Source organism: Mytilus galloprovincialis, chromosome 11 (genome assembly GCF_965363235.1).
Source record: "Mytilus galloprovincialis chromosome 11, xbMytGall1.hap1.1, whole genome shotgun sequence".
Taxonomy (NCBI): Eukaryota; Metazoa; Mollusca; class Bivalvia; order Mytilida; family Mytilidae; genus Mytilus; species Mytilus galloprovincialis.
This window is the reverse complement of record NC_134848.1, coordinates 10,748,901-10,870,528: the sequence shown is the minus strand read 5'-3', so window position 1 is coordinate 10,870,528 and position 121,628 is coordinate 10,748,901. Positions and strand designations below refer to the sequence as shown.

The following is a 121,628-nucleotide window of genomic DNA, read 5'->3' as shown; positions in this document are numbered from 1 at the left end:
TCGCGTATGTTGGTTTTTTTTATCAAAATATATATGTTTTTTTATTTGTTTTGTAACTGTGATATTATTTTTCTTTCATGGAACTGGAACTGTTAAAAGTGCACGTGCTGAAAAGTCTCGCCTGTTTTACTGACCACTAATTTAGAGATTTTACTACTAGTATTACATAAACGTAATAATTTTGAATATCAACGAAAATGAGACAAAGGTCAGATAAATCCTGCCAGACACCTTACAAGAAGTCATTACACCAAATTTTCAACTATTACTTATGTTAATGGAAAATTTATACAAGGGTTTCGTCCAAAAATGTGTTAAAATTTCGGGAATTACCTCTGTGCTAGCACTTTTAGTTATAAGTCAACACAGATATGGAATTCTTTTAGTTGTAAAAGCTCTAAAAATAGCAATATTTGTAATAAAACATTTACTGGAATTGTTTCTTGTCCAATGAATAAACCAACTGTAAAGTGTGAAACTTATTACGTAATAGTATATGCATATTGACTGGTAATGAGGGAAATGCCAAATTTGTTGTCTCTGAGTTACCAATTAATGCCTGAGGCGAAGCGGAGGGCAATAGTTAGTTCCAAAGGGACAACACACTTAATATTATCCTCATAACCAGTCAGTAAGTGTTTTTTTTCCGAACAAATGAACTTTTTAAAAAGTCTACATACATCATCTGAAAGAAAAGAAAAATGTCACATTACCATGCAAGAATCTGATGTTCAGAACTTGTCGTTTGTTGATGTGGTTTTTGTGTGTTTCTCGTTTTTTATATCTATTAGACCGTTGGTTTACCCTTTTGAATGGTTTTACACTAGTCATTTTGTGGCCCTTTATAGCTTGTTGCTCCGTGTTCAAGACTGTACTATGACCTATAATGGTTTACTTTTATAAATTGTGACTTGGATGGAGAGTTTTCTAATGGCACTCATACCACATCTTCTTATAGACACAAGATGAACTATAAGTTTATTTTTTTTATAGTCCGTGGTGTATTTGTAAATTCTAATTTACAGCAATCAAGACTAGGAATACTTGCGTAAAAATTCCCGTAAATATAATAAATTCAAGCTAAAGCACTGTAAACCTAAACAATCACAGTTTATAAAGACGACGACAGACCCATATTATATATTTACTTTACTATACCTCAGTATGTTTTTTATGCCCCACCTACGATAGTAGAGGGGCATTATGTTTTCTGGTCTGTGCGTCCATTCGTTCGTTCGTTCGTCCGTCTGTCCAACTTCAGGTTAAAGTTTTTGGTCGAGGTAGTTTTTGATGAAGTAGAAGTCCAATCGACTTCAAACTTGGTACACATGTTCCCTATGATATGATCTTTCTAATTTTAATGCCAAATTAGAGATTTTACCCCAATTTCACGGTCCACTGAGCATAGAAAATGATAGTGCGAGTGGGGCATTCGTGTACTGAGGACACATTCTTGTTTCTATATATAAAAGATAATGAAATAGTTGTGATATTTCATTCCACAGACTATTTGCCAGTCAATAGTTTTAAAGGCTGTTACCCCAGTTAATAGTTTTATAATCATATTTCCCGTACTTTTTCATACTTATTTTTCATTGGACAATAATGAATTTTTAACTATTCTGCTTGGATTTGTGCACTTGGCAATGTCTTCATCAACTGTGATTGCTTTGGTGTACAGTACTTAAAATAGTTTAGTAATATTAAATATATGCACTGAAATTTTACACTATTTCTAGTCTTGTTTACAGAAAATGAAATATTGACAAATACATTGCAGACTATAAAAAAAACTTATACAAGTTCATCTTGTGTGCATCTTTAAGTGACATTTTTTATCTTTCAGATGGTATAGAAAGTTTTTTTTTCTCCAGTATAATAAAACATTTAATTACTGGTTATGAGGGTGATAGCAAGTTTGTTGTCCCTTTTATTAAAGCCCCATCCTACATATAAATGACAGGAACTGCCAAAATAACTTGACAGTAAAACATACATTGTGAACGACATACAACAAACTCTCAGAAAAAATAACAGTCATACTAACATAAAGAACAAGAAACAGACAGACAGACAGACAATACAGATTACTATATACCACAAAATGTTTATGTGCAGGTGTGTAATAAAGGAAATATATTACTACAGGTTCAATAATTTATTGGATGAAACTTTTACATTGTTATCACAAGAAGAAGATGAACCAGTGATGAGAAAAATAAAATAAACAAAACAATCATATTTAAACAATTCTAAACAATTCAAATCAAATACAATAACTAGCTACATATATATTACTCTTGAATAACATGTTGTTAGTATTATAAAATTACAAATTAAAGCAAGAAAAAATATAAACAACTTTATCATATACTTAGACTAAATAACATATAAATTTTACCGTATGATAATAGCATTAAATTGACGTAAATTCCATATTTTTCAAATTGGTGCTCAGCGGGCTGATATGAAAAGTTTATCACATGCTTCGATTGTTATCACATGCCTTTCCGTAACGTTATCACATGGCATTCCGGTAATACTCGGCTAATTCCGGAAAATACACCTCAATGCTACGTTTTCAGTGAAAAACATTACAAAGTAGTGTACAAAACAATTATTTGAATACTGGAAAGTATATTGTTTAAAATAATAAAGAAATAAAAATAAAAAAACAAAACAAAACAAAACAAACAATTATTTAATAAATGCATTTTTTAAGTTTTTCTGAAACATAATTTAGAAAGTTTCATTAAAAAGTTGACTTTTCCAAACAATGATCATTATGTATATTGTTGAATTATTTTTTTGTCCATTCGTCCATATTAAAATGTTTTTTTTTCTCTCTCTGTTGAGGCATATGACAGAAAGATTTCATATTGAATGTATCAAATTTTTGGCCCAACGGCCGTGAACTTTTTTACTCTTTAAACTTCGATCAAAGGATTAATATATGAATCTGTTATTTTTCCTCTGCTGTTGAAGCATATGATAAAAAGATCATAACATGTCATTTTTCATATCGCATGTATTATCAGCCCTCGGTCAATATCAGCCCTCGAGCCATGCGGCTCTTGGGCTGATATTGAACCTAGGGCTGATAATACATGCGATATGAAAAATGCCATGTAATAATCTGATATTATGACATCATTATGTGCAAACAAAATTATTTTTTACATTACTGAAAACATGATGCTAGACTAAAATCTCTTCAATTTGTTCTTGTGATAACAACTCGCATTTTGACTGTACTTAAATATGGCTGGCAGAGAAAACAAAAAGTGTTTCTACATCCTTTAATATGTTTTTTTTTCTTCAAACCAAGATCACAGTGGCCTAGTTTCGTACAGGTAAATACAGTACAGAAGATTGTTATCAATGGTGCTTAATTTTGCCTAATTTAGTGATAATAGATTGAAATCTTCAACAAAACACTGCAAATATTTTATTTAAATCTATATAGGCTTATAAATAAATAAAAGAAATAATAACAAACTTCATATTTCAAATCTTCCAAATCATTCCTGCTTTACCTTTAAAACAGCCATGGTACCAAAAAAATGTGTATTGAAAAAGGGGGACCTATTACAGAGGGAACTTTAGATTTACTTTTTACATTTCCAGTTTACAAACACTCTCCATCATTAGTCCTTTATAGATATAAGACAACTCTCTGTCAAGTCACAATTTGTAAAAACTAAACCATTATAGTTCACAGTATGGCCTTCAAAACGGAGCCTTGGCTCACACTGAAGAGCAAGCTATAAATAGCCCCCAAATATTACTATTGTTAAACCATTCAAACAAAAAACTAAGTATGTTTTTTCTAGAACAGCCCTGATGGTTTATCATGTATGTTTAGTGGTACAAATGTATACATACAGAAATTAGAAAATGGATTTCTATTGTTAACATGATTGTATTTCAAAAACAACCTACGATATTATACAAACAATTTCAAAAGTGTACATAAAACACACAAATTAAGGTATACCAGTAAACACAGACATGTATGATGTACTCAACAATAAAGTCAATAACAAAGATTTTGTATAAAGAAAATGAGAATTTAAAAAAAATGAGAGTTGAACATTTACATCTTTGTTCAAGTATATATTAGATATTTGTTAAAATATACTTGATACATTTCTATTTATTTTAAAGGAAAACATTACATTGTTCAAGTATATATGAGATATTTTTTAAAATATACTTGATACATTAATATTGCTATTTATTTGAAGGAAAAAAATACTATACATTATGATAGATGGGCAGCTTTAGATAGAAATAGACCTTTTGTAAATTTACCTAAAAATGTACATGTCTGAGTCTAGGTTTAAAGTTGTGTTGATGTTAATTTGCATAAGGTCAATTTTTATCAGACACAGCTTATATCAAAATGAACAATTGTAAAAAGGATTAAATATGATATGGAATTTATTTTCTACAAATCAAATTTAGTAAGCATGAAATCATCATTCAAGCCATTTTTTGTTATGATTTATGCTTTGTGAGATAAAACTACATTTTGACAAAATCACAACAAAACAATTAACACAAAATAAGAGATTCAGATTTAAACAAACAACTTATAAAATATTTACAAACAACCAATCAAAGAAAACACACATGAAACATCACTGAGAAAAAGCAGTACAATAATAACTCATCATTTGTAGCAAGTTTAAAATTTAGTTTCGCCAGTCTAAATTTTTGTCTACAGTGACATTCTGATAAAAAAATTAACACAACTAATCAAAGGTTAAAATCTCATAAATTTGTTCAAAATCCAAGACAATAATTTGTTATATCATTTATATATATAACAATATTGTAATAACAAGTAAACCCGACTTCTCCTTACTATTTAAATGATCAGATCATAATTGTCAAAAAAATACAACTAAAAAAATATTATGCATACCGGTACATTTATGATATTTACACCTGTTTTGTAATCTCAAAGACACAATTATTATTTTTTTAGTATATGGCTAAACAAGAATGTGTCCTCAGTACACGAATGCCCCACTCGCACTATCATTTTCTATGTTCAGTGGACCGTGAAATTGTGGTAAAAACTCTAATTTGGCATTACAATTAGAAAGATCATATCATAGGGAACATGTGTACTAAGTTTTAAGTTGATTGGACTTCAACTTCATCAAAAAGTACCTTGACCAAAAACTTTAACCTGAAGCGGGACAGACAGACGGACGGACGGAGGAACGAACAAACGAACGAATGTACGGACGGACAAACGGATGCACAGACCAGAACACATAATGCCCCTCTACTATCGTAGGTGGGGCATAAAAAAATGACAGCAAACTTGACAAAACAATTTGTTTCTATACTAATTAAATCAAAAAGTTATAAATTTAACCTTAAATCAATAAGTTACTAAATTTTAACACTAACTTAAGGAGTTACTAAATTTTAACATTAAATTAAGGAGTTCCTAAATTTTAACATTAAATTAATTTGAAAGTGTTACTAAATTTTAACAAATACATTTAAATACATTATTGCACATAGAAAAAATAATTTATAACATGACTTCAATATAAACATCAGTTAAAAAACAACAACATAGAGGATAACAGTAAATACCAAAAATATAAGACAGTCCAACAGATCACAGCAACAACCAACACCAGACTTCAATAGCATTTATATCAGTTTTCCAAATAAACTGAGAGTAAAAAGTTTTACATATCTTTGATTCTTCACATATATATTGATTCAAAAAAATAAAGCATAAGGTGCAAAAGAGAAAGATACAAGAGGGAGATTCAAATTGATAATTCGTTAAACAAACTGACAATGCCATGGATAAAAAATAAAATGACAAGCATTAGTACAGAAAACCCAACATGCTTTTTCTGTCCTAATGCTTGTCATTTTAATTTTTATTACAAGGCACATGACAGATAGAACAAGAATGTGTCCAAAGTACATGGATGCCCCACTCACCTTATTATTTTCCATGTTCAATGGACCGTGAGATTGGGGTCAGAAGTCTAATTTGGCTTTAAAATAAGAAAGATCATATTATAAGCAACATGTGTTTCAAGTTGATTGGACTTCAGCTTCTTCAAAGACTAACTTGACCAAAAAATTTAACCTGAAGCAGGACAGAAGAACGAACAGACGAACGAACAGACGGACGAACAGACGGATGGAAGTACAGACCAGAAAACATAATGCCCCTCTACTATCGTAGGTGGGGCATAAAAACAAACAGACAGACCTTTTAAGAATCTAAAGGATAACATGAAATCTCATTGCGTACACCAAAATAAAAATAATGTTACATCATCAGATTGAATTTCCATTGTTTAGGGACGACATCAAAAGTTCAATGTAGGATAAAAAACTTAATTCAAATAGTTTTTTCACTGACCCCCCCCCCCCCCCCCCCCCCCCCCCCCCCCACCCCCAAACTATTTGATTTAAGTTTTTTATCCTACATCGATCTTTTGATGTCGTCCCTTAGAAAGTTTAAATATAGTTATCAAAGGTACCAGGATTATAATTTATTACGCCAAACACGTGTTTCATCTACATAAATATTCACAATGTTTTGGTGTATGTTTTTGAAAATATTACCCTAACTGAGATTCTAAACCGAGGAATTGAGGAAGAGAAAGACATCTTGATTCCTATAATATAAATCAAACTCCAAAAAAAGATTAAGACAGGGTTGGTAATTCTAACTACATAACACTATCAGCTCAACATTTTCCAGCTTAAAGTAATAAATACTGACAAATGATAACATTTTAAGTCTGACCAATTTGCAAATATAAGAATGACTATAGCACATAGCCTATTAGTGTCATTGGCTCAAAAAGTTCTATAGATATCACATTGGCAAAAAGTTAAAGTCCAAAATAAAAAATAAATTTTCAAAATATCATACATACAAGATCAATTAAAGAAAAAATACTATAGAAAACAGATTCAAAAAGCATCTCACAAAAATTCCTTAGAGGCTGTAAAATGTAAAAATGAAAAACTGCCTTTTGAATCCCAATTACACATCAGTTTTATTAATGAGGGTAACTACCTCTGAGTTTTCAAAATGAAGCTTGTATTATTTGATACTAAGGAGACATCTATATCACATGAGATGAGACCTTATCCTGTCTATTGTTAACCCAGCCTCTTTTTCATCTCCCAGCCTCCTTTTAATTTAAATAACATTATCAGTGTCTTCATCTGTGTCCAATAAGAGGCGTCCAATATACTGTCTATTGTTGTGATGACGTTTGCAGGCCACAACCACAACAACTCCAATAATGGCTATAAATATAATACCTCCAACTACTCCACCAATTAGAACTGATTCTAAAAATAGAAATGATAGTCACATTATTCACAATTCAAAAGAGAAAATAAACAGTAAAATTCATATATCATTTCATTTATCTAAAAGATTGTGAATAGTGCAGGTATTGAAATTTCTAAATTTTAAAAAAAATTTCTCTAATAGCAGTTAAGGAGGAAAAATAAGTAAAACAGCAAGCTGCTGCTCACTGACTATACCCCCGCAGATATATTTCTGTAAATAGGAAGTTGTTGAGTGATGATTGATGAATCTGAAAACACATCACATGGTATAACTGACTTAAATAAACATTGAAACCAAATTTCAGAAACCCTTATATTGTAGTTCCTGAGAAAAATGTGAGGATAATTTTCAACATGGCTGTCATGTGCATGATGTGTAAAATGGTATTGGTGTTCAGTAAACAGGAAGTTGGTCAGCGATGAACCTGAAAAGGCATCACACATTATAACTAACTTATATAAACCCTGAAACCAAATTTCAGAAATCCTTGTCAAGTGTACGTAGTTTCTGAGAAAAATGTGACGGATGGATGGACTGACAGAGGTTAAACAGTATACCCCCATTTTTTGTTAAAGTACCGGTATAATAAAGCTATACAAAAAGCAATCTCAGCTCCAGTGACTTGATCATAAAAACCTTCTTTTTTATTGAAAGGGAAAACTCCATTTGAAAAGTCGGTTGTTGGATTAGGGGGTCTCATTGGGGGGTTCCGATCCCAGATCCCGCTTACTGTTTTGTCAGATTGCCGTATCTCGCTTACACTATGTACGGAAGCAATTCTCATTTTTTTGTCATTCCCAGGTCCCGTAAGGCCACGTTTCCCGTTTTCACACCACAATAATTTGACTTTCACGGGTCACGCTTACAAAAAATCGGCTAAGACCCCAATGAGACCCACGATTAACATGCTGTTTGATCATTTTCTGCAAACCTGTGGTTGCATAAATTTCTTTAATTCAGAATGCTGTCCAATCTTAAAAGCTGGAAGTCTTAATACAGATTTGATTAACTTACAGAAATTTGCATTTTTTATCTGATAAGTACAACCCTTTTTAACTTATTTTTATAGATGAATCATATGTTGTACTGTTAAACCACTGTCCCAAACTACAGAGAGGGTTGGACACCCGTTATCATGTTTTACCCTACCTTATTTTGTATGTGCCTGTTCCAAGTTAGGAGCCTGTAATTCAGTGGTTGTCTTTTGTTGCTGTATATCATATTTATTCTTCATTCATCATTTTGTACTACATCAGGCCTGTGGTTTTGTTAGTTTGGTATACAGTGAAACCTGTTAAAACCGAACCTCTTCTGGACTTAAGATTTTGTTCGGTTTTGGCCAATGTTTGGTTTAATCAGATTCACAACGCACTTTATTTGATATATGACAGTGCTTACGAACATGTTTGGTTTACACAGGTTTTCGGTTTATACAGGATTCGGTTTAGTCAGGTTTCACTGTATTTTACATTTGTCATTTTGGGTCCTTTTATAGCCGACTAAGAAGTATGGGTTTTACTCATTGTTGAAGATTGTAGGTGACCTTTAGTTGTTAACATCAATTCGCCTTTTCAGAAGCTAGAGGATGATGGGTAATTTCATTGTTCATACCCCAAAATGAAAATAACGTCACGACATTGGTTGAATTTCCATTGTTTTGGACGTTTTCAACCAATGACGACGTTTCGGTGTACATTTTTGAAAATATTACCCAGAATGCATTAGATTCTGAAACGGCGAATTGGTCTCTTGTGGAGAGTTGTCTCATTGGCAATCATACCATATCTTCTTATTTTCATATTTGAAATTATTTTCTGAAACTTACTGCTGACAGATGTGGACTTGTTCCCTGTCTGTGGCTGACTATGAGGGATAACAGCAGGTAAAGCAGTGGTAATGGGACCAAAAATCCAATGAGGGGTAACTGTAAAAAAAAATTATATCAACCATTAAAAAATAAATACTATCTTACTATAACTGACATAAATACAGTTTTGATGTTTTCCCCTAAAAAGATAGAATGTGCTAAGGGCCTGAATTAAATTTTAAAAATCAAGATTGACATTGGCAGTTTCAAACAAATTTTGAATAAAGTTCTGCAACTTTTGCAATTTTTTATTTCAATTTTTAATTCAAATATTTTTGCATACTTTTTCGTGGATACCGAAACCTTGAATAAAAGTGATTTGGCAAAAAATAAAATTTTGAAAAACACTAATTTTGATCAGTGAGAAGCTTCATATTTCTTAAAAAATAGAATGTGATTAAAACATTCAGCTGATTCTTAAACCGTTATCTCCCTGTAGTTATAGTGTTATGTACAGACTTAACATAATTGTAATTTTGGATTTTAAAGTTCAATAGACAAGATGATTTGTCTTACCTTGATTTCCTGAGCAGGTACCAGTATTGGGGCTCAGGATGTGGTCATCAACACATACACAAATCCCGTGGGTCTCATTTTTCTGTTTACACTTCTCATTAGGACCAGTACAGCTAAATAAGGCATTCATATCACATGGTTTATTGTAAGATGCTTAAAGAAGAAATATATAGTTTATAGATTTATCAAAGGGGCGTTAGCTACGAGATATATACAAAAAATGATTTTTTTTGGCTTAATCATTAATGAAAGTGAAAAAGTGAATTATCAATTCCCTTTAAACAGCCTGTTTGATTCAATTTTGTCAAAATAAGCTAAGAAACATCACTGATGAATTATTCACTTGCAAGTGAATAATTTGACCTCAATGAATCTGTATTCATGTGACGTTCAATTTAACCCCCGTAGCTAGAGATTGGTTATGAATGTATTAGGCATGTTAAACCATTAAAAAGAAAAGATTATCAACATTGATAGTGAAGCAAAGATGAACCATTTTGTTGACTGATTTAATCCATATTGCTGGAGCAATATTGTAATCCCTATGTCTTACTGGAAAGACAAAAATCCCAATATTTTTTAAATGAACAGTACATTTCAACTCTTTTTGTAGCAAACACAGGCGCGAATCCAGAGGGGGGGTTCCGGGGGTTGGACCCCCCCCCCCCTTTTTTTTTGCCGATCAATGCATTTGAATGGGAGCATATAGCTGGAACCCCCCCCCCCTTTACTCTGGGTTGGGAACCCCCCCTTTTTAAAATGGCTGGATCCGCCCCTTTAAATCTAAGGCTTAAACAATTACTGAGGATCCATTAATAAGATTTGTAGAATACCATTTTTTTCCAGGATTTCGTGGGGATAACCATGATAACGTGAACCATGATTTAAAGCGTTCAATGATGAAAATAATTCCATGAAGCATGCATACAATTTTCGACAATACCATTATATCAAAGCATCCGCAACAAATACAATCTTTCATCAATCTTACAATAAAATAAATCTACAGTCTATTGAAGCAAATTTTGGCAACCAAAGAAAACTAGCATCCACAATAAATAATCTTTCCTAAATCTATGAAAAAAACTGAATGCACAGACCATGTAAGTAACTTTTTGCAACCATGGAAAAAGTAAATATATACTTACGAGATTTAATCGTAAATGGCACAGCTGTTGTACGAGGAATCATCACAGGGTTATGCACACAAGTTGCAGCAGTAAGAGGGAGTGAGGTTGTTTTTACACCCCTGGGACATGGGGTAGCTGGAATTTCTGTAGTGGGAACAATATCCTGTTGGTACTGTGACAGCCAAGATTCAGCACCAAAAAAACTTGATGTCAGTCGAACTTTTAATCTTATCTGCAATGTACATGATGTAGAAAAATATCATTTTGATTTAATATAAGTTCAAATCAAACAAAATTTTTCTCATTGATAGTATCTTTCTTAATTTATCCTTACATAAATTTATAAAATGTTACGAAACTGAAGTTTCAATTTGCACAGGCAAAGTTGACAGTAGGTGAATTTGGCTTCAATTTGTAGGTCTTTTTTGGTCAAATAGCTCTTTTAAACTGAGTTTCTTAACTAATACCTCTTTAGTTTCAAAAGATTTGGCAAAGAATGTTCCTGATAAAGGTAAATATAGAAAAGTGCTTCAGACTTATGATTAAACCAGGTGCTCCGCAGGGCGCAGCTTTATACGACCGCAGAGGTCGAAACCCTGAACAGTTGGGGCAAGTATGGACAAAACATCCAAGCGTGATACAGCTCTGAATTTGGATTGTGATCAAATTTTTGACATTACATGGGTTTTTTTTACACAAAACAAATGTCAAGATTTTACAAATCAATTAAAGATTTCTTCTTCAAACTTTTTAAATCTAAAATTAAATAGTTGACACAGCATAGGTTTCTGACACAGAATGAATGTGGTCTAATGAACTTAAAAGTTTTTTTTGCCTTTGAGCAATTCACTATGCTGTTGAATATTAATCCTCTCAAAAAAATGTTTGAAGAAATTTTCTTTTTATTTATGAAATCTGAAATGAGAAAAATTTAAACCCCTCCCCCCTTTTTTCACATCCCCGTTTCCCTTTTTCCAAAACTGATATCAATTCAAATTTCTAATGGAGTTTGCAACAATAACTACTCTTTTAAATACATCATAAAATATTAAAATGTAAAATAAAGTGCTTGTTATCACTGAATGGTAAAGATTGGTTGGTAGTAAAAGTGAATATACATTGTTTATTGTATAAAACAATAAAAAAAACTTCATCAGCAACATTTTATATTGGTAAATTTCCAATGAAGTTATTTACATAAAGTTATTGGCAAATAAAAATAGAAAATGACATCATAGTCATGTCTGGCAAATGTCCAAAATACATTATCTAACAACATTTTAGATAAGATAAGGAAAAAAAGCTTCATCAGCAACATTTTATATTGGCAAATTTCCAATGAAGTTATTTACATAAAGTTATTGGCAAATAAAAATAGAAAATGACATCATAGTCATGTCTGGCAAATTTCCAACATATATTATCAACTACTATTCTATACAAAGAAAGATAACTCCAATTGAAAATTAATTGCTATTGCACAATATTGTGCAATTAGATATTTCTTGCTATTGTGCAATACTGTGCAATTGAAAATTTCTTGCTATTGCACAATACTTGATATGGAATCCTGATTTGGACCAACTTGAAAACTGGGCCCATAATCAAAAATCAAAGTACATATTTAGATAAAGCATATCAAATAAGCCCAAGAATTTAATTTTTGTTAAAATCAAACTTAATTTTGGACCCTTTGGACCTTAATGTAGACCAATTTGAAAACTGGACCAAAAATTAAGAATCTACATACACAGTTAGATTTGGAATATCAAAGAACCCATTTATTCAATTTTTGATGAAATCAAACAAAGTTTAATTTTGGACCCCCATTTGGACCAACTTGAAAACTAGGCCAATAATTAAAAATCTAAGTACATTTTTAAATTCAGCATATCAAAGAACCCCAAGGATTCAATTTTTGTTAAAATCAAACTAAGTTAAATTTTGGACCCTTTGGACCTTAATGTAGACCAATTTGAAAACAGGACCAAAAATTAAGAATCTACATACATAGTTAGATTCGGCATATCAAAGAACCCCAATTATTTAATTTTTGATGAAATCACACAAAGTTCAATTTTGGACCCTTTGGGCCCCTTATTCCTAAACTGTTAAGACCAAAACTCCCAAAATCAATACCAACCTTCCTTTTATGGTCATAAACCTTGTGTTTAAATTTCATAGATTTCTATTTACTTATACTAAAGTTATGGTGCGAAAACCAAGAAAAATGCTTATTTGGGTCCCCTTTTGGCCCCTAATTCCTAAACTGTTGGGACCTAAATTCCAAAAATCAATACCAACCTTCCTTTTGTGGTCATAAACATTGTGTTTAAATTTCATTGATTTCTATTTACTTAGACTAAAGTTATTGTGCGAAAACCAAGAATAATGCTTATTTGGGCCCTTTTTTGGCCCCTAATTCCTAAACTGTTGGAACCAAAACTCCCAAAATCAATCCCAACCTTTCTTTTGTGGTCATAAACTTTATGTCAAAATTTTATAGATTTCTATTTACTTAAACTAAAGTTATAGTGCGAAAACCAAGAAAATGCTTATTTGGGCCCTTTTTGGCCCCTAATTCCTAAAATGTTGGGACTAAAACTCCCAAAATCAATCCCAACCTTCCTTTTGTGGTCATAAACCTTGTGTCAAAATTTCATAGATTTCTATTCACTTTTACTAAAGTTAGAGTGCGAAAACTAAAAGTATTCGGACGACGACGACGACAACGACGACGACGACGCCGCCGACGCCAACGTGATAGCAATATACGACGAAAAATTTTTCAAATTTTGCGGTCGTATAAAAATTGTTGTTTTTCTTTTTTTAGTCAAAATGACAAAACATCTACAACAAGACTGTGTCCCCAGTAGACAGATGCCTCATCCGCACTTTCATTTTTTATGTTCAGTGGACCGTGAAAATGGGGGATCTCTAATTTGGCATTAAAATTAGAAAGATCATATCTTAAGGAACATGTATACTAAGTTTCAAGTTGATTGCACTTCAACTTCATCAAAAACTAGCTAGTCCAAAAACTTGAACCTGCAGCGGGACAGATGGACGAACAGCAGACGGACGCACAGATCAGAAAACATAATGCCCATAAATGGGGCATAAAAATGATTATGAAGAGTACACATCGAAATTCTTCACCAAATATCAAATATCAAATGACATTCTTCATTAATCTTACCCCAAACAGTACATGATGTGGGACTGGTTTGGTCAGGTGAAAGAATAGAAATGGTTGTGCAGTCCCTATACCAGCTAAGTCCATCTTCAAACCTGAAATATGTAAATAAAATATAGATAAGATGGGGCAATATGCGCAATTGTTTCTCCACAGGCGGTAAGAAATCGCATTTTTTCCTGGTAATAATGAAAACATATAGTATACATTGAATGTTTCCTTCGGTAGCTCCATCCGTATTGTAAACTTGGATATGTATTATGGCTCGTTTAGAAGCTTTGATATTTTCACACATGTGGTTAAATTTTCAGGGTACGAACAATGACGAAGTGCGATTTATTTTTCCGTAAATTAGCATACCCTGAAAATCCTTTCGTGATGCGGCTCTTCATGGTTAAAATCCCATTTTCACACAAGTTCTTTGAAAATTTAATACTTTGAATGCATTTAATAACTCCATTGTTTTTACACATTTATTTTATGGTCCACTTTCCAAATCAACACAAATGGTAAAGCTCAGTTACTTGTAAAAAAATAACATGTCCAATATAACTACACAGAGATTTTTTGTTTACACACAACTTTTAATTTTCTCAATTGGAGGCGCATTTTGACTCAGATGGGTTAAGTGTCTATAAAATGTCCTGCTGAAAGATTTAGAATGATGTATTTTGATTTTAAGTTTGAGTTATCTCCCTTAGCTGCCATTTGTTAAATGGTTGATTTTCCTATTTTTGACTATCCAAATTGATACATGCACATAATTCTGATAAAAGATCCCTACCAGATCATTGCAATGCATATGAAAAAGCTAAAAGAGGTTAAAATAGTTTTTAAGAAACTTTTACTAAACATGCTAAAGGCAAGCATAACAAATTACATTTGCTGATTTATGCAGAAATTTGGTGACAAAAGGGAAGTAACTCGTCAATTGATGCCTATCTATAAAAATAGTAACCAGGTGCTCCGCAGGGCGCAGCTTTATACGACCCCAGTGGTTGAACCCTGAACAGTTGGGGCAAATGGTCACAATATTCAAGCTTGATTCTGTCTGAATTTGGATTGTGATCAAATTTTTGACATAATATAGGTTTTTGTCACAAAATTAATGTGGTCAAAGATCTAACAAATCTATTGCACAATACTGTGCTATTAAAGATTTTTTTTTTAAACTTTTCACAATTCGAAATTTGAAAATTTTTGAAAAAAAGGAAGCCCTTCAAAAAATGGTAAACAAAAAATCCCCCCCCCAACTTTTTGAAACCCCCTTGGAGCAATAACCCTTAAATTCAATCCCATGCTTTCCATTGCAGGATTGAACCTTGTAGTACAATTTCAGAGAGATCCATACACTTAAACACAAGTTATTGTCATGATTGTTTGGGAACTAGAAACATGCTTCTTTTTGGCCCTTTTTGGGCCCCTTATTCCAACATATTTTTGGCAATTAATCCAAAACTTAATCCCAGCCACCTCTTTGTTATATGGTACATTGTGGTACAATTTCAGAGAGATCCATACAATTACACATAAGTTATTGTCTTGAAACTAGAACCAGGTGCTCCGCAGGGCGCAGCTTTATACGACCGCAGAGGTCGAACCCTGAACAGTTGGGGCAAGTATGGACAAAACATTCAAGCGTGATACAGCTCTGAATTTGGATTGTGATCAAATTTTTGACATTACATGTTTTTTTTTACACAAAACAAATGTCAAGATTTTACAAATCAATTAAAGATTTCTTCTTCAAACTTATTTAAATCTAAAATTAAATAGTTGACACAGCATAGGTTTCTGACACAGAATGAATGTGGTCTAATGAACTTAAAAGTTTTTTTTTGCCTTTAAGCAATTCACTATGAATTTCTTTTTATTTATGAAATCTGAAATGAAAAAAATTTAACCCCCCCCCCCCCCCCCCCATTTTTTTTTCACATCCCCGTTTCCCTTTTTCCAAAACTGATATCAATTCAAATTTCTAATGGAGTTTGCAACAATAACTACTCTTTTAAATACATCATAAAATATTAAAATGTAAAGTAAAGTGCTTGTTATCACTGAATGGTAAAGATTGGTTGGTAGTAAAAGTGAATATACATTGTTTATTGTATAAAACAATAAAAAAAACTTCATCAGCAACATTCTATATTGGCAAATTTCCAATGAAGTTATTTACATAAAGTTATTGGCAAATAAAAATAGAAAATGACATCATAGTCATGTCTGGCAAATGTCCAACATACCTTATCTAAAAACATTTTAGATAAGATAAGGAAAAAAAGCTTCATCAGCAACATTTTATATTGGCAAATTTCCAATGAAGTTATTTACATAAAGTTATTGGCAAATAAAAATAGAAATAAAAATAGAAAATGACATCATAGTCATGTCTGGCAAATTTCCAACATATATTATCAACTACTATTCTATACAAAGAAAGATAACTCCAATTGAAAATTAATTGCTATTGCACAATATTGTGCAATTAGATATTTCTTGCTATTGTGCAATACTGTGCAATTGAAAATTTCTTGCTATTGCACAATACTTGATATGGAATCCTGATTTGGACCAACTTGAAAACTGGGCCCATAATCGAAAATCAAAGTACATGTTTAGATAAAGCATATCAAATAAGCCCAAGAATTTAATTTTTGTTAAAATCAAACTTAGTTTAATTTTGGACCCTTTGGACCTTAATGTAGACCAATTTGAAAACTGGACCAAAAATTAAGAATCTACATGCACAGTTAGATTTGGCATATCAAAGAACCCATTTATTTAATTTTTGATGAAATCAAACAAAGTTTATTTTTGGACCCCCATTTGGACCAACTTGAAAACTAGGCCAATAATTAAAAATCTAAGTACATTTTTAAATTCAGCATATCAAAGAACACCAAGCATTCAATTTTTGTTAAAATCAAACTAAGTTTAATTTTGGACCCTTTGGACCTTAATGTAGACCAATTTGAAAACTGGACCAAAAATTAAGAATCTACATGCACAGTTAGATTTGGCATATCAAAGAACCCATTTATTTAATTTTTGATGAAATCAAACAAAGTTTATTTTTGGACCCCCATTTGGACCAACTTGAAAACTAGGCCAATAATTAAAAATCTAAGTACATTTTTAAATTCAGCATATCAAAGAACACCAAGCATTCAATTTTTGTTAAAATCAAACTAAGTTTAATTTTGGACCCTTTGGACCTTAATGTAGACCAATTTGAAAATGGGACCAAAAATTAAGAATCTACATACATAGTTAGATTCGGCATATCAAAGAACCCCAATTATTCAATTTTTGATGAAATCACACAAAGTTCAATTTTGGACCCTTTGGGCCCCTTATTCCTAAACTGTTGGGACCAAAACTCCCAAAATCAAACCCAACCTTCCTTTTATGGTCATAAACCTTGTGTTTAAATTTCATAGATTTCTATTTACTTATACTAAAGTTATGGTGCAAAAACCAAGAATAATGCTTATTTGGGCCCCTTTTTGGCCCCTAATTCATAAACTGTTAGGAACAAAACTCCCAAAATCAAACCCAACCTTCCTTTTATGGTCATAAACCTTGTGTTTAAATTTCATAGATTTCTATTTACTTATACTAAAGTTATGGTGCAAAAACCAAGAATAATGCTTATTTGGGCCCCTTTTTGGCCCCTAATTCATAAACTGTTAGGAACAAAACTCCAAAAATCAATACCAACCTTCCTTTTGTGGTCATAAACCTTGTGTTTAAATTTCATTGATTTCTATTTACTTATACTAAAGTTATTGTGCAAAAACCAAGAATAATGCTTATTTGGGCCCTTTTTTGGCCCTTAATTCCTAAACTGTTGGAACCAAAACTCCCAAAATCAATCCCAACCTTCCTTTTGTGGTCATAAACCTTGTGTCAAAATTTCATAGATTTCTATTCACTTAAACTAAAGTTATCGTGCGAAAACCAAGAAAATGCTTATTTGGGCCCTTTTTGGCCCCTAATTCCTAAAATGTTGGGACCAAAACTCCCAAAATCTATCCCAACCTTCCTTTTGTGGTCATAAACCTTGTGTTAAAATTTCATTGATTTCTATTCACTTTTACTAAAGTTAGAGTGCGAAAACTAAAAGTATTTGGACGACGACGACGATGACGCCGCCAATGTGATAGCAATATACGACCAAAAAATTAAAATTTTTGCGGTCGTATAAAAATGCTTGTTTTGACCCCTTTTTGGCCCTTAATTCCTAAACTTTGGCCCCATTACCCCTAAAATTAATCCAAACCTTCTACTTGTGGTTTTAAACATTGCAGTATGATTTCAGAGCAATTGAAATACTTCTACACAAGTTATTATCCTGAAACTAGAAAAATGCTTGTTTTGGGCCCTTTTTTGGCCCCCAATTCCTAATCGGTTGGGACCATCATCCCCAAAATCAATCCCAACCTTCCTTTTGTGGTATTGAACCTTCTGAAATAATTTCATGAAGATCTATTAACTTAAACTAAAGTTATTATCAGGAAACCAATGTGTCTTCGGATGACGAGGACGCAGACGACGACATCATACCATTATACGATCCCAAATTTTTTTTGGGGTCGTATAAAAACAAGATTATTGATGATTTATGACAACTCTAGATTGATTGATTGATTGGTGTTTAATGCCACTTTCAACACAATTGAACTATTTCATGATGGTCAGTTTTTATTGGTGGAGAACACAGTCCCCAAAGAGAACCATCAACCTCCAGTAGAAAAAGTGACAATTCTAGTTAAAAAAGATTGTAGTAAAGTGCAAATGTCCTGTAAGTGATTTGAACTTTCCCAATCACCGAACCCCTCTGGATTTGCCACTGACTTGAGTCCTGATATTACTTACTTGTGATCTCTTTCTTATCATTGTGATATATTCGGTCTGTAAATGAAACCGAGGAATTGTTTGGGTCAGCATAATATATGTCCATAGATATGTTTGGGTGGTCACAATGATTCATTCTCAGTCCAAAACAAAACGATACATTGATCAGATCTGTATCTAGCACCTATAAATAGAAGAAACACAGATGATGACCCCAATTGTATGTCATACATTGTCATACATGTCATATAAAGTTATAAAAGACATAATAAACTAAAGAACAGTAAAAGTGTTGTAAGCCAGATTTGTACTTGATCTGAGTTTTGTGGTAAATGTAATAACTATTGTTTATTTGGTTGAGGAAAACTTAAGAAAAGGAAAAGAAATGAAAAATCCAACAAGTTTTGCAATCTGTAAAAGGGCATAACTCTAGAACAGTTAAATATAAAGTGACACCACCAACCTTTTAAATGTGATAATAACTATTGTGTATACATGGTATAAGTTTCAGAATTTTTGGTTGAGGTAAGCAGAAACAAAAATTTCAACAAGTTTTCCATTTGTAAGGGGACATTACTCTAGAAAGTGACGCCACCAAATTTCAAACTTGATCTGTATCTTATGGTAATAAGCATTTTGTATTACTTTCATAACATAAATTGATTGAGGCAAACTATTTAGTTAGAGACTTTTGGATGTTCAGACAAACATATGTTTATGTGTTACACTAATTATTTGTTTTTCGTTCATTTTAAATTTTTATATACATAAGGCCGTTAGTTTTCTCGTTTGAATTGTTTTACATTGTCACATTTGAGCCCTTTATAGCTGACTATGCGGCATGGGCTTTGCTCGTTGTTGAAGGTCGTACGGTGACCTATAGATGTTAATGTCTGTGTCATTTTGGTCTCTTGTGGACAGTAATAGTTGTCTCATTGGTTATCATTATCTTTTTTATAAGGATAAAACCTAATGCCCTCTTCCCTATGGCAACATCATTTTATGATGACGACCCCGGTATATTTTTGATGGTCTAGTAAAATAATATCAAGCCAAACAGGTGGTTAATATTTCTGTAGCCAAGCTCAAATTTTAAATACCCTGTAAAGCCTACTGGGTCCCTGCAATACAAACCTTGTAATAAATGGAACCAGTGCAGTCTGCTCCATTACATTTTTGTGGATCATATGTACAGTTATAATTTAGGTAGTTGTATGTTTTGTAAACATTATTCATCTGACTTGTAAAGTTACTCCAGAAAGAGCAGGCATCTTTTTGGCTGACAGGTCGTTCAGTTGTAGTACGTGCTTGTTGTGACGGGTAAACAAAATATAAACTCACTGAAATAGATAAGACCGTGATAAGAGTTAATTTCTACATCAAATATTTACAGTAGGTTTGTTGTTGCCATTTGTTTGTTGTTGCCATTCGTTTGATGTGTTTTATCATTTGATTTTGCCATTGGATTAGGGACTTTCCGTATTGAATTTACCTCCGAGTTCAGTATTTTTGTGATTCTACTTTTTTCAAAGTGGTTTAAGCAAAATTAGTTTTCCTGTCATTCTTTATAAAAAAAATCAATTTCAAGTGTAAAGGTGGTTCTGATAGTGTCTGTGATTATTCTGTGCTATTTTTCATGCATTAAGTATGCTACAGGCTCCTAGTTAACATGATTATATTACAATGTACCTAAATATTTGATATAGAACAGTTAAATATCAAATATTTAGGTACATTGTCATATAATCTATTCTATTTTGGGCTAACAAGACCACTGGAACCATATAAATATTGTGTAAATAAACCTTACCGTCAATTGGGAAATTTTGGTGTCTGGATATTTTGGCGGTTTTCTCTCAAAAGGCATGTGTTTTATTTTGGTGTGTGTGTAATTTTGGTGCATCGTCAAATTGGTATGTTTAATTTTGGAACAACAGTAGTGAGCAAGCTGAGCTGCTCATTCATATTTGCCTTTATTTGCCAAAATACCATTGAACTTCTCAAAACTAGAAACACGACAAAGTTAACTTATATAGATATAGGAAGATGTGGTGTGACTGTACAAGTATATAAAGAAGGAATCGAATACGGATGCAATTGAAAATAATTCCTTTTATTGTATAGCACAGAACGTAACCAAAAGTTAGCGTGCAATAAATTCTAATATTGCACTAGTGCAATAAATCTTCAAATTTTGTGACGTCATCAACGTTTAAATCTTAGTTTAAACCAATTTTTTACTTTCAAATATTATATTGCTTATAATACAATAAAAGGGTTATTGCATGAATATTGGGGAATATTGTCCCTCGTAGAACTATATTGCACTCGCAAGCTCGTGCAATATAAAATTCTACTTGGGACAATATTTCCCAATATTCATGCAATAACCCTATAATATTGTGGTTCAAAGCTGAATGAAAAATATGAAATAAAATCTCAAACATTAAAATCACTTTTTAAATAGATATGAAATAAATTTTAAACCCCTCCGTTGCAGTACATGTTAATCTATTAACGATCAAGGACTGAATTTCAACCCTGATGCCTCTGGCAGCACATGTTTATTAATTGGTGATAACGAAAGGATTACAAGGAGTTATGATATTCTGATTTATACTGCACTCGTTCTATTTGAGCAGTCAAATTGCGTTGACCGTATATATTTCTATGTCATAATTACAGTCACTGACATGATATCACTTTTCCTCATGAATATTTAAATAGAAATTGCCGAGATTATAATTGATTATTCATACGACCTATTCAACCTGTTCTTGTTTTCAATGTATACAACGACTCAAACTTATTTCTTTTGCAATTTTTATAATAAAAAAACATATTTCACTTGTTTATATGTTTGGTCTGCATACTATAAATCATTATATTTATGCTTATTGATGATATTTTAGTTCATTCTTAAACAAATTCGTTCACCACTGATTGTGAATTTCAACAGGTAAATGTACATTTCATCGTGTTGTATATTTCTCTGTCTGCATGATATGAGGCATTTTTATAAAAGGGGGAAGTTTCCCAATATTTAAATCAATGGTGACATTAACACATTAAACAACAATTGAAAATGGTTTTTTTTTAGATTGCCGTATAAAGACAATAATAGTGCATTGACTTGACATATCAACGATATAAGGATTCGGCTTGCAACAGGGAAAAAGCTTGACAGAGCCTCGCATTTCCCCGTTTCTAAGCCTCATCCTTATATCATTGATATGTCAAGTCAATGCACTATTATTGTCTATTACTAATAACGGCATCTAATCACCAATAGCATGCAGGCATATTCATGACGTGTGAATAAAAAAAAATCATGTTGTGTTTTCTTAACAATTTCAGAAAATTGACAATGAAGTAAAAATTATATAGTGTTGTTGTCAAATTATAACAGGTATTTATTTGTAGATTTGCCTATGTATAGAACTGTAGGAAATATACGGAATATATAATAACATAAAATATATTCCTTAACAATTAACAGTACAACAATGTACCATATTCATGATATTGTCATACAGGTATGTGATTTTCACATTTCATGTGTTTGCTTTAATTTCATGTGCTTAATTTTGGCACTGTCATTCATGTCATTCATTGTCATAAGCATGATTATCGGCACCAAATAAACCAAAATAAAACTACAACCAAAATAACCCAATTTTCATTATCTTATTTTAACCTGTGGTCTAAAACTTACAATGTATAACTGACCTATATATATGTGTAAATAGTCAAAAACAAAGTTGTCTAGCTATACAGAACCATATAAAATATATCAGAATACATTTCTACTACAACCATGACAACCATCAAATTGTGTAGTCATGATGGTCCTAAATATCCAATGAATAACATTAACAACAAGGCTATGCGCTATGGGCTTTGCTCATGGAGTCATTGTTAAATGCCATACGGTCACCTTAAGTTATTAAATTCTGTGTTAATTTGGTCTCTTGTGGATAGTTGTCTTATTGGCAATCATACCACATCTTCTTTTTTTATATATTTTTTTTGAGAACTCTGTAATCATGGTAATACTTCTACTAGTGGGTGTTAAACACGTGCACTCAAAGGGCCCACTTCAATACTTCATTGTTTAAGGGTGATGCTGCCACCAGTGTTCTGTTACCATGGTTACACAACTCTTTTCATTTAATGGAAATCAATGGATCTTGACATGGATAGAAAACGAGTAGTCCAAATAATTAAGGAGGGTGTACCAGAAAAAACTAGAGGCTCTCCAGAGCCTGTGTCGCTCACCTGTTATTGTATTTACTAATGTCGGCCATCTTGGTTGGTAGGCAGGGTCATTAGACACTTTTTTTAAATAGATACCCTAGTAATGATTGTGGCCAAGTTTGGTTAAATTTGGCCCATATTTTTAGAAAAGAAGATTTTTGTACAATTTACAAAAATGATGAAAAGTTGTTCAATCATGTCAATATTGACTATAAAGGACAATAACTGCTTAAGGGGTTCTCTGGCAATTTTGGTCATCTTTGACTTATTTGTAGATCTTACTTTGCTGAACATTATTGCTGTTTACAGTTTATCTCTATCTATAATAGTATTCAAGATAATAACCAAAAACTGCAAAATTTCCTTAAAATTACCAATGGGTTGTAGGATTAATCTGAAACTTTGTGAGGGGATAAATCTTATTCTGATGCACATTTAAATCTTAAAAGATTTGCCCTAAATGTCTTAGTTTCAAAGATATAAAGCAATAACTGCATTTTACCACTATGTTCTAATTTTAGCCATGTCAGCCATTTTGTTTGGTGGGTGGGGTTATCAGACACATTTTTTAAACTATATACCACAATTATGATTGTGGCCAAGTTAATTTAAATTTGTACATGTTGTATAAGTTACAAAAAATGACGAAACAGTTGTTAAAATTTACTATAAAGGGCAATAACTCCTTAAGGGGTTGACTGATAATTTTGGTCATGTTGACATTATTGCTGTTTACAGTTTAAAAATATCTCTATCTATGATAGTATTCAAGATAATAACCAAAAACTGCAAAATTTCCTTAAAATTATCAATTCAGGGGCAGCAACCCAACAACAGGTTGTCCGATTTGTCTGAAAATTTCAGGGCAGATAGATAAACAATTTTACCCCCATAACAGATAACAGATTTGCTCTAATTAAATGCTTTGGTTTTAAAGATACAAGCCAAAATATACATTTTACCCCTGTGTTCTATTTTTAGCCATGCGGCCATCTTGGTTTGATGGCTAGGTCATCAGACACATTTTTAAACAAGATACCCCAAGGATGATTGTGGCCAAGTTTGGTTAAATTTGGCGCAGTAGTTTTAGAGGAGAAGATTTTTGTAAAAGTTTATGGACGACGGACGCCAAGTGATGAGAAAAACTCACTTGACCTTTCAGGTCAGGTGAGCTAAAAAAGTAAGATCACAAAAATACTGAACTTAGAGGAAAATCAATTCGGAAAGTCCATAATACATTGTACATGTAATAACATGGCAAAATCAAATAACAAAACGCATCAAAAACGAATGGACAAGAACTGTCATATTCCTGACTTGGTAAAGGCATTTTCAAATGTAGAAAATGGTGGATTAAACCTGGTTTTATAGCGCTAACCCTCTCATTTTGATGACAGTCTCATCAAATTCCGTTATATATTTACATTGATGTGTAAACTAAACAGACACAATAAATAAAATAGTCAAAATATGGGTACATCAGTCATCATACATTTCTACTACAACCATGACAGCCATCAAATTTTGTAGTCATGATGGTCAAAAATATCCAATGAATAACATTAACAACAAGACTATGTGGTATGGGCTTTGCTCATGGAGTCATTGTTAAATGCCATACAGTCACCTTAAGGTGGTATGGAAGTCTAAAATAAAAATGATAGAACTTGTTCATACTTTGCCAAAACGTAGTATCTATTGATATGTTGAAAAATATAATAAAAATGATAGGTCACCGTGCATTTTCTCAAGCTACAGGATGTGACAAAATGACACATTTTGTATGGATTATACAGGAAAAAACACCATTTTGTGATTAGAAACTAAACAAAATGATAGAATTGTTAAATACTTAAAAGGAAAAGATAGCTTTCAGACAATGCTTTGAGAATATCAAAAGAAAAGATAGGGTCACCATACGTTTTTCCCGGCTAAAATACAAAATAGGAAAATTTCAGGTAGAATCCTTCAGAAAATGCACTGTTTTAGAGTTACCTCCCCTTGAAATGCCAATTTAAAAAAAATTAAAAACAACCAAAACTAATCAACATTTGCAAAAATATTAATATTTGTAAGTTATATTCAGGGGCGGGTCCAGGTAAGGGCGTAATGGGCGTACGCCCCCCCTTTAAAAAAAAAAAAAAAAAAAAAAATCGTTATAATCTGCTAGTATTGTATTGAATGATGGCAATTTATCATATTCATTAATTAAACACATACTCTGATTTCTTTTTATACGGATTCCCCAATTTGATGGGTCTTCATCAACCGTAAAATTTCGTTTCTCGGAGTCCCGCGTGTTCGACTCTGCGATTAGTATCCATTGTTGTTATTGGTTTACTGCTGTTAAGATCCATCCTATCCTTTTAATATACCATAGACAATTAATGAAGAAAACTCGGCATAAAAAATGTCACACCTTGACACTTTAACTATAAAATATACATGCTCCAAGTCAGGAACCGTTACATTAGTGCAATTCTCTATTACTTATGTTTTTAAGCCAAAAAAGGTCCAAAAAAATTTTTTATTCTACGTCCCCCCTTTCAAATATCCTGGACACGCCCCTGATATTCTTATAAACTGGTTCTTTTAAATGAAAATCACATTAAATATCTGCATTCCTGCATCCCATTTTGCTAACTTGATAGAAAATATGGACCTTTGGTTCTCTGTTTTTTACAATCCAAGATGGAGGAAGACACCCATACCAATCAATGGAAATTGACATGGATAGAAAACAAGTAGCCCAAATAATTAAGGAGGGTGTATTAGAAAAAATAGCCTTGTAAGACGTCATAATTATTTGGACTAGGAAAGAAGTTCCTATGACTATGAGTATGAGCAGATGAGATCTTGGACAGGGATTAAGAAATCCACTAGCCCGACGCCCGGGGCTACAACATTTAGACCTCAGGCAACTAAAACATGTTATCCAATATGCGGACTAGTAACAAATAATTCTTGGCGTTTCCAAAATAGAAAGTGGATAATCCCCTCATCACTTTTCTATCTACAGTCAGGGGTACTACTTGTACAAGTGTATTTTATTTACTTGAAGAAGTAAAAAAAAATATACATATATAAGTAAATAAATAATGTTTAAATAATCTCCCCTTCATTTTCTCAAAAATTTACTTGTATAAGTAAATTTTTCTTACAATCCAACAAAAATCCTCAAGTTTTGAGATGTAAAATCATGCCTTTAATGATTTTTCCCAGGTTTGCTCAAATTTTTTAAATAAAGTTCAATGTTCCATCTCATTAGTTCAACAAAGAAACTGATTGCGCAAAGATCTTAAGTATTTGCGCAAGGCCTTCAAAAATTGCTCCTTGGGGGCTTGTAAATGAGCAGTGTTCTGAAGATAACAGACAAATGGGATTTTCATTGTCCATGAAATTGCACTGAAATGATTAGTAAAGACATCTGCAAAGAGCAGATAATTTAAAATTCTATTAGAGCAAAGAAATCCAAAGATTTCAATAAAAGAAGATAGGATGACTTTTTTACTTCTACAAGTAAAAAAATCTGAATGTCTAAGGGACATAACTCAGCCAATATTTTTTTTTACCTATACAAGTAAATAAAATTCACTTGTATAAGTATTGTACAAATTTACTTATATGTGTATATTTATTTTTACTTCTTCAAGTAAATAAAATACACTTGTAAAAGTAGTACCCCTGACTGATCTAAGCCAATGAGATTAGACTATGTCATCCGGGATTCCTAGAATTTGAACTGATTTTGTACAAGTTATAAAATAGAACAAATAACTTTGGGTAGATCCTGTACTTTCAATATCTATGTGTTAGTACAGAAGTGGTATTGTACATTGCTTATGCAACCTGATTGTACCTTCTTCTGATTAATTTATTGTTATAAACATGATAAATGTGAATCCCTTTTGACAGAAGAAACCTGACTTTTGTCAGATATAAATTTGAAACGTGTGCACATGTCATGGACGCCATATCATTTTGTTTTTGTTTACATACTGTGAAGACTGAAGCCTTCAGAACCATGACCTAAACATTAACAGTCTTCAGAAAACTTAAACTTGTTGAATAATAGTTCATCAATCATGATTATCTTCATTGATAATCAAATGAATTCGATTTTTAAGGAAATAAAATTAATAACAAATACAGTTTCAGTTTAGAGACTGTGCTCAGGTTGTAATCTATTTATAGCCCACAATTTGAAAACTTGTGATACATGTAAATATGGACATTACTGTACTTCGTTTATAAAACAATTATAATCTTTATAATAAAAGACAAACTATGGATGGTGATATTCATTCACATAAATATTTGAGGTCATTTATATGTTTCATATATTTTAATAAATAGAATTTTAAAACTGAAAACAAATTATATGAGCATTACATAATTAACCAGCTGATAATTCTTTTACAAACGTGATGATGTACCTCAAATCCTTTTATATACCCATGTATAGCAGTGGGAACACAGAAAAAACTCTGCAAGCAATACATTTCGGATTTTTTTTTTATAATGACCATGCAGGGTAAACTCTGGTGCACTGATGATTGACCATGCAGGACTACTTATGTTCATCTGCCACATAATTCCACACATCAAGGAACAGTGATAATGACGTTGGTTTGTTGAATGTGATCACGGTTATTCATGTAGCCAATGGCGAATCCAGAACTTTTCATAAGGGGGGCACGCTGACGGGCGCTCCAGTCATGCTTCAGTGATTCCCTATATAATCAACAAAATTTTCCCCATGAAAAAGCCCCCCCCCCCCTCCTGGATTAGCCTATGGTAGCCCACAGACTAAATCACAACTTTAATAACAAAAGTTTAAAACAAAAAAAAATATTCAAATAATTCACAATCTTTTAATTCTGTACTTCCTTTGGAAAACTCTCAACACTTCTTTTTATTGATTATGTCACATATCAGATATCTACCTTATACGTCCCAGTAGAAGGAAACTGTTTTGTTTTCTCTCTCTCTAAGGTTAATCATAAAAAGGAGACTTGAGTCTGAGTAGTACATTTAGTACTGTATACATTGATGCTCCCATATTGTCCAAAATTATATTTTATGGGAAGATTATGATAACCCATGAGAATACCATGACTTTGATACATGTAGGTATATACAGGGCATGTTACTTTGAAGAATGTGGGCTACATCCTTTAAAATTCAAGCTGCAGCAGTCCCTTGTATATATTTTATGCATCAGTTTAAACCTGATCAAAACATTTTCACTCTATCAAGTACTTTATCACTATATAACTGTCACTCAGGTTCACATTTCAACCTATTTAGCAATACACACTTATGGTTACATGTATATAACATCACAGTACCAAAATTGCACTCAGTTACCAAATTGCTATTCAGCAAAAAAAAACCTGCAGAAATCTTACAAGTTTTCTTTCACCATGACCATGTAAAGTTATATAATTGTCATCTTTTTAAAATGAGCAAATTAAAATTGTTACCAGCATCCTTTTCTTCAAAAAATAATAGTTGAAGCATGGAATAATGTCAAATTTATTGTTTGAAATATTTGAAGAAATAAAACAAAACATCTGTTTATATTCCAGTTTTAAGGATTTGAAATTAACCATACATGTAATGATGTATGGAATTTGGGTACTGACCTCATTACAGTATCATGGATTGTTTAGAGGTCATTTCAAACCCATTTTTCTATGACTCTACATGGACTCAAAATTAAATTGGTGTAACTATATTTTAAAGAAGGATAGTCTACAAAATAAGCACAGAATAAATTTTTGCCTGGTACATAAAAAAAAGTTGGTGAAAAAAAACTGACAATATACATGTAGGTGCAATTTGAGTATTCTCATGTTATCAACTTCACAACAGAACTACAAATTTATTTTCATGACCAAAACAAAAAAAAAGGTACAAACCTAAAGGCAATAAAATGCTTCGCCATGCACAGCCTGATACAACCACAGATGTATATTTACCATTTTAAAAACACCATTTTTTTTATTTTCAGTTGAAATCAAACATATTCTAATTTGAAAACAGGTATCAGGTGAACTCAAACATTTCTATTCAGCAGAAGTCTTTAACTCCTTAATTTCATATGATCATGATGATAGTAAGTCCTACAAAAATATTGAAAATGTGTACATTTAATTTTTTTTCTAGCTTCTCTCATGTGAAAGCGGTACCTTTTTGGTCACTATTTATGTGTTGCGTCTAAATAAGAATTGTAACACTTTGTAGTGACTGAACAGGTTAAACAAATACTTCTCAAGAAACAGAAAAAGAAGACAACTTGGAACAGCACAAGTCATGCCAGTATACATGTACATGTATGCATGAATAAAAAATCAGATCTGACAGAATAGCATGGACAATATGTTAGGTATATGTCCTTGTGAATATATAGTGAGGAAAGTTATCAATAATTCTGCAGATAATGCAATTTTACCAAGTGTTTTGTACATTTTCTGTTGAAATTTTCACACAATAAGTGAAACATTCAAAGAGGCTAAACTAAATTTGTATTACTGAAAGTTTCAAACAATGACAAGTGTTTTATTTACCAAATAACTCATGTGTTTCTGTGAGAGAAAAAAACATGTGCAATTTTGGTAATTAAAGGGAAAGAAGATCCTTTTGCAGCGCACTGGCGCATATCAATTGTGAATATATATATACTTAGTTACCAAATATATTTTCTTTATCATGATACTCACGTCGACATTATCAAGAAATACACATCATAGGAAAAATGCACCAATTACAGATAAAATATTTAAAACACCCTATTTTGTGTGCATCTCCTGCCAAATCAGTATTTGTTGCATCTATATACATGATATATACTAGACCCGTTAAATAAATGTAATTAAGTTAAATTTTGGAAGAAAAACCCAAAACTTTGAAAAAATCCCAACCCAAAAATGTTCCATAACCAAAAAATCAAGGTGCAAAAATCAATTCTAATCTTCTTTTTATGTATTGATCCTTCTAGTAAAATGTCATAGAGAAGTAAACTACATCATGTACTTTTAACAAAAAAAAATATATACAAGAAATGACATAAAACTGACTCTGAATACATGAGACTCACAAACTGAAGATGATCAGGTCAATACAAATGTTTTTTTATTCGAGTCGGATTTTTTTCACCAAAGCCTTTCAGCACTATCAATTAAAAATTAAAATTATTTAGTCAAAATTGAACACTAGTATTAAAGTTTATCATAACAAATTGGCAAATATAGCCATTATCACCTAAAAAACTACTGTGTACAGACTTATCTGTGCGCTTTGGGAAGTTTTAAATGTTTTTAGATATATAAAAGTTAAATTTATTTTGCATATATCTGAAAGATAAAATCATTTTGGTGAAGGTCTGGATTCAAAATATTTTTTTTGTCCTCTGCTTGAACAGATTTTTATTCATCAATTTGGGAATCAGGATATTTTTTGAGGAAAAATACCATAACCCCTCCTGCCTTTTCAAGTTCAATGATCGTTCCCTAAACATTTTCCATCTGTAGTTATAATTTTATTTTAGACATAAACAATATGTTAATGTAGCCTAGGACATTCGTTCTGAACATGCATGAAATATTTGCCACTGGACATTCAACAACCAACAACCAATCAATATATATAAGACATTGTCTTAGTATTTATTTAATAGTTAGAAATACAGCTTATAGGTATATCATAAATAGGTACATGTATAAAGCTGGCATTTAAGGTAGCGCCTTCCTCATATTAGAATATATGGTTATTGCAGCAAACTCTGAATTTGTAAGGCATATTAGGGCTAGCATGTCAGTTTTGTTGGGCTAGTATTTTTTCCAACAGGGCTAGTAAAATCCTGCTACCAATTAGCCCTGGGCTAGTGAGCTATTACAAAATGTCTTAACCTGTTAACCCCTGTTGGAATGATCAACCATTTTTGAATGTCTTCAATACTCGTATTTTCAATTTGCTTTTATGTTTTGTAAGTAAAAAGTAAATAGCCTGAAAGTTGATGCATACATAGAGCAAATGTTCTAAACATGACACTGCTTCTAATCATAGTGTTTCTTGTAATCTTTTGTATTTATAACTGTTTCTATCTTGTCACTTGTCACTGCTAAAGGTGGCACGGTAGTATTTCCTGGCCCATAAGGGATAATGATAGCCTTTTTAGAATTTTCACCACTTTCTAACACTGCAAAAAATTCTACATTCACAGTTAACTGAAGTACTTTCATTTTACTATTCAGAAATGAATTTGAATATGTATCATGACCGTTTACTTTTTTTGCTATTTTTAAAAACCTAAGGCCACTAGTACTTTTAGGTATTTTATGGTGCAGTGAATACAAAATTTAAAAAAATTCTCAAAAATTCATTTTCATCTGTATGTAAAATTATTTCATATTTTTCTACACCTGATTCATCCCTCAGTTTGGGAAAGTATGTTCAGTTGATACTGTATTTTTTGTCCAATCACACTGTTTAGATACATTTACCTAAGTAGGGTACACAAAAGAGCAACCTAAATTCTGGAATGCAAATACTACCGTGCCACCTTAACCAAGACATAACAAACTTGAAACCAGTCATGACACCTATGATTCATAGACTTCTTACTTTGGAACATATTACAATAAAGAATACTAGTCTGCACTCATTTCTTACCAAAAAAAATGAAACATTACATCCCTACCCCATCTGGCAGATTTTCACTTTTTTTTCATTTTACCATTTTTACTTAAAGAGTGAACAAAACCCAAATATATTATGTTTCAAATCAACACAGAAGTCAAACATGGTGATTCAGGAGGAATTATTGGATTGCCAACTATGTTTATGGTTAATCTGACTAAAAGAAACAGTTTAAGCACCAAATCATGAAAACTGATATCAAAGTCCATTCCACATTTTACAGCATGCCTTATATTACTTTAAACATTTCCAGATTATGAGGGCAATACAACAAGAGTCTTTAGATTGCAGTTAACTATTATTCCAAAATCTGTTTGACAATACATGTACTAGAATACATCTCTAAGTTGACTGTTTGTCTATTTCTCATGTATGCATTAAGTTAAATTATGTCCCCTTACATAATCAATTTGCCTTTATTGTGCTTTTCACTATCAGAAAATATTAACAACTAATGGTATTTGCATGGAAAATGAATAAACCATTTAATCTTACTGATATAGCATCATAAATACATTCTTTGTCAAAAATAATGTCTAGTTAATGTACAGAAACCCCTATTTCTATCTCTTTTTCAGACCAATATGAGAGATAAATGACTAAGTAAGAACCCCTTAACCACTTACTGATTCCCCAAAAGCTCCTTCTGGTGTCATTTTACATTAGAACTACAAATTAAACCTCAAGAAAACTAGTATAGCTGTACTTGTGTTGAAAAAAATAAGAATTATGCAATTGATTTATTTCGGTGAAAATAATAGGATGTACATGCAACCGAAGAATGTCGCGTCTCAAATTTCAGTGGTTGCACATGTGTCAGACACTGCGAAAAGTTAAAGCGAGCATTTATAATTAAAAATATTTTGCAAGTTACATAAAAATAATGAAGTTCTACTTTCTAGGTAAATTTTTACATTATTACCTACACATCAGCCAAAATTTGCTGAATCAGCCATTTTTACTCTCAGGGGTGGAATTTAAGGCTTGTTTTTATCATAGTTGCCCTTAATCAACTTTTTATTGATAAACTTACAAATTGCATGGGTAAAAAAAGTTCCTTTATTGATTTAGTGTAAAAATATATATCCCCCTTAATTAAGGTGGCACGGTAGTATTTCCTGGCCCATAAGGGATAATGATAGCCTTTTTAGAATTTTCACCACTTTCTAACACTGCAAAAAATTCTACATTCACAGTTAACTGAAGTACTTTCATTTTACTATTCAGAAATGAATTTGAATATGTATCATGACCGTTTACTTTTTTTGCTATTTTTAAAAACCTAAGGCCACTAGTACTTTTAGGTATTTTATGGTGCAGTGAATACAAAATTTAAAAAAATTCTCAAAAATTCATTTTCATCTGTATGTAAAATTATTTCATATTTTTCTACACCTGATTCATCCCTCAGTTTGGGAAAGTATGTTCAGTTGATACTGTATTTTTTGTCCAATCACACTGTTTAGATACATTTACCTAAGTAGGGTACACAAAAGAGCAACCTAAATTCTGGAATGCAAATACTACCGTGCCACCTTAACCAAGACATAACAAACTTGAAACCAGTCATGACACCTATGATTCATAGACTTCTTACTTTGGAACATATTACAATAAAGAATACTAGTCTGCACTCATTTCTTACCAAAAAAAATGAAACATTACATCCCTACCCCATCTGGCAGATTTTCACTTTTTTTTCATTTTACCATTTTTACTTAAAGAGTGAACAAAACCCAAATATATTATGTTTCAAATCAACACAGAAGTCAAACATGGTGATTCAGGAGGAATTATTGGATTGCCAACTATGTTTATGGTTAATCTGACTAAAAGAAACAGTTTAAGCACCAAATCATGAAAACTGATATCAAAGTCCATTCCACATTTTACAGCATGCCTTATATTACTTTAAACATTTCCAGATTATGAGGGCAATACAACAAGAGTCTTTAGATTGCAGTTAACTATTATTCCAAAATCTGTTTGACAATACATGTACTAGAATACATCTCTAAGTTGACTGTTTGTCTATTTCTCATGTATGCATTAAGTTAAATTATGTCCCCTTACATAATCAATTTGCCTTTATTGTGCTTTTCACTATCAGAAAATATTAACAACTAATGGTATTTGCATGGAAAATGAATAAACCATTTAATCTTACTGATATAGCATCATAAATACATTCTTTGTCAAAAATAATGTCTAGTTAATGTACAGAAACCCCTATTTCTATCTCTTTTTCAGACCAATATGAGAGATAAATGACTAAGTAAGAACCCCTTAACCACTTACTGATTCCCCAAAAGCTCCTTCTGGTGTCATTTTACATTAGAACTACAAATTAAACCTCAAGAAAACTAGTATAGCTGTACTTGTGTTGAAAAAAATAAGAATTATGCAATTGATTTATTTCGGTGAAAATAATAGGATGTACATGCAACCGAAGAATGTCGCGTCTCAAATTTCAGTGGTTGCACATGTGTCAGACACTGCGAAAAGTTAAAGCGAGCATTTATAATTAAAAATATTTTGCAAGTTACATAAAAATAATGAAGTTCTACTTTCTAGGTAAATTTTTACATTATTACCTACACATCAGCCAAAATTTGCTGAATCAGCCATTTTTACTCTCAGGGGTGGAATTTAAGGCTTGTTTTTATCATAGTTGCCCTTAATCAACTTTTTATTGATAAACTTACAAATTGCATGGGTAAAAAAAGTTCCTTTATTGATTTAGTGTAAAAATATATATCCCCCTTAATTAAGGTGGCACGGTAGTATTTCCTGGCCCATAAGGGATAATGATAGCCTTTTTAGAATTTTCACCACTTTCTAACACTGCAAAAAATTCTACATTCACAGTTAACTGAAGTACTTTCATTTTACTATTCAGAAATGAATTTGAATATGTATCATGACCGTTTACTTTTTTTGCTATTTTTAAAAACCTAAGGCCACTAGTACTTTTAGGTATTTTATGGTGCAGTGAATACAAAATTTAAAAAAATTCTCAAAAATTCATTTTCATCTGTATGTAAAATTATTTCATATTTTTCTACACCTGATTCATCCCTCAGTTTGGGAAAGTATGTTCAGTTGATACTGTATTTTTTGTCCAATCACACTGTTTAGATACATTTACCTAAGTAGGGTACACAAAAGAGCAACCTAAATTCTGGAATGCAAATACTACCGTGCCACCTTAACCAAGACATAACAAACTTGAAACCAGTCATGACACCTATGATTCATAGACTTCTTACTTTGGAACATATTACAATAAAGAATACTAGTCTGCACTCATTTCTTACCAAAAAAAATGAAACATTACATCCCTACCCCATCTGGCAGATTTTCACTTTTTTTTCATTTTACCATTTTTACTTAAAGAGTGAACAAAACCCAAATATATTATGTTTCAAATCAACACAGAAGTCAAACATGGTGATTCAGGAGGAATTATTGGATTGCCAACTATGTTTATGGTTAATCTGACTAAAAGAAACAGTTTAAGCACCAAATCATGAAAACTGATATCAAAGTCCATTCCACATTTTACAGCATGCCTTATATTACTTTAAACATTTCCAGATTATGAGGGCAATACAACAAGAGTCTTTAGATTGCAGTTAACTATTATTCCAAAATCTGTTTGACAATACATGTACTAGAATACATCTCTAAGTTGACTGTTTGTCTATTTCTCATGTATGCATTAAGTTAAATTATGTCCCCTTACATAATCAATTTGCCTTTATTGTGCTTTTCACTATCAGAAAATATTAACAACTAATGGTATTTGCATGGAAAATGAATAAACCATTTAATCTTACTGATATAGCATCATAAATACATTCTTTGTCAAAAATAATGTCTAGTTAATGTACAGAAACCCCTATTTCTATCTCTTTTTCAGACCAATATGAGAGATAAATGACTAAGTAAGAACCCCTTAACCACTTACTGATTCCCCAAAAGCTCCTTCTGGTGTCATTTTACATTAGAACTACAAATTAAACCTCAAGAAAACTAGTATAGCTGTACTTGTGTTGAAAAAAATAAGAATTATGCAATTGATTTATTTCGGTGAAAATAATAGGATGTACATGCAACCGAAGAATGTCGCGTCTCAAATTTCAGTGGTTGCACATGTGTCAGACACTGCGAAAAGTTAAAGCGAGCATTTATAATTAAAAATATTTTGCAAGTTACATAAAAATAATGAAGTTCTACTTTCTAGGTAAATTTTTACATTATTACCTACACATCAGCCAAAATTTGCTGAATCAGCCATTTTTACTCTCAGGGGTGGAATTTAAGGCTTGTTTTTATCATAGTTGCCCTTAATCAACTTTTTATTGATAAACTTACAAATTGCATGGGTAAAAAAAGTTCCTTTATTGATTTAGTGTAAAAATATATATCCCCCTTAATTAAGGTGGCACGGTAGTATTTCCTGGCCCATAAGGGATAATGATAGCCTTTTTAGAATTTTCACCACTTTCTAACACTGCAAAAAATTCTACATTCACAGTTAACTGAAGTACTTTCATTTTACTATTCAGAAATGAATTTGAATATGTATCATGACCGTTTACTTTTTTTGCTATTTTTAAAAACCTAAGGCCACTAGTACTTTTAGGTATTTTATGGTGCAGTGAATACAAAATTTAAAAAAATTCTCAAAAATTCATTTTCATCTGTATGTAAAATTATTTCATATTTTTCTACACCTGATTCATCCCTCAGTTTGGGAAAGTATGTTCAGTTGATACTGTATTTTTTGTCCAATCACACTGTTTAGATACATTTACCTAAGTAGGGTACACAAAAGAGCAACCTAAATTCTGGAATGCAAATACTACCGTGCCACCTTAACCAAGACATAACAAACTTGAAACCAGTCATGACACCTATGATTCATAGACTTCTTACTTTGGAACATATTACAATAAAGAATACTAGTCTGCACTCATTTCTTACCAAAAAAAATGAAACATTACATCCCTACCCCATCTGGCAGATTTTCACTTTTTTTTCATTTTACCATTTTTACTTAAAGAGTGAACAAAACCCAAATATATTATGTTTCAAATCAACACAGAAGTCAAACATGGTGATTCAGGAGGAATTATTGGATTGCCAACTATGTTTATGGTTAATCTGACTAAAAGAAACAGTTTAAGCACCAAATCATGAAAACTGATATCAAAGTCCATTCCACATTTTACAGCATGCCTTATATTACTTTAAACATTTCCAGATTATGAGGGCAATACAACAAGAGTCTTTAGATTGCAGTTAACTATTATTCCAAAATCTGTTTGACAATACATGTACTAGAATACATCTCTAAGTTGACTGTTTGTCTATTTCTCATGTATGCATTAAGTTAAATTATGTCCCCTTACATAATCAATTTGCCTTTATTGTGCTTTTCACTATCAGAAAATATTAACAACTAATGGTATTTGCATGGAAAATGAATAAACCATTTAATCTTACTGATATAGCATCATAAATACATTCTTTGTCAAAAATAATGTCTAGTTAATGTACAGAAACCCCTATTTCTATCTCTTTTTCAGACCAATATGAGAGATAAATGACTAAGTAAGAACCCCTTAACCACTTACTGATTCCCCAAAAGCTCCTTCTGGTGTCATTTTACATTAGAACTACAAATTAAACCTCAAGAAAACTAGTATAGCTGTACTTGTGTTGAAAAAAATAAGAATTATGCAATTGATTTATTTCGGTGAAAATAATAGGATGTACATGCAACCGAAGAATGTCGCGTCTCAAATTTCAGTGGTTGCACATGTGTCAGACACTGCGAAAAGTTAAAGCGAGCATTTATAATTAAAAATATTTTGCAAGTTACATAAAAATAATGAAGTTCTACTTTCTAGGTAAATTTTTACATTATTACCTACACATCAGCCAAAATTTGCTGAATCAGCCATTTTTACTCTCAGGGGTGGAATTTAAGGCTTGTTTTTATCATAGTTGCCCTTAATCAACTTTTTATTGATAAACTTACAAATTGCATGGGTAAAAAAAGTTCCTTTATTGATTTAGTGTAAAAATATATATCCCCCTTAATTAAGGTGGCACGGTAGTATTTCCTGGCCCATAAGGGATAATGATAGCCTTTTTAGAATTTTCACCACTTTCTAACACTGCAAAAAATTCTACATTCACAGTTAACTGAAGTACTTTCATTTTACTATTCAGAAATGAATTTGAATATGTATCATGACCGTTTACTTTTTTTGCTATTTTTAAAAACCTAAGGCCACTAGTACTTTTAGGTATTTTATGGTGCAGTGAATACAAAATTTAAAAAAATTCTCAAAAATTCATTTTCATCTGTATGTAAAATTATTTCATATTTTTCTACACCTGATTCATCCCTCAGTTTGGGAAAGTATGTTCAGTTGATACTGTATTTTTTGTCCAATCACACTGTTTAGATACATTTACCTAAGTAGGGTACACAAAAGAGCAACCTAAATTCTGGAATGCAAATACTACCGTGCCACCTTAACCAAGACATAACAAACTTGAAACCAGTCATGACACCTATGATTCATAGACTTCTTACTTTGGAACATATTACAATAAAGAATACTAGTCTGCACTCATTTCTTACCAAAAAAAATGAAACATTACATCCCTACCCCATCTGGCAGATTTTCACTTTTTTTTCATTTTACCATTTTTACTTAAAGAGTGAACAAAACCCAAATATATTATGTTTCAAATCAACACAGAAGTCAAACATGGTGATTCAGGAGGAATTATTGGATTGCCAACTATGTTTATGGTTAATCTGACTAAAAGAAACAGTTTAAGCACCAAATCATGAAAACTGATATCAAAGTCCATTCCACATTTTACAGCATGCCTTATATTACTTTAAACATTTCCAGATTATGAGGGCAATACAACAAGAGTCTTTAGATTGCAGTTAACTATTATTCCAAAATCTGTTTGACAATACATGTACTAGAATACATCTCTAAGTTGACTGTTTGTCTATTTCTCATGTATGCATTAAGTTAAATTATGTCCCCTTACATAATCAATTTGCCTTTATTGTGCTTTTCACTATCAGAAAATATTAACAACTAATGGTATTTGCATGGAAAATGAATAAACCATTTAATCTTACTGATATAGCATCATAAATACATTCTTTGTCAAAAATAATGTCTAGTTAATGTACAGAAACCCCTATTTCTATCTCTTTTTCAGACCAATATGAGAGATAAATGACTAAGTAAGAACCCCTTAACCACTTACTGATTCCCCAAAAGCTCCTTCTGGTGTCATTTTACATTAGAACTACAAATTAAACCTCAAGAAAACTAGTATAGCTGTACTTGTGTTGAAAAAAATAAGAATTATGCAATTGATTTATTTCGGTGAAAATAATAGGATGTACATGCAACCGAAGAATGTCGCGTCTCAAATTTCAGTGGTTGCACATGTGTCAGACACTGCGAAAAGTTAAAGCGAGCATTTATAATTAAAAATATTTTGCAAGTTACATAAAAATAATGAAGTTCTACTTTCTAGGTAAATTTTTACATTATTACCTACACATCAGCCAAAATTTGCTGAATCAGCCATTTTTACTCTCAGGGGTGGAATTTAAGGCTTGTTTTTATCATAGTTGCCCTTAATCAACTTTTTATTGATAAACTTACAAATTGCATGGGTAAAAAAAGTTCCTTTATTGATTTAGTGTAAAAATATATATCCCCCTTAATTAAGGTGGCACGGTAGTATTTCCTGGCCCATAAGGGATAATGATAGCCTTTTTAGAATTTTCACCACTTTCTAACACTGCAAAAAATTCTACATTCACAGTTAACTGAAGTACTTTCATTTTACTATTCAGAAATGAATTTGAATATGTATCATGACCGTTTACTTTTTTTGCTATTTTTAAAAACCTAAGGCCACTAGTACTTTTAGGTATTTTATGGTGCAGTGAATACAAAATTTAAAAAAATTCTCAAAAATTCATTTTCATCTGTATGTAAAATTATTTCATATTTTTCTACACCTGATTCATCCCTCAGTTTGGGAAAGTATGTTCAGTTGATACTGTATTTTTTGTCCAATCACACTGTTTAGATACATTTACCTAAGTAGGGTACACAAAAGAGCAACCTAAATTCTGGAATGCAAATACTACCGTGCCACCTTAACCAAGACATAACAAACTTGAAACCAGTCATGACACCTATGATTCATAGACTTCTTACTTTGGAACATATTACAATAAAGAATACTAGTCTGCACTCATTTCTTACCAAAAAAAATGAAACATTACATCCCTACCCCATCTGGCAGATTTTCACTTTTTTTTCATTTTACCATTTTTACTTAAAGAGTGAACAAAACCCAAATATATTATGTTTCAAATCAACACAGAAGTCAAACATGGTGATTCAGGAGGAATTATTGGATTGCCAACTATGTTTATGGTTAATCTGACTAAAAGAAACAGTTTAAGCACCAAATCATGAAAACTGATATCAAAGTCCATTCCACATTTTACAGCATGCCTTATATTACTTTAAACATTTCCAGATTATGAGGGCAATACAACAAGAGTCTTTAGATTGCAGTTAACTATTATTCCAAAATCTGTTTGACAATACATGTACTAGAATACATCTCTAAGTTGACTGTTTGTCTATTTCTCATGTATGCATTAAGTTAAATTATGTCCCCTTACATAATCAATTTGCCTTTATTGTGCTTTTCACTATCAGAAAATATTAACAACTAATGGTATTTGCATGGAAAATGAATAAACCATTTAATCTTACTGATATAGCATCATAAATACATTCTTTGTCAAAAATAATGTCTAGTTAATGTACAGAAACCCCTATTTCTATCTCTTTTTCAGACCAATATGAGAGATAAATGACTAAGTAAGAACCCCTTAACCACTTACTGATTCCCCAAAAGCTCCTTCTGGTGTCATTTTACATTAGAACTACAAATTAAACCTCAAGAAAACTAGTATAGCTGTACTTGTGTTGAAAAAAATAAGAATTATGCAATTGATTTATTTCGGTGAAAATAATAGGATGTACATGCAACCGAAGAATGTCGCGTCTCAAATTTCAGTGGTTGCACATGTGTCAGACACTGCGAAAAGTTAAAGCGAGCATTTATAATTAAAAATATTTTGCAAGTTACATAAAAATAATGAAGTTCTACTTTCTAGGTAAATTTTTACATTATTACCTACACATCAGCCAAAATTTGCTGAATCAGCCATTTTTACTCTCAGGGGTGGAATTTAAGGCTTGTTTTTATCATAGTTGCCCTTAATCAACTTTTTATTGATAAACTTACAAATTGCATGGGTAAAAAAAGTTCCTTTATTGATTTAGTGTAAAAATATATATCCCCCTTAATTAAGGTGGCACGGTAGTATTTCCTGGCCCATAAGGGATAATGATAGCCTTTTTAGAATTTTCACCACTTTCTAACACTGCAAAAAATTCTACATTCACAGTTAACTGAAGTACTTTCATTTTACTATTCAGAAATGAATTTGAATATGTATCATGACCGTTTACTTTTTTTGCTATTTTTAAAAACCTAAGGCCACTAGTACTTTTAGGTATTTTATGGTGCAGTGAATACAAAATTTAAAAAAATTCTCAAAAATTCATTTTCATCTGTATGTAAAATTATTTCATATTTTTCTACACCTGATTCATCCCTCAGTTTGGGAAAGTATGTTCAGTTGATACTGTATTTTTTGTCCAATCACACTGTTTAGATACATTTACCTAAGTAGGGTACACAAAAGAGCAACCTAAATTCTGGAATGCAAATACTACCGTGCCACCTTAACCAAGACATAACAAACTTGAAACCAGTCATGACACCTATGATTCATAGACTTCTTACTTTGGAACATATTACAATAAAGAATACTAGTCTGCACTCATTTCTTACCAAAAAAAATGAAACATTACATCCCTACCCCATCTGGCAGATTTTCACTTTTTTTTCATTTTACCATTTTTACTTAAAGAGTGAACAAAACCCAAATATATTATGTTTCAAATCAACACAGAAGTCAAACATGGTGATTCAGGAGGAATTATTGGATTGCCAACTATGTTTATGGTTAATCTGACTAAAAGAAACAGTTTAAGCACCAAATCATGAAAACTGATATCAAAGTCCATTCCACATTTTACAGCATGCCTTATATTACTTTAAACATTTCCAGATTATGAGGGCAATACAACAAGAGTCTTTAGATTGCAGTTAACTATTATTCCAAAATCTGTTTGACAATACATGTACTAGAATACATCTCTAAGTTGACTGTTTGTCTATTTCTCATGTATGCATTAAGTTAAATTATGTCCCCTTACATAATCAATTTGCCTTTATTGTGCTTTTCACTATCAGAAAATATTAACAACTAATGGTATTTGCATGGAAAATGAATAAACCATTTAATCTTACTGATATAGCATCATAAATACATTCTTTGTCAAAAATAATGTCTAGTTAATGTACAGAAACCCCTATTTCTATCTCTTTTTCAGACCAATATGAGAGATAAATGACTAAGTAAGAACCCCTTAACCACTTACTGATTCCCCAAAAGCTCCTTCTGGTGTCATTTTACATTAGAACTACAAATTAAACCTCAAGAAAACTAGTATAGCTGTACTTGTGTTGAAAAAAATAAGAATTATGCAATTGATTTATTTCGGTGAAAATAATAGGATGTACATGCAACCGAAGAATGTCGCGTCTCAAATTTCAGTGGTTGCACATGTGTCAGACACTGCGAAAAGTTAAAGCGAGCATTTATAATTAAAAATATTTTGCAAGTTACATAAAAATAATGAAGTTCTACTTTCTAGGTAAATTTTTACATTATTACCTACACATCAGCCAAAATTTGCTGAATCAGCCATTTTTACTCTCAGGGGTGGAATTTAAGGCTTGTTTTTATCATAGTTGCCCTTAATCAACTTTTTATTGATAAACTTACAAATTGCATGGGTAAAAAAAGTTCCTTTATTGATTTAGTGTAAAAATATATATCCCCCTTAATTAAGGTGGCACGGTAGTATTTCCTGGCCCATAAGGGATAATGATAGCCTTTTTAGAATTTTCACCACTTTCTAACACTGCAAAAAATTCTACATTCACAGTTAACTGAAGTACTTTCATTTTACTATTCAGAAATGAATTTGAATATGTATCATGACCGTTTACTTTTTTTGCTATTTTTAAAAACCTAAGGCCACTAGTACTTTTAGGTATTTTATGGTGCAGTGAATACAAAATTTAAAAAAATTCTCAAAAATTCATTTTCATCTGTATGTAAAATTATTTCATATTTTTCTACACCTGATTCATCCCTCAGTTTGGGAAAGTATGTTCAGTTGATACTGTATTTTTTGTCCAATCACACTGTTTAGATACATTTACCTAAGTAGGGTACACAAAAGAGCAACCTAAATTCTGGAATGCAAATACTACCGTGCCACCTTAACCAAGACATAACAAACTTGAAACCAGTCATGACACCTATGATTCATAGACTTCTTACTTTGGAACATATTACAATAAAGAATACTAGTCTGCACTCATTTCTTACCAAAAAAAATGAAACATTACATCCCTACCCCATCTGGCAGATTTTCACTTTTTTTTCATTTTACCATTTTTACTTAAAGAGTGAACAAAACCCAAATATATTATGTTTCAAATCAACACAGAAGTCAAACATGGTGATTCAGGAGGAATTATTGGATTGCCAACTATGTTTATGGTTAATCTGACTAAAAGAAACAGTTTAAGCACCAAATCATGAAAACTGATATCAAAGTCCATTCCACATTTTACAGCATGCCTTATATTACTTTAAACATTTCCAGATTATGAGGGCAATACAACAAGAGTCTTTAGATTGCAGTTAACTATTATTCCAAAATCTGTTTGACAATACATGTACTAGAATACATCTCTAAGTTGACTGTTTGTCTATTTCTCATGTATGCATTAAGTTAAATTATGTCCCCTTACATAATCAATTTGCCTTTATTGTGCTTTTCACTATCAGAAAATATTAACAACTAATGGTATTTGCATGGAAAATGAATAAACCATTTAATCTTACTGATATAGCATCATAAATACATTCTTTGTCAAAAATAATGTCTAGTTAATGTACAGAAACCCCTATTTCTATCTCTTTTTCAGACCAATATGAGAGATAAATGACTAAGTAAGAACCCCTTAACCACTTACTGATTCCCCAAAAGCTCCTTCTGGTGTCATTTTACATTAGAACTACAAATTAAACCTCAAGAAAACTAGTATAGCTGTACTTGTGTTGAAAAAAATAAGAATTATGCAATTGATTTATTTCGGTGAAAATAATAGGATGTACATGCAACCGAAGAATGTCGCGTCTCAAATTTCAGTGGTTGCACATGTGTCAGACACTGCGAAAAGTTAAAGCGAGCATTTATAATTAAAAATATTTTGCAAGTTACATAAAAATAATGAAGTTCTACTTTCTAGGTAAATTTTTACATTATTACCTACACATCAGCCAAAATTTGCTGAATCAGCCATTTTTACTCTCAGGGGTGGAATTTAAGGCTTGTTTTTATCATAGTTGCCCTTAATCAACTTTTTATTGATAAACTTACAAATTGCATGGGTAAAAAAAGTTCCTTTATTGATTTAGTGTAAAAATATATATCCCCCTTAATTAAGGTGGCACGGTAGTATTTCCTGGCCCATAAGGGATAATGATAGCCTTTTTAGAATTTTCACCACTTTCTAACACTGCAAAAAATTCTACATTCACAGTTAACTGAAGTACTTTCATTTTACTATTCAGAAATGAATTTGAATATGTATCATGACCGTTTACTTTTTTTGCTATTTTTAAAAACCTAAGGCCACTAGTACTTTTAGGTATTTTATGGTGCAGTGAATACAAAATTTAAAAAAATTCTCAAAAATTCATTTTCATCTGTATGTAAAATTATTTCATATTTTTCTACACCTGATTCATCCCTCAGTTTGGGAAAGTATGTTCAGTTGATACTGTATTTTTTGTCCAATCACACTGTTTAGATACATTTACCTAAGTAGGGTACACAAAAGAGCAACCTAAATTCTGGAATGCAAATACTACCGTGCCACCTTAACCAAGACATAACAAACTTGAAACCAGTCATGACACCTATGATTCATAGACTTCTTACTTTGGAACATATTACAATAAAGAATACTAGTCTGCACTCATTTCTTACCAAAAAAAATGAAACATTACATCCCTACCCCATCTGGCAGATTTTCACTTTTTTTTCATTTTACCATTTTTACTTAAAGAGTGAACAAAACCCAAATATATTATGTTTCAAATCAACACAGAAGTCAAACATGGTGATTCAGGAGGAATTATTGGATTGCCAACTATGTTTATGGTTAATCTGACTAAAAGAAACAGTTTAAGCACCAAATCATGAAAACTGATATCAAAGTCCATTCCACATTTTACAGCATGCCTTATATTACTTTAAACATTTCCAGATTATGAGGGCAATACAACAAGAGTCTTTAGATTGCAGTTAACTATTATTCCAAAATCTGTTTGACAATACATGTACTAGAATACATCTCTAAGTTGACTGTTTGTCTATTTCTCATGTATGCATTAAGTTAAATTATGTCCCCTTACATAATCAATTTGCCTTTATTGTGCTTTTCACTATCAGAAAATATTAACAACTAATGGTATTTGCATGGAAAATGAATAAACCATTTAATCTTACTGATATAGCATCATAAATACATTCTTTGTCAAAAATAATGTCTAGTTAATGTACAGAAACCCCTATTTCTATCTCTTTTTCAGACCAATATGAGAGATAAATGACTAAGTAAGAACCCCTTAACCACTTACTGATTCCCCAAAAGCTCCTTCTGGTGTCATTTTACATTAGAACTACAAATTAAACCTCAAGAAAACTAGTATAGCTGTACTTGTGTTGAAAAAAATAAGAATTATGCAATTGATTTATTTCGGTGAAAATAATAGGATGTACATGCAACCGAAGAATGTCGCGTCTCAAATTTCAGTGGTTGCACATGTGTCAGACACTGCGAAAAGTTAAAGCGAGCATTTATAATTAAAAATATTTTGCAAGTTACATAAAAATAATGAAGTTCTACTTTCTAGGTAAATTTTTACATTATTACCTACACATCAGCCAAAATTTGCTGAATCAGCCATTTTTACTCTCAGGGGTGGAATTTAAGGCTTGTTTTTATCATAGTTGCCCTTAATCAACTTTTTATTGATAAACTTACAAATTGCATGGGTAAAAAAAGTTCCTTTATTGATTTAGTGTAAAAATATATATCCCCCTTAATTAAGGTGGCACGGTAGTATTTCCTGGCCCATAAGGGATAATGATAGCCTTTTTAGAATTTTCACCACTTTCTAACACTGCAAAAAATTCTACATTCACAGTTAACTGAAGTACTTTCATTTTACTATTCAGAAATGAATTTGAATATGTATCATGACCGTTTACTTTTTTTGCTATTTTTAAAAACCTAAGGCCACTAGTACTTTTAGGTATTTTATGGTGCAGTGAATACAAAATTTAAAAAAATTCTCAAAAATTCATTTTCATCTGTATGTAAAATTATTTCATATTTTTCTACACCTGATTCATCCCTCAGTTTGGGAAAGTATGTTCAGTTGATACTGTATTTTTTGTCCAATCACACTGTTTAGATACATTTACCTAAGTAGGGTACACAAAAGAGCAACCTAAATTCTGGAATGCAAATACTACCGTGCCACCTTAACCAAGACATAACAAACTTGAAACCAGTCATGACACCTATGATTCATAGACTTCTTACTTTGGAACATATTACAATAAAGAATACTAGTCTGCACTCATTTCTTACCAAAAAAAATGAAACATTACATCCCTACCCCATCTGGCAGATTTTCACTTTTTTTTCATTTTACCATTTTTACTTAAAGAGTGAACAAAACCCAAATATATTATGTTTCAAATCAACACAGAAGTCAAACATGGTGATTCAGGAGGAATTATTGGATTGCCAACTATGTTTATGGTTAATCTGACTAAAAGAAACAGTTTAAGCACCAAATCATGAAAACTGATATCAAAGTCCATTCCACATTTTACAGCATGCCTTATATTACTTTAAACATTTCCAGATTATGAGGGCAATACAACAAGAGTCTTTAGATTGCAGTTAACTATTATTCCAAAATCTGTTTGACAATACATGTACTAGAATACATCTCTAAGTTGACTGTTTGTCTATTTCTCATGTATGCATTAAGTTAAATTATGTCCCCTTACATAATCAATTTGCCTTTATTGTGCTTTTCACTATCAGAAAATATTAACAACTAATGGTATTTGCATGGAAAATGAATAAACCATTTAATCTTACTGATATAGCATCATAAATACATTCTTTGTCAAAAATAATGTCTAGTTAATGTACAGAAACCCCTATTTCTATCTCTTTTTCAGACCAATATGAGAGATAAATGACTAAGTAAGAACCCCTTAACCACTTACTGATTCCCCAAAAGCTCCTTCTGGTGTCATTTTACATTAGAACTACAAATTAAACCTCAAGAAAACTAGTATAGCTGTACTTGTGTTGAAAAAAATAAGAATTATGCAATTGATTTATTTCGGTGAAAATAATAGGATGTACATGCAACCGAAGAATGTCGCGTCTCAAATTTCAGTGGTTGCACATGTGTCAGACACTGCGAAAAGTTAAAGCGAGCATTTATAATTAAAAATATTTTGCAAGTTACATAAAAATAATGAAGTTCTACTTTCTAGGTAAATTTTTACATTATTACCTACACATCAGCCAAAATTTGCTGAATCAGCCATTTTTACTCTCAGGGGTGGAATTTAAGGCTTGTTTTTATCATAGTTGCCCTTAATCAACTTTTTATTGATAAACTTACAAATTGCATGGGTAAAAAAAGTTCCTTTATTGATTTAGTGTAAAAATATATATCCCCCTTAATTAAGGTGGCACGGTAGTATTTCCTGGCCCATAAGGGATAATGATAGCCTTTTTAGAATTTTCACCACTTTCTAACACTGCAAAAAATTCTACATTCACAGTTAACTGAAGTACTTTCATTTTACTATTCAGAAATGAATTTGAATATGTATCATGACCGTTTACTTTTTTTGCTATTTTTAAAAACCTAAGGCCACTAGTACTTTTAGGTATTTTATGGTGCAGTGAATACAAAATTTAAAAAAATTCTCAAAAATTCATTTTCATCTGTATGTAAAATTATTTCATATTTTTCTACACCTGATTCATCCCTCAGTTTGGGAAAGTATGTTCAGTTGATACTGTATTTTTTGTCCAATCACACTGTTTAGATACATTTACCTAAGTAGGGTACACAAAAGAGCAACCTAAATTCTGGAATGCAAATACTACCGTGCCACCTAAAAATAAAATACTTCCTGTTTTGGTACTCCGCATTTAATATGAAATTATTTTGAAAAATTAAGAATTTAAATAAAAATCAACATTACAATTTTTTACACTTCATGATTTGCGTTAATTTTATCAAACATTTTTTTTTAAAAAGGAAAAGAAAAACCAGACAACATTTACTGCAGAACTGTCATGGATAGAAGGTGCAGATGACATTTTTTTATGAGAAAGTTTATAACTAAATTGCACATCTTTTAAACAATCAGAAAAGGCAAACACTCTATAATATATTCAAGTCATGTATTCTTAATTTATTTGATAACTTTTGAATTGAAATAAAACCCTAAATTAATTTGCAGATACCTGTAGTGCTCAGGTGAAGTCAGCTGATTTTTGTTTACATTTTTTACCTTTTATTTTTGTCCGTGATTTGTGTGTGTGTTGTAATAAGATATGACCTATACCCTTATTTCTGTATAAAGTGTAAAGAAAATAAGCAAATTAAATGTTACCCCATCCATGTTACATCAATTTATTTAATTAATTACTTCCTGATCAGGCTTATTTAAATTTTTGAGATTCCCATGTCTTTAGTTTGGCTGGATTTGACTATCTGGACTTAACAATGCTGTTTGTGTTCTTTATATAAATGGGACCAGCAGATAAAGGGACATGCATCTAAGGATTATTTAACATTTGAAATCCTCTTATCAGTCCGTCGGAAGGGGACGATAAATGGCTGACCCGTGTTATCCCTGATTCACGTTTGCCCTGGTATCTGTCCGCCCTGATTCCTGTTCGCCCAGGGTCCTTTCGCCCTGATTTTTTTATTTTTTTCTTATTGTCCTGATTTCATAGTTTTAAGTATTTTAACGAAATATGTTAAAGTTTGTTGAAAAATTGACAGAATATTTATATTCTCGCAATCAATTTATCATTTTCCCTTTGATTTACAGAGTAAAATACTGGAATACAATGTATTTCTCTTTATTGATTACTACTTTCAGAGTATAATACTAAATGAACATGTAAACATACATGTTTCACGATTTACAGTTCGTACATCATTGTTTTCATTAATTCTAGCTATATATTTTATCAAAAACAAAACGTTTGATTTTTATTAATAATCCATCAAAAGACTAGTATCACAATAATCAGTGATCCGAATTATTTTGTCATTGGACAATTTTAATGATCCTAAACAAGCCATACACTTTTAAATATTTCCCTGTTTCCATAAATTTCAAGAATATATACCATAGAAATATCTGAATAAGTTTATTCAACTTAAATGCCCTGAATATTAATATTTTTTAAGTAGGGCGAACAGACTCTATGGGCGAACGATCTCAGGGCGAACGTACCCAGGGCGAACATGTTATTAGGGCGAACAGTCCCGATACCAGAGAGAGCCATACCTCTTGCACGTTAAAGACACCCATGTAGATTTCGAAAAAGAGTAGGCTAATGCAGCTACAAGGCAGCTCTCGCACCTGCAAAGTGGAAAGGGATTAATATAAGTTGCAAAACTTGTTTCCCAATCCACTATAAATAAATATGTTTAAACTAAGTCAGGGGACTTACTTAAACAAGTGATTTTCTAAATCACTGATTCAAGTAACATTATTTCCATAAAGGTTGGAAGTTAGAGTTGTCTTTCTTTAATAATCACCGATTTAAGTAGTACAAATTAATCACAAGAAAAAGTGATTAAATTTTATTGTAGCTTTAAATATAGAATACTAATGATCCAGGGACTAATTATGTTTTTAAACTTATCAGAACCAACATCTGTGTTGTCTAGGATGACCAGGTCATTTCAGGTGATGACCTTGTACTGAATCTAGGATAATGACATAAAAATCACTTGTTTAAGTATCAGACCTCAATTTCCTTCCCAAAAATCACTTCTTTAAGTATCATTCTGTTAATAACCCCCACTAATTTCAACACCCCCGAACAGTGAAATTTTTATCGCGAACAGTAGAATTTTATTACATAATCTGAAAGATGAAACCTTGAACTTCACAGGAAAAATACTCCCACTGCTGTGAAAAATCTTTTAAGAAAATATCAGTTCATTATGTAAAGCCATTATTATAGCATTTTTTCAACTAAAATAGAATTTTCAGCTAAATGATAGCATCAAAGGCATAAACCTTGCTACTTAAAAGAAGCAAAAAGTTCATATTTTTTAATTTTACTGATTAAAAGATATTATTTAAACCTACGTGTTTAAAATTTTGAAAAAAACTACAAAATCCCAATTTGTGACAAAACCTCGAATTTGCTACTCAAATAAGTGATTTAAAAATCACTTATTTCAGTAAGTCCCCTGACTGCTTATAATAGCCTAGTTATGATATAATATATAAAAGTAGCCGCATTTTTGCGCCTGTCCCAAGTCAGGAGCCTCTGGCCTATGTTAGTCTTGTATCATTTTTAATTTTTGTTTCTTGTTTACAATTTGGAGTTTAGTATGGCGTTCATTATCACTGAACTAGTATATATATATATTTGTTTAGGGGCCAGCTGAAGGAAGCTTCTGGGTGCGGATTTCTCCCTGCATTGCAGACCTGTTGGTGACCTTCTGCTGTTGTCTGTTCTATGGTCGGGTTGTTGTCTCTTTGACACATTCCCCATTTCCATTCTCAATTTTATATATACATAATAAACGCCTAAAAAGTGTACAAAACAATACAAATATTAAAAAAAGAAAACAATAAAACCATACTTTGACCTAAATTGGTTTACTTTTATAAATTGTTACTTGGATGGAGAGTTGTCTCATTGGCATTCATACCACATCTTCTTATATTTATGTAATTATCTATAAATATTTGGGATAACAGATATCCTTCAATAGTATGATCACGATCTGATGATGTAAAATGATTCATATGAATTTAATCTTGAAATCTATACAATAAAAACAATTAAACCAAATCACAAAAACACTTGTCTATGTACCACACATGTACAATTATAAATATAAAAAATGACAAATTAAAATGTTATATAACTATTCACAACAGTAAAATTGAGAATGGAAATGGGGAATGTGCCAAAGAGACAACAATCTGACCATAGAGCTGACAACAGCAGAAGGTCACCAACAGGTCTTCAATGCAACGAGAAATTCTCGCACCCGGTGACTGCATAAATATAAGATATGATTGGTGGCGAATTTAGAAGCAAGAATGAAAATGATAGAAAGAAAATTACTTGACGACACTGCCCACCAATCATATATATATTAAAAAATGTAATTTTGGACTGGATCTCAATTTTTTTATAGATTGTCTAGCGATGATGAAGAATCGTTTGAATTTGTTGATGCTTTGGAGGAAACAGGGGAGTATGTCATGCCTGATGTTGCTTCCGAAGCCAAAGAGGATGGAGCCATAGTAGATGAAAATCGACCTGACCTTCAGGTTTTTCATTCAGCTTTAGACTTATGTGGGAAGAATATAGACCTCTCAAAATTCGTAGTTGATGAAACTAATAAAGAATTTAAAAAAAGACCAATAAAGACGTCTGTCAATTCAACAAAAGGGCAAACACAGCACGACAAGGGTCAGGTCAAAGGTCAAACTGAAAAGGTTGTGAAAGATTTTACTGTTAATAAGGAAAACATATCTTGTATTGATCCTATTTCAAAGCATGCAGATTTATGCCAAGAAGGGGCATGCAGTAGTGTAGGAAACGATATCAAAGAAGAGGGGTTTGATAATTTTAACCATTTCAAAATAACAAGTGAAAGCTTTAATGATAATCATGATAAAATAACCTGTGCTTCTTGCAAGTCAGAACGACAAAAATGTCAAGACAAACAGGTATTTGTTCAAAGTGGAGATAACTCTGCAATTTGTAAAGACAGGACTATTCTAAAGGGAGGCAACTGCATTCAGGACACAGGTCAGATAGATGGCTCCCACTCAGGCAGAGTGTTGGACCAATCTAGACCCCTGCAATCTGAAAACAGTTTTCAAGGTGTTGAAAATTTAAATGGCACAAGTATAAATTCATGTAACATTCACAAGAGTGAAATTTCAAATAATCAGAGTCAAAATACTCAATCTAGTCAAATAAATGAATGCTCACAACAAAATACTAGTCAATCAAACCAAATTCAAGACAATGCAAAAATACATGTGTGTAATGCAGTCAATTTGTCGTCTGCTGATCTTCATCAAAATTTGTGTGATAGTAATACTGAGGCTGTAAAAAATGATAAGAAAAAGTCTACGCTACATCTGGATTGTTCGCAGACAGTACCAATGGAAACTAATCAATTGAGTGGAACTTTTAGTCCAGCATTTAAACGGGAAAAACCTTTATGTAAAGAGGAATTTGAAAAGATGTTTGACGAGGATGGAAGAATTGTGGATGAGCATGCCCTGAGGAAAGCTGTGTTTATGGGTAATTATATGTGAACATTGTGGTGCATTGTGGGATTTTACATGTACATATATATACAAATGATATAGGGCATTGTAGGGTTTTAGATATTTATGCTTTATAGTAAATACACCTAATTGCTATTTATTCCATTCCGGATAAGTTCTAAAATTACACAACTTTTTCATCCAGTTGAAGCTATCTGGGACCCTGTTTAAACAATTCACCATGCATGATACTTTTTTTTTTTTAAATGAGACCTGTTTAAACTACTGTAAATACTTCAAACAAAATATTTTTTTACTTCAATTTTAATTTCGAAAAAAGTGGATCATACTATATCAAAAGTTTCTTGATGATCACTTTCTAAAGTTTTTTCTCCCTCAGCTCACTACTGCTGACCTCCATTTTTCGGCCGGTGACCCAAACAGGAAGTTGTATAAATGACTGTTTTTCCCGGAATGGACTAAATAGTGATAAGGTTTAAAAGAGTGGTGAAAGATACATTGTATCAGCATGATGATTACCAGAGGGACATTCAAATTCATAAGTCTAAAATAAATTGTCAACGCTATGACTAAGAAGGATAAAAATCAACAAACAACAGTTCACAAAACAATATATAGAAAACTACAGATTGAGAAACACGAAACCCCACCAAAAATGGGTCAATCTCATGTGTTCCATAAGGGCAAATGTTCATGTTTTAATGTACAATGTACCTTACATGTACATGAACATGCCTAAATAGAAAATTTTTTCACAACTCAATAGTCATGATAGTCATACATGTTTATGTATATGAAATATTTACTTGGTTAAAAACTTTTTTATTTCATCTATAGCAAAGCTTGAAAAGGTGTTCAATAAAATTTAGAATGGAAATGGGGAATGTGTCAAAGAGACAACAACCCAACCAACAGCAAAAGGTCACTAACATGTCAAACATTTGTTTATCACTCTATATGACACTATATATGTTGTATTGTAGAAAATTTCATTTGTAGCTTTCATTATATTCTGTGGGAAATATTTCATTGCTATATAAAGGCAACAGTAGTATACCGCTGTTCAAAACTCGTAAATCTTTGGACAAAAAACAAAATCGTGGTAACAAACTAAAACTGAGGAAAACGCATTAAATATAAGAGGAGAACAACGACACAACATTAAAATGTAACACACACAGCAACGGACTAAGCATTAGACAAAATCTGATGAGAATAACCAATATAACATCAAAACCAAATACATGAATTTGGGATAGAAAAGTACCGTGACACGTCTTATAGAAATGTGAATTCACACTCAAATATAGGAGAAAACAAACGACACAACGGAAACACAACGTAAAAATGTTACACACACAGAAACGAACTATGATATAACAATGGCCATTTTCCTGACTTGGTACAGGACAATTAATTGATTTTATTCTTTCACAGGAGGAGTTGAACCTAGTATAAGAAAGAAAGTCTGGCATTTCTTGTTTGGATTTTTTCCTTGCTCGTCAACATCAAGGTAAAATACAATCTTTATAGAAATAAACATATCAGTAAAACAAATGTAAGCATAAAATTAATAATGGAAATGGGCAATGGGTCAAAGAGACAACAACTCTTCCAAATTAAAGAGCTAAAAAAAGCCAAAGGCTGGCACAATTACATTCAAAGTTATTCAGTGGCATATTTCAAATAAAACCATTCAGTTGAAGTTTGCTGCAAAACCTCTATTCACGTTTGAATTAACAAATCAGAAAGTAACAAGTCCAGCCTAATACATTGTATATATATATGTATTTAAACTTTATTTTTGTGAGAGCCCAGTTGCTTTTTTTAATTAACTATAAACAATTACACGTTACATGTATACTGAAATGTTCATGGCTAACAATTAGGTATTTTTATGCCCGCTTTGCAAGACAAATGGGGCATTATTAATGTGTTACCCTTGGTTGTGCATCCGTCCCAATTTCCTTTGAAAAGCATGTGCAGATGTGTGAGCGAGGGCATTCATGTCCCCAGACACACACGTTTTATTTCTTGTGAAATTTTTTGTAATAACACTCATAGAACTTTTTTTTTTTTAATAAAATAAAATCTTTTATTGCACACTCATTAAACTTGCATGTATGCTGATGTCCTTCAACTTATAATTTTTCATAGCCTTTTTTAATTTATGTATCCATTTTTTTGTCCCACATACATGTTGGGTCCTTTTTTTTAATTGGTCATGTTTATGCATCTGTTTGTCTTGTCTGTCCATGTGTTTAATTGTCATGTTTGTTCGTCTGTCTATCCCGCTTCAGTTTAACGTTTTTGGTCGAGGTAGTTTTTGATGAAGTTTAATCAACTTGAAACTAATAAACATGCGTATCATGTTCCCTATGATATGATCTTTCTAATTTTTATACCAAAATAGAGTTTTTACCACAATGTCAGGGTCCATTGACCATAAAAAATGATAGTGCAAGTGGGGCATCGTTGTGCTATGGACACATTCTTGTTTTTGTTTGTTACAGAGAAAGAGAGGATATATTGATAGATTATATGATGAAGTACCATGAACAGAAATCAAGATGGAAGACAATGCTGGTGTTAAATGCCAAACCTGGAGGTAATTATACTCTGAGTATAAAAATATCATTGAGATAATCATACACTACATATAAAAAAAATACCATCAGGGTAAAAAGAAAAACTCTGTATAAAAATAACATTGAGGAAATTATACTCTTTCCTTAAAAATACCATCAAGGTATTTGTACTTTTTGTATGAAAATACCAGGTAATTATACTCTTTCTATAAAAAGACAATTGAGGTAATTATAATCTTTCTATAAAAAAGACAATCAAGGTAATTATCATCTTTGTAAAAAAAAACATCGAGGTAGTTACACTCTTTCTATAAAAATACCATCAATGTAATCGTATTCTTTTTATATAAATATCATCAAGGTTATTTTACTCTCTGTATAAAAGAGGGACTAAAGATACCAAAGGGACAGTCAAACTCATAAATCTAAAACAAACTGACAACGCCATGGCTAAAAATGAAAAAGACAAACAGAAAAACAATAGTACACATGACACAACATAGAAAACTAAAGAATAAACAACACGAACCCCACCAAAAACTAGGGGTGATCTCAAGTGCTCCGGAAGGGTAAGCAGATCCTGCTCCACATGTGGCACCCGTCGTGTTGCTTATGTGATTACAAATCCGGTAAATAGTCTAATTCGGTAGGTCACATTCATGAAAGGGAGGGGATTGTAGTTACGACGTAAGGAACATATCCGATATCATTTGTGAAATGGTTATTCCATAAAAATACCATTGAAAATTCTCTCTACCCTTTAAATGTTAATTGGCACTGTTTTTTTATTTGATTAACTTGATTAGAAAAATATTGCCATCCATTAACTAGCTTGATCTTTATCCAACTATAGTAGTAAAACTATAATGGTTTACTTTTGTAAATTGTTACTTGGATGGAGAGTTGTGGCACTCATCCCACATCTCCCTATATCTATAATAGAATTGAGAATGGAAATGGGAAATGTGTCAAAGAGACAACTACCCGACCATAGAACAGATAACAGCAGAAGGTCACCAACAGGTCTTCAATGCAGCCAGAAATTCCCATAGACGTCCTTCAGCTGGCCCCTAAACAAATACTAAACTCCAAATTGTACACAAGAAACTAAAAATAAAAATAAAACAAGACTAACAAAGGCCAGAGGTTATATAGGCATAATATCATTTGATAAATTTGCTTTCTTTTCTAGCATCACTATTGGAACAAGGGTTAGTTGCCAGGTACCAGATAGACACCACAAACAGGGCTGTCAGAAGTCCAGACGGAGAGTTTAACGACCCAATATCTGAGTTTGAGACACTACAGTTTAATCTCATGGCAGGAAAGATGAAGACTGCTGACCCAGATTTTAAAGCTATGTCAAAAAGTTTTCCTGATTTAAATATCAATTCGCCAGAACTTAAACAGAAAATTGATTTCATGAAAATTCAATCACAGGTTAGTAAAGTACACTCAAGATGGTAAAGTGAAAAAAATACTCATTTTGGTGAATTTTATTATTCAATATAAGGGTTGATCTTAGAAAAATATTCACAGTACAGTGAATTTATTACCATTCATTTGATACCAATTTTGGTGGACTTTTTAGATACCCGGAAACCATGTAGTCCAAGAAATGACAAATTTTCTACAGAAATGTATACACATTTTGACAAAACCATGAAATCAAAAGACCTTGAAATAAACTCATCATAGTAACCAGGACTAAATTTAGTATATACGCCAGACGCGCGTTTTGTCTACAAAAGACTCATCAGTGACGCTCGAATCCAAAAAATGATAAAAAGGCCAAATAAAGTACGAAGTTTAAGAGCATTGAGGACCAAAATTCCTAAAAGTTTTGCCAAATACAGCTAAGGTAATCTATGCCTGAGGTAGAAAAGCCTTAGTATTTCAAAAAATTCAAGTTTTTCTTAATCCAATAAAATATTAATAAATACACAGTATTTGAAAAAAATATATTTATTTAAAAATATATCAGTATTTTTTTTATTCTTATTTTGGTATTTACAAGGTTCTCGTAAACAGACATAATATAAATGTAAAGAACCTGTGGAGCCATTTGCGAGTCATAGATAAAGATGTTCCTCGAACTGATAGGGACCATGAATTTTTTAAGTAAGTATTTATTTAATATGGACTTTTTTTTAACAGGTGACATGTTGTTTGGGGAAAAAAATATGTACACAGGCAAAATTTGCTCACATGAATTTCACATGAATCTCACATGAAATTCACATGAAAAATTTCATGTGAGATTCACCTCAATCGAGCTTATACATGAAACTCACGTGAAACTTTTCATGTGAATTTCACGTGAATTGAGATTCACCTGAATCTGATGTGAAATTTACAACATTTTTTTTTTTTTTTTATATTTTTCATGATTTTGATTAAATTTGAAAATTTAGATGTTATTTGAAATACTCTATTTTAAAAATTCATGTGAATTCACATAAAAAAAATTACGTGATTTTCATGTGATATTAACATGAGTTTCACATGAGAATCATGTGAAACTCACAAAAACTGATTTCACGTGAGTTTCACGTATAAGCTCGTTTGAGGTGAAATTGATGTGAATTTCACATGATAATTCACATGAAATTGATGTGAGTGAAATTTGCCTGTGTATCCTTCTGTCCATCAGGTCTTGTTATGTGCATAATTCTTGCCAGATTTGGATGAAACTATATTTAGGTTAATATATTGACAATCATAATTTTGAAAAATCAGTTTAAATCTAATGTGTTTAAAAGACTTAATAATGTCTTTGAAAATATTAATTATATTGGAGAGTGCATTGTATTTACTCTAACCCCTTTATTTCTGTTTAGATATTTATAAAATTTCAAGAACAAAAAAAGAGTTTTAAGTTATTGTCCTTGTGGGGAACATATTACTTTGTTCTTTAATTCAAATACATATATGCATGAACAAAAAAAATCTTGTATCATCTTTAGATCATGCAGATAATACCAAGTATTTTCTTTAACACTTCTCCTGCCATATACTTAATTATTGATAAATTTAGTATATTACATACCACATAAGATGTTGGTCTTACTGGCTGAATATTGCAGTTATCTTTTCAATCCATTCATCCATCTATATGTCTATCCATTGGTCTAATATTCATCAGTCTTAAAAATGAGCAGAATAACTATCATTGCATTTTCTTTACCAAAAAAACATAAATCTGAAATTCAAACACATCAATTAAATATTTAGCAGTTTATATTGAAAAATGTAGCAGAGCTCAAAATGATTAAACCAAGATTGCCCAGTATTTTAAACAGGAAATGAAAAAAAAAAACCCACTAATTCGAATGTTCAAGGAATTGCAAATTTTCTAAAGATTTTGTATGCAGAGATTGGCTAAACCACGAAATCAAATATTCATGAAAGTGCAAGTTTTCCTTAATCAACAAAAAATTAATGAATCCACACTTTAAACTTCTTTCTGGAGGAGAACATTGAATCTTTACTTTTAACAGTCTGACTGTTGTCCACTTAACCATAAATTTACATGTATTTCTTTCTGGAGAACATTGAATCTTTACTTTTCACAGTCTGACTGTTGTCCACTTAACCATAAATTTACATGTATTTCTTTCTGGAGAACATTGAATCTTTACTTTTCTTAGTCTGACTGTTGTCCACTTAACCACAAAATGACATGTATTTCTTTCTGGAGAACATTGATTCTTTACTTTACAGTTTGACCATTGTCCATTTGATACTAAATTTACATGTATTTCTTTCTGGAGAACATTGAATCTTTACTTTACAGTTTGACCATTGTCCATATGATTCTAAAGTTACATGTATTTCTTCCGGAGACCATTGATTCTTTACTTTACAGTTTGACCATTGTCCATTTGACTATAAATTTACATGTTTTTCTTTTTAGGGGACCATTAAATCCGAACCTTACAGTATTACGAGAAGTGCTTGCCACATTTGCAGCATTTCATCCAAAGATTGGTTATGCCCAGGGCATGAATGATATCTTAGCTAGATTCTTGGTTGTGTTTGATTCAGAGGTAATTTTATGTTTAGTAAATCAAGAATTCACAACCCTGTTAAAATTGATTCAGTGGTAATTGCTGTAATTTGAGAAATTATTAGAATGCTAATATTAGTTGCCAAGACTGTGACAGTTTCAAGTTTGATATAAATAGTAAAAACTTGAAATATACAATTTCAGAAGAGATTTTTTTCCTTTCATATGTTTCCAATTATTTTAATTAGATTTCACAGTTTTGCCTGTGGTCAAGGTTTTTCAACAATAAAAGTTCACATTAATTTCTGAACAGTTCAGTTAATCTTGTTGTCATTGGTTCAGCAGAAATTGTATGCATATTCAGTAAAACCTTATAATAACACCGTGTATCATCGTACAGCGAATATAGGTACTAACCAAGCGGGCATGAGCGATTTTGATCTTACACGGTAACGACAAATTTTGTACTTCAATCTAAATATAATTGCTGTTTTAAGAAATGATTTGGTCGTAGGTTGATGATTAGAGATGTCTCATTTTTTCCCCAAAATAAGAGGGACTACTTAAACATTGTAAAAGCATGTGCAAATACTTGTCAAAGAAGTTGGCCCTCGTCTCATCCGATATAATTCTATATTCCTTGCAACTCTTTTTCTGATAGAAGGTCAATGTGTGTGTATAATAAGTATAGCTGTTTCAATAATTGGCATTGAAATCTTTCATACATATGTTATTTTTCGATATTTTATCCCTAAAGAAGCATTGTGTACGGTGTTTAGCTGACCAAATAAATCCTTATGTACGGTGCATAGTTAAGTTGTTGTACACCGTACACAAAAACATTATTTTCATACTCGTTTATTACCCAAAAAGTTTCAAGGAATGAGTAATCACAGGTAGGTTTATGATTGGTAACTATAACTTTTGCCCTGTATTAGGTTTCTTTCAGATAAAACATGTAAATGTCTCAACAACTGTATCGAAAGTGAAAGTTGGTGTTGAGATTCACAACTATTTGCGCATGTACAAGTTAATTGTTCTTACTAGTATATGAAAGTTGTTTTATGAATAGGAAAAAATCTATGCGAAAATTATTTGGGAGTAGGAATTTCAAATGTTGAGAAATGTACATTGAATATTGATAAAGCAAAACAAAGATTTTCGTTACCGTGTAAGGTCAAAATCGATCATGCCCGCTTGGTTAGTACTTATATCCGGTGTACTGATGATACACGGTGAATAAGTCGAACCCTGTTGAAACTGAAAACCTGTCTCATTATTTCACAATGCAAAAAGAAATGAATTTCATCTTCAACTAATCTATCTTCTTTTTATATTGTTGATTATTTTAGGTGGAAACCTACTGGTGGTTCTCACATTACATTTCCAAGAAACAACAGTACACTGAATTTAACAATGTAAAAAGAAATAAATTTCATCTTCAATTAAACTATCATTTATGAGTAAAAATAATTTGCTTTAGGGGGAAACCTACAGTTAACTCTCGTTGTCTCAAACTCGGTTGACTCGAAACTTCGGATGAGTTGAAGTTTTCACATGGTCCCGAACTTTGTTCTATATAAATAGATGTAATTCGACTCCTGATTAGTCGAAATTGGATGAGTCGAAATTTCGGTTGAGTCGAACTTAATTTACGATCCCAAGGTTAACAAAAGCATTCAAATTCATTATTTATCTCAAACTAATGTACACATATGTCAAAACATGACCTCCGGGATTTAAATGGATTGAAGAGTTAATCTGACAATACACGTGTAATTAAATTTCCAGTCACTGATCACTGTATTGATTTATGGCATTCTATTTCCATGAGTGTTTACCTAAGATTATCTTTTGTAGATTTTTTATAAATAATTAGTGATACATTTTTAATTTTAATGAAAAAGTATTTAAAAATGTTTACAAAACAATTAATTGTGATTTACACTAATGAGCTTGGGTGTGTATAAAGTAAGGATTATGGCTTCCGTTGATGATCACATAAAAACTACTCAATCGGCGCCTTTAATCTTGTTGTATTTTCTTTTGAAAAGAAAAAGTGAGATAAAACAAAATGAAGAGAAATCTAAATTTTCTAAAATCTCTTGTATCCGAGAATAAACAATTTTGTCAACTATAAACGACCTGAATAACGAAACTATCGATTGGGAATTACTCTCTCGGATAAAAGCCATATGAAAAAATTATAACTGAAACAATTGAATAAGTAAAAATAATGTTATTATAATAATGAAAGACCATGACGTACAAATACATCGATCTGATACCAGAATATCGATCCCCTTCCCACATTCACCCGGATTTATTTTAGCTTTACCAAGCTAAGCAAGAGTTGTGTCCCTTGTTCTGTCAAACTTCCGGTTTTCTTTTGAGTCAAACTATGTGTATCTCGAAATATTTCTCTGGTCCGGCTGACTTCGAGATAACGAGAGTCGACTGTATTTGTATTTCGATATTACATGTTCAAGATGCTACAATATTACACATTATTTCACAATACAAAAAGAAATTAATTTCATCTTCAACTAATCTATCTTCTTTAAAATTGTTGTTTGTTTCAGGTGGAAACCTACTGGCGTTTCCCACATTACATGTCAAAGATACAAACTAAAACTACTAATTCCACATTGTAAAAAGAAATGAACTTCATCTTCAATTAATCTATCATTTATGAGTAAAGATCATTTGTTTTAGGTGGAAACCTATTTGTATTTCGATATTAAATGTTCAAGATGGTACAACATTACACCTAATTTCACAATAAAAAAAAGAAATAAAATCTTCAACTAATCTATCTTTATATTGTTGTTTCATGTAGAAATCTATTGATGTTTCTCACACAACTTGTCCAAGGTACATCATAAGACTGTTAATTTTCAAAATAGAAAAAGAAATGAATTTCATCTTCAGTTGATTTATCTTCTCTGTATATTGTTGTTGTTTGTTTTAGGTGGAGACCTACTGGTGTTTCTCGCATTATATGTCAAAGATACAACAAGACTTCACAGAAGAAGGCATGGTTAGAAAAATCGGTATGTCATTAAACTTTACAGGACTAGAGCATGTTGTAAATTCAGAACTTTTTTAATGCATTTATTATTGCAATTTCTAAAAATGAATGCAAATCCCATTTTAATTATTGCAAATTAAAACTCATTAGAAACGTTAAACATTTTAAATTTGAGTTTTTATTTTTGCAAAAACCCATACCATCACAATTTTTGCAATTTAAAAAAAAGATTGAAAAAATTAAGTTGTGCACCTGCTACTCTATTAGTCTCCTACTGATGTAGTTTTTATTGACATTAATTTACACTGTGACAAGTTTGAGATCAAGTTCAATACAATGAATTTTTAATTGGTAGAGGACTATGTATTGCTATGCAGTACTCACAGAATGCTTGGTTTTTTAGGTGAATGATTTTTGGTGTTTTGGATACTGAAACTTTCTGTTTATAATGTGTAGAGAGCTCTGCGGTCGTATAATACTGTGCCCTGCAGAGCATCTTGTTGGGGTTTGGGATACTGAAACTTTCAATATATAACTTGAAGAGAGCATGCATACAGACATCTTACTTTTAACACTCACACATTTTCTAATTTCAGAACTGGTTGTGGAACTTTTAGAAGAGATGGATTTAGAATTACTTCAGCATTTACGACAACATGATATGGGAGACTTAATGTTTTGTCATAGGTATTTGATTTTTAGATTTAAAGATCGCATTGTTCCAAGGCTTATCACTACCTTTTTTGATACACAAAATATAGTGCATTGATCATAACATTCTATACATCCTATCCATGAACATTTCAAGAAATTTATGGATAAAAAATATGCTCAGATGTTCAAGACACAAAGTGATGTTACACTTTCCAAAAAAAAATATCATAACTTTTGCAAGGTGCAGGAATCTAATATCTGTTCTAAAAATATAGATTTGTCATTGTTAACCTAACATCTTAAAAAATTGGAGTTATCTTCCTTTGTCTATAATTCCAGTTAAATCAACTACCACCAATGCAATATTTAATTTTACTTCACACTGATAGTTTGAAGCAATCTTTAACATTCAGTGCTTACAAGCTTTTTGATTAAATACTGTGGATTCATTTATTTTTATGGGTACCAATCAGGGCTTCCAAAAAATATTTGAGCCAGCCGGACATTTCATATCTGATTCCGATTTTAGTTCCTTAAGACTTAGTCACAAAAGGCAATTATGGTAATCAGATGGCCATTCCTATGATTGACATTGCATAAAAAAAAAAAAAACTTTACTTTGATATGATATGAATTTGATGTTCGGATGAAACTGTTAAATTGGCAGTGCATCATTCAAAGTGTGCACATTAGCATGCTCATATCTGCCTTAGACTTTTTATTTGTGCAAAATGACATTATCAAATCTTTAGTTTCATTTTCACATTGTTCTAACCGGATGTTGACTTGACAATGGTAAAACATGGACCATAAACGGATACGTAAAATCCGTGAATGTTTACAAAGCACGACTGAGTGAAGAAGCTCTTTCCGCGTTATTTCTTCAACAAAATACTTGAAATGAACGTTAGATACAGGTATCAATGATAATTTTAGCATTTTTGAAGAAATGTAGGATGCATAATTAAATTTCCCACCTGTGCACATGCGCACACGTGTTCTAGTTCATACGACGTAGTTCTGACGATTTTTCATTTAAAACCTTTTTAAATTTTTCATCAAATCATGTTGATAAACTAATTTCTAATAATTTTAATCTTTTGGACTGAATCAATAAGAAACAAACCGCTGAAAAGTAAGGAAAAAAAAATGTGAATAGACCGATCAATTTATACGATGTCCGGTACTGAACATAGTTCACCTGTCACCTGAACAGGTAGATTTCAGCTGTCCAACTACTAATTAGCCTTGATTAAAATTAGAAAGTATTGGATTAGGTGTTGTTTTGATAGTAATTAATCATCATGTCACATTTATGACCGGAAATGTGTTGATGTTTATGGCAAAAGGTTGGGTCAAAAAGATCGTGTATAAAATGACCGAAAAAGCCTAGAAAACTAAAAAGTATATGACCGTTTCATGCTTTGCCCAGCCGGTCTTTTACCGGACATTATACAAATGACCGGAATATATGACCGTTTTGGAAGCCTTGGTACCAATTGGCATGGATTGAAAAATGCCTGTACTTTCATGGATTTTTTATTTTGTGGTTCTGCAAAGTCTGCATACAAACCTATAGAAAATTTCCAATTCATTTAATGAATGGCTATTATCTATTTTGATTTTATTGAACCATAAAACTAATTTTTGACTCTTCACATTGAATAATCCGCGAAGCGGATTATGTAAAATGTGAAGAGTCAAAAATTAGTTTTATGGTTCAATAAAATCAAAATAAATTATTGCCATTCATTATAAATAAATTTCTATCAAAAATAAGGCTCAAAGAACTTTTTATATTATTTATATTATCAATAACAACGTACACACATGTTGGCGTATGAATACACAACGTCAGAGTGGGCGTGTCGCCATCAAAATTGACAACATTGAAAATAAAACTAATAATTTTAACCAATCAGAAGACAGTAAAAACACCAAATGTATTTATTGAATATTTGAATTCCTGATTCACATGTACCAACGGAATCCACGAAAATCTGTATCCAAATAAGAATGATGAATCCACATGTACAGTAAGCCATTATCCTCCAAAAGGATAATTCCAATAAATGGCAGAATTGTATTTTATTACCACATTATTATGCCTTTGGCAAAGAAACAGGTTTTAGCAAAGATAACAGTTTGATTTGTTTGTAGGCAAACATTTGTAAAATCTACTCTTAATTTGACATTTTGTCTACTGTTAAACGTTTACAATAGATGAATTCATTCAAAAATTCCATTCCTATGCCTTACAACAGCAAAACTATGTAAATCTGGAATATAATTCTAAAAAATTACTGAAGATTCAATTAAATGTTCAATGAAGTAAATATTTTCTACAAGCTTGTATGGAGAATTTGACAAAACCATGATATAGAATACCCATGAAAATTCATTTTTTCCTCACTACATGAAAACTGGTACCGACAAAAAAAATGAAATGACATATATACAAGAACTAAAGTCATTTGAAAGATAAAAGTATTTTTCTCAATATTTTGTCATTTACATTGGAAATTGCACTAATTACCCTATATGGCAGTGTATAGATCTTATTTATGGATAATATGCACCCCCTTTTCATCCCAAATTGGGAAAAAACGTTATTATTAAGATGAATATATCTATTATTTGCAGGTGGTTATTACTTGGATTCAAGAGAGAAATGCCTTTTCCTGATTCACTCAGATGTTTTGAGATACTTAGTAGTCATCATTTGGAACTCTCCTCTTTAGAGGCAGAAACAGCACGTAGGAAACAGACAATGAAAGAATTTCAGAATTTAGGTATTGGCTGTTAAATGTTATTATTTTAATGGCATACATATGATACTGTTACATGTCTAGATTCTTCTAATCCAAATTTAAGGTGGTACTTAACATCTTGACTAAAATTTATTTGGCTCGTTTACTTTTCATAAAATTTTGACAAAATATTTACTTTGACCCTTTGACAAAATATTTACTTTGACCCTTTGACAAAATATTTACTTTGACCCTTTGACAAAATATTTACTTTGACCCTTTGACAAAAATATAAAATTTCAAAAGATTTGAACCAACCAACTTATCAAAAAATTTACACTGGTTATATAGCAGTTTGACAAACACTAATTTTGATCAATGAGAAGCTTAATATTCCCTTAACAACACAACGTAATTAAGGAAGCTCGCTTGTCATCTTTTTGAATTTTGACAAGATTTTTGGAATCCTCTGCTTTTATCCATTTGAATGCCTTAACAAAGTTTGCCCGGTGACCCCCATTTTTCTTTTTATAATTCTTTTACATGTATAATGATAAGCTGGCTGTTAAAGTCTTATAAAATTTTAATTATTTTTTAATGGTTTTTGAGGACTTAAACTTGTCAATGATAAAGCTATGAAAAGTCAAAAGAGAACATTTTCCCGCCAAAATTTCAATGGCTAATATCTCGAAAACAAGCACGGTGACCTATATATTTTTTTTGCTTTTTTGCTTCCTTTATTAATCCCCTATCAATATATGCTACTGATTTGAAAAATAAATTACTTTGAAACTGAGAAGCCAACTCCCTTAAAACGTTAGCTGATTTTACTGAGTTATCTCCCTGTAGTGTTAGGTACCACCTTAACATGTTATTTGTGACGTTGCTTATGTTGTGCATCAGAAATACCTGAAAACCACTGTCATCAAATTAGTTAATTAAATTAGATTGCTTTTCAAAGGAAAGCACAGATACTTTTTATGGACGCTGAAGGACACAAAGCTCAAGTTAATTAAAGTGGTCTTTTGGGAGTGTGCTGGGCTCAAGGGCAAAAGGTTGTTAGTTCAAATCACAAATCTAAGTTTTCTCCCCTTATGATGAAAAGAATTAAAAAAAAAACCAATCAAACAAATCTTTTTTAGCTTTTGTAAATTCTTAACAGTGATATTTTGAAATGTATATGCAATCCTTATTACCGCAAAATTCAGATAAGTTCAATATGGGTAGCATCACTTTTACAGTTTCTTGAGTTATGTCCCTTTATAATGTTATATGCTAGGGGGGCATCATCTGTGTCCCATGGGCACATATCCTATTCATTTGTACTCCTCTATGTATTGCCTGAATCAATTGATTAGACATTTTTAAAATTTTGAGTAAAATCAACAGAAATTACAGTTCTAGTTTGTCACATTGTGCCTTGTTAGATTTCTGCAAGAGTTGCAGTCCTTTGACCTGAAAAGAATTGAGAAAGGAAAAGAAAAAAAAACAGGAAAATTGACATTGATATTTCCTGCTGTATTTCTATAAAACTTGAGATATTTTAATAGACCTTAATAGTATAAAGTCATATACATATATAGTAAGAAGAAATATCATGTTCTAGTTTTATCAAGTTTGAGAAAATTTTACAGAAGTTGTGTCTTTGAACATAGAAATTTCCTGACAAAAGTGTCCTCTTCTTTTTTAAGAAATCACTTAATCAATGAATAAAATAAAAGGGTCTGAATGGTTTTTGGGAAAAGAGAGCTTCAAGTGTCAATCCCCTATGGGGTTGGCCAGAGTGACAAGCCCTCACATCAATTGTTTTGTTTTGATAGTTTGGAAAAAAAAACAAAAAATCTTACTGAGATTGATGAGAAGGAAACACAAAAATGAATAGATTGAATTTAAACACTTTTTCACACATTTCCCTTCTGTTTCTTGTGAAATTGTCGTATTTTGAGCTCTCTCTTACACTATATACGTTTCTTTTACAATCCGGAAAATCTATATTTCGAAATATTCTAAATATATCCAACCTATTATCGTAATGACGTCAGTGATGGAATGCCACACTACGTAGAAGCAGGGATATCCTTTACTGATTATTAAAATCATTCTTAGAATTCATGCACTAATTTAAAATCGGTATTTGTTTACAATAAACATAATTATGTTTGCTGTAGATGATTCAAACATCAACATGATGCAATGATTTAATTTCTAGGTCAACTTGAAATTTATATAATTACTGGGGATACATGAGATTGGGGAGAGAAACAGCAGTTTTTGTTTTTTCTGTAAAAGTCTGTTTTGAGAATCTTCCTCAAATACAGGAGCACATCAATTGATGAGTAATTATCCACTAACATAAAAGTTAATGTATCTGAACACTTAAAATGTGACATTTAGTATATATGATAAGTAGTCTTCCATTTAAATCAAATTGTGTGTACTAACTTATCATTGTAATGGTGAAAAATATAAGAAATTAAAAAAAATTCACTTTGTAGTTTAAACCTATTTATTCATGAAATTTACTTATATATCAAAATGTAGGATCTGGAAACAAGCTTCACAGCTTATATCAATCATATTGGTTTTTATAAGTACATGCATTCCTGTAATGAGAGTTGTAACTGGAACTTTATCAATGGAAATTTAAAACTGAATAGATTTTTCAGTCCTCACTTTCTTGAGAAAAAAGATTAAAAATCTTAAAGTAACTGTCACAACAAATGGAGAATGACCTTAGCCTGGTTCACAATCAAAATGTTGTTTAATGATAGAATTCAGTTGATTTTAGGTAATTAACTTTTAAATTTTTTTGATTGAGAAGGTGCAGATCTCTTCCAGAAAACAAACGACACAACGGAAACACAACGTTAAAATGTTACACACACAGAAACGATCTATGATATAACAATGGCCGTTTTCCTGACTTGGTACAGGACATTTTTAAAGATAAAAAGGGTGGGTTGAACCTGGTTTTGTGGCATGCCAAACCTCACACTTTAATGGCAATGTTAAATATAACATTGAAATGACAACATAATATTACAGGACTACAATACAAATAAATAGGAGAACGTATTAGACAAAGAAACACATGATTAATAGATAACAAAAGGCATCAGGTTTAAAAATCAATTCACCAAGAACGCACCTCCTTCACACAAGACTCACCAGTGACGCCCAGATATAAAAGATCGAAAGTGAAAAAAAGTACAAAGTTGTACAGCACTGAAGATCAAAAGTTTAAAAAGGTTGTGTCAAATATGGCTATGTTTTTATGCTTGGGATAAGAACATCCTTATTATTTAGAACAATTTATGCTATTGCAAGCAGTAAATTTTATCAAATGAATATAAAAGATATACATAATGAAATTGAAGTATTAACTAATTACAGAAAACAAAACCCGAATACATAATGCAAAGACCAACACAGAAAAATAGACACACCCGACTTAGTCCAGGCCTCAACGCAAAAAATCATAAAGATTACGTCACATACGAAGTGGTGAAAAGGCACAAAAATTACGTCACATTTGAATTTCTGAAAAAGCACAAATGAGTAATGGGCCAATTGTGCAGAATAATGGAAAAAAATAGTAAGAAAAAAAAAAGAAAAAATGTCCAAAAAAAAGATCTAGAGAATGATAAGGTGCTAAATAATACTTAAATTATTTACCACCTCATTATTCTTTATTCTTCTTTTTTTTTGGCCACTTTTTCTTTATTTTTTTCTCACTATTTTTATATGACGCAAACATTGAAAATTTTTTGGTCGTATATTGGTATCACGTTGGTGTCGTCGTTGTCTGTGTCATCCTCGTCCGAAAGCATTTGGTTTTCGCACCCTAACTTTAGTAAAAGTAAATAGAAATCTATGAAATTTAAACACAAGGTTTATGACCATAAAAGGAAGGTTGCGATTGATTTTGGGTGTTTTGGTCCCAACAGTTTAGGAATTAGCCACAAAGGGGCCAAATAAGCATTTTTCTTGGTTTTCACACAATAACTTTAGTATAAGTGAACAGAAATCTATGAAATTTTAACATAAGGTCTATGACCACTAAAGGAAGGTTTGAATTGATTTTGGGAGTTTAAGTCCCAACAGTTTAGGAATTAGGGGCCAAAAACAGGTCCCAAAATAAGCATTTTTATACGACCGCAAAATTTGAAAAATTTTTCGTCGTATATTGCTATCACGTTGGCGTCGGCGTCGTCGTCGTCGTCGTCGTCCTGCGTCCGAATACTTTTAGTTTTCGCACTCTAACTTTAGTAAAAGTGAATGGAAATCTATGAAATTTTAACACAAGGTTTATGACCACAAAAGGAAGGTTGGTATTGATTTTGGGAGTTTTGGTCCCAACATTTTAGGAATTAGGGGCCAAAAAGGGCCCAAATAAGCATTTTCTTGGTTTTCGCACTATAACTTTAAGTTAATAGAAATCTATGAAATTTTGACACAAGGTTTATGACCACAAAAGAACGATTGGGATTGATTTTGGGAGTTTTGGTTTCAACAGTTTAGGAATTAGGGGCCAAAAAAGGGCCCAAATAAGCATTATTCTTGGTTTTCGCACAATGACTTTAGTTTAAGTAAATAGAAATCAATGAAATTTAAACACAATGTTAATGACTACAAAAGGAAGGTTGGTATTGATTTTGGGAGTTAAGGTCCCAACAGTTTAGGAATTAGGGGCCAAAAAGGGACCCAAATAAGCATTTTTCTTGGTTTTCGCACCATAACGTTAGTATAAGTAAATAGAAATCTATGAAATTTAAACACAAGGTTTATGACCATAAAAGGAAGGTTGGTATTGATTTTGGGAGTTTTGGTCCCAACAGAATAAGGGGCCCAAAGGGTCCAAAATTAAACTTTGCTTGATTTCATCAAAATTGAATAATTGGGGTTCTTTGATATGCCGAATCTAACTGTCATGACTGTGTATGTAGATTCTTAACCTTTGGTCCCGTTTTCAAATTGGTCTACATTAAGGTCCAAAGGGTCCAAAATTAAACTTAGTTTGATTTTGACAAAAAATGAATCAGTTAGGTTCTTTGATATGCTGAATCTAAAAATGTACTTAGATTCTTGATTATTGGCCCAGTTTTCAAGTTGGTCCAAATCGGGGTCCAAAATTAAACTTTGTTTGATTTCATCAAAAATTGAATAAATGGGGTTCTTTGATATACCAAATCTAACTGTGTATGTAGATTCTTCATTTTTGGTCCTGTTTTCAAATTGGTCTACACTAAAGTCCAAAGGGTCCAAAATTAAACTTAGTCTGATTTTAACAAAAATTGAAATCTTGGGGTTCTTTGATATGCTGAATCCAAAAATGTACTTAGATTTTTTATTATGGGCCCAGTTTTCAAGTTGGTCCAAATCAGGATCCAAAATTATTATATTAAGTATTGTGCAATAGCAAGTCTTTTCAATTGCACAGTATTGCGCAATGGCAAGAAATATCTAATTGCACAATATTGTGAAATAGCAAATTTTTTTTTTAATTAGAGTTATCTTTCTTTGTCCAGAATAGTAAGCAAGAAATATCTAATTGCAAAATATTGTGCAATAGCAATATTTTTTTTAATTGGAGTTATCTTTCTTTGTCCAGAATCAACTTAAATCTTTGTTATATACAATATACAATGTATATTCACTTTTTACTACCCACTGATAAATTAAAATAATCTTTACCATTCAGTGATAACAAGCAGTTTTTTTACATCTTAATATTTTATGATGTATTTAAATGAGTAGCTATTGTTGCAAACTCCATTAGAAATTTTAATTGAGATTAGTTTTGGAATAAGGGAAAGGGGAATGTGATTAAAAAAATTGGGTTCAATTTTTCTCATTTGAAATTTCATAAATAAAAAAGAAAATTTCTTCTAACATTTTTTTGAGAGGATTAATATTCAACAGCATAGTGAATTGCTCTAAGAGAAAACAAAAATTTTAAGTTCATTAGAACACATTCATTCTGTGTCAGAAACCTATGCTATGTCAACTATTTAATCACAATCCAAATTTAGAGCTGAATCCAGCTTGAATGTTGTGTCCATACTTGCCCCAACTGTTCAGGGTTCAACCTCTGCGGTCGTATAAAGCTACGCCCTGCGGAGCATCTGGTTCTTGTTTTTTGCACAATAACTTTAGTATAAGTTAATAGAAATCTATGAAATTTTAACACAAGGTTTATGACCACAAAAGGAAGGTTTGGATTGATTTTGGGAGTTTTGGTCCCAACGAATTAGGGGCCAAAAGGGTCCAAAAGTAAACTTTGTTTGATTTCATCAAAAATTGAACTATTGGGGTTCTTTGATATACCGAATCTAACAGTGTATTTAGATTCTTAATTTTTGGTCCTGTTTTCAAATTGGTCTACATTAAGGTCCAAAGGGTCCAAAATTAAACTTAGTTTGATTTTAACAAAAATTGAATTCTTGGGGTTCTTTGATATGCTGAATCTAAACATGTACTTAGTTTTTTATTATGGGCCCAGTTTTCCAGTTGGTCCAAATCGGGGTCCAAAATTAAACTTTGTTTGATTTCAACAAAAATTCAATATATGGGGCTCTTCAATATGCTGAATCTAACCATGTATTTAGATTTTTAATATTTAGGACCGGTTATCAAATTGGTCCACATTGAGGTCTAAAGGGTCCAAAATTGAACTTTATTTGATGTCATAAAAAATTGAATTCTTGGGGTTTTTTGATATGATGAATCTAACCATGTATTTAGATTTTGGATATTGGAATACCACAAAGGGATGGTAAGAATTGTCTTTGGGAGTTATGGCTCAAACTGTTAAGGAATAAGGTGCAAAAAAGGGTGGAAAAGGGTTTCCAGGTTAATGGACAGTTACTTAAGTACAAAACATAATTTAAAAACAGTGTAAGGTTGGTAATTGAAACTCATTTTTATATCTCACCTAAACTGCTCTTAAATTATGTATATATTGGAAATTTGCCAAAAACTTTAGTTTAATGAACTTCATTGGAAATATGCCAATATAAAATGTTGCATTGGAGTTATCTTTCTTTGTCCAGAATAGTAGTAAACTCCATTAGAAATTTGAATTGAGATCATTTTTGGAATAAGGGAAAGGGGGAGGTGAACAAAAATTGGTGGGGTTCAATTTTTCTTATTTCAGATTTCAGAAATGAAAAAGAAAATTTCTTCAAATATCAAAGGATTAATATTCAACAGCATAGTGAATTGATCAAAAGCAAAAAAAAACATTTTAAGTTCAATAGACTACATTCATTCTGTGTCAGAAACCTATGCTGTGTCAACTATTTAATCACAATCCAAATTCAGAGCTGTATCCAGTTTGAATGTTGTGTCCATACTAGCCCCAACCGTTCAGGGTTCAACCTCTGCGGTTGTATAAAGCTGTGCCCTGCGGAGCATCTGGTTACTTATGAGTTTATTTGTTACTTATTTCCCTTTGCAATATTTCACAGCTAGACATGTTAGACTGAGTGCAAATTATTTCATTAACACGTTTCTTCTTGCAGATTTATTTCATTAACACGTTTCTTCTTGCAGATTTATTTCATTAACACGTTTCTTCTTGCAGATTTATTTCATTAACACGTTTATTCTTTTACATTTATTCAATTAACATGTTTTTTCTTGTAGATTTATTTCATTAACAAGTTTGATGGCAGCGAAGACGTCAACTATTGTATAATGCTTAATATTTTAGAAAGTAGAAGACCTCCCAGGTGTTTTCTTCCTTATATGCAGATGAATTATGTTATAAAGTTTCTGTCTGTAATATATCCAGTATCCTTGACCTCATTTTCATGGTTCATCGACTGCTTGAAAATAATTTTAGAGTTTTTTTGTCATCTGAAATATTCACTTATTATGTCCTGAGTAATTAATGAAATAACTATATTTGGTACTGTGGATTAATTACTATTTGTTGGATACCAATTTTCCTGGGTTTCTTGGGTATAGGTGAACCACGAATTAAAATGTTCAACGAATAACATATTTTCAATAGGTTTTGTATGCAGAGATTGGCAAAACAACAAAACCAAATATCCATGAATATTTTTAGTTTTCAACAATCCACAAAAAAATGATACCAACGAAAAGAATTAAATCCACAGTATACCATGTATGGGTTCACCTGACCTGTCATTTCACGGATCAGTGATTACGGTTAAGTTTTATTATACAATATAAAAAAGAAGATGTGGTATGATTGCCAATGAGACAACTATCCACAAAAGACCAAAATGACACAGACATTAACAACTATAGGTCACTGTATGGCCTTCAACAATGAGAAAAGCCCATACCGCATAGTCAGCTATAATAGGCCCCGATAAGACAATGTAAAACAATTCAAACGAGAAAACTAACGGCTTTATTTATGTAAAAAATTGAACGAAAAACAAATATGTAACACATAAACAAACAACAACCACTGAATTACAGGCTCCTGATACAAGTCTGTATCACAGATAATATATAATCACATAACGTGTATTTTAGGTGGAATAACAAGAACAGCCAGGTTGGATACAGAATGTGAATACACATTTGAGTTGTTCATGTGTTTAGCTTTGTTAGAAGAATGTCGGGAAGATTTATTACAGAGTACAGATACTGCTGCTGTATTTACTGTTATAAACAAGTAAGTTGCTATTGGTTGCCAGTGTAAATTTTGTTTTTATGCCCCACCTATGATAGTAGAGGGGCATTATGTTTTCTGGTCTGTGCCTCTGTTCGTCCGTCTGTGCGTCCGTTCGTCCTGCTCAGGTTAAAGTTTTTAGTCAAGGTAGTTTTTGATGAAGTTGAAGTTCAATCAAAATTGAAACTTACTACACATGTTCCCCATGATATGATCTTTCTATTTTAATGCCAAATTATAGTTTTGACCCCAATTTCATGGTCCACTGAACATAGAAAATGATAGTGCGAAGCTCAGGTTAAAGTTTTTGGTCAAGGTAGTTTTTGATGAAGTTAAAGTCCAATCAACTTGAAACTTAGTATACATGTTCCCTATGATATGGTCTTTCTAAATTTAATTCCAAATTAAAGTATTGACCCCAATTTCACAGTCCACTGAACACGGAAAGTTATAGTGCGAGTGGGGCATCCGTGTACTATGGACACATTCTTGTCATGTTATTATTTTGATATTATGAAGGGCTTTGGAGATCCTGGTTTCTGATTTGAATCAATGCGGTTTTTGTAACACTCGAGGTTTTCAATGTTTTGCATTTTGTTTTGAGTTCCTTCATTTTTCTGTTTCTTGCCCCTTCCCAAAAAGTTCTTTTCCAGTTCAAAGTATTACGTGAAAAACTACAATTAATTCTTATTCAAAACTTCCCAATGTCCATTAAAATGGTACATTCCCCCCCCCCCCCCCCCCAAAAAAAAAAAGGGCAAAGGTAGTTTTGAAAAAAGACAACAATATCACTGAGAGGGTCAAAATTACTAAAGGTTTTGCCAATTACAGTTGAGGTAATCTATTCTTGGTAAAAATCTTAAGAATATCAATTTATTTGAAAGTTTTCTAAATAGTTCATTAAGTGTATGAATGAATACAAAAGTTATCTGTTCCATTATAACACTTAAAAGGGACACCTGTATCTTCATGCTGGCATATAATAAACAATTCACACTAAAACTTTGTATCAAAGGTTTATTTTTATATTAATTGCTTAATTTTCATTTAACATTTTCACATGATAATATTTGTTATCTGAACTGTGAGTTCATTGAGTGAAACACAATCCTCTAGGTCATGTAGGTCATTGCAATGCTCTTGCTTTTAGACCAAAAATTTTTTTTTAAAATGTATCCCATGTTTTGATCCATCATCATGGTCTATATATTTTCAGAAATTAAAAAAAAAATATTATTTTAAATATCAATATAAATTGTTTTAATGCATATTAAGATTAACCTGCATAATCTGTATTTTTTTCCATTAAGGATGATGATTGATTTGTATGGTACCGTATAGCAGGTTATTTTTGCTGGTGTAAATTTTTCGTTTTCGTTTATTTTCACAGATAGAACAAAAGTGCCAAAATAAAATTTTAAATTTAAAAGTTTTATGCTAATTAAGGTATTGATAAAAGTTTTCAATCCGCCAAAATATTTGCTATACCTTATTCATTGAAAATCGTGAAATTTTACACCAGCGAAAATTACTGGCAATAAGGAACTATTTGTTCTTTTATGACTCCTGTCATGGACAAAGGCGGCATTAAGGATTACTCTTGTACATCCCAAAATTTGTTTCTGTTTTTTGCCGTTTTTTAACCTGAAACAATTGTTATGAAACTTATCTTCAATGCTTATTTCAATTGAATACTGATCAAGTTCCAATTTGTCGCTATCACCCTTCTCTAGTTATGTCCCTTTTTAAATGAAAAAAAAGGGTTTTTTTTGGTTCCGTGTAAAGGTTGACCTGGGTAATGTTTTATCTTATTCTTTTCAGTGTGAAAATTGACCTGGATGATATTTTGTGTAAATCGGCTGATCTTTTCTACAAATACTGCAAGAAGAGTGTTGACGATAGTTTTCTAATGGTAGAACTTCCCTCAGCTGGTTACAGGAGACATAAACTGGCCTTTAGAAAATGAAGAATCCACGCCACCTACTAATTACATAAATGTATCAAGTTTACCCCCATAACGATAGTTTTATTATGGTAGAACTACCATCATCTAGCAGTAGGTGACATAAACTGGCCTTCAGAAAATGAATGATCTAACCCACCTACTTCTATATATACATGTATCAAGTTTACCGCCATAACAATAGTTTTCTGAAGGTAGAACTTCCATCAGCTAACAGTATTAGATATAAACTGGACTTTAGAAAATGAAGGATCTAAATGACCTTCTTTATATATACATGTATCAAGTTTACGGCCATAACGATAGTTTTCTGATGGTAGAACTTCCGTCAGCTGGAAAAAAGAGACATAAACTGGCCTTTAGAAAATGAATGATCTTCGCCACCTACTTATATACATGTATCAATTTCGGAAAGATATTTTGGAGTTTGCAGTTGTATATCATATTTTGTTTTAAAAGATAACAGCTGTAAAAATTTCTAGCACAAGAAATAATGCAAATTCCATAATTAAAAACAATTCCAAGTTCAAATAATACCCTGTTATATGATCATGATGATGATTGACGTAAACAAATTATTTGTACACTACCTTGAACTGTGGTGTACATCTAATTAACACATCACATTATTTTTGTGATAAAAAGCTCATACCAAGTTGTTAATAAAATTTATTTTGATTGCTAAAAGACCTTTTTACACTAAATTGAACTGTAGTGCACGTCCTGCTTAACACGTTACATTATTTTTGTTTCAAAAGCAATTATTTTTGTGATAACAAGTTTACATGGAAGTTGTAAATGTATTTTGATTGTGAAAAGACCTTTTTAAAACAATTTTTTCATTAAAAGATATTTAATTTCAATCAGGTGTTAGGAATGATTGCTATAACTGACCTTATTTACTAGATAAGTACTCAACGACTTTGTTTTGTAAATGGCTGTTTCAGAATCTAAAGCATCATGGGTAATTTCATTGTTCGTACCCCAAAATGAAAATAACGTCACGTCATTGGTTGAATTACCATTGTTTATGACGTTTTTAACCAATCACGACGTTTTGGTGTACACTTTCGAAAATATTACCCAGAATGCATTAGATTCTGAAACGGCGAATTCACAGTTGTGCTGTGATTGTTAGTTTGCTTAGAATTCCACTCAAAGGGTGCTAGATGCACTCTTTAACTTGCAGTGATTCGTACCTGCCAACCCTAGGCCTCCTGTTTTGAGGGGAAATCTCTCAAGCAAACTATACAATTCTGGAAATCTCTAAGGGGGAGGTCTTTCTCTTGAAGGTTTCAAAGTTTGGCTGGTATAATTGAAATTGGAGTTTTTTTAATGCTCCCTGGTGTTGACCTCACTGTGACTTTGAAATGAACTTCCAACAGCAATAAAAGCCCTGTTTCTTGTTTTTAGTGTTTATTTTAATTTGCACGTACTGATTTTGTGTCCTGGATAGATACCCGTCTCCTTTCTTTTCTATTAAATCAAAATGGCAGAGAAAAATTCATTTTACAAGACATTGAACTGTAGTACATCTGATTAAAGCATTCCATCATTTTGTCTAGAAAGCAATTATTGTTGTCTACTACACGTATAAACACGATTTTGGATTTCTTGCAACATGGCATCTTATAAACCAAGTCATCTTTAAATGTCTTTACCCCTACAGAAAAAAAAGTTGAGGGCCAGTTGATGGCCATATGGCGGACAGTTGAGGACTAGCTGTTTTAAGCAAAATAGTTGAGGGCTAGGTGTTGAGCATCTTAGCTCAACCCAAACCTGGCCAAGCACTGTATGTTTGATAGATGTCGCTCAACTGGCCCTCAACTGAAGCTGGCCATTAAGTTGAGGAAAAGTTGAGCAATTGATCTTTGGTTTTCATATAGTTGAGCAAAAGTTGAGCATTCAGACTTTGAAATTTTTGTAGTTGAGGAAAAGTTGAGCGTTCAGACTTTGAAATTTTTGTAGTTGAGGAAAAGTTGAGCGTTCAGACTTTGAAATTTTTGTAGTTGAAGAAAAGTTGAGCATCCATACTTTGATATTTTTTTTTATAGTTGAGCAAAAGTTGAGCAATTAGAAATATGACCTCAGGTGATATAAATGTTTAGTGCCATCTGTTTTCTGTGTGTATAGTGCAAATGGACAGAAAGTATCATTATAAATGTACACAAAGTTTGAGGCAAAATTAAGGGAAGCACATGTTTTTATACATTTTACTGTATTGTAACTTAACTATAACTTTAACATTAAGATAAAAAACAAACAGTATTTCTTTTATTATAAGATATATCAAATATTCAAGATTTATGTAATTAACAGTTATTATTAGGGGCAAATCTCAAAGGGATCACACTATCACAATACCCTAAAGAACCTCAAACATTTAAAATTTGAACTGGGTTTGAGCATACACATGGCAAGCAAAGATGTCTTCTAGCTATCATGAATAAAATATGAATTTTACAATGGGTAACAGTATACAAAAAAAAGTTACAAATAACTGTATTGACATTGAAAAGTGCAGTGTATCCTTCTGATGACATGACTCTTGGATTTAGGAAGATTGATGTTTTACACATATTTCTGGAAACATCTTTTGGTAAGTACATTGGATAAGATTTGATTTCCACCATTTTGAATAAGTGTATATGCTCTTTTAGTTCAAAATAGTGATATTTAAAGTGTCTTCTTAACTTTTAAGGGTGAAGAAAAAATTGAGACATATTTATTTTATTATTAAGACAATTTGTTTTAGAAAGTATTACTAATAAAAATAAGAATATTCTAATATAATAAATTTGGTATAAAACTACAGATCTATTCTTATTTACTAGATAACTTTCGAAAAGCAAGGATAAAGCATTCATGTAGTTTGTTGTGAGTTGAGATCTTTCAGCAGTATTTTGGCTAAAAAAAAATACACAATTTAAATTTATTTTTTCTACAATGTGTAGTCATCAGTTTGCAATTACCACCATGACCACATAATGCTCAACTTTTAAAGACCTAGCCCTCAACTTTTAATGACCTGGTCCTCAACTGTTGGCCAGGTAGCCCTCAACTCTTATTGCTCAACTGTTGGACACCTAGCCCTCAACTATGATATTTTCTCAATGTTGCTAAAAAAAAATCAAGGTAGCCCTCAACTGGCCCTCAACTATTTGCTCAACTGATGGCCAGCTAGCCCTCAACTGCCCCTCAACTGTTAGTTCAACTGGCCGCCAGTTGGCCTAGTGATCATTTTTTCTGTATGGGAAACCAAAATTCATACCAGTTTTAGAAGTTTTTAAAAATTTACCTTGGGAACTAAAGCTTGTTTGAATGTGACCTAAACCTCTCTCTAGTATGAAAGTTCAATACAATTCCATTGTAAATATGACAACAATGTGTAAGCAAACCAAATAGACATGATAGGGAAAAATGTCCAAAATTGGATTTCAGTAGTTCGTTTTACTCTTAATCACTTTAAAAACAATTAATCTTAATAACTTTTAAATCAAAGAACTATGTCAACAAAGAAAAACAAACTGGCTTCTACTCAAATTCGATGTCTCAAATGATGAAAAAATGTGTAAATACATTTGGTAAAAAGAGTGAGTTCTTGACCTCCCCAGGAGGTGACTTTTCCAAAGAGTTAGATTTAAAGTGTAAATAGATAAAAGAAGGAGTCTCCATCCTAGAATTTATGTATTGGCAGGTATGTCAAATAGAATAGTTTTGTAATAGACTATTTTGATATTACCAACTTTTGACTTCTGATTATATAAATTTTTAACAGGTAAACTAATCCTTTGTAGATTCATAATAGTTTGTCAAATAAGAAGTAAAATCAAAAATGAAATTAGTGCTATTTGGGAAGGGGGTGGGGGAGAGTTTAATGTTTTTGTCATGTATGTATATATAAAACATAAAAGGCAGTAAATTTCCCCCTAATTTGTATAGGTTTTGATTAAACTTCTTTAACATGTTTAAGTTGCTCTTGCTTGACCAATTACCAATATGTCCAACCAAAGGTAAGGTGACCTGTCGAAAAAACAACAACTCAGGAATCAAAAGCGGGTAATATGAATAAAGTCTAATAAAATATGTATTTGTGGTTATGGAGATATTGAATTGTTGTATAATATTTTGTCTGTAACGAATTCATACAATGTATATTCTTGAATCATTAAGTTACTGGAACCAAAATTGTTTTACATTTATTTATATATGAGATGTTAATTATTTTATAGTGATTGTTTATGCTTTTGATAAGTAAATTGTGTTAAAACCAAAATTTATTTGCAAGGTAATATAGATGCAACTTGTGTATGTTATTGATTTGAATTATTCTCAGTATTTAAAGGTCAACAATTTTCTCAGTATTATTATGATATTTTTTAAAGCCTATGGACTAATTTCTGTTTGCTGAATGCTACACAATAAAATAATTTAATTTTTAAGAATGGCCTTTTTTGTATATATATTATAACACATGCTGATGAAATAATTTAGCCCTTTAAATTTCACCCATGTTTTTCCTCAAAGATTATTGATAATTTAAAATATTTTCCTGTGTTTAAAATTTCTATAGCATAATGTTTTCATTATTTTATTATCTTGATTTTCTTATGATCAAGAATGAATAACAGAGTGAAATGTATCTGCTTTATTTTAACTCAGTATAAAGTTAATTGTTACTATGAATAGAACTTAAGCCATTTCTTGCCGTACCCTTGCAAAAGAATATTATTATACCCCAGGCAACGAAGTTGCGGAGGGTATAATGTTTTTGACCCGTCCGTCAGTCTGACCGTCCGCCCTTCAGTCCTGTTTCTTGTCATTGCAACTCCTCTCAAACCACACAACAGAATTTCACGAAACCTTTTTAGATGAAAAGGACATATTATGTAGTTGTGCATATCGACAGGAAATTACGATTCAATTTTTTTTCTAGGAGTTATGCCCCTTTGAACTTATTTGCTTCAATGTACTACTGCAACAACTACACAACAGAATTTCATGAAACCTTTTAAGATAATAAGGACATACTATGTAGATGTGCATATCGACAGGAAATTACGATTCAATTTTTTTTCTAGGAGTTACGACCCTTTGAACTTATTTGCTTTAAGGTACTACTTCAACAGTTTGTCATCTCAACTCCTTTGAAACCACACAACAGAATTTCATGAAACTTTGTAGATAATAAGGACATACTACATAGATGTGCATATCGACAGGAAATTACGATTCATTTTTTTTCTAGGAGTAAAGACCCTTTGAACTTATTTGCTTCAATGTACTTCTGCAACAGTTTGTCATCTCAGCTCCTCTGAAACCACACAACAGAATTTCATGAAATTTTGTAGATAATAAGGACATACTATGTAGATGTGCATATTGACAGGAAATTATTATTCAATATTTTTTCTTATACAATTTTTTTTTCTTACACTTATTTAATTTCTCCAATGACAATGTGGGGACGTGGGGTATGTGAGCGTGCTCACTATGGTTCTTTAATTTTACTTGCTTTCAAATTCTGCTGAGACATTGCTTAAAGGAATTATTTGTCATTTGATCATTATCTTTTATCAAGGGCACAATGAACCAATGTCATATGTTCATAAAATTTTTGTCTCACCTATATGACTCAGTGGAGGTGTCCTGTTTACAATTAATGTCAACATTTCAATTTTATTTACAATTAATGTCAACATTTCAATTTTATTAACGAAATTACATACACGCTAGACATATCTCTGTGCCAACAATTTATTTAATGTATATTTGCCTGTCTCTAGTCAGTAAATGTTACTTTTTTGTTACTTTTGTTATTTTCAACTTTTTGATATTTTGGTGATGGCCATCATTTAACTTGTGCTGTTATTGTTTTGTTCACTTACTTTTCTTTCAAACACAAAGAAAATTAATGAGTTTTAATACTTTTAAAAATGGCTTTTAAAACAGTATGTTATAAAATTATTTGCGATAATTATAGAAAAAATAATTAGTGGTTTAATCCGACAGGTTTCAATGTTTAATACACAACACGTTGCAGTCAAAGTAATTTTGAGCATTTCTCCCTAAATTTGAATTTGAATGTGTCAATATTCAGTGGCAATCCAGAAGTTAATTCCAGGAAAAAAACATGGTAGGTGAAGACACAACATTATAGTTTGTCTAAGTGATAAGGACAAAGAAAATATATTCTGTTACAAATTAACATAAAAATTATGGTTTTTAAAACTCATACATTTTCCTGGAATGGTCCTTAATTATATATGATAGAATTGTTAAATGATTTAACTGTTTGTTTATGTGCCATATCATACTGAGGCCCCTCATGGGGGGTCCTAGTAATCACATAATCACCATTTTTTTGCCAATATAATCACATAATCATTAAATATTTGCTTATCTTTAGTAATCAAATAATCATAAACTAAAAATACAGTCCTAGGTAATCAAATAATCATGAAATATTTGGCTTAATAATCAAATAATCATTAAAAAAAACGGCCAAGTAATCACATAATCAAAAACCCCATGAGGGCCCTCCATACTGATCAAATGTTTATCAAAATAAAACTAATAAAACCATCTCCTGTTTTATATTGATTTTTTACCTTAGAACTATTCCAGGGAAAAAATATGTTTTGGCACCACACTGTGGTGCGTTGGATAGAAATAGCCCTTATGCCAGTGATTGTATAAACAATATAAATGTACATGTAAATGACTTTGATTGGTTTTGGAACTTTCAAATATAATTTAAAAGATGAAATTTGGTCTATATAGTAGGGTTCTTGTATCAAATCAATTTCAAAAGTGTACCCGACACAGCTCACATAATATTTGTTTGTGGGAAAAACATGAAATATGGAAGAAGCAAATACAAATTCTTATATATTTGAAAATAAAATTATTGGTGGAGGAGTATGAAAAAACGTTTGTCAAGTACACCCCGTGACCCTAAGCCATAGATTTTTACCTGGAATAGCTCATTACAATAATAGTGAGTTGTTAAGATTTGTTTGTATGTGTACATGTGCCGGTTTATTCCCGATTGTCCCACTTTTTAAAATTTTAGAGTTCTGATTGTCCCACATGAAAAGTTCTGATTGTCCCACATTATTTTATGAAGTAAGATGTTCTTAGATAAACAAGATGACTGTTGTTTGTTTTACTAAATAAACAATAATTATTTATTGCACATTTAATATTGATTTTATAAAAGTATAAAAAAAATGTTTTTTAAATCATTAGATTAATACATGTTTGATTAAACAAATATGATATTTATATGAAATATATCTACAATGTTCCGTTATTCATAAAACAAATTCCAATACCTAAACTTTGACTACTTTTCTCTGGGAAGTTCTTAAATAAATATAGAAATAATGCATGCAATATATATATAAAAAAAAGGTTTAAACTCATTTGCATACTACACTACACGATCTTGTTGATGGAGAGATGTTTCCACTAGTCTTTGCAATTTTACTAGGGAAGTCCGAGGACATTAATACAACATTCTCTGCACTAATGAAGACTGCTAACACCCAATGGTAGATTCAACTGAACCCAACAACTTTATTTGTTGATAACGATTGCTGCTGTCTAGAATTTTGCCAGATCAGCCTTTCCAAGAATCACATTTAAAGTTTTTTTTCAAATACTATATTCCCGTTGAGTTTGCAGTCGACAGGACTATTCACTAACTACATGTATAAAGAAGAACCAGACTTACATCAAAAATAAGAAGATTTGGTATGATTGTCAATGAAACAACTCTCCCAAAGAGACCATGTCTTACAGAAATCAACAATAGATCACCATACGGCCTTCAACAATGGACAAAGCCCATACCGTATAGCTATGAGGCCCCAAACGATAATCACTGAATCACATGCTCCTGACTTGGGACAACTTGTGACACATACAGAATGTGGTGGGGTTAAACTTATTTGAAGGCGACAACCCTCCCAGTGACCTCGGACAGTGGAACTTTACACTTGATTGGTTCTATCTTTTTTGATAGGAGCATCACTGAAGAGTCTTGTGAAGACAAAAACGCGTCTAGCGTATCAAATTATAAGCTTGGTACCTTTGATAACTATTGAAACAGTACAACATGGGAATAAACTATAAAAATCAGTTGAAAATGCTAATCTCATCAGATTGGTACAAACAGAAATACATCTAACAAAAACTCAAAGGACGTGGACGGCTACTTATACAGCACCAGAACAAAGACACTAAGTACAGATCTGAGAGTACTTGCAGTTACTGACAGCTAGTTCAAAGGCAACAAGAACTAATTAAAAACCAATGTGCAACTAAGACCAAAATTTTATGACTTTCATATTAAATTCCATGTGTGATGATATATCAATTGTACCTACTATGTGCAAATGTAGATATTTTTTTTTTGTCATGTTTTTTTCTTCAAATTTTATAAGTTACACTGATTAGTAACCTTTAATTAACTGCAGTATAAAAACAAATTAAACACTATTAAAACAATTCCCAATTGTCCCACATTTAAAATTCCCAATTGTCCCACAAACATATTCCCGATTGCCCCACAACATTTCATTACCTTTTTACCTATAATTTCAAAAAGTGGGACAATCGGGAAGACACCCATGTGCCATATCACTGTGATCAAAGTTTATCACAATAAAATTAATAAACCAGCTATATTTTTTTTTTGCTTTCCTTTACATAAGAATCTTTATCATCTTGCTTAGAATGTTAAATTAAAAACAAGTTGCTCTTTTCAAAAAAAAAAAAAAAGCAATACCTGAACTATACGAAGCTATTTGTTCTCATAGTAGAGGTAGCTCTGTGGCTCAGTTCAAATCTAAACTAAGTGCATTAGTTGATGAAAAAAAATATTGGCAACCCTACAGACTTTAAAAATGAGAAAAACCCATATAATGTAGGTTTTTTTTTTCAGAAAGAAAGATGGAGAGCAACAATATACATTAAAACGCTAAGCAAAAAAGATCTAAAAATAAGTCAACTTGGTTGAAATTTTCAAAAGACACATGAGAGGAGTTATTGCCCTTGAACGTTTTTCTTCTTTCCTTTATAAATGTACTCATGATTTGTCAAATCTTATGAAATCACAGTTTTGGCTATATTTTGCATTTATAATTTCGAAGTAACTATGTTTTTATAAATATCATAATGTGTTTAGAAATAAACTCATTGTTAAAAACTCTTACATGTAGTACACACCAGCAGCTTTGGGAATTAATTAAAAAACACATCAAAAGAATGGAAAACAACTGTTATATTCCTGACTTTACAGTTCAGCAATTTCCTTATGAAGAAAATAGTTGATTAAATCTGGCTAAACCCCTCATTTTTATGAGAGTCGCATAAAATTCCATTATATCAAAAACAATGTGTGAACAAAACAAGCAGACTTAATAGGTAAACACGTCAAAAATAGGGGTAAAGCAGTCACCATTGATTTATTATTTTAATAATTACAAAACAAACAAATTTGTCAGCAAAGAAAATCAAGAAGGTGCATAGACAAAGCACATGTTATATTGGTCCTACCTCTTATGCCTTTTAACAGAACATCTATGGAAATACAAAATACAATGTTACAGTGATTATATCATGTGATGACTGTGATGGGAGCAAGAACTGGTACTAAGTTTAACCCCAAAAAACGTGCATCGATACTAACGTCACTATTTCTACCGGATTTATAAAACCTATTATACAGCAAAACGGATGCACCTTTGCTCAGCATGGGGTTGACGCAGCTTGCATTTTTACAATTAGGATTGTAATGCTTTTACGCGAAAATGTAAAGGTAGTGCGCGCGAATGTACTGCATCGACTGGAGCTTCGTTCATAGTTATAAGAAAATGCCGTTTGAGTGCAAATGAGACAACTCTCCATCCAAGACACAATTTCTAAAAGTAAACCGTTATAGCTTAAAGTACGGTGTTCAACACGTACTGGTAGCCTTGCTCACACTGAAAAGCAACCTGTAAAAGGCCCCATATAAGTCTTAGATTGCATTGACAATACGTCAAGCATTTGGATTGGATAAATATTGCAACCATTTATTTACATGAAACGATATATAGCTGAGAATAAAGATGCAGTTATAATTGGCATTTTAATAAAAAAAATATATATATACTGAGGTATTTTATACTTAACGTCCAGTGGCAAATATTTCATGCATGTTTAGGACGATTCTGCTATTATAAAATTGAGAATGGAAATGGGGAATGTGTCAAAGAGACAACAACCCGAACAAAAAAAAGGACAACAGCAGGAGGTCACCAACAGGTCTTCAATGCAGCGAGAAATTACCGCACCCGGAGGCGATCTTCAGCTGGCCCATAAAACAAATATATATACTAGTTCAGTGATAATGAACGCCAAACTACACTCCAAATTGTACACAAGAAACTAAAACTAAAAATAATACGAGACTTATAACAAATGCCAGAGGCTCTTACTTGGGACAGGCGCAAAAATGCGGCGGTGTTAAACATATTATGCATTTTCCCCTACTTCAACACATTTTTTTCTTTTTTCTTAGATTCTATATTTTATCCCTATATATATCCGAAATCCAGAAAGCCTGACAATTAAATAAACATGAATCCAGTCTTTGTTTATAGATGTACTAGTAAACGGTAATAACTACACTTGTACCCAGTATTAAAATATTCTGTCTTCATCATGACGGAGAGATGGGTTAGAAAAGGGATCTTTCATTTCTATTCTGAATTCTTAAAAAAAAAAAATCATTCTCTTCTTTATGATTTTATAAAACAACACAATATCCCCTATTCATAAATTTGTCTTGTCTGTTTTTCTCGATTGTTTATTTTTTGGCCACCCTTTTCTTCTCTTTTTCTCCATTTTTCTCTATTATGTAAGCCCCATCCAGAACCTCATATGAGTTGAACACCCTTACTTACTTTTGTAGCCATATTGAATTTTATGTTACACAACGATCAAATGACCGTTTAAACAAAGTATTACCAGTATAGACAAGTTAATGTGTATCTAGTTTATCACACCAAGAAACTGATGACCTTATCACACGAGGGCCTGCAGGGATGGGGACCTTCGATTCCCAATTTTTTCAATTTTTAGAAAAAATGTATTTTTTTTATATTTTGGCCCATTTTTCTCTTTTCTTTATATTTTAGCACACCAATGGCCATAACTCTCTATTATTTATATCTTAGCACCCCATAATTATCTAATCTTTATATTTTAGAACCCCCATGTTTATTCTCAATTTTCTCTCTTTTTTTTTGACACCCCTTTATTCTCTATACTTTATCTTTTTGCACCCCATTATTCTCAATTTTTTATTTTGTTTTGCCTATTTTTCTCTCTTCTTATCTATTTTTTTCCATTGATTCTGGTCATTTTGTCTATCATTCACTATTCTGTAAACCCCATGCACATCCTCATCACATGGGTTTTATCTTTTGGAAGTTCAGTTTATATACTCTTGATCTAAATAGTTTACAAAGAGATAAGACTAAGATTGAGAAGAGAGACATATAATAGTTTCCAACATGGCGGTTCTACTGTTAAGTGTTTTTGTACTGGTGTTGTCTACTCTGACAGTGCACTGTGGTAAGGCAATTTTTCAGTTCTTTTTTTCATTATTTTTTCTGGTCAAATCAAACGTTAAAAACATATCTATCAAAAGATGACTGGGAATAGAAATATGGTATATGGTTTTTTTTTTACGACGGACAGTAAAACCCTTGCTAACGTGGGTCATCTTTTTGGTTGTGCGGGATGTGAAAATACGCAGACACGTCCGATCAGAATCGGAATATTAAATCCGAGGTTTTGCAATCCAAATTTCACGCCTTTAATCCCGTTTGACCCCTATCAAAGGACTTACCTATTGTAGTTATTGTTAATTTGTTTTTGTCCTAAACGTGCATGCAATATTTGCAACTGGTCGTTAAACAAACACCAATCAATCAACCAAAACCATTTCGGCCAGTCAGACAGAAAACACGTTCTAAAATCCCACCATACACAAAAAATAATAGATATAAATGTTTAAAGATTTGTTTTTTTCTTTTTAAATTGTTTTGATGTGTAGACATCGAAAAAAAAGTACAACAACAATGATATAAAACACAGAAAAACACAACTCATATCTTATATAAAATAAAAACACGTTGTATAATAACCAATGAGATAACTATGACTATCTAACAAAGACCAAATGACATAGATGTTCACACCTATAGTACGGCCTTTGACTATGAGCAAAACTAAAGTCGCCAGCAAACGACATGTATCTTACATAGCAAAATGTGTAACAATTCAAGCGAAAAAAAACCAACGGCATTATTAATGACGAAACAATAAACGAAAAGCAAATATCGTATGACAGATATCAACTAACCACCTAACTACAGGCACACTCAGATTTGCTTTATCCAAGGATTTGTAGTTTCAATACTATACAAATCATTGCAATTTGGTTTATTTTAAGGATCGATTACATGTAGCTTACGAGATCGTTTTTGTATATTTTTACCTATAATAATGTACGTGTCTAAATGCTCCACATTACCGAATTTTCTTTTGTCGACAGCAACATTCGCCAATGCAGTTCAGAAGGGAACAGTTACCAGCCATTACATACACGAGGCTTCCGGTTTGTGTGCCAGTAGACAACATCCTAATATGCTGTATACTCACAACGATTCAGGCGACACTCACAGAATATATGCAATAGAGTAAAATATACATAAATTTTAAAATCTATTCCAATGATTTTTTTTTATTATATATGCAAGGGTTACGTTTTGTTAAGTTTCAATGAGATAACAAGTCTGCAACTGATATAAACTTAAGTGCAAAAGCCCTGTTAAGAATAGAATACGAAAGAACACACAAGATGCTGTACAAAAGACTTACATGTAATTACACGTGTGGGCAAATTTGTCTCCCATTACGTAAAGTCCCAATCTAATTAAAATATAGATCTCCGATTTCGTTATACTACGTTACTACATATGCTCATATGTAGTAACGTAGTATAACGAAATCGGAGATCTATATTTTAATTAGATTGGTAAAGTCCACGACTGAAAGTCCACAAGTTACCGCAAATATTTCATCGGCCCAAGTTTTTACGTTCTAATTAAAAAGACGATTGTTGCATGACTCTAGAAAGTTATTCGAAGGCAAATTTAGGGTCATCCAGAAATACATTAAAGTGTAAAAACGTCTTAAACAACTATAGTCAAGATAGTACAAGCTGAGTCTTGTTCTCACAGTTATATATTGAAAATCAATAAATGTCTTTTAACGCCACCACCGATAAAACAGCTGCCAATTTATAACTATAACAATAGGTACATTACATTTAGCCTATTATGGGAACCCGCAAACTAAAAGTGCAACTACATGCTCTTATAGACTTAAGTATACCTCTGTGTAACCAGATCATGAACTTTCAATGCTATTTTCAATCAAGGAGTATGCAACATGTGATCAGTTTGATATTTCAATGGTATTTTTATTCGAGGTTTCATTTAACTTTTGCTGAATTTGATCTCCCAATTTTATTTCTAGTGGCTCGAACGGCCAGAGAAAGGCTTTGATTTGGATAGATGGCGCCCACAGTACAGATTGGGAAGATATAGCATGCGGACCATGTGCGGGTGGTTCCGGAAATTGTGTTTATATTGCTGATACAGGCGGAAATGCTGGTGGCGATGCTAACACTATCTACAGAATCAGGGAACCAGATCATCTCAATGGTGATATGCACGTCAGCATTGATTCTACTCTTCAGTTTAGGTAGATATTAAACTGTATACAAGAGGCTGATTAAGGGGTGCAGGGGCCCGGTCACCTAATGGAACTTTATATTTGGTTGATGCATATATGTTTTAATTGTTCCACTTCTAACGTTGCCTATAGTTTTGACCACTATTATGGAGCTACATACATGGTTAATGCATCTTCTTTTTACGTTTTTCACTCCCAACATTGCCTAGTTTGCCCCTCTCCGCTTTTTCAAAATCCTGGATCCGTTTCTAAAAACATAATACTCTTTACATTTAACCAAATTTCAATGGGCAAGATGTAGCGCTAAGAATCATGAAATAAGGTAAAAAGAGGTGACACATTTAGACTATCAATACTAACATGAAACTATTTATGTTTCCTGTTTTTCAGGCTGACGTATTTTATAATGTATGATGCAACTATAAAACTTTTCATATTGTACTTTCAAAAATAATACATTTAGCAGTACACAATTCAAGAATCTTAATTATTCAAACAATTGAAGTTTAAAACTGCACTTTTATATTTAGGTTACTGGTTCGACTCCTTTTTAAATATATCTATAATCACAGTTTATATCAAAGTGTCATAGATTTTTAAAATTTCCTATTGGTATTAAAAATAGAAAATATTACAAAGGCACTACAAATATGACAATTGATTTAGTCTTTGGTTAAGTTCAGTGGCACATATTGCATGCATATTCAGAAGGAGAAAAAATTAAACAATATATTTAAGTTCAGTAGATACTATCAAGTTTGAATATAGAAACGAATTAGTAATAGCAGCCAGTTGGAAATTTAATATCGAATAAAAATTAAGAATAACGAACCGGCCGCTAACTTAACTTCACATACATAAATTCTACGGAAGCGTATTGGCGCTACACAAAAGTTTTGTAATACTTTTTTTTTTTTTTTTATGTTTGCGACGTTATAACGCATTTTTGCGAAAAAACGCAAACATTTATAAAATAATGCAAACCTTTGCGAAATAACGCAAGCATTTATAAAATAATGCAAACCTTTGCGAAATAACGCAAACATTTATAAAAAAAAATGCGAACCTTTTCGAAATAACGCAAACCGTTGTAAATAATGAAGTATAAAAAAAGTTTGTGTTATTAATATTCTTCCGTAAAAACGTCTGGACTCTTCCTTGTTTTTAGCTGGGACCAGCATGATTGTGAGACTGTCATGGTAGACCCCAACGGAGAAGTTTATGTTGTTTCCAAAGTTAGCGCAGGCCACCACGCTAAATTTGTACATTTACCAAAGAGTGCGTGGGGAGCCCATCATCATGTATATGTGAACGATGGAGTGTACCTTTCTATAACAACAAACGCGCATGACCCAGTAGGCGGAGACATTTCTCCAGCAGGCAATGAAGTGAGTAAAACATAGAGAATGTCGAAGAGACTGGAAAACAACTTAACTGAAAAAAAACCGAGGAAAAGACAGACCAGGTCTATTAGTTTTTGCGATTTATAAAACCAAATCTGTTTGTGAGATTTTTTTTTTCGCTCTTTTTTTGTACCCGATTCTTATTTGTATTGAAGATTAATTTTAAGCATGCGATTGCAAATTATTTTATCGATCTAAATACGAAGATATAGTTCTCGCAAAAAGTTTCCAATTTACTGCTTATACTGGGATAGCTTCCTATTTGCTTTTTGCTTTGCATCAAAGCGCGGAGCTATAAGTTTCAGTCGAAATACACATCTTGAATAAGTTACTTATCACGTATTGATTCTAATTGGTTGCATTATGATGCGGCTGAGATACAGCAACATCGATTGGCTTATACATGAGATAAAGAACTACAGACTTTTCTCCTCTCAGATAAGACATCAAATGCCGGAAAATGCCCTATATGTATTTTAGTTCCAATCAATCGTCATTAATTCATGTTCGTTTTTTTTATGCATATATACCTTTCACAGTTAAATTCAATACTGAAATATCTATTATTAATACGTGTTTATTTGCTTTGTTACTCTGCGACTTGCACGATTTGCTTTGCTAAACAATTAATGTTCCTATATACAATGTTTACAAAAATGTTTACTAGTCACACCTCCAGAAAAGCACGCACCAAGTGTCGTGTCTATTTATAATTGTTTTGATTTTCAACAAGAAATTAATTTGTTTTAAAAGCATGCGTGTATTACGCACCCTCTCAAAGTACATCCATTTTATATCAATTAATATCTAAAAATACAACATTTCCAATAATAATTCAACAACCACATGCACACATATTACCTTTAATTAGGGTAGTGCGAAGCAGTCCATAACTTTTTAGAAAGCTAAAACTTGTACATCTTTAGATGCTTCAATTTATGGCTATATTTTAATATTATACAAACTATACATTTATATTTGATGATATGTAAAGGACCGGATGGAAGAGAGTCTTCATTTCTGTAGTCTTTAGATTTTTAGTAATTTTTCTCAATTTTCTTTTCCATTCAACTGGCACTACATAACATTGAGATTGGAAATGGGGAATTCGTCAAAGAGATAACAACTCGACCAAAGAGCAGAAAACAGCCTAAGGCCACCAATCCGTCTTCAACACAACAGGAAAATCCCGCACTCACGACCTCATATTTAAGCACCGTTTCATTATTTATTTTTTCGGAGTATTTTTCTTTATCCTTTTTTTAGGTCAACTTTTCTCAATAATCTCACTCTATTCTCTATTCTGTAAACCCCAGCCAGACCCCCACATCTTCCTTAGTCTCAAGACAGAGGACACATATGTCATGCGCATTGAAATTTATTCCCAATCAGAATAATATGTCACAAAGCGTAAACTTTTCCGGCACTGGTTATAACGTTATGTTCTTTTTTATAAACAGATTCTTCTCCATCGTGGAATGAAATTTAAAGATTGAGGTTTGTGATTTCAAAAATAAAAATGCTTTTGTTAATTGAAAAACAAATTGCTCCAAGTAACGTCGATAATTGTAGAATTGAAGGCATTGGAGGCAGATTTTTGGTAGTTTTTTGTTCAATTCATAACGAAATTTTTTTCAGATTCTAGACTTCACACTGCGTTTTTTAAGACTACGTTTCTCTCTAAATTGTTGATTTATTTTTTTTTAAACGGTGGACTTTTGTCTCATTGGAGTGTATTATACCCATCCTTTTTTCCCACTAAATGATTTTCAATATTTCTTCCAGATTTTACTGAAAACCTATGGACGTGTGAACTACTGGTCCGTGCCTGACCGTAACTACGCAGCCCATATTACTCATCATCCTCAGGTGCTACCGTACCACAACGAAAGACAGGGAGAGTCCGTTTGTTGGGACGTACATGGTGATGGCTACTACACTTTATCAGAGGGAGCCAATCAACCATTGTGGTATTATAAGAGACAATCCCCAAAACCTGTTGGTTAAAATAAATTTATAAATGATATAACGTGTGTCTCTGTATGTGTTGTAATGTAACACTCATCTATCAGGTTAGGGTGAAGGTTGGCGCCTGTTAAAACGTTCGACCCGCTGCATTTGTATGTACCTGTTTATAGTCAGGAGCCTGTTATTCAGTGGTTGTCGTTTGTTGGTATGGTTCAACGGTGTTTTTCATTTTTCGTTTCTCGTTTTCTATATAGATTAGACAGTTGGTTTTCTAGTTTTATTTTGTTATATACTTGTCATTTTTATACCCTTTATATATCTGTTCGGAGTGAGCTATGGCTCCGTGTTGAATTTTGTACTTTGACCTGTAATTGTAAACTTTTTTTTTATATTGTGACTTGGATATTATATAGTTGTTTCATTGGCACTTAATCCACATCTTGTTATTAAATAAATACAGTAAATCCGTATTTTCAGCCTCACTGGGACTTTGAGATGAAACGCAACGCAACATCACACGTGCTGTTTCTTTGCTCTGAAGTTGGTTCGTGCGTAAAAGGATTTTTGTATCATGAAATACTTATAGACTATCGTTGGTCATCGCATCAAACACACAGCAATACGTAAAGTAAAACTCAGTTTAAAGATGTTAGAAAAGGTAACAGATGAAACTAAGAAAAAAGACAATGATCAACATAAATTAACAGAGAACTACAAGTAATTACTGACATGCCAGCTCGAGACTTCAATTGAATTGACCAACATACTATATAATCGGGGATTTAAAATAATAATAGGGGAGGGACTACGAGGGCTCAACATAAGGTCCTGTCATGAAGCACCTATGCATAGAAACGCAAACCAAAAGTTCATGTTAGATACGTTTCATACCAATCAATCTTAAAAAAAAAGATAACACGGTGGTTGTTTGAATCAAGCTTTTCTGATCAAATTTGTGAGGCCCCTCATGGGGGGGTTCTAGTAATCACATAATCACCATTTTTTTGCCAATATAATCACATAATCATTAAATATTTGCTTATCTTTAGTAATCAAATAATCATAAACTAAAAATACAGTCCTAGGTAATCAAATAATCATGAAATATTTGGCTTAATAATCAAATAATCATTAAAAAAACGGCCAAGTAATCACATAATCAAAAACCCCATGAGGGCCCTCATTTGTTTTAGAACAATTCAAACAAAGAGTACAATTTATCTATGATGAGTTTATTATTCTAACAATTTACTTGATATACGGGTAGTTGCACCGTTTAAAATGACTGTGTCTGGTCCCAAAATCTATGAAACATCAAAATGAAAAAAATATATATAGATATTTAGATCGTATCTTATTCCTGATAGCGACATTTTGGAGAAAGTGTAGATTTGAATCGAACTCCGAAACAGCGGTCGAGTTTGGATTCGAATGGCAGATGACGAATAGCAAAGACGCTTACCATGTCGGCAGAATGTGTCTCATTTCATGAGATTCCCTCAAGTTTTGTTTTTAACTTGATCTGTATATGCATGAACATTAATTTGCAGAAAAAAGTCCAATTGAAAAATTACACTTGCATTTTTGTAAAATTTTACTAGGAACTAGAAAGAATGCATCTAATCTTGCAACTAGAGCTGAATTGGGGAGACTTCCTATAGAATTTAATATTAAAACACAAACTTTATTATATTTAAAGAGATTTGAATGCTGTAAGTTAAATCCTCTTTTGAAGGAAGCTTACACGCTTAGTATAAACTTAGACTCAGAAGGAGTATACTCCTGGTTTACATATGTAAAAAATATTTTAAGTGAACTTAATTTAGATATAGCACAAATTCAACAAAATACTAGTTCAGACAAAAAAATAAATAATTCATTTAAAGTTTATATAAAAACAAGCTCTAAAAACTACTTTGAAAATTTGATACATGATAAGATGCAAAACATTGATGAAAAAAGTAAACTTTATTTATATAAGAATCTTAAACAAAATTTACGTTTTGAAGACTATTTAAGAACATCAAACTTTACATATAGAAAATTAATAACAAAACTAAGAATTAGTGACCATAATTTAAATATAGAAAAAGGCAGACATACTAATATTCCTAGAGAGCAGAGATTATGCCTTAAATGTAAAACATTAGAAAATGAAAAACATTTTATATTAGATTGTAAATTAAATATGGAACTAAGAAATAACTTTTTTAACAATTTGGATTTTAATTTTTCTGTTAAAGATTTATCTGATGAAGAAAAGTTGATTTTTATACTCAATCCATCAACACCATCACAAGTAAATAAATTGGGGTCCTACATCAAAAGGTCATTAGAACTGAGGACAGGGGACACTGTAATATTTACTGTAAATGAATGATTGTGTATATATATATATGTGAAATATTGTTATATTGTTTATTATTTTGTATGTCACAAACTTAATGTTTAAAGTTTACATGGCAATAAATATTTGAATTTGAATTTAGTAATGTTGGGCTAGGCGTACGCCATTTATTGTTTTGTGTGTTATCAAAATGTATACGTGCAGAAAATTGTGTTGTTTATGGTGTCATTTTGAGTTTACGTACACCATTCTTATGTTTATATATTTGAAAATTTGAAACGTGCTGAAAATCATTTTGTTTGTGGGATTGTGTTTGCTCATGCAATACTTAACTTTGTGAAGAGTTTTAATTATAGGCTTATTTTTGTTTGAATTTAATCGATTTGACACCTAGGTATATTTTGTTGTTTATTTGTAATTTCAGCAAAAACGTCGAAGAATGTTTTAGCGGCGTGATCTTTAAAAACTGGATATTCTGATCAAACTTTTTTATAAGTCAGTAAAACAAATTAGAATAACAAAGGAACGATGAAAACCAAATGTTTAAAAAACAAGGGTGTATAAGAAATGAAACATACAAAGATCTGTATTACTAAGGGACGACATCAAAAGATCGATGTAGGATAAAAAAAACTTAAATCAAATAGTTTGGGTGGGTGGGAGTTTGGGTGGGTTTGGGGGGGGGGGGTAAAATTCTGCAAGTTTTGTATATCTAAAATCGATTTTTACATATATCCCTATTGGTAAATCAATTTTTCCCAAATGAAGTTAAGAGGGGGTTTGGAGGGGGGGGGGGGGGGGGTGTCAGTGAAAAAACTATGTGAATTAAGTTTTTTATCCTACATTGAACTGTTGATGTTTAAAAATAAAAGCCAAATGGGAGAATCAGATTCATGATCTGTTATTGAACGGCTAAAAAGTACTCAATCTCTTATGAGACATTTCATATAGAGTTTGATTCGCATGGTGGATGATGCATGCATAGCGTTTTTTGTTTCCACATTGGCTAAAGTTATAGGGGGAGGGTTCAGATATCAAAAAACATTTTTAACTCCACCGCAATTTTGCGCCTGTCCGAAGTCAGGAGCCTCTGGCCTTTGCTAGTCTTGTACGACTTTTAATTTTAGTTTCTTGTGTATAATTCGGAGTTTAGTATGACGTCCATTATCACTGAACTAGTATACATATTTGTTTAGGGGCCAGCTGAAGGACGACTCCTGGTGCGGGAGTTTCTCACTACATTGAAGATCCATTGGTGGACTTCGGCTGTTATCTGTTCTATGGTCGGTGTGTTGTCGCTTTGATACATTCCCCATTTCCTTTCTCAATTTTATAGCACAAGATGGATTGTCCATGGGTACAGTCTCGATGCGCTTAATTTGAGAAGACTGATTTACTCTGTCCACTTGACCCGTATCGGTCCGTTTAATTGAAGAAGACTGGTTTGCCTTATCAACGATACCAATATTGATGCGTTTAATTTGAGAAGACATATTAACACTTTATATGTGACCAGTCTCACTCTGTTTAATTTGAGGAGACAATTTTACCTTGACCATATAACCATGTCTCACTCCGTTTCATCGACGAAGACGTCATGTTGTGTTTAAAATTGTAGAAGATGGACTTACGCTGTCCATGTGACCAGTCTCATATCGTTTCATTGGAGAAGACAGCTTTGCCCTGTCCATGTGACCAGTGTCGCTGCGTTTAATAAAATACGGATTTACCCTATCCTCGAGACCATTCTCGATCCGTTTAATTGAAGAAGACCGATTTACCCTATCCATGAGACCAGAATGCATGCGTTTATCATGTCCACGTGATCAGTCTCGCTCCATTTAATTGGAGAAGACGGATTCACCTTTCCCATGAGACCAGTATAGGTGCGTCTACTATGTCCACGTGACCAGTCTCGCTCCATTTAATTGGAGTAGACGGATTTACGTTACCCATGAGACCAGTATAGGTGCGTTTTTCATGTCAACGTGATCAGTCTCGCTCCATTTAATTGATGAAGACGGATTCACCTTTCCCATGAGACCAGTATAGGTGCGTCTACTATGTCCACGTGACCAGTCTCGCTCCATTTAATTGGAGAAGACGGACTCACCTTACCCATGAGACCAGTATAGGTGCGTCTACTATGTCCACGTGACCAGTCTAGCTCCATTTAATTGGAGAAGACGGATTCACGTTATCCATGAGACCAGTATAGGTGTGTTTTACATGTCCACGTGACCAGTCTCGCTCCGTTTAATTGGAGAAGACGGATTTACAGTGTCCACGTGACCGTAATCAATCCGTTTAATTGAAGAAGACGCATGTACCCTATGAACGTGAATATTTTCGTTCCATTAAAGTGATACAAGGAGATTGCCTTCATTTTAACTCTATGTTAGTATAAATGAAATGAATTTTAAACTTTTAAAATCAGTTGAAAAATAAAAATTAAAAGAATACCGAAAGGGGATGAAAATTTAAAACGGAAAGTCTCTTATAAAATGGCAAAATCAATATAGCTCAAGCACATCAAACGAATGGAAAATTAAATTTCATATTCCTGCCTTGGAACAGGCATTTTGTTATGTAGAAAACGGTGGATTGCACATGTTTCAATAGCCAGTTTTATTGACAACAACATTTCAAGTTATTGTAGGGTTTTTTCTTTCACGCACTGACACATAGGGGCACACCATAAAATATAGATGTATATCATGTAAAGTATGCCATTTAGTACTGGCTACAAATGTTTCAATGGTTGTAGTATTTATTCAAAATACGTAAAAAGTGATTTGCTAGTAGTGCAACAAAATGGTCGATCATCCATCATGTCTAGTACCATTTTTAACGTCGATATCTATCTGAAAAATAAAAGAATACAATAAAAGCAGCTGTTCTCAATTTACAAATATCCAACTGGTTCAAAAACTATTAAAAATTAATTTACATGAATATTTTTAATAAATGTGAACACCTTCCGGAAAAGCGTGAAAAAAGTATTTACTTCAGGAAATAAAGCTTCAATCGTGTGCCCTTTTATATTTTATATATTTTAACACTTTATTTCTTATAACCTTAGTCTTTTGTTTGAGTTTATAAGAATTCAAGCTAACAATAATATAAAAAAAACTAGCGATAATAAAACATCAGCAAGATATAGTATGTTTACCATATTTCAAGTTGTTCGTATTTTGATAAGATAAAAAAAAAAAGTTTTAAAACACAAACATGTATTTCTTTTAATTTGGAGCTATTTTTTGTATTCAAAAAGTTTTGAACTGCCGTACTCGTTGATCTATGATAACCCTTCTGAAGCATCTGAAAACACCCTCGAATTTTGATTTGGTTTGTATTGCTTAACCTTTAGTTTATTTTGTATACTGGTATTTATATTTTTTACCTTTTAATTTTCTTTTGACTTGACGTTGTCAGTTTATTTTCGAATTATGAGTTTGAATGTCCCTTTGTTTTCATTGACATCTGTATAGATGCAGTTCATTCAAACTTTAATGACATTGTTCATTTAAGGTTCATTGTATATGTTTGGAAATTGTATTTGTAAATAGAATAAAGAGAGATTAAAGTAAAAAAAGTAGACAGAAAAGAGAAAAATGTCTTAAACAATGAATGAACACAGACATGAAGGACCCCATCCAGATACCCGTGTACGTCAACTAGATTGTGAAATCCACCTCAGATCAACTTTGCATGATGGAGATGTTACCTTAGTTTCTTTATAGTTTAGATAAATTTAGATCCAACAGAGTATCAGACACTTTGTGATGAAACAATTTTACAAGTCTTAAGGGGGTAGACCTTGGTTCAGGGAGATAACTCTTTAAATCACTCTTGCGTTTCTGAAAGTCAAGTTTCCTCAATGTATTTTAAGCATTTACCTGAAACAGATTGGAAATAGTCTATGTATCCTAGAAGCTTAGAATATATTTATGAAAATGGTTGACACAAACATACTGATGATTTTAAGAGTTATTTCCCTAGGTCTACCCCCTTAACTCGGCCGATTCCGTTTCCTATTAAAAAGAGAGTAGCAGATTCACCCGAAGATAACCGATTTAAATCAATTTGCACCGACGTGCTAAAGTTCTTAAACATTAAGGATGATCGCTCATCTTGTTTTTGAATCTTTGCTATATTTTCAGGCATCTGATTGCGAATTTATACATCCCGCTAAAAAAAAACCAATGCAACCATGGATTTATTCAGGGTATATAAAACAAATAAATACATAGCGCAGTTTCAAATAAAGGCAACAGTAGTATACCGCTGTTCGAAATTCATAAATTTATTTGAGAAAAAAATAAATCCGGGTTACAAACTAAAACTTACCCCTCGTTTTCCGTATGGTGTTCTTCTACATAAAGCGCATTTGCCTGTTTGAAGACATACTCGTATATGCCTTAAACACCATACTGGACACTGGCACTCTGTAGAAAGAAAATAAAAATTCAATTAGCGTGTATGTGTATGGTCTTTTTGAAGGCTTTTTAATGTTATAGTATTACATGTATCTCTTTTTTGCGAATATTTTATATAGAGATACCCTTTTATGCTATTCCAGCACGTGTCGTGAGGAATTGAATCGATGTGCGACTTTTATGGCGGATGATGCATGCTTACCTTTCCGGAACACTTGGTTCGCTATTTTCTCTAAGGTTATCTGTGTATCTTCTTTTTTTGTGTTTAGGCCTTTTTAATATTTTATTATTTTTGCATTTCCGCATATTTGGCTTAAGATATCTCTTTACAGCTATGTCGGAACAAGTCATATATACTGAAACAGTATATCAAAAAACTCATCATAGATACCAGGACTAAATTTTATATATACGCCAGACGCGCGTTTCGTCTACAAAAGACTCATCAGTGACGCTCGAATCCAAAAAAGTAAAAGAAATAAAAGCCAAATAAAGTACGAAGTTGAAGAGCATTGAGATCCAAAATTCCTAAAAGTGTTGCCAAATACAGTTAAGGTAATCTATACCTGAGGTAGAAAAGCCTTAGTATTTCAAAAAAATCTAAATTTTGTAAACAGTTAATTTATAAATATAACAATATCAATGATAATTCATGTCAGCACAACAAGTGCTGACTACTGGGCTTGTGATACCCTCAGGGAAATAAGTCTCCATCAGCAGTGACATCGACCCAGTGGTTGTAAATAAATTCATCATAGATACCAGGACTAAATTTTATATATACGCCAGACGCAATCGTATACTAAAACTGGTTCTGATCCGAACATTACTTAAAAGCTTGAACAAAATAGTTAAGTCTTTTTTATTTTTTCTCAATTATATCGCGTGGTTAATTAAAAAATGTTCAGGCAATTCCCTTGCAGTTAATTTAATATCTGTATGTTCATATTTTTCTGTAGCTTTTATTTACCTGTAATATTGAATTGTTTGTAAATTACTGAAGTCATACAATTTAAAATGTTCAATTTTGTATTTGTTTGGCTTTTTAAATATTTTGATATGAGCGTCACTGAAGAGTCTTATGTAGACGAAACGCGCGTCTGGCGTACTAAATTATAATCTGGCACCTTTGATAACTATGGAAATGGGGAATGTGTCAAAAAGACCTCAACACAACCAAAGATCAGAAAACAACCGAAGGCCACCACTGGGTCTCCAATAAAAACTGCGGCGGTGTTAAACATGTTTTTTGAAATACTATTCTTCCCTCTATACCTCTAGCTAATTTATAAAAACAAACGCACATTAACATGCACAGCAAATCTCAGTTTAAAAGAAGTCCGAGTCTGATGTCAGAATAGGTTATAAAAGAAACAAAAACAAAATGACAATGATACATACATTAACATAGCACTACTAGCAGTAACTGACATGCAAGCTCCAGACAATTAAACTGATTGAAAAATTATGTCTGTAACATATGAATATCAAGCACAGTCCCTGCCGTTAGGGGTAAAGTATTGGATTTACACAAAGTAAAATTTTGAACTGAACTGAATTTACAAGAAAAGACTAATAGTTATTTTTTTTTAAATATACACAAGTCCCTTACATTGAAAATGAGACTCTACATCATTTATGCACCTGAAACAGCTTTGACGTGGGGAAAAAAAAGAAAGAACACAGAAAAGTTTCCCAGGAATACAGAATATAGAAACAGCCAAATCACAGAGAGAATAGATGATAATGATTTTAATAATTACATAAGCATCACCAACCCACCCCATCCAGGCCCTAATACAACACAAAATTGATAAAAAGTAAAATCACAAAAATAATGAGCTCCGAGGAAAAATCAAAACGTAAAGACCTTAATCAAATGACAGAATTAAAAGCTGAAACACATCAAACGAATGGATGATAACAACTGTCATACCTGACTTAATGTAGGCATTATTAGACCGTTGGTTTTCCCGTTTGAATGGTTTTACCCTAGTAATTTTGGGCCCTTTATAGCTTGTTGTTCGGTGTGAGCCAAGGCTCCGTGTTGAAGGCCGTACATTGACCTATAATGGTTTACTATTTTAAAATTGTTATTTGGATGGAGAGTTGTCTCATTGGCACTCACACCACATCTTCCTAGATCTATTAAGATAATTAAAATTGGTTTTGTAGCTAGCTTAACTTCCCACTTGTATGACAGTCGCATCAAATTCCATTATATTGACCACAATGTCTGAACTAAACAAACAGACATAATAATCTATGTCTCTTGTGGAGAGTTGTCTCATTGGCAATTATAGCACATCTTTTTTTTATATAATAGGTAGAATGTCAAAAAATAGGAGCACAGCAGTTAACCTTGTGTTATAATCTAAATCACTATATAACAAAAAAATATATATACTTACGACGAAGTAACCGTACAATTTGTACTGGAACTTGGCCTGATCTAACTACAACCATAAGCAGAAAAAGAACAATATACATGTTAATCAGTTTCATTTTAGCAAGGTTTTGTGCTTTAGGCATTCGTTTGCAATACAACAATATATATATACCCATATGCTAAGAAACCGACCAATCAAATCTTAAGGTCTTATCACTTATTGTTATAGTATTACCCTTTAAATGTAAATTCATTAAACGTAATTCGCAGTTTTTCGAATCTAAGACATCTTGGTAATGTTTTCAAAAGTGTACACCAAAACGTCTAGATTGGTTAAAATGTCATAAACAATGGAAATTTAACCAATGACGTGACGTTATTTTCATTGTGGGGTACGAACAATGAAATTGTGCATATTCTTTAGATTCTGAAAAAGGCGAATAGTTAGCATCTCCACATGGTTGACATAACAAGAGATAATTTATAAATGTTATCTAAATGCATATTTTCTCCGAGTTGGTCTCAAGTTCCACAAAACAACTACGTAAAACTGTCACCGCGTTGTCAATTCTATTTTTTATGCAGTAGACATATATCGGAGAATCATATCGATCATGCATGTATTAGATATAAAATACAGTTCATTGTACATTTAGAATGCATTGAAAGACATATTATCAAGCTTGAATTACAGAATATGCCAAAAGATAAAAACGATATTATGTATAACCGACTACCAATATTACATATGTATTATTCATAATAAAAGTGTTATAATATAGAATAAAGAGATGTGGAATAATTGTATCATTTTAACTTCGTCACATTCTGCATGTTCCTGTCTCGAGCCACGATTTTAAAAAAGTAAAATAACAAATGGCAAATGGTAAAAGGCAAAATCAAACGCTCTTACTCTTGTAAAGAATAGAAAACATATAATGATTTTGTGGTTGTCGTTTGCTGCTGCGTTCCAAAACTGCTTGTATAGATTCGAGTCATGAATCAGGCCGTTTCTTTTTTTTAATTTCTTATGTCTTACTTTTGTCATTTCTTAGGTTAGGTAGCTATGCGGTATGGCTTCTGTTAATTATCGAAAGCAGTACGATAACCCATGCATGATACATTTTTTAAATTATACGTCATTTGTGTATGTGATGGAGAATAGGCTAATTGCCAATCATACCACACCTATTTATTCTTATATATAATAAGAGACCAAATGGAAGCAAATATATGTCATTGTATTTCCTTAACAATGACTAAAAACCCATACTATAAACTGGCAATATGTACTAGAGTATTTTGATGTTTTTGTATTTCTTAAATGAATGAATATATTTAGTTTGTATCAATCACCTTGAATATCAATTAATTTGGCTCGTTTAATTTAATGAAATTTGGACGAAATATTAACATGCCTTTGACAACAATATTAAAATTTCTAAAACAACTACACACTTTACCGTAATAATTTCATTGGATATATAGTGGTTTGAGGAAGAGTAATTTTGATCATTAAGAATCTTAATATTTCATTCATAATAGAACGTGATATAAACATTTAGCTGATTTTTTTTATAGAGTTACAGTGGCGGATCCAGAAATTTTCATAAGTGGGGGCCCACTGACTGACCTAAGAGGGGGCCCGCTCCAGTCACGCTTTAATGATTCCCTATATAAGCAACCAATTTTTTTCCCAAAAAGGGGGGGCCCGGGCCCCCTGGGCCCCCCCTCTAAATCCGCCTCTGAGTTAGCTCCCCGTAGTGTTATGTAACATTTTTTTTCTTTCTTTCAAAAAGTGTATTTCCTATATAACAATTAGCAAAACTAATACCGTATACTGGCAATATGTAAAAGAGTGACCAAAGAATTCCATATACGAGTTATTTTCGCGGTTGTAAAATTTCGCAAACAATATATAAGAAAAAAAATGGTGTTTTTTTCATGCGGATTTTGTTATCCTAATTAAATGTTTTGGCGAATACTGAAATGGTTTCAGTTAAAAAGTTGTAATAATTAACAAACAAGGGTCTATTTTTATGGTTATATGATTGTTTTATATGCATGAAGTTTTAATTATTGATTATATTTTGATACAGTTAATCAATATAATACTGGTACATAGTTATTTTTCAAAGGTGTACATACTTCTTGTCAATGTTACGGTTGATAAGTTACGAAATTGACCGAACCTTTGATGTACTAACTAGATTATAAAATTTGGAGGACTGTCTTGCAACTGTTATATAATTTAATACTAATCAATAAGGATAAAATACATGACAAGCGTACTTTACACTTTTATATCATTGTACATTTTAGCTATTAGAAAGTATCGAACATATGCATAAATTCGCGGAATTTATTTTCACGATTGTCTCTGACACGGCAAAATAAGCGAAGATAAACACCCGGCGAAAATAACCCGCTATACGGTAGTAGTCTGATTCCTAAAGTACTTAGATTGTATCATATTCTCGAGTACACATTTTGGAGTAAGTGTAGATTCGAATGGCGGACTTTGAATAGCATGGAACGCTGACCATATTCTCTCAGTTTTTTTGTTTTTTTTATCTTACCTTGATCTGTATCTACCTAATATTGTTTTGCGAGTTGAATATCGCTAATGTATCAATCAAGCCTTTTTTTTTCACTTTATCATTGGTTAAATGTTAGGCTTTACTTAACAACATTTTTTTGTATGTTAGAAAAATGTATACGAGCTGAACATTGTGTTGTTTGTGGGATTATGTTTTCTCAATATATAATTTTTGTGGAGACTTTTAATTATAGACGTGCTTTTGTTTTCGTCTGTTTATTTTCACCTAAATGTAATCATATTGGTTTTTTTATTTTTCATTTCAGATGGGGTATAACTGGATATTCTTGTCAAACTTTGTTAAGTTATAGACATAAAAAAATTAAAAATAACACAGGAACGATTAAAACCAAATATTGTAAAGCTAGGGATGTATAAAAACATAGAAACGAACTATAATATAACAATGGCCATATTCCTGACTTGGTACAGGAAATTTTTAAAGGAAAAAATGGTGGGTTGAACCTGGTTTAGTGGCATGCCAAACCTCCCTCTTTTATGGCCATGTAAAATATAACATTAAAATGACAACACAACATTACAGGACTACAATATAAATAAATAGGAGAACATAATTGACAAAGAAACACACGAATAATAGCTAACAAAAGGCAACAAGTTTAAAATTTTAATACGCCAGAAGTGCATTTTGTCCACACAAGACTTACTAGTGACGCCCAGATACAAAAGTTTGAAAGACGATACAAGTACAAAGTTGAATAGTATCGAGGACCAAAAGTTCAAAAAGTCTGTTTAAAGGTTTTGTAAGCTTTTGAGGTGAATACTGACATTTTTGTGCTTTGTTAAAAATATTACCATAAAAGATTGGATGTGAAATTCCTGAACGTATAAGATGTCTGCATGTTGAGTTATATTTACGAATTATCTCCTTATACCGATGATAAAATTTAGTAAATGTTTTGACTAGTTTGTGATATCGAAAACTCTGGTGTTATAATTTTTCAGTAATACATAAATTTCTCTCGCTAAAATTTAATACGTTGTTACATACACGAGCGAATCGTACAAGTTGAGATATATATAACTCCATAAGATGGTGACAAGGGAAGACGGGTTCACCCTGTCCGTGTGACTAGTTTTGCTGCGTTTTATTGTCATACTGCCTTACATATAATCTTGCATCGATAAGTATTCAAGAGTAGACATTGTATTTGATGTTTACTAAATGAATAATTTCAAGGCTGTGACAAGACAAAGGCAAGGTTTTTTTGTGCCACAGGGAAAGGTGTTGGTTCTGGTAGAACACCTAGGGTTTGCAGTAGTTTTCTCTGTGAAGATGATAACGAAACGAAATTTTTCAAGTTTCTTAAGAGACTAATAAAAATGTGAATGTTACTCATGGTGAAAATATTCTTTGCAATTTCAATAAGGATATTTCCTATCTACCCCTTGTAATCATGAAGAAGCAGATGCACGAATGTTTGTCCATGTTCGGCATGATTATGAGAAGTGTAGTACTGACACAGATGTAATAGTATCAAGAATTGCAGCAATCGCAAAACTAGTTAGAACACATTGTGGATAGGTTATGGAAGGAATAAAGACTTTTGATGGCTTCCTGTACGTGACATATCAAATGCGTTTGGTCCTTGTGTAGCTGCCCTTCCTTTTGTCCATGCATTCAGTGGATATGACACTTTGTCGAATTGTCGTGGGAAAGGGAAGAGGTCACCTTGGCTAACAATGGAAGGTTTTCCAGATGTAAAGGACTTTTTTTGGCTTAAGTATGAAGTGAAGCACGATGTGGATTGTTTGCCAGGAAGTAGCGGCATTGTGAATAAATTTCGCCTACAAGAGGTTCTTTTCCAGGGCACATCAAAAGAGAAATAAATCAAGAGGGAGTTGTTTGGGCTCAGCCTGATTCATGTATTTGCCAGGTAAAGTCCCAAGTCATGAACACTGGATGAAAGAAAGAATCAATGACAGTTGGAAACCGAAATGGACTTCTTTGACTGCCGTTGTATCCTCGTGTCAAGAACTTTTGAAATGCGGAGGCTAATATCCAGCTGTGTTTGTGACCGTAACCGCTAACGTTCTGGCCTTCCTTGTACGGGTTGTTGTATAGGCAACTGTCAGATAATTATTAGACGAGCAACCTGTCTTTCTAACCAAACTAGGCATTTTAACTTAACAAAGAGTGTTATTACTTGTTAAGTTGTTGAAAATTATTAAAATATTTTCTACATATTTGCCTCCAATTTGGAACCGGACATCACTATTTTTCTTCATTTATGGGTTGTTTTGTCGTACTAAGGAGCTGTTTTTAACGTTTTATCATAAATTACATTGGATTATACCTATACCACATCTTTCAAGGGTTTACATTCCTTGTGAAATTGCTTGAAAGTATAAAAATCGAAATTTTTGACTTTTTTGCGGGCATTTTGAAACCGGAAGTCACCTAAAGTTTCATTAATGTATTGTCTAGTCATAATTTATGAACTGTTATTTGCTTTTTATCAAATCTAACATTGGATTTTACATATACCACACCTTTCAAAGGATTAACAAATAATGGCTAATTTGTAATGACGCCATTTCCAAAATGTGTGGTGGCCATCTTGAAAAAATTTTTTTTTTTTCTGGCCAGCAGCGGATTTTTTATAAATATCATTTAGTTAACCTTTATACCAAATTTCATGCTTGTATCACGATTTGCACAATTATGTCCATTATATCTCCCACTCTAACATACAGATGTCTATATAAAGTATGTCATTTAGTACTGGCTATAAATGTTTCAATGGTTGTAGTATTTATTCAAAATACGTAAAAAGTCTTTTTCTGTTAGTGCAAGTTAATGGTTGATCATCAAGCATGTCTAGTCCCCATTCGGCAATCCTCGGTAGAATCCGCTACTCTCCTTCTTTGTTAGATGAGGGTACGGAATCGGCCGAGTTGAGACGAATGGTCTAGTCCCATTTTTAACATCGATATCAATCTAAAAAATAAAAGAATACAATGAAAGCAACTGTTCTCAATTTACAAATATACAACTGGTTCAAAAACTATTAAGAGTTAATTTACATGAATATTTTTTATAAATGTGAACACCTTCGGGACAAAGCGTAAAACTAGTATTAACTTGAGGACATCAAACTTCCACCTTTCCTGAATTACACTGTATTTACATCGTGCGTATTATTACATTGTTATATTTTAACACTTCATTTCTTATAACTTTTGTCTTTTGTTTAAGTGTTTGTAAAAATAAGCAAACAACAATATAAAAAGACACAAACATTTTTTTCATTATCTAAAGCTATTTTATTTTATTCCATAAGTTTGAAAATGCTGTACTCTACTCCTTGATCTATCAGGGTGAATCCGTCTTCAATGCAACGAGAAACTCCCGCACCCGGAGGCATCCTTCTGCTGGCTAATAAACAAATATATATACTAGTTCAGTGATAATGGACGTCATACTTAACTCCAAATTATACACAAGAAACTAAAATTTGCAAAGGTCAGAGGCTCTATAGTTACAACACTTACCCGTCGTTTGCCGTATGGTGTTCTTCTACATAAAGCGCATTTGCCTGTTTGAAGACATCGTCGTATATGCCGTAAACACCATACTGGACACTGGCATTCTGTAGAAAGAAAATAAAAATGCAATTAGCATGTATGTGTAGGGTCTTTTTAAGGCTATTTAATGTTATGGTATTACATGTATCTCTTTTTTGGCGAATATTTTATCCGTATATGCCCTTTTATGCTATTTAAGGACGAGGTGTGCCTACTAAAATCGGTATGCGACAAATGCAACGGATGCCGCATGTTGATCAGAATTTGCTTATCTTTCCGGAGCACCTGGTTCGCTATTTTCTCTAAGGTTATCTGTGTATCTTCTTTTTTTGTGTAAAGGCCTTTTTAATATTTTATTATTTTTGCATTTCCGAATATTTGTTCTAAAGATTACCCTTTACAGCTATTTTGGAACAAGTCATAGATACTGAAACATTATATCAATCGTATACTAAAACTAGTTCTGATCCGAACATCTATAAAAAGCCTGAACAAAATAGCTAAGTCTTTCTTTTTTCTTTCTGAATTGTATAGTTTGGTAAATTCAGAAATGTTCAGACATTCCCTTGCAGTTAATTGAATATCTGTATGCTCATGTTTTTCTGTAGCTTTTATTTACCTGTAACATACTGAATATATTGATAAAATGGAGAGTGGAAATGGGGAACGTGTCAAAAAGACAACAACACGACCAAAGATCGGAAAACAGTCGAAGACCAACAATGGGTCTTCAATACAGCGAAAAATTCCTGCAACAAGACATACAAGATGCGTGCTTCAGCTGGCCCCTAAACACAAATTAGAATCAGTTCATTGATAATGAAAGTAATACTTATCTCCGAAAAATATAAAAGAAACTAAAATTTAAAATCATACCAGACTAAAAAGGCCAGAGGCTCCTGACTTGGGACAGGCTCAAAAATGCGGCGGGGTTAAACAGGTTTTTTAATATACCAACCCTCCCCCTATACCTCTTGCTAATGCAGAAAAAAACACTATGCACGGATAAACTCTCAATTTAAAAGAAGTCTGAGCCCGATGTCAAAATTGGTTACAAAAGAAACTAAACAAAATGACAAAGATACATAAATTAACATAGGACTACTAGCAGTTACTGACATGCCAGCTCCAGACCTCAATTAAACTGATTGAAAAATTATGTCTTCATCATATCAATATCAAACACAGTCCCTCTCGGTAGGGATAAAGTACTGAATTGACTGTAAGTAAAATGTCTGAACCGAGCTGAATTTACAACAAGATAAAAACCTTGAAAAAAAACCGAATGGATGATAACAATTGTCATATTCCTGACTTGGTACATGTACAGGCATTTTCTAATGTAGAAAATTATACCTGGTTTTGTAGCTAGCTAAACCTCTCACTTGTATGACAGTCGCATCAAATTCCATTAAAATTTACAACAATGTCTGAACTAAACAAACAGAAATAATAATCTCCGTCTTTTGTCGAGAGTGGTCTCATTGACAATTATACATGTTATACAACATCTTCTTTTTTTTTTTTTAAATAATTGGCAAAATGTTAAAAAAATGGGAGCACATCACTTAACATTGTGTTATAATCTTAATCACTATAAAACAAACAAATATATACTTACGACGAAGTAACCGTACAATTTGTACTGGAACTTGACCTGTTCGAACTGCAACCATAAGCAGAGAAAGAACAATATACATGTTAATCAGTTTCATTTTAGCGAGGTTTTGTGCTTTAGGCATTCGTTTGCAGTACATCAATATATATATACCTATATGCTGAGAAACCGACCAATCAAATATAAAGGTCTTACCACCTATTTTTATAGTATTACCCTTTAAATGTAAATTAATTGACCGTAATAGTTAGATCTCCCCGTGTTTGATATAACAAGGGATAATTGGTAAATGTTAGGTAAATGCATATTTTCTCCGAGTTGGTCACAAGTTCCACCAAACAACTACGTAAAACAGTCAACGCGTTGTCAATTCAATTTTTTTATGCAGTAGACATATATAGATCATATAAAAAAGAAGATGTGGTATGATTGCCAATGAGACAACTATCCACAAAAGACCAAAATGACACAGACATTAACATCTATAGGTCACCGTACGGCCTTCAACAATGAGCAAAGCCCATACCGCAATGCATGTTTTAAATATAAGATAAAGTCTATAGTACATTTAGAATGCATTGAAAGATATATTATCAAGCCTAAATTGCAGATCATGCCTAAAGATAAAATACGATATTATATATAACCAACTACCAACATAATTCATAATAAAAGTGTTACGATTTATTTGGAATAAAGATATGTGAGTATTCCTGTGGTTTCATTATTTTTCGTTGGATACCAATTTTCGTGGTTTTCGTGGGTACAAGTGAACCACGAAATTAAATGTTCAACGAATGACATTTTTTATCTAGGCGTGCACGCAGAATTCCACGAACATGCAAGTTTTTCTGAATCTACGAAAATTGGTACCCACGAAAATTAATGAATCCACAGTATGTAAACTCCGTCACTTTCTGAACGAGGACATTTGAAAAGTAAAATAACACATTGTCGTTTGCTGCTGCGTTCCAAACTTGTTGTTTTAGATTCGAAGTAAACTCAATTTGCGACAGTAAAATCAAGTTTTACAAAGGCCAAGCTTTAAATACAATACAGTTATTTCTAATGCAGCATATAACAATAAATACCATTTAATAAATATTTTGGCGTAAAAATGACATAAATAAAAAAGTCCACGAAACTGTTGGATTGTCTTTAGCAAGTAACCAAAGTGACGTCATATACTCACTCTGTCGAATATCAACACTGGACGTTTTTATACCTGTCGTTCGCTTCAGAGTCGTTTCAACGTTGAGTCAAAGAGTATTTTGAGTCTCAAAATGTGATTTTAAGATTTTATGTGAGAATTAACATATACCAAAAATTTCGGAATTTAAAATTGTGGCTTTCTCAGTTACGGACTGGTAGAACTCAAAATTTATCCTTCAAATTATTTGTCAACGTGAAAATTATCGTTACGCATTAGAATTTGTGGTTGCCGTTTGCTGCTGCGATCCGAACTAGTTTTTCTTAGATTTGAATCATGAATCAGGCCATTACTTTTAAAAAAAAATTCTATTGCCTGACTTTTGTCAGTTTTTCAGAGTAGCTATGCTGGGCAAAACTGAGACAAATAAATCTTATCAACAGATGCACAAAATGGAGATTTGAGGGTTGACACACATGTTTGACCATGCCACATTCTTTCTGTAGTTGACGTTGGTTGTCAATGGTTTATGTCTTTCATATTTATTTGTTAACAGCCTAGAAGAGCATATAAAAGAACAGCACAACTGAACCACGCATTGTTTATCACACGACTAGATCGACGCTACAAAAGAGATGTCACAAGTAAATTTAAAAAAAAATTATATGCAAAAGTGTAGCGCATGATTAGGTTTAAAATAATCGTATTAGTTGTAGTTTATAACAATTACAAAACTTAACAAATTATAGAATTGTGTATGTAGTTCGATAATTTATTGAATTATCTAGCTATATAAAAAAGAAGATGTGGTATGATTGCCAATGAGACAAATCTCAACAAGAGACCAAAATGACACAGAAATAAACAACTATGGGTACGTACCGTACGGCCTTCAATAATGGGCAAAGTTTATACCGCATAGTAGCTATAAAAGGCCCCAAAATGACAATGCAAAAAAACAATTCAAACGAGAAAACTAACGGCCTTATTCAAGTAAAAAAATGAATTATCTAGCTATGTCGGTATTTCTTTTGAATCAAACTTGAAAACAAATAAATCGTGAACGATTAGTTGCGTTTAACTTAAATCTTACAAATGATCTGGGTGATTAATTATCTATACTTTTACATACGAATAGAAAAATAGGAGAATTACAACTACAAACGATAAGACATTCAACAATGTCTGGTCAGAATTACCAATACATGAATGTTTGGCAACAAATACCGTGAAATATCTTATATTCGCGACCAGACGACGTAAAAAAAGAGGTTTATATTATATTGAGAATTATGAAAGAAGTTTTATGCATTTTTGCAGGTATAATGGAATTCCTTGAAGTTGGGTATTCTTGATGATACTTTTTAAAGCCTAATATCAATAGAAACAATGCGTAGTTTTCTTCAAAAATAATTGATATGTATTATAAGTCGAAAAATGTACGCTGCCATTTAACAAATAAAGTAATTCGGTGTTAGATTAGTAGGTTTGCCTGTTAACAAGAGATCACAATATGTTTCTGCAAGGGTTTTCTACAGCATAAAAGACTGGTTCCATCCTCACACATAACTTTGGAGAGGATAGCTGTGGTGTAGTGGTTAGTGCATCGGGCTTCTACCATAAAAGTTCAATCCGCTACAGGGAGAAAAATTCAGGGAAAGAATACTCGGCTCTCCCTCAACACCATTTGAGATTATGGTATTGAGAAATGACGATAGTCCGTCGGAAGGGGAGGGTAAATAGCTGACCCGTGTTAAGAGAGAGCCATAGCTCTTGCACGTAAAAGACACCCATTGTAGATTTCGAAAAAAGAGTAGACTAATGCCGCTACAAGGCAGCACTCGCATCTACAAAGTGGAGAGGGATTGATATAAGTTGCAATGCATGTAACTTGTTTCCCAATCAACTATAAATAAATATAACTAAACACAACTTCGGAATTGACAATCTCATTTAGATCGGACACTAAATGCTGATCAACACCTACCCCACAGGTTTAAATTGAGAGAAGTGGAAGTATGTCTATTTGTATATTCTTGATTGTCTAAGAACTTTAGCCATGAAAGAAGGAGTTGTTTGTTGAAAAGTTTGAAAAATTTAAAGCACCAAATCTCAGCCATATGTTAAAATCGGGTTTTTGGAGGTTCAAGGGTAAGGAGTTTAGCTATGATACGTCTTCTACAGAGAAAAAAAACATTATCCTTTTTTGTGAGTATCCTTAAGTTTTAACCAATGAAATGAGATTGATCATCCTATTAACCAATGAAATAAGATTGATCATCCTTTTAAAAATTTCATGTATACATACAATTTGTATTTTTTCAATGTTATCATTGAACTATACGGACGTCAGTAAAAGAAAACATTGTAAATTATGTGTTTTAAATACCATTTTCTTCTATTGACGTTATAGTTAAATATATATGATAGTTTGTCGGAATCGATTCTTTAAATAACAACCGTCCTCTTTCGTCGGCTAAAAGTTTAAAATACGATATACGGAGCATACGTTTAGTAAATGGATGTTCAAGCTTATAAGTCTGTAACAAACTCTTAAGGTGGTACCTAACACTACAAGGAGATAACTCTGTAAAATCAGCAGAACGTTTTAATTACGTTATGTTGTTAATAGAATATTAAGCTTCTCAATGATCAAAATTAGTGATTGTCAAACTGCTATATAACCAGTGTAATTTTTCTGATAAAATGGTTGGTTCAAATTTTTTGAAATTTTTATATTTTTGTCAAAGGGTCAAAGTAAGTATTTTGTAAAAATTTTATGAAAATTAAACGAGCCAAATAAATTTTAGTCAAGGTGTTGGGTACCACCTTAACAACACGGCAAAAAAATCCAATAAAACCAAACCGACGAAATGACAAACAGTTTACGATAAAACAACAGTGAAAACTATTATGAGACTGGTCAATATTTTCTTGTGTTAATGAATAACTTTTCTGGTTGGTTCAACCAAAACACGTTATATTTCACGTAACCAGATTGTAGGGATAACATTATCTAAATAAAATTGAGAATGGAAATGGGGAATGTGTCAAAGAAACAACAACCAGACCGTAGAAAAAAACACTTATTAGTAACTCAGAATAAGTCTTCAGTAAAAATGAAAAAAAAATAGAAATCCATGTGTCTTCAACCAAAGACAATGAATGCTATTGTACATTCTATCAACTACTTTTTACAAAACAAAGATAGACAGAACACCATTGCGATATTTAAACTAAAAAAATGTCAATTTTAATTCTAGGTTCGTTACTTTTGTTTTCAGATATATTCGTTATGCTCGAAACTTTCGTTTTTAAATGTTTTTGTTAGGTTCGTTCTTTTTGAAATGTTTTCGTTAGGTTCGTTATTTTATAAGTGTTCTCGTTAGGTTCGTTATTTTTCAAATGTTTTCGTTAGGTTTTGTTTTTTTCAAATCTTTCCGTCATCAGATTTTGGTCCCTCTTGCGGTGTCACTGCAATCGGAACTGAGACAATCAAATTTAATCTACAGATGTTCAAAAGGTGCAAATAAAGAAACTATATTCAAAAACCAAACTTAAAGTCAAATTTAAAGTAGGGAAGTCCATAAACAAATAACAGAATCAAACGCTATCATCCAATGGAACATAAATAACTGTAATATTCCTATCACGGAAACGGCAGTTTCTGAAGAACATGGTGGGTAAAACATGATTTAAATAGTTATCAAAGGTACCAAAACTATAATTTAATACGCCAGACGCGCGTTTCGTCTACATAAGAATAATCAATGACGCTCAGATCCCCAAAAAATTGAAACAAAACGTTTAATAATTTCTTTTGTCCGAAGGGCTTTTCTGGATTTTCCTTCAGCAGGAACGCTCAAAGCCAAATATTTGAGTCAAAACAGTTGAAAAGTCAATCAGGTACAAAGTTGAAGATCATAGAGGACCAAAAATTCCATAAAGGTGTGTCAATTACGGCTAAGGTAATCTATTCCTGTGATAAGAAAATCCTTTTTTTTTTCGAAAAATTCAAAGTTTTGTATCAGAAAATTTATATTATAGAACCGATATAAAAAGCTTACGTTTGATTAAATGCGAAAAAAATCCAAAAGCCATCAATGTTATAAACATGATAAAGAGGATTTTAAAATAACGAAAATCATATGATGGATTTTTGTAAGGTTTTATGGATTTCCCCTTATAAATTTACCCTGAAGCCCGGTATTCTTGTTAATACTTTTTTAAAACCGAATTTTGATAGAAGCAATAAGTAGTTTTCTTAAAAGTGAATAAATAGAGGGATTAATGTCGGAAATTATACGCTGCCATTGGAAAGATATAGTTCGTGCGTTCAATTAGTGCGTTTGACTGTTAATAATAATATGTTGCTGCAAGGGTTGTCTACAGTATAACAAGTCTTATATCATCCACACACATACATAAGGAATTGACATTCTTATTTCGAACGGAAATTAACTAAAGACTGATCATCGCGAACCAAACAAAGTAAATTTGCAGGATTAAAGAAGTGGAGTTTTTTTCTATTTGTATATTTAAGATTATCCTTGAACTCTAGCTAGGAGATGTCTTCTCCAGGAATATACCAAGAGCATTAACCTCTTCGAGAGTATCTTAAGCTCTAAAATGAAGACATGAAGATTATCGTCCTTTTAAAAATTCCGTGTATACATACAAGATGTTGTATTTGACAACTTTACATCGAATTATGACGTCAACAAAAGAAAACAACGTAAATTATGTTTTAATTACATTTTTCTTTCATTAATATCATCAGTTAGACTGTAATATACGTGTAATACCGAATTCTTTATAATGTTTGCTGCTTATGTGTTTGACGTTTAGTACAATATTTGGAAACCTCTAGCTTTACCCATGTAAGGCCAATAAAAATATTGTCCGACTTTGTTTTGATTAATAATAGATAAGAATATGTTGCTGCAAGGGTTGTCTACAGCAAAACAAGTCTAATATTCTTCCCGCAAATAACTTCGGATTTGACATTCCCATTTCGAATGGAAAGTAACTAAAGTCTGATCATCCAGAACCCAACAGACCTAATTTGCAGGATGAGCGAATTGGAGGTACAGTGAGACCTGAATAAACCGAATCCTGTATAAACCTAAAACCTGTATAAACCAAACATGTTCGTAAGCACCGTCATATCAAATTATGTGCATTGTGAACCTGATAAAACTGAACATCGGCCAAAACCGAACAAAATCCAAAGTCCTGAAGAGATTCGGTTTAAACAGGTTTTACTGTATTTCTATTTGTACATTCAAATGCATTCTTGAACTCTAGCCAGGAGATGTCTTCCCCAGGAATATACCAAGAGCATTAACCTCTTCGAGAGTAATTTAAACTTTTAACTGGCGAAATGAAAATGATCGTCCTTTAAAAAAACTCAATGTATACATACACAATATTGTATTTGACAACTTTTCATCAAACTATGACGTCAATAAAAGAAAACAATGTAAATTATATTTATTAATGTCATCAGCTGGACTGTAATATATGATATTGTGTTAGAACGGGTTATTTATGATTGTTTGCTTCATATGTTTTTGACATGTATTAAGATATTCAGAAACCTCTGGTTTTACCCATGTAAAGCCAATACAAGTGCCCGCTTCTTCAAATTGTTTTTAAAATTTGATTGCATATTGCTTAGAAGTCATTTTTGAAAATATTGTGAAATCTTTCCTATTTTTTTCTTAGTTTTATATTTAAAAACGGTAATGATTAATGAATAGAGATAATCATAAAATGTTTACTCGCGTAGTGGGATAAACCATATATTGATTTAAAAAATGTAAAAAAAAAAAAGACTTCTAGATCATTCTAAATCTCAATCTTTCTCTGAAATAAGATGTTTCAAAACCTTTGACCTTTCTGTTTATTTTGAGATAAGTTTTATAAGACTAAATATAACAAAGAGATATTTAAACTCAAAAGTTAAAAAAAAATGACATGAAAAATAAACAAAGAACGACGGAAAAGCAAACAATAGTCTCCAAGAATATATCATTTTTTTTAAACAAGTTAGACAAAATAACATCGTTATAAATGTGAATATATTTGTAGCACTCTAAAGTGCGATGGTACTCTAAAATGCGATGGTCACGCTAGAGTGTGATGGTCTACGCTAAAGTACGATGATGTCTCACACTAAAGTGCGATGGTTGTTTGTTCAATAAAGTACGATGGTATATCACGCTAAAGTGCGATGGACCAAAAGAGTAAGATTCGAGCTATTAAAACATCGAGGTTAAAAAAAGTCTTTTTGCCAAAGCTAGCATGCTAAGGTATAATATTTGTGATTGCTTTATAATGCAGCGGTAGGCTTGAGTGGTTGTTTCTAAATTGAGAAGACCGACCACGTAATAATTGCTTAAAATGTAATGTATGTGTCACAAAAAATATAGGTTTCATGTAAAATGATTTTTTAACCATTCGGAGCGTATAGCATATTTGGATTACTGGTGAAGATTGCCGTCCACACCTTACAGTCGTCATTATAAATTACAAATACAAAATTCGTTCATTATCCGAATATGCCACATTTATTAGAACATGTATAAGCTTCAATTTTAATGGAAGAGGAAAGCAATGTTCACCGAGCTTTCTCCTTTTTCGTAGCGAGTACAAATGCATGTTTCATTTTTCCTACAATGTTCAGAACAAACTATAATGTTTTAGCAGATAACTTATAGTTCACGCATGAAAACATGTATCTTTATTTTAATTTAATGAGTATTTTAATGAGTATGTTAAATTTGATGTATGCCTTTTTGTGCTTCTTCGTTACATTTGTTGTTTTTATAGTGATATTAAGATGATAACACAATATTGACTGCTGTACCCCTATTTTTGACATTTTTACTCTTTGAGTATGTTTGTTTTGTTCATGCATCGTTGACAATGTAATGGAATTTGATGCGACTGTCACACAAGTGAGAGGTTTAGCTAGCTATAAAACCAGGTTCAATCCACCATTTTCTACATTAGAGAATGCCTGTACCAAGTCAGGAATATGACAGTTGGTATCCATTCGTTTGATGTGTTTGGACTTTTTATTTTGCCTTTTGATTTTGGATTTTCCTTTTTGAATTTTCCTCGGAGTTAAGTATTTTTGTGTTTTTACTTTTTACCGGCGTTACTTTCATTAAAGTCGACAACAATGTAATGGGGATCGCAAATTAAACTGCCTCAATAACAAATTGAATGATTCAGATGTTTCCCTTTGCTTCAAATAGAAGCAGGATAAGTATGCGTATACTATTTTGAATGTGCCTTTGGTTTCTTTTCCCATTTTTCTATAACATTATTACTAATTCAGAATAAGTAATTTAGTAGGTCACTTGAGAGAAAAAGAAGACACATGTTCAACTCAAAATGCGTAATAACAGATTAAATGAACCTCTAATTACTTGTAATTACCATCATGTTTAAATATTACTGGTCTCAAATAAACTTTTACCTCTCACAACAGTCAGTGAAAACGGATATGAAAAAAATATGCGAATGACAAATATAACACATAGAAATAAAGATCAATACTTGGAAACCTTCGATGACTATATCATTACACTAGATTGAAATTCAATTTATTGTTCCATGAAATATAACACTACTAACTTCTATCAGATGATCTTTTCTTCTGTGACAACAATCAGTCGAAATACTTAATTATAAAAAAGGCGAATGTCACAAACTTATAGAAATTAAAAAAACAGTGAGAAATGTTAACAACATTTAATAGACAAAAATAATCAATAGAATAAAAGACTACTATTATATGTATTCATGGATGAAAAATATAACACGTCTCTGAATATTAACACATGTATTTGACGTAGTGTTTGTAACGTGTGATGATTTTTAAGGCTTTTAGAATACACTGCTGTCTGTGTTAACTTAAAAAATTATAATATATCTTTTAGCTTTCAATTTAATAAAATTTTCCGTTTATAAATTTTGAAAATATAAAGGAACTTAGGTTTCACTCATTCAGGAAAAGTTGATTTTAGATTAATTTGGCTAAATATTTTAGGTATTTTTGGCAAAGAGCTCTTCAACGGTTTCGGTACTTATACATCCGCGGATTTCAAATGTTTTGCCTTGAGCGGTCCTGATGAAATTAAATCCAGAAAAGCGCTTCGGACGCATTAAATTATTAAACGTGTTGTTATCAATTTTATGATTTTATATTCTCTAAAAAACGAGTTTCATATGGAAATAAATAATCGTTTTATCATCGCAAATCATTTCAGTCTTCTGTTAATATACTAATCATAGATATCAGGATTGAAATTTTTGGTTTTGTTCCAGACGCGCATTTCGTCTATAAAAGACTCATCAGTGACGCTCAGATCAAAAATAGTTATAAAGCCAAACATGTTCAAAGTTGAAGAGCATTTAGGACCCAAAATTCAAAAAAAGTTGTGCCAAATACGGCGGATGAGTTTATTCCTGCGATAAGAAAATCCTTAATTTTCCGAAAAATTCAACGTCTTGTATCAGCAAATCTATAAAAATGACATACAACTGATATTCTTGTCAACATCAAAGTGCTGACTACTAGGCTGGTGGAACCCTCGGGAACGAAACACAGTAGAGGAGATTACTGGGCTCAATTCACGATACCACTTGTCCAAATTTGCTGAAATATCTTTGTATTCAAACTACACGACATACGCACTTAATCGTTTCTAATGGGGATACAATATTAAAATCAATGGGGTCCAGAACTAATCCAGTATATCTTGTTATAATCCCTCGTAATTAATTCAATTTGATATGTGCAAACATTTAGAATAATTCAGAGGCTGAGCTGGTATACTCAGTGTATGATGAGTATGTTTTGTTGCTAACAAAAATTAACGTCAACATTGAATACTCTCCATTTTATTTAACGGGAAAATAAATTACAAGTAAACTCAATCCGGGTTCGAAAAAAAGTTTCGAATTTCGTAAAGTCTTTTTTTAAAAGAATACAAATTCAACGCTGAAATATAAAGATCTTTGAACAGTGATGTTATCGTGTTAAACATTGATTTTGTTATCCATGTTATCGATAAATTAGAATTTAGAAATAATTGATGCAAGCTACACTTTAATGTAGTTTTATAATTAGTAGGCATCATATTCGTGATGTTTTTTGCCCGAGCAATAGACTAGTTAGGGCTAACATAAAACGAATATAATGCCTACCCATGTTAAAACTGCAATAAGGTATAGTCTACATTTAATTTTCGATTCTGATCAGGACAATAAGGCAATTTTTATGTCCGATGTCTATAAGCGTAGAGCGTTTATGTAGGCTCTTCCATGGCCCCCCTTTTGTTTGAAATGTTAAAAAGCAAACGACTGGCAGCTTTTTTTTTCAGGGGGAGGATTTTGGCGCTAACAAATAGGTTCATTAAAGATTGCATATTTTGGTGTTAATATTGATTCACTTATAGGGTCTTTGCATCGGAACTAAAAACATTTATTTAAAAACCATCTGTTGGCATGACACGGGTTATGTTCTTCTCATATATGTTATGATGGTATGATACTAAACCCCTCACGGGGAGGATTGTGCCTGATATTCATATAATGAGGACATGAGTTTTCAATCAGTTTAATTGAAGTCTGGAGCTGGCATGTCAGTTAACTGCTAGTAGTCTGATGTTTTTTATGTATTATTGTCATTTTGTTTATTTTCTTTGGTTACATCATCTGACATCAGACTCGGACTTCTCTTGAACTGAATTTTAATGTGCGTATTGTTGCGCGTTTACTTTTCTGCATTGGCTAGAGGTATAGAGAGA

General features: G+C 32.0%; 3 protein-coding genes across 3 annotated transcripts; 2 read left to right on the top strand and 1 right to left on the bottom strand.

Moving 5' to 3' along the window:
• Positions 1 to 7,060: 7,060 nt before the first annotated feature.
• LOC143051637 (uncharacterized) lies at positions 7,061 to 31,308 on the bottom strand. Its single transcript, XM_076224537.1, has 8 exons — positions 31,215 to 31,308; positions 20,064 to 20,269; positions 18,951 to 19,113; positions 14,076 to 14,167; positions 10,895 to 11,108; positions 9,747 to 9,899; positions 9,189 to 9,287; positions 7,061 to 7,359 (listed from the first exon to the last, which is right to left on the bottom strand). The coding sequence occupies exons 1-8, from the start codon at positions 31,252 to 31,254 to the stop codon at positions 7,205 to 7,207; spliced, it is 1,122 nt and encodes a 373-aa protein (XP_076080652.1). The 5' UTR covers positions 31,255 to 31,308; the 3' UTR covers positions 7,061 to 7,204.
• Positions 31,309 to 51,576: 20,268 nt separating this feature from the next.
• LOC143051635 (uncharacterized) lies at positions 51,577 to 83,110 on the top strand. The gene is made up of 11 exons (XM_076224536.1): positions 51,577 to 52,889; positions 54,314 to 54,389; positions 55,390 to 55,484; positions 56,657 to 56,904; positions 57,482 to 57,585; positions 59,381 to 59,513; positions 62,445 to 62,526; positions 63,101 to 63,191; positions 65,802 to 65,950; positions 74,423 to 74,564; positions 76,383 to 83,110. Exons 1-11 carry the CDS (start codon positions 51,833 to 51,835, stop codon positions 76,525 to 76,527), a joined length of 2,322 nt encoding a protein of 773 aa, XP_076080651.1. The 5' UTR covers positions 51,577 to 51,832; the 3' UTR covers positions 76,528 to 83,110.
• Positions 83,111 to 87,993: 4,883 nt separating this feature from the next.
• On the top strand, positions 87,994 to 93,774 carry LOC143051634 (uncharacterized). The gene is made up of 5 exons (XM_076224535.1): positions 87,994 to 88,152; positions 89,138 to 89,282; positions 90,124 to 90,351; positions 91,511 to 91,730; positions 93,531 to 93,774. The coding sequence occupies exons 1-5, from the start codon at positions 88,092 to 88,094 to the stop codon at positions 93,750 to 93,752; spliced, it is 876 nt and encodes a 291-aa protein (XP_076080650.1). The 5' UTR covers positions 87,994 to 88,091; the 3' UTR covers positions 93,753 to 93,774.
• Positions 93,775 to 121,628: the final 27,854 nt, after the last annotated feature.

Excerpts from the sequence above, each read along its gene's own strand:
- LOC143051637 (XM_076224537.1), bottom strand. The coding sequence starts at position 31,254 with ATGATTAGAAGCAGTGTCATGTTTAGAACATTTGCTCTAT. Across the intron at positions 20,270-31,214 it reads GTTTAGAACATTTGCTCTAT|TGAGTTTATATTTTGTTTAC; the intron begins GTATGCATCAAC and ends TATCTATTTCAG. Across the intron at positions 14,168-18,950 it reads TGATAAGAAAGAGATCACAA|GTTTGAAGATGGACTTAGCT; the intron begins GTAAGTAATATC and ends TACATATTTCAG.
- LOC143051635 (XM_076224536.1), top strand. The coding sequence starts at position 51,833 with ATGCCTGATGTTGCTTCCGAAGCCAAAGAGGATGGAGCCATAGTAGAT. Across the intron at positions 52,890-54,313 it reads GAGGAAAGCTGTGTTTATGG|GAGGAGTTGAACCTAGTATA; the intron begins GTAATTATATGT and ends ATTCTTTCACAG. Across the intron at positions 59,514-62,444 it reads TGGTTGTGTTTGATTCAGAG|GTGGAGACCTACTGGTGTTT; the intron begins GTAATTTTATGT and ends TGTTTGTTTTAG.
- LOC143051634 (XM_076224535.1), top strand. The coding sequence starts at position 88,092 with ATGGCGGTTCTACTGTTAAGTGTTTTTGTACTGGTGTTGTCTACTCTG. Across the intron at positions 89,283-90,123 it reads CACAGAATATATGCAATAGA|TGGCTCGAACGGCCAGAGAA; the intron begins GTAAAATATACA and ends TTTTATTTCTAG. Across the intron at positions 90,352-91,510 it reads GATTCTACTCTTCAGTTTAG|CTGGGACCAGCATGATTGTG; the intron begins GTAGATATTAAA and ends CCTTGTTTTTAG.